This window comes from Carassius gibelio, chromosome A19 (assembly GCF_023724105.1).
Source record: "Carassius gibelio isolate Cgi1373 ecotype wild population from Czech Republic chromosome A19, carGib1.2-hapl.c, whole genome shotgun sequence".
In the NCBI taxonomy this organism is placed as follows: domain Eukaryota; kingdom Metazoa; phylum Chordata; class Actinopteri; order Cypriniformes; family Cyprinidae; genus Carassius; species Carassius gibelio.
The window spans coordinates 21,695,205-21,839,383 of NC_068389.1; the positions used below are offsets into that span (position 1 = coordinate 21,695,205).

Consider the following 144,179-nt stretch of genomic DNA (forward strand, 5'->3'; position numbering starts at 1 on the left):
TGGCAATATATACCTTTATATATCCTGCTTAAACCTTGATTTATTTCTATCTGCAGTGGTGCAGATTTGGGATTACATTTTTCCCTCTGTACTGTACATACAGTGACTTAGTAAAGGGGAAAACTTGTACAGGAAACAGCACTCTCATTCTTTGCTTGTAGTGTAAGACTGCTGATCAAATGGTTCTCCACTGGAAAGTGACAACAGCTGATTTTTTTGTTGACTCGAAGTAATGACTTAAAGTTTTAGAGATGAACAAGGCATAGATACACCTGGATGGACACATTCACTAGCCAATGCCACTGAAAATGAGAAAAGAGCCATTTATTCCACTAATACTTCAGTGAGTATGTATAAAGAATGATTATGACATGAATGAGTCATGATGACAGAGACCTGCTTACTGTACAGCTAAATTTTTCTTTTGCCTTTGGTAGAAGCTAAAATAATATAGCAGGGAAGCTGTTGGAAGCTTCTCTAACTTTAACACTCACTATTCTAATTCTATTCTTTAAAAAATCTAACTACCTTTCTAATCTTTTTGTATTCTATTTTCTTTTCATTTATTATGCAATTGTATATGTATGTGTGTGTGTGTGTATGTGTAAAGACCTCTAACTAGCTTGCTCTATTCTTTTTTTTTTTTATTCTATCCGTTTTCTTTTTATTTATTATATTAGTTAAAATCCCATGCTACGTGTACTGTGTTAACCTAACTGAGACTTGTTATAGCACTTAAATATCATTGCTCTTTTTGTTGTTTTTGATTGCTTCCACTGTCTTCATCTGTAAGTCGCTTTGGATAAAAGCGTCTGCTAAATGAATAAATGTAAATGTAAGGTTCTTATCTAGATTTACGGAAGTAGACTGCAATTTTCATAAAATTCACATTAGTTCTACACAGTTCGTCCTGCATAATTCCCTTAACTGGTGCCACACAAGGGGCTTCATAGGCTCAGAACCGTGTTTGGGCTCAGTCTCCACTGTATAAAAATATCATAATGTTACTGCCAACAGAGGTCACTGCCCTGCCCTCCAATTACTGGCTAGACCATACAAAAATGGGATGCAAGTCCTGTGCTTTTAAATTAATTAGAGCTATTTTTAATATTTGAAGGCAACTGAAGGTTGCTGAGTATTTATGGACAAATACAGACGGGTGGCAATACAATCATATGCAGCTTTTCAGAATGCACACAAACACACCCGTAATCTTCCTCTCAGTCACACTTGTGCACACACACACTCACACTGTCAATCTGTCACACAAATATAACACATAGATACACACCTCTGGGCCCATGTGTCTCTCGCTTGCTCACACACACACACACACACCCACACAGGCACACACAGGCACAGCAGGATTGTGTGCCATTCAGAAGTAAATTAAGCAAGGCTTTTAAATTCAGAAAATCTGAATAGAAACTGAATAGAGAAATGCAATTTGAATTTAAGTAGAATTAAAACGAAAAGAACTGACACAACTGCAGCAATATAATATTCATATAATTTTAAATAGAAAAGAAAAGTTCATCATGACAAACATTTAATTTTGGCTTAACAGGTTTGTTAAGTTTTTTTTTTTAAATAACAGCAGTTTTACAAATAGACCAACAGATATAAATAGACTGAAATATTTCTAGTTAGATAGATAGATGAAATAAAAAAAGCATGAAGTAAAAAAAATATAAATACAATACTTTAGCTATTTAGCACATTTAGCAACAATTTCTCACTTTAAATTATTTAAACACAATGCACCACAATAACTAAAACTGAAATAAAAAATGTATAAAGAATATACAGACTAAAAAAACTACAAAACAACTAAATTACTAAAACTTTAAAATTCAACTGAAAACATAAAATATTCAAATAAAATCTTTTATTCATTCAAAATATGAATACAAGTATAATAGTATCTTAATGATATAATATAGCACTGATATACAGACAGATACACTGTACATTTTTAAAAATATAAATCTGACAGTAAAATTATGTAGAAAAAATGTAATATACATTTAAATATAATGTTTGAAATATACCATTTCTACTTTCTACCATATAAGGCAAGGAAAATTTATAGTAAAATGTTACTGCTTTTTGGGGGTGCAAAATTTTAAAACACTTTTGCAGTGTTAAAAAAGGTTTGAAATGCCAACAAATGGAATTTGCATTTAATAGGCTATATATTTGTATATCAGTGTATTTAATACAATTTTATATAACTTTTCTTTTTGACTTTTTATTCCAATTAAATAAATGTATCTTCCTGTCAATTCAATCCAACGTCCAGCGGGGTGTGGCCAGATGAAATTCAATTGGACAAACTCACACCTTTCTGCTCAATCGCACACCGGATCTCCAGTCACACGAACGCGCTCTGCTGCATCTCCCAGTCTGTCCACATCTACAGCATAAAGTGATTACCTTCAGACAGGACAGCAGAGTGCTGAGCACTCACGTTCTCTGCAGCATTCAACACCCAGATGTCCAGCAGAGGACAACAAAATGACCGGCTCGGTAGGAGGAGTACGATAAAAAAAAAAAAAATCCTCAAGAGTTTGCTACGCTCTCAATATATCTCACATTTTCTGCTTGCGCCAGGCAAACCCCATGAAGGATTGATACAAATTAACGATTTATAAAAATGACTTTGCTAGCGTTCTGTGGAACACAATGACAGCAAGCAACGGATAATCCTAGGTCAGAGAACAGTTTGGTCGTAATGATCAAGCGTTTTATATCTCTGATGCCTCTCCTTTTTGGCGGCTAGACGCTAAGTTGCGTCTCCTGGTCTGTAAGGGGGGAAAAAAGCGGGAACGATCCCGGCTGGATTTAAAGCACGGGAGCAGGCGTGTGGGGAAGCTGGCTATAATAACTATCTTGATTGCATAGTGATAAGCCTGCGGCGCGTGCACAGGCGCTTTTAAAATATTCCTGCAACCGTCCACAACTGCAAGTTTAGCATTCAACACGTGTCGCGCGAGTGGAAGAGAGAGAGAGTGAGAGGTTGCTAGGTGACGGAGCGTATATACTGAATTTAAACAAAATAACTGGAGAGAGAGACTGAGTGAGTGAGAGAGAGAGATTGAGAGAGAGGGGAGGGGGGAGGTAAGGAGGGTGGGAGAGAGCTAGTCAGCAACATGTAGGCAGGCTGAGTAAAGAGAGGTCGAGACTGTGTGTGCGTACAAATTTTTTTGTACGTTTTTTTTTCTTTTTCTTTTTTTTTTTCTTTTTACCTCAGTAACATACTGGGTGGAAACGTCGTGGAAATGGGCAGCAGTGGAATGGATATACAAGTGACGAAGTGCCGCAGGGAGAGCAGAGCGTCTGGATCCTGAAAAACAGTGAGTATGCTGGTTGTTGTTGTTTTTTTTTTGTTTTTTTTGCTTTCTTGTGGGGTGTTTGGTCAAGTCCTCAAAGGATTTGTGCCCTTCAAAACGGCAAAAGGGACAAGCGCGAGACACGCTTTTGCGTCAGCGCCTGATCGCTCCTGTGTCTCGTGCGCATATCCACATTGATGGATAGGAGACAACCGGCCGGTGCGCGAGGGGTTTGACCCCTCTGTCATTGATGCGCGTGCACATAACGAAAGGTCTCTCTCTCTCTCTCTCTCTCTCTCTCTCTCTCTCGCTCTCGCTGTCCAACTAAACCGACTATCACCTAGACATCCGAAGCACATATAGGATAGTGGTGACTCTTACCCTACGGGCTCAAGAATAGCGTCTTAACTTTATCACACAGACATGGGTAAATCCTAGCATGCTTCCTCCCGGAGAGCAGCAGTCCACGGAGGAGAGCACGTATGTACAGCCATTCCGTATTCCAGTGTTTTGTCTGACAAGTGGTCTCGCGAATTTCCTTGACATACTGTTATAAATAGTCTTATATAGGCCTATAACTGTTAACGTTCATGTGAAAACTGCAGTTTTAATGCAGTGATTTGTGCTTTTTGTTTGAGTTGCGATCAAATGATTAATCAGTTTTCGTCATGTTGTGTGTAGCCGCAAATACAAAAATACCGCGACATTTAAAGCTTTATTTTTTTATTTTTTCAAAACGTGTTTTTTCCTCACATAAAACACAGTAATGGTGTCATTGGTGAAACTCACAGGAATATAGTTTGTTTTAGATTTGTAACATATTAAAATAGGTCACACGTCACAGTATAGTGTTTAATGAATGTAATGCTTTTCCAATGCGAGAATCCAATCCAATTCATTTCATTAAGTCTGTAATATCAGAGCCAGCGTGCCAGTTCAGTAGCCTAAATGAAGTGCTTTCTTTCTTGTAGCTCAGATTGCCTCCTTTTTTGTGCCACTTGTTACTGGGCAATCAAGTTCCAAGAAATCTGCATGTGTTAGGAGCAATAAGCTGACTTTTATTGTTCAGCAGGCTTAACATTACAGGCTTAACATTAATATATGCATTGCTATGAATGTCTTATGGGTCCTAGGTTCAATTACTTTTGGTGCGGCTGCTGTTCTACTCGTTTCTCACACCCAGCTCTCAATATCCAGGTTTTATATAGGGTACGCAGTGTATTTGACAGTACTTCACAAAGCCTTCAGCCACCTCCTTCCTAAACGTTGAAGTTGTGCTGGTGACCTGTCTGAGGCATTAGAGTTGGTTTGACAGTCTTAGACGATTCCCCATGGGAAAGCCAGGTTTTTGCAGGAGCCACCTAAAGGGGGCTGACAGGTTTTGAAGATGGCAGGAAGGTGCCGGTGATACTGGAGGAGGGGTTCACCGTTTGGTCTGTCTCAGAGATTGCAGCTTCTTCAAAGTCCTCCCCAGGTTATAGTTGTTGACTCCAAGAACATAACCACCCACCATATAAACACACACACACACAAATAAATAAAAAAACCTTCACATGCTTCAGTTGAAGCAGCGCAGCTTGAGGGCATTTTGGGACGACTGACCAACAGGAAGCTGGCCTAGATGTCTTGAAAAGGCATATCCCAGGGAGAAAGTGAGAGAGAAGCCAAACTGCGTCCTGCTTTCCCCTTGCCTTTTCAAGCCCCATCCCTATGGGATTTGGTGCTTGCCAGACCCCAGCTGTTCTGAGGAGCCACCTCCTACGTCCAGCCCTGTCATGTCTATGCATCAGAGCTGTGTTACATCATCCAGCATACAAGACTGAGACTGACTGATATCTTTTCACAAGACTTCAGAGCAGTTTAAATGTGACTACATTATCATTGATTTTTCATTTTTATTTTTTTTGTGACAGGGCGGTCTCTAGATCTGATCTTAAGACAGAACTGAATTAAAATAACATATTTTGACATATTTGAAAAATAAATCAATTTTTGTTTTTTAACAAATAATTTTAATTAGATTTTCAACCACTTGTGTGACGTGCTTATATTTTGCAGTACATCATTTAATTGTGTGATGAACAGGAGTGTTTTGCCGGATTAGGGTGTGGATACTCTTTTCAAGGCCCCGACAGAATACACCTGTATTTGCCTTGAGTCTGTAGTACGTTAAACAATAGATTTTAATCATACCCGAAACCCCCCCAGAAGGACTTACCTTGACCTTTAAACTTAATTAAATGTCAAAAAAGAGATATAGAAGCTATTAGCCTCTCTATATTCCACGACATGTCTCAACAGGTGTCCAAAAATGGGCTTCTAAAATCCACAAAGATACTGAATATTTATATATCTATTATTTAAATAGTTAGATGAGACAGGTAAATTAATTTTGTAAGCGGATCCATTAAAGGCTCGTCAAACCTTTTTACCGTGGTATGGTGGTATAAAATAACTTCTATATCCTTCAGTTTCTACAGTCTGAAACTCATAGGCATATAACACTGGAATTGAATCTAAATTAAGAGGATGGTAGCAGTCGGCATTACTCGGTACCATAGGATTTGTCAACATCGCTATGCAAAGTGAGACTTGAAATCTTGGCAGTACAGCTTCTCTGAGAACTAGAGTGCTAATGATTTTTAGCAGCTCTGCATCCTGCTTTTCCTGTTCTTCTCCTTGAGAATTCCTGTTTGTTGATGTTGTCTTCACACTGTTCAGCAGTGAGATAACTGGGAGGAACAACTCTGGAAATAGCAGGCATTTTCCTTTTTTAAAAAAACCCTGTGTATGCTACCAGGGAAGACGCTGAAGCTGCAAAACTGCTAGCTTTGAAGCACATAAAGTGCAAGATGTTTATGTCTGTGATATATTTTAACTTACTGATGCCTGGGGCTGGCCCACTGCGAAACTGAGGAGATTTGTCTTTCTTTTCATATTTCAACATTATAGATGTACAAAGGAGAGCAGACATTGTCCATTTGCGGCTAACAAGAATAAATGTAGTTAAGTGAAGTGCTATTATGCTCAGTGTGATGCACCAAACTCTTTGGAAGCCCTCATTGTGCACATGTAGCTTTTAAATAATGGAAGTCACTGTCTCAGTGATGTGGTTTCACCTTATTCTTACCTTTTTTTATAAACTCCGGTCCACAGGCAAATTGTAGTGTCGTTCACACTCCCAGGATACTCTCAGAAAACAATAGATTTGATTTTCGATCCAACTTTATGTCAAGGCAGGGTTTTGGCTCTTCCGCAAGGTCAACCTCAAAGGCATGTGACAGGAAGTCAATGGTGCAACAAAGCCACAATTCCAAATAGCTTAAGCCTTCCATCATTTTATGTTACACTCAGTGACAACCTTGTGACTGCCACAGAAAGTGCAAATATCACCATATTGCATATAGTTTAATCAAACCCTTGATTGTTGAACCCCCCAAAAAATGGAAATTAAACATTTAATGAAGTGAAGTTCAGTGTATCATCTATTTCCGACTTGTATTTCAGCTTTCCTTTTAGCTATTCAATTTCCTGTTTTTGCTTTATTTGGCTGAGAAAAAACACTCAGACCCCCGCTGTACCGTGACAGAGTGACATGATATTTAAACACAGTCTTTTCTAATGCGCAACAGACATTTTCTGTCTAATGGTCCTGCACTAGGTGGCCAGCATTGTTCCACACGCTCTCTCCCACCGGTCTTTTCTCCACCCCCTGAAGTATCTCACCCAGACCCCGATGTGCTCTGATCACTGTGAATGGATAGCTCCACACTTCCTTCTTAATACCAACAGAGTCTCCCCACATGTATTTATTCATCTGATTTTTAATTTGATTCCAGAAAGTGCACTACTCTCATATGTTGCCTTAGTTTGAACTTTATTCCCATTGAGTTTTGTCCCCCCGTCTCAAGTAAGATATGTGGTCGAAAGATGTCTTTGTCTTTTGTCCGCTGGGCTTGATTGCTCATCTAAGTAAGTACATTAGTGAAAAGGGAACGAGGGCGAAGTGCTATTTTGCACTCTGTTAACATCAGGCTTTGAAATCAGCCATAAATTACCCTTGCTTATCGGACAGGCATGAATGTTGTTGTTGTTTTTTCTCAGGCCATTGATTGTAAGTCTCTTTTTGTTCCAATGCAAACCAACATTTTATCTGTGTATTTGTGCTTGATGAAGTCTGAGCTCTGGAGTCCAGAGCCTCTGAAACCAAAGCCAGCCAAGCTCATCCTGGGTTTGAATTAATCTGACATGATATCTTGTGGAGGCGGGAAGGTGGTAGGGTGGGGTTTGCAGGGATTCCCTCCTTCTCTTTCCCCCGAGAGAGAAAGACAGAAACTGGCTCCCCGCAAGCAATTTAAATTACATCTCAGGGGCCTCCACAGATGGGATTTTCAGCGTAGGGCAATATGGCTTGCTGCTGTCACTGTCACATTTACTCTTTGGTGCTCCACTCTCTCCTCCAACCCACTGGGCTTTGGGATCTGATTCAAATTAAGCACCTCACCTTTGCAAGGTTTTTTTTTATTTTGTCTCCTGAGTGGGATACAGCTTTGTGTTTGATGAAATGGATGATTTTTTTTTTTTTTCAGGTCTTTTCATTTTTTAACTCAAGGAGGAAGCATTAATTTATTACATATTCATGACAAGAGGCTGCTTTGTTTTGGACAGGACTGTTTTCTAATGTTTTATCAATTTATGGTAAATGTGTTCTTTGCTGAGGTACAAAAAAAAAAAAAAAATAGACGTCCATAGGACATTTTTATTGTTTGGTCTCAGATTTTTGTAAATTAATATTTTAGGTACACGTTAAGCAAAAGTATTTGTAGTAAATTTGTTTATTACCACAAAATTATTTAAGCCTCAATTTTATTAATTTATTTTTATAAAAAAAAATATATATATATATATATATCAATCAAGGTTGCAGTGAGACGATTACATTGGAAGGGAATGGGACCAATTTTTGGGTTGTAAAGCTGTTTAAATTTATTTTTACAGTAATTTTAGGCTTTATGTTGTCATGGTGGTTGAAGTTGAATATAACTTTACAAAGAAAAGGTTACACACATACGTACATGCATGAATTTGGATGTAGCTCAGATCATTTGGGTTCAGAAGAAATTAATGAAAATTCATATTGAAATCATCACTATTTAAAGGCAGACTTCCTGGGTAAATCTGAGAGCATTTTGTGACATTGTTGAGATCTCTTTGAAATACTAAAGGAGACACTTGAGATTGTTTGTGTTTTTTTTCTTTTAAGGACAAATCCAGAGAAGCAAGACTTTCACAAAAGTCCCTGTTTGCTCTCTCTTTAATCACATTGCTGAGAGAAATAAAGTGCTAAACAATTGGGAATCCTCTTTTTTTGTTTTTCTTTCTTACCAGCTAGTTCCCTAAACCTGTTATAGCTCGGAACATATGTCAGGCTGGCATTCAGAAGCCATACGGTTTGCTTGTCAAAGCCACACTTAAAGTGATTGTACTGAAGATGAAGAAGCCCATTTGACAGATAAATCCAATGACATCAGTATCAAAGGATGAGAAGAGTGACTACGAAGCGTTCAACTGTAACACTTACCCTGGGATTGGTTCTCATTAACTCTAATAAAGTGCAGAGTCCTTGTGTAATGAAATAAGCCTTCAGGTGTGTTGTCAATGCTTTTCTGTTTATTATTTATCATCAGCCATTTTATTACTTTAGTCCTCTTTGCACTAACAATGCCTCTAGCCGTAACAATGCTCTCAGACTAGAGCATCACCAGATGTTTCTGCCCAGACCATTACTCCACCATCTTCATTTAAGTGCATTGGCCAACAGGGTAACTGCGCTGTCATATTCGACATGACCAAGATTTGTCTTTTGTGTACACATTTTTTTTTCAGTTCCTCAATGTTATCTCTGAGCCTGGGAATGCTATCTGGTCAGGGACTAATACGAATACCAAGTGCATGAACTATGTTGTTTTTAGTTGATGCATGTGGACAATATTCTTGGAGATGCTATTTTTTTGGGACCGCATCAAGACAACAAGACTTCAAAAACAAGGATGTGATTGCAGGATGAAAACAGAGATTATGTGAAGGTTGAATTTATGGTTATATGACTTTTATATCAACAGTGAAGTCAAGCTGCAAGAAACTCAGACCAGAGCTGGAATTCTGAGTGACCCACGTTGGCTTTATCTTAACATGCTTTACTCACTCTAATGCCATCAGTCAATCAAGGCTTAAAGTGGAGAGCACATCAATCACTAAAGTCTGAGCTAGATTCATTTTGTTTGAAGACACTGGGGTGCATACTGATTGTGCCAAATCTTGTCTTCTTCATGTATATGTCCATTTAGTGAATGCTTTGTGATTTGGGTTTTTCCAGATCTCAGTTTATGGGAATTCTAGTTGAGCAGCTGCCAGTTTCATATACCAGTGAGCGAGATGAGCCGCTCCACTGATGCCGAGGAAAGTTATCGCTTCAGGTCGTCGAACCGAGATGGTAGGCTTCTGGCAGACCATCAGTAAATTTAATGTTACAGCCAAACATAACAAAGATATAACACTCATTGATGGCACTGTTCCAGGTTCAATGGTATCTCTAATCTAGCTGCAGAATCCATTAATGGGTGCAGCTAATTTATTAAAGATGCAGTCATAGTTAGTTATCTATAAAGCATGCATACATTTTGCATTTGTTAGTGGGTAAAGAAGAGCATGGCGATAAAAGCAACAGTGCAACCGCTGTCTGCGGAGTTAAGAATTACATTAATGTGCAGCATTTTGTTCAAATAGAGACATATCCAAATGTTGTAGTTTGTATTAAATTATCATCATAATTTGTGTATGTAGGAATTAAAATGTGCATTTGTGGATCAGGCGACGCAAAAAGACTGTTCGTGCAGTAGCTAGTGCTAATGTTGTTATTTTAACCAAACAACAGTACTGTCATGATCAAATCCCTTGCTGTTCTTAATTTATTTCCTTCTCCTTGTTTTATTATTATTAATATTTTAATTCAAATTTTTGTTTGTTTGTTTAATTTAACTTTTTTTTAGTGTATAATATTACTAGATTTTGCTGTGGAAATTTGTTACATGCAATCTCAGTGTGGTATGTGTTTACTACTGAACTACTACAATTTGGTTATTTTCAACCCTGTAAGGAGAGTAACATGTGTAGTGTGCGGTTTCACTTGCATCAGGGTAACAAACATAAAGCTACACTACAACCTCAAACCTAACCTTTAAAATACAGCCTTATTGATTAAAAATACATTGATCCTAAGTCATATTTTTTAATCTTTCGGTCTCTAGCGAAGATCTAACTATATGTATGTTCATGTGTGTTTGTGTGTGTTTGTGTGTGTATTTTTTCTCATCAGAAAAATGAATGGCACAGTGTGGCCCACACACACCACAGATAACTAGTAGATGTCATCAGGGACAGTTCTATTATACTCGACATCCCCATGATCGACTGCAGCCTTGGAGATTGCAGTCATGTGGCCTGATGTGGTAAATGTTATCATTTTACAGCTTTCTTTGTTGAATTCTTCATTTATGTAATGAAGCATTTGCCATATGTTGTTATTATACTTGACCAAGTCCGTTGCTTAAAATCTATAGTTTACTACCAGAACTGAGAACTCGCTCATATCAAATTCATCATGTATTAATTTCCGCTGTGTTGGAATTTTTTTCTTTGATTTTGGTTTCTTCACAAATATCATGATTTAAAATAATGCCTTATTCGATTATAATACAAATTTTAATGTGTTATAGGGATTAGGGTGTAACGGTATGCACAAATCACGGTTCTAAAGTCATGGTTCGGTTCATTTTCAGTACAGTAAGCGAAAGAAATGCAAACAATAAACTGCAGGTTGTTTATTACTATAAACTTTTTTTTAAACAATTTGTTTACACTTTTTAAAAAAAATACTTTTAAATAAAATATATATAAAATCAAAAAAGAATAGGAAATAAAATACTGCTGCAAAGTTCTCCACTAAATAAAATACTCTCAGTCTCAAACCAATATCATATAATAAAATATAATGAAAATATAAATAAATAACTACGATTACAGTGCAGCATTACCAATCCCAGCTTGTAAGCCTGCTCATATTTTTAAAATATTTTTAACTTTTCCAAAGTGTGTAGTGCAGCATCAACAGTTTCAGTTTTTAGACCTGCTCAGATTTCGTTATTGCGTTGGACCGATCGGAATTAAGAGCAAAGGTCTGTTCAAATGCCGACGGGAGCTGCGTTTGAATTACAATAGTTTTTTTCCTAGTTGTAGTGATGTTCACACTCGCGTGATACCTTTTGAAAACCTTAGGCCGGTGACACACTGGCATATAGCACCTGTCAAACATAGTCTATTTTGCCTTTATCAGTAGGCTTTATATTTATGCTCAACATGAAGTATAGATATTGTTGTCGAGAAGACAAGATCCTGGTCTGTTGGCGGTTTCCCTCTATGTCACCTACAGTAGCAGCAGCGTGCCAGCACCACGTCAGGCACGATTCTGGTGTGTAAAGAGACAGAAAACGTGAAGCAGCTGTCACGCAACTGACATGCAGCAGAAATGCCACGCTCACACCACGCAGCCAGTGTGTCACCGGCCTTAGAATCAGGCGGCAAGGAAGTCGACCGGAAGTTGAAGTCGGCTGCGTGCTACCATCTTGTAGCAGAACTTCACTTGCGTTAGCATTCCCATTGACTCCCATTCATTTTGGCGTCACTTTGACAGCGAATAACTTTACATCTGAGGCGTTTAAAGACTCCGTTTGTCTATTATTTATTTCTAAAGATACACGACAATGTATAAAGGGCTCCATTACCTTCTATGTTACATTATGGCCCCGTAGAAACAGTTTTTGTAAAAAATAGGCTAACGATTGTGTCATAACCACTCGACTCCCTGTCGCATTAACGTACAGACAAGTGGAGAAGCTCGCAGGCAATTAACTTAATATGGCGTACTGGCGTTACATTTTAAAATACTATACAAAACAATCAGAATACTTACTCCTGCTCACTCACGCCAAAGAACTCCCCGCTCAAGCTCACCGTCTCTGCAAGATTAACGCACACACAGCTACTAGAACATTTACATCTGTCAGACAGGTTGCTGACGTCGTTAAGCTTCGTTTGAGTCTGCACGTCAGAAACGGAAGTGCTAAAAAACGCTAAAAATAGGCTTCAATTGTCTCAGTTGAGTTCCATTGGGGTCGCTGTGTCCATTTCTTTTACTGTCTATGCTTAGAATCAGCTGCAGGGGGAGATTTGCGCTGAACGCGGAGACTTCCGCCACTTAATATGTTCGTTTGGAAACAGGAAAATGTATATGTTCCACACACAAAATGTTGCATTTGGTCATTCAGTACACACGTGCACCGTACCGAAAGCCCTGTACTGAAACGGTCCGGTACGAATACACGTACCGTTACACCCCTAATTGGGATAATTAATATATATTAGGGCTGTATGATTAATCGCATGCGATTGTCATGCTTGTCTTGTCAATAAAGCTGGTTCTGTGATTAGCAGTAAATGTCCATCACCCACTTTCAAATGGAGTGGCATTTACTACATAGAACTGCAATTCGCTGACAAGCTATGCAATATCGCCTTCATAAATAAATGCGATTCATCTGCGATTATGGCACGATATTGCATAGCTTGTCTGCGAATTACGGCTCTGTGTACTAAATTCCGCTCCATTTGAAAGCGGGTTTTATATATATATATATATATATATATATATATATATATATATATATATATATATATATATATATATATATATATATATATATATATATATATATATATATATATATAGTATATTTAAGAACTATATCTCTTTTGTAATTTATTAATAGAAATGCAATATACATTAAATATATAATTTCTGTTGTACTTTTTAAAGAGTTAAATTGATTTATTTATTCATTAGATATAAGCATTAGGGCGTTGCCTTGAATTATTTTATTTTTTTTTATCAATTGATGTATGCAAAATGTTATTCTTTTTCCATTTTGGTTTTGAAATATTAATTAGGCATGTTCTAGATTTTGTGAGATTCACCCAGTTTTAATTAAAGGTTACATATTTAGAAAAAAAACCAAATGTTCATTAAAGCCTGAAGTGAGTTACACTGTTTATGACTATTCCTCAGATATACTGTAATGTCAGCTATGCAAGGAATCTCAACATGCTGAAAGTGGTTGAGTGCATTTTTTGCTAAATATGAAATGATATAGTGTTTGAAAACCAGTGACTGACCCTGTATCAGATCTGTGTGAGAGTTCCATGTGCGTGGTGGAGTGGGCCCTGAGGCCCTTGGCTGGCCTGCAATTCCCAGAAGCTCTCTTTAAGAGCCTGTGTCTGAGCCAGCTAAATATCAGCTCATTAGCTCAGGCAAATGAGACTGCAATATTAAAAAAAAAAAAAAACAGAAGAAGGAATACTGAATCCATTTAAGCCCTGGTGAGAAACACAGGAAACACTTGCAAGACGAAAGGTAGGAAACAGAGTTTTGTTAGCATACTTTTAGCATATTTTTGCTTATTTTTCTTCCCTGTATCAGACCTTTTTCCTACTGTCCTTGGTCTGTCCTCATATTTCTTGTTCTTCCTCTCATGGTTTCTTTCCCCCTTACTCGCTGAATTTTTTTTTTTTTTGGTATGTCTGTTCCTCCCTGTCTGTGGCCTATATATTTTGCTTTCACTCTTTCCTTTAGCTCGCAACCTCTTTCACCTTTTGAAGTCTGTAATTTCCTGTAAAATACAGCCATGCTGAATTTCGCCGTCATTTTCCCTAGCCTCGTCTACATCTAATTAGCCAAATGGTTGTTAAGAACACTGGAAACAGGGTCACAGTGATGCCCGTTGATTATTTTCCCCTTGTTGCAGAATACAGCAGAGCTGGTCGGCATGTGTCGATTCATATGCTTGGATGCTTGGAGCTTCACAGATACTGTAACATCCTTTTTTTCTTTTATTTTTTTGATCACCTCATTTACAACAATACTTTTTTTTCATCACGTCATCCTTTTCTTGATACAAAAGATTGCACCAGTGCATCAACTGAGATGTTCTTTTACCAACAATGTATCATGTTATATTTCGCCTCCTTTAACTTCATTGTGCTTCGGGGCTTGCTGATTCTCAGGTACAATCTGCTGACATGCGCTTGAAGAATATGCTTGAAGTAATGTGTCTGTGGTGCAATAAATTGCAATTCCATACTCCTTGCACTGGTGAACTTGAGCCGAACTGCGTGGAAAACTGAATGAAGATCTCGTTTCATGAAGGTGGGCCTCTGAAAGTGAACTAATGATGGAATTATTGTACGCTAAACAAATGTGCGATTGATGGCATTATCGTATTCAAAACAAATGTGTGATTAAATATTAATTTAACGCTGTAAAGATGGGTTTGTGTGTTTAGACAAACTCTAAAGTAAGTTTCTGTTGCAATGGGGATGGAGGTCCCCTGAAGCGGACTGGCACATCGGCATATGAATTAGTATTTTTTAGGAGAGTGTAGCGCACGGAGTGTCACCCCTGTTGCGAGGGACAAGGCTGGGCATGAGTGAGAGGAAGCCATCTTTAGCTGCATGAAATTCCATCTCTGTCAGAACAGGGGCCCTGCAGTGCCGTGAAAAGCAGTTCGTCTTGACAGAATTTAATTTGTTTTTCTTCACTTTTCTTCTCCTTTCTTTTGGGTCAAGGTTGTGCAATGTGTAGCTAAGAGGATGTTTTTGTTGGGAGGGGATCTTCAGCTTGATTGTGAATCCAAAGATAACACCTCACTATAGAATCTTTTTCCACAGAGAAGGTTATTGCATGGCTTAGAGAGCACTCGTGTGTGCCCTTTTGCACTAGCAAGACCAACGGGATGACAAGTTACGTCAAGGTTCCTCTCTGTAATGTATTCAGTGAATGGGGTCTCTGCTCTGCTAATTATCCAAAGTAATTAACAGCAGGTTTTAAAGATATTGCATATTATTATGTCATTAAAACTTGCGTGCGGGTAACTGTGGTGGACTACACATGAGTGACATTTGTGGGTGGACATTTTCTCATGTATTGCATTGTACTGTACAATAATATCACTCTGAACATAGTCTTATATTCTGTGAACTGTTGGAAAGGGCAGTGGGATCCATCTTTGTTAAAGTCAACATGAAATCAGAATTCACCTTACTTGCTTGATAGACATAAATGCTTACATTTTGCATGATTCATTGATGCATGATATTCAAAAGGGAAAAAAAGTGTTTATTTATTTATTTGTATTATTTCATCAAAATGTAATAAACTGCTCCATCTCTGTAATGACTTCTTTTTATTTGATAATGCCAATTCCTCTTATTTTTCGACGGCTTCCACCTGGCCCCATTCTTATAAGTAACACCCACTTTTCACAAACCAATAAATTCCACTGGATTCAATTAAGTCCTGCCGTTCATTGATAAGAATTAGTTTTCAAATGATTCTTTGTTGGAAAGTATTCTTCCATGAAGAAACTTTAACATTCTGGAAGTGGGAACCTTCCCTTTGCACAAAATCACTTTTAAAAATAAAGGTACCTGGATTAACTAAAGAGGGTTTTTAATATCTGTGTCATAGGAGAACCATTTTTTAATCCCTCACAGTGAAATATTCTTAGAGATTTTGTAATTTTAATAGTCTAAATAACCGTTTTGTAATCCATTTAATATTAAAGATTAAAAAATAAACCAAAAAAATGCCAAGAAGGAGCCTTTTGTTTTTAAGAGTGACAAAGTGGAAAAGATGATTCTTCTTCACTAAAAGTTTCTTTGGGGTACCAAAAATGGTTCTTCTATGGCGTCGCTGTTAAAATTGCTTCTCAGTTCACTCTGGCACCTTTATTTTCAGTGTGTGTGTGTGTGTGTATGTGTGTGTTTGTATGTGTGTGTATATATATATATATATATATATATATATATATGGATTTCACTCTGAATGTTACAGTAAGACATGGGTTTTGAAGAAATTGTTGAATGCATCCAGAGAAGTTTTTAAAAACCTGCGCCATGAGCTGTGAATGATGAAGGGCTCGCGCTGTTAGATGAGACAACATGGACTCCACCATAACTCATCACCATGTCCAAACCACAGACCAGTGCATGTTAGACAGCGCTGCGCCACGCAGACCGTGATCTACCCACATCCCTTGCAGCAACAACAACAACAAAAAAGACCTGCAGGGATGGCGGCTTTCACAACATCCAGGCCTTTCACAAAAAAGAGGCTTTGATTGTGAAGATACTGCATTCAATACTGCCCAGACATTGAAAATCACAAGGAAGAAGTTCATGGTGGGCTTTTTCAGATGCTGATGCATGACATGGGGCTACCTGGATTATCATCTCTTATATATTTATTTATTTTTCCTTTTTTCCCCCAAGAGAGTCATTTCAGATAAGTGCTTTTCTCTGGAAAGCACTGCACTGCAGACCTATGATCTGAACAAGTGACCATCTGTTCAGCCCTCTATTTTTCCCCCAACAAGCAACTTGCACATGTAAGAAGAAATTAGCAAGCTACTCGAACCCCCCCCCCACAGATGCTATAGTGCCATACCGGAATTTTTATAGGGGTTCACTGAAGGAATGAACACTGAACGATTTTTATAGTCATTCAAGACTGATAAAAGTGTGCTGCTGTAAATGTACCTGCAGTTAAATCCTCGTGAGGTGGAGGGATGGGGGCACAGCTGAAGAGTGAATGATCCCAGAGATGTCATTTAGAGACAGAATATTATTTAAAAGTGCATTATTAACATGAAAAAGCCCCGAAGAGGCAGCAATTTCCAAAGCTGTGAGTAAAGCTCTTTTTTTCTTTGACAAAAAGGATGCTCTGCTGCGGTTACCAAAAGCACAACCAGAGCTTGTCAAAGCACTGTACTTAGCTTTAGACATTTGCAGAAGTACAAATTGCTGTTTTGAAAAGAGTGTAATTTCGGAAGTAGAATACCTGTGACTAAAAAAGGCTATAAATCCTTGTTAGCTTTGTGAACAGATCCTGTTTTTCTAGGATATGCCAAGTTATATGCATGCTGGCAAGTGATGAGGAGAACGGATTCCAAGCCAGTCAATTTCTTAGAGTCAGTCAGTCGTATACAGAACTCCAAAAATGTACTGCCACCTATGCTAGTTCCTCAAGCTGAACCACACTGAGAAGAACTTGCTTGTTAAGCGACAAGTTGCTCTTATTTCGCCCTTCAGTTACCTTGACAAGTTCCACGGTTTATCTTGTTTGACGTAGTTCTGAAAGACTCAAAGAACCATACTGCAATTTTGTCATTATTTATGCACCCTCCTGTCATTCCAAATCTGTGTGATTTTTATTTTCTTTAGTAGAACACAAAAGCTGAGTTTTTAAGAATTTCCTGCCTCTCTTTTTTCATATATTGAAGGTGAATTGAAGCTGGGGCTGTCAAGCTCCAAAACAATCCAAAATTTCAATGTAATGATCTTTGAGCCACTTCTTTATCACTCTTGCTTTGTGACATGGTGCTGACTGTCACATGAGTTCAGAGGAATTTTTTACTATAATTATTATTTTTACTTTTTGTCATTTTTAAGACATTTAAAAATATCTAATTTTAGATATCTGTATTATGCAATACGGAAATACTCCAAATAAAGTGTAATTATAACTTAATATCAATCTTAAGTCAATAAATATGTTAATGGATTTTAAGTGTACTTGGTATGAAATAAATATATTGCATAGGATGTTTTACTAGGGTTGTTATATCGTAAATCTTTTTGTAGAAATGATAATTTTACTCATTTTGCTTAAGATTACTTTGCTTGAGATTATTGATTAAGCTTCTTGAGCACTTTACTTTTCTTGAGTCTTTACAGTACATTTGGAGAGCAGTGATGTGCTAAGATGTGGTAACCATGCAGAAAACATATACTGCTTTTATAGTACGCCACAGAAATCTTAAAACATTTTCTCTTTGACCCATTTCATCACACTTTAGAATTTGTCAGTTCTGCTTATCAACCCTGAACGGATTTTTCGAAATATTTATTGGTGTCATACTCTTGGGGAAACAACATTGAACTCACACAACAATACCCCATAGGGGAAGGTATAAATTGCATTACTGTCCCTTTAGAATTGTACATACCATTTACATGTATTTATTTTATAATTTAAATTGTTAGCATAATTTGAATATGTTAGACAATGTTCAATTGTGGGGTGATAGTTTGATTATTTTAGACCTGCGGATTGTTCTGAGACTGGAGTATATCTTGTGTTTAGCAGCATTTAGTTCATTTTTGTCTTTCATCAGCTGCTTTGTCACAACAATAATAATAATTAGAATAATTACTAAATGATTGTGAAGTGCTTGGTCGTGTTTCATTTCAATGTACAAGTTTAGTCGCCAGTGTGCTTTCATTTAGCAAGACAATATACACATATGGCAGGAGCTGTTTCCCTAGAGCAACATGGTATTAAGTGTCTTAATGAAAGGCTTGATTGTGTTAGGCTTCACTTAGAAACTACCCAGTTTATGTGTCAGTCCTGCCCAGAATCACATTTGTGATGTCTGCGTTATCAGCACAGAGTCTTAATCACCAGACAGTCACTGACTTGCCAAATTGTCTGACTTAAAGTGTTTCCACACTTTGAATGATTCCTTCAGTCCTTACCCAATTTCAGTTGTTCCCCCCTGGTCTGCTTTCACACTAATTTCTAATGTGACGAGCTTTAAAATTCTTATAAAAATTGGGAATAATGTTTGCTTTACCTTTTCGATATTGCAAATCTATTTCAAAGGTAGTTCAATCATTCATATTGAATAAAATTACATTGAGGAATTTAGAGCAGTCTTAAAGGAATAGTTCACCCCAAAATTTCTTTCTAATGCTATATATAAAATAATATATTTTGAAGAAACAAACAGTCGTTGGTCCCCATTGACTTCCATAGAAGGGAAAGAAATATTATGGAAGTCAATGGGGACCATCACCTGTTTGATTACCAGCATTCTTCAAAATCCCTTCTTTTATGTTCAACATTCATAGGGGTTTGGTACAACATGATGATGAGTAAATTATGACAAGATTTTTCATTTTTGGGTGAACTATTCCTTTACAGCTTTTCATTGCTTTTAAGAAGCACATGAACAGCTGTCTGGTTTCATTGTCGATATTGTAGCTGAATTCTGTGTTCCAGAGTCAAAAGCAGCCCACTCTTTAAGCTTGTCTTTAGAAAGTCAAGCTCACAGACTTTAAGGGCAAACAGACTATCATCTTGCCATTTTGTCGATCGGCTTGGTTTTTGCCCAGAGTAAAATTGTGTTATACGCATTTGTGGGTATACTGTATCAGCACAAGCGAACATTACTTATTCACATTCTGCACTACTGATGTAACAGTGCTGGCTATGCAGGAGTCTTTTAGATGCATGAATGTATATTTAAAATTAAAAATATAATTTTTATAAATGAGACCTAGAACAATAACTATTTGAATGAAGTAACATCTTGAAGTAAATTTCTTCATTATTTTTGCATATTAAAAATAAAATATATATGTTTTCAAGAGTCGTGCTGCACACCTCCTTAAGGCACAGCCACTGGCCTAGATGACAAGAACCCTCAAACTAATTTTCATGAGAAGTCATGCAGTTCTTTGGTATAAACAAACCAGACTTTTGCATCAAACAAATCGGAATTTTTTTTTTTTACTTTTGTACCTTTGCAGGGTTCATAATTGCCCTTAATTACATTGCCATGTTAGTCTGGGATTGAAAAAAAACACATTTGGAAATATCTATAGTGCCTAGATATTTAACCTGTCAAATATTTAACCTCCTTTTCAATTTACTGCATGTTTAGAAGCAGTGTTGGGGAAATTTACTTTTAAAAGTAATGCATTTCAATATTGCGTTACTTCCTTAAAAAGTAACTAATATTACTTAGTAACTAAAACTACATTACTTAGTTGCTTTTTATGGAACATTATTGAGTCGTGTCCTGAGTTTGCATTTGATTGTTTTTATTAATTTTGAGGAATACTGAATCAGATTTTGTGCGAGTGAGATGAGTAAATACATGTTGACATTTAGTCTAGAACTACAGTAACATCATGTTCACAGTGCACACAACACCTCTGCACTTGCTCCTGATTTCTCTCAACATGAGGACAGGAGAGCTATCAGTCAATACAATACAACTGCTGTTACTTTTTGAAAAAATAGCTTCGATATTAGATTAAAATAATGCATTACTTGACTAGTACTTGACAAATAGTAATCTGATAATGTAACTCTCGTTACATGTAATGCATTACCCCCTGATGATTCTGATGATTTTGCCTGAGGTGTTTGTTGGACTTCCTACTCTTCCTAAGGTTTTTTTTTTTTTTTTTTTTTTTTTGCGCTCTCTTACTAATAACCCATATTAATCAAACATAAGGTGCTTTATACCTCCACAGCTTCATTTATAATCATAGTTAACTATCCAGAACAGATGTTCATATCTAGACTCGGTCTACTGTACGGGTTATTGTTTTCTTATTCCTCCATTACGTATTTCTTTAAAGCGGAGTTCAAATTTTAATGGATTTTTATGCTTGATGTACAAAGAAGTCACCTTCTCTGGTCTACAGTCCCTTTGGTTTTCAACACAATGAATGAGAGCTGAAACATATAGCCCTTTTCAAAAGCCTGACATCCACTTGAAGTAATGTGCACAGGTCATAATAACACAAGACTCAAATAAATTTTGTTTGTGTTCTTCCATTTTGTCCGCAGTGTTTCTCGCTTTCTCGCCACTGCAGTCTTTGCTTGTAGGCCAGTGTGAATGCAGTAATGATGTGCTGAATTATGCAGCAGACCCTCTGATAGGTTCTTTTGCTTTTACTCAAAACTCCCTTCTAGGCATCTGTCCTTTTACGTTTATTGAACTCACTCTTAAATATTTCTCTTTGCTCCCATCATTTCCACCCCTTCTCTTTATTCCCACTTCACACGCCCTGCTTCCATCCAAATGTCCAGATCTCTTTCATTTTTTTCCCCCAATACCCCCCTCCCCCACCATTGGTCTTTCCCAAACGGATCTTGCTTTCCCAAGTCTTAATCCCCCATTCTGTGTGTCTTTTTCCCAGTGTCAAAAAAAAAAAAAAACACAAAGAGAATTAATGGAGGAGAGAGAAGGAGCTAAATGAGAGAAGAAATTATGACGTCAGCATGCCTTCTGGTTCAAAGCTATGACATTAGCAGACTGAAACGTAGCCAGTATGATAGCGAGATAGATGTGCTTTTGCGTTTGTGGGTGTGTGAATATGCTGCCAAGCCCTGAGTCAGTGCATTACTTAATATGCACATTAGAGCTAGTATAGGTATGTTTGTGCTATACATAAAATGGTATATCACACTATTGCCTGTCTGTGCACTCACGTACAGGTAGTTGTGTGTAAATAAGTGTGTTTAGTGGGAGGTTAATTAAAGAGAGATGGGTGGGTAGGTTTTGATGGCTGGTGTACAAAGTGACTAGAAAATGATTCATGGTGTTGCTGGCACTTACAAGGGCCTTCCATTTGTATCAGCACAAGCGTGCCGTCTCTCCCTCCCTCTCTTGTTCTTGTGTGCTCTTGCTTTTTTTTTCTCATTGTGAGGAACACAAACAAAAGGTGCAGAGGGCGACCTCATCCCCTCTCTTCTTCTTTATATCCACTTTTATTTACTCAGTCTGTTCTGGATCTACCCAGGCAGGGATGGACGCTTTACGACCAGGCAGATTTAATGCAGAGAATCGAAACTCTCTCCTGCATTGAAAGATCTAATGCATGAATCAGTGCAAGAGAAGTAATGATTTCCCATATTCCCTGGAGAATGGTGGGGTTCAGGCAGGTGAGACAAGTTAGCTTTCTTCTCTAATCCCTATGCAGACTAAAATACCGCTGCCGGGGTTAATGTATCTTGGTATCTGGTGGTGTCCTAATTGATGCTAATGGACCGTATGGTGATGGCTTGCCTTTCATGTTTTCCCTTTGTTCACTTCAGTTATTTTGTTTCTAACAGTCCTTCTTTCTTTTCTCCCTCAAGGTCTCGTTCCTGCATAAAACGCTACCCACCCAAGTGACTCTTTGGCCGTGTCATGGCGGCAAGGCCTGCCCTTTCGTTCTTATTGGCTGTGCTGGCGTGCACTGGGCCGGCCCAGCCCTCACCCCCACTGCTGCTCCGCCCCCGGGAGAGAGAGAGGGACTCTGGAGGGGCTTCGGGCGGAGTCAACATCGCTGTAGTCCACTCCGGCTCCTCCCACCTCCCGGAAACGAGTGCCGGGGTGGGGGGTGTGGGCGGTGCCTCTTCGACAGGGTCCGGCTCTGGTGCCGGGCCAAGCAGCAGCAACTCGGGGACAGGTTTTCTGAGTCGAGCCTGGTCAGGACAAGTGGGAGAGAGCGTGATGACGCCATGGGGACCCGCGAACGTGATCTGGCTGGCCGTGAACGAGAGCAGTCCTGGGAGCCTCTTGCTACAGTTGTGTGAGTTACTGGCTACCACTCCACTACAAGGCCTTGTGTTTGAGGAAGAGAAGCCGCCACCGCCCAACCGGGCACCATTAGCACCTATGCTGGAATTTGTCTCGGCCCAAACAGGAGTGCCTGTGATTGCCGTTGGTGGAGGGGCTGGCTTGGGGAGGGAGCCACAGGTAAGAGTTAAGATTCATTCATGTTGCGTAAGATTTAATGGTTCTTCATAAATTTGATATATTAGATGTGATTTCCCCAAACAAGATAAATGGTTTCTCTAACCAGAAATAATTATCTTAATTATTTATTCATCCATAAATAATTTTCTTACTTATGTGGAACTCACATGGATATTTTAGGGAATATAATCCATCTTTGTGAGTATATGAGTCCATCTTTTGTTGGTACCTCAAAGTTAACACAGTGGTACTCCATACGACCCCAGTTGGTGAACCAGTCTTCTGAAATGGAACGATAGGTGTGTGTGAGGGAAAAATATTAATATTTTACAACTATGAACCATAGCTTCTAGCCAACTGTCAGCACTCTGTGAGGCGTGATGTAAGTGCTTTGTGAAACTCATGCAACAAGTTTGTAAAACCCTGTGCCTCTGATTCATTTCATGTGTAAGTTTCAAAGCGAAGTTTTGGCTGGAGTATTTTTTAAACCACAGCCGATTTCATTGGTCAATTCAGTCATGCAGTCATGCACGTGTCAAGAAAAGGCTTTATAGACTTGATAGCAAACAAAGGGTAATTCTGTCTATTAGGATATGCTACCAACACTACAGTATATTTAAGGTTAAGGTGTAGGTTAAGGTTAGGGGTTAATATTTTTTCCAGTGTTGTGTAGGCAATCAATGCTGTGATTGACATGACCAGTGAAATCTTTAAAATTGGCTGCAGGACTGGGTTCACACTAGGTTTTTTTCATAGTTGGTGTTGACGGTGTTACCCTTGTTAAGCTGTAAAACCGGTTACGTCACTTGCCCACTGTCATTTTGAATTTTAGAATAGTAAAAATAATTTATTTAGAGAACAAACACTAAAGTTAAAATCTGAACGTGCCAAATGACAGTTGCATCATAGATAAGCTGCTGGAGCCAAATGTTTTATCTCGTGAGGAGAGTGAGTTGAGCTGACTGACAAGAAGAGTGAGGTGAGACGGACAAGTTGATGACGTAAGATTTCGTTTCAAAATGAAATACAAAAGCATTTGACAAAATTTTGGATTTTGAAAAGCCTTTTGATCTTTATCATTTATCTAAGGTGATTTGGGATATTTTTTTTTATATTTGTCTCTTATTTATTTGGTTCCACTGGTTGCTGATTTTTACTTCATTTAAACTTTGTGTTATAATTATTTATTTATTTATTTATTTATTTTATTTTACATCAAGGTGTATGTCATGCCTCCAACTTTATTTGTTTTGCTAAACACTTTTTGACTGCCCCCATCTAGCAGCTGGTGCTAACTTGGCTAGCCAGACAGACCCCTTGGTGCAGTCTAATTGAAAATATACTAAAGCTCATTACCATTTTCTTTAGACCTAATTCTTTTTTTTCTTTTTTCTTTTCTGGAATGCACAAAAACACTTTCCCCCAGAGATAATAAGGTAATAGTAGGCTATTTGGTCATTTTTCAGCCATGAACACAGTTGTTCTCCCGACGTACACCGCTCTCAGCAGCCTGGAAAAGCACTGAGCTGTCCCCAGATAAGCCTCTTCTAATTTTAGTGAAACAGTGGGTAATTATTCAAAGTATTAAGCACTAGTAAACAAAAAAAAAACAAAAAAAAACGGTTGTGTAAGATGCCTGTGTACAACAGTAAAATGTTTTACTAATGTTATGGTAGGTAATTTTTTTAATTACATCATCTATGCATACTGGAATTTATGTAAATTTTGGTTTGCGAAAGTGATGTTCCATCATTCGACCAGGTCTTGAGAAATTTGTACCTTTTGCCCTCCAAAGTTGTATCCACTCTCCAAAAACATTTCAGAATGGCAGATGCAGAGAGGATTTCTGATTGGTTGAAAAGGTGTTGGCCACTCCCAGATTGTTAATAGAGCCTTGGGTTGCAGGTAGGAGATTTCAGGATACATTTTAGTGATTGTCAGGATTTGATTTGATGAATTCCAAAGAAAACAGCTTAAAGCCTAAATGTAAACTAGTATGTACAGTATTAAGTTGACATTGTATTTTTCAAAGTAAGGTGCCATCAGTAACTGAAAATCACGTGAAGATGGTTTTGTACCCACTGTGTTTACAGTGTGGAGGTATTATTCTTACACAAACACATCCAGCACATCTATTATGTGCTGAAATGACTCAGTCAGGTGCCTTTTGAAAGTCTCTTTAGTCACTTAAGCATCATGCTGTCAACACGTGCCCTGGATTTAAAATATTTAAAATCTCTGTCTGTTTTGCACTTTTATTTTTCTTCTCCTTTTGAACAAGGCTTGTTTGGAAAAATCCCTACTTAAACTATTCATTCCGAGCAAACCGGGATCTGCCACTCACGTGTGACGGTGGACAAAAAAATTCAGAGTGTCTTACTACTTAATAAGATTTCCACATAATTAAGATGACCAATTAAACTCGAATAAGTTTCAGGCTACCTATGTTGTTTAATTCACACTCGGGAGACAGCCTCTCCGCCACCGCATTTCTCTCCTGTGGAAAAATATTACATTACATTTTCATTTGCTTTAATTAACTACACTTAGAAAAGCTCATGTGTTGCGAATTGGAGAGAGCGTGGGTTTGGAGCCATGGAGTTAACTCTCTCGCAGGGCATGTCTCCAGAGACTTATTTTACCTCTTCACAAACCACCAACCAGAGCACGGCACAAAGGAGTCTCTTAACTGGTTTAATTAGGCCAGTAATTAATTAGATCATGTGGTTAAATATTTCAATGTGAGAAGAAAGTACATGATTCAGACACTATTTTGGCACTCATCACAGCTGCAAAATGTAATGCTGAAAATCCAGTTTCAAGTGTTAAATGTAGATTGATTTCAGCCGAATCAAAGCTGTGGCATCAGAAAGGGCAGAAGTCTGTTAGTACTGGGATTCTTTTATAAACAAAAATACCTCAGCCACTCGCTCTCCTTCCAAAAAGAATAAAAAATAAATGTAAAATTGCACATTAATTCTGTTTTAAGCAGATTTCCGGTGTAATTTTTAGACCTATAGCCTTCCAGGGTCTTTTATTTTCTAAAAGCTTTTAAATGAAGTAAAATATCTTGGTCCATCTGGACCTCAATATGCCACAGTACAGACAATTACTGCTGTCTCGGGGGCACAAACTAGCACATGAACAACTTCCGGTTCAAGCACAGTGTGCGCATATGAAACCAGCAGGATCCGGATGCTACACAATTGCAATGCAGAGCTATGCAAAGCTATAAAATATGTGACAGTCATGCAACACTGCAGTACATCCTAAAGACTTTCAGATCTCCCTAGCAACAGCATTAAATCTATCATTGTGGAATCCAGTCATTTCGAAGGCTGTGACATCTGATTACAAGTGGGCAAAGCTTTTGAAGTGTTCCTCAAAGAAGTCAACCCATTTAAATTGTTAGACACTTCGGTTATCTATATGTGATATGTGGGATAAATTGACACAAAGGATCTAAATTTCCACTCCTAAAACAATAGTTCATATAAAAGAAATGTTTCCTCTCGCATTTAAATAGGTCATTTTTGAGGGGAAAAGAAGAATTGATTTTATATTCTTACCTGTATAGATTTGATCTATAAGTTTCCAAAAATATGGATACTGAGTGTTTTCAGAGCAGACTGTTCCAATTCTCCAAGTAGACAGAATGTAATTGCTAACAGAAGGTACTTCATCAGCACATAGATTTACATAGATTTATTTAGATTTACATCTTGGGTCATTTAGAGCTGAAATTAATCTAGTAGTGTTTAATATACCGTGTATTGTTTTGCAATTTAATCTAAACCATCCCACCTCCAATGCATTTAATGCAGGCTGCAAATCCAGTTTCAAGTGCTCAATGTAGATTGATCTCAGCCGAATCAAAGCTGCAGCATCAGAAGAGACTGGAGTCTATTAGTACTGGGATTCTTTTGAGAACGCAAAGACCTCAGGCACTCGATCTCCCCCCAAAAAAAGAACCAAAAAAAAAAGAAATAGAGCATTGCATATTGCTTCAGTTTTAAATAAATGCAAACGTTGAAAAATAGGAATTATTATTATTATTAGTAAATTAAAAAAACATCATCACCATCAATTATAAATACCATTAAATTTTTTTCTTTGAATATGTACATCAGAAAGGTCTGAAGTGACCCCCCCCCCACCCCTCTTGCTTTCATTAAAATGTAAGAAAAGACATATACCCACTCCAATTTCGATGTATAAAATTTATTGAAGGCAATGTAGAAGTGTGAAAAATGTAACCTGGCCCATTTAAAGTGCTGCACTGCTGCAAGTTACAGTACTACTGTAAGCTCTTTGAGCTTTTACAAGCTAGTCTTCATTTAAATTTAGAGCGGAGGTGAGCCTTTATGCCTGGTTAATGCTCTGCAGTCGTGACATTTTTCTCCTCACCAGGTTTGCAGCTCCTCTGTCTGGTTATTATTTGAAAGAGTCAATGTAATAGCCTGGCTTTGTCCTTTGCTCACACTGTATGAACACTTGTTTTGCATATTTGAGGTGTGGTGTTGTGATGAATATGTAATATAACGTGTTGAGTGACAAAAATCAAGCCAATTTGAGTAGTTTTTAAACACAATGTTGAGTAAATAATAGACCGAAGACATGCTGTGTTAATTTTATCTGACAAGTTGGGGTGCTTGTTTACCCAGCAGGCTGGGTTACACATTTAACACAGATGATAGCTCATTGATTTGACTTCATAAAATTTGTATTATTTCAATCTTTATATAACTCTAGAAATAAATAGATTAATACTGAACTTGAGTAGGCTGTTTTTGCAGTCACTAAATAATTAAATCATATATAGATGACTCAGAAAATGTAAATTTGTAGTATGGCTCTTGAAAATGAAATGAATTAAAATCCAGAAATAATAATGTCTGTGAAAAGATAACAATGGAGTCAATATGTTATAGTAATAATTTAATACATCTTTTTCTTTAAATCTTTAAATTTCTTTCTTGATGTAATGTTCAATGCACTTCATGTTGTTAATAATAATGAATAAAATGGTTTTCTTTCTCTTTGTATTTTTATATCAATATTGTTCCAGATTATCCTATTAAAATCAGTGAGATTAACGTGTTGGGTCACAAGTAATCTAAAAGTAATCTGATTATATTACCTAAAATGTGTAATGTAATGGATTACGTTACTGACTAAAATTTTTGTCATGCAAAATCTGTTACTGATTCCAAATTGTAAGTCATCTACCCAGAACTGGTTATAGACCAGCAAATAAATGCTTAAGCCAAGTTCAGCATATGAAAATATAAGCTAATATTCACTTTCACAAATAGATGTAACACCGATTTATGTTGTATTATCTCCTGTGTTAGACATAGGAGGTCACCTTCATTATGATCAACAAAGCTGTCAGCAGAATACGCTAACTGTGTGCAGTGGCAGCTGTTTAATAAAACAGAGGCCATCTTCTATGGTCACATCATTTCGCTCGCTCTGACACTGTGAAGGTTTGTGTAAACCCATCAACCCTAGCAAATGAAGCTATACAAAAAAATGATGTATTCTTGTGCAGTTAATCCAGGCATATTTAACCCAGAGGTTTTAAATGCATACAGACACAAGGCCCTCATTCTTGCAGAGCACTTCACACTTCTCTATGTAAACTTATCTAAAGCATAAATACACTTGAAATGTTTTCTATAAGCTAATCTTTTTTTTTTTTTTCAGATAAAGCTGTTAACATGCAGATTTACATAATTTTGTCTGTATGTAATATGCATCACTACAATTACAATAGTTAATCTAATTTGAGGTGTTAGCAGCTGCAGTATACACAAAACATCTGTCCAGAAATGATCCTTCAAAGATCTACAGAGGTCAGACATAGCTCGTCAGAATTTTCAAGAAATATAGTCAATTATAAAGGCAACACACTTCTCCTTTAATGGCCAGTGTCACCAGCAGGCAGAAAACGTGTGTCATGCCACATTCTTGATATATTTGATTATGATTATGATGCATTAGTAAGTGCCAGACTAAGCGTTGCTATTTTTCACTATCAGAAATACGGCTTTATGTCAGAGTAATAAATCTCTTCGATTGTGCAGTGGAATGGTCACCTTCCAGGGTATAGAAAAAAAAGATGCTGAGATGAGCTGAAGCAAAGCCGAGCTGACTGTTTCGAATCCTAAAGCAGCCAAGGACACTAATGTCACCTGAAACACAGGCTTATGAATAGCAATGAATCCTTTACGTCATTTTGTGTGGGTATCAAGAATGACTGTACTGATCTGAATGACTAAGAAGCAGAGGCTAAATTATAGGAAAGAGAAAAAGACCTGATGTTGTAGATTGGGGTTTTAGATGATTGATGTTCATTGAAAATTTAGGCTGGAAAGGGAAGTGAAATCTGTGATGCCTCAGTCCTTTTAGAAGTTTCACTATTTATGCTAAATATAATGTTGGAAAGTTTTACCATATTTACCCATATTTTCTTGTTCTTTCAGGAGAGCGGCTCTGTCTACTTGCAGTTCTTGTGCTCCACTGGCCTGCAGCTGGATGTCATTTTTGAAGTTCTGGAGGAGTTTGATTGGACGGTGTTTTCTGTGGTTACCACACGCCACCACGGCTATGAGGACTTCCTGGCCATGGTAGAAGGCATGATAGATGGCTCCTTCATCGGCTGGGAGAGAAAGAGCGTGGTGATGCTCAACCTGACTGATGACCCGGGTGGGGTTCGTACACGCAGGCTGCTCAAAGAGAATGAAGCACAGGTCAGGAGTGAGAATATGAATTCAACTGATTCCAAAGGTCTGAAACCACTAGAAACAATGCTTTTATCTTGTGTGCTTTTGCAATTTGAAAAATTTCACTGACAAGTTTATTATCAGAACAAATATTTTAATGAACATTTTAGTTTAAAAATAAACATATCAGAATAGATTTGGTTTGTCTCTCTTTTGCTTTAATGACAGCAGCACTCAAGCAGCTGCTTGACCTCAACAAGTTTGTTTGAAACCTGATGATCATGTTCTCCAGCATGATCTGAGAATGATCAAAGAGCATCTTGAGCATCAATAGAAAAAAGAACAAGAGACTGTCTGTACAAAGCAATCACATGACCAGTCTTTCAAATGTACTTACTTTTGATTAATTTGAAATGGTGCCATATTATACATTTTTATTTTATTTTACTTTTTAAATCCTAAAATGGTAAAATTCCAAATTCATTCATTCATACACATATATATTCATTTTAAATCATTAAATGTTTATTTCTAGGGTCAACGCCTAGAAATCTTTATTATGATCTGATTTTTAGATCCCAATTTTTTTTAAAGTCATTTTTAAGTATTTTATTTAAATCACAAAATGTTAATTTCCAGGTTTAAATCCCAGGCTTTTAATGAGATCCTATTCTTATCTTATTGTAATTGTCATAACATTAGTATTATCATATCGTGATCATTTAGAGAGAGAGGCTGTTTTTAATTTATTATTGGGACAGCATACATTTAAAAGCCAAAAACTTGGTCATTCCAAAGTTTTCACAAATTTCATTCTTGTTTAATCTTTTCATTTTTTAAAAATCTCCATATAAATCAGTCCATTTTGTGAACTGCACTGGAAGCTCTTTCTCTCAGTTGCGATTGTCCAGTTCATTCTCTTCAATGGTTTAATTTCCTTTCATTGAATTATCATTCCTACTCCACCAGCTCTTATTTCATTTTTTCCCCCTTTTTAATTCAAAGTGGCTTCTCTGCCAGCACAATTAAACAACTGTACTACCAAATCATTCTTGGTTAATTATAGAAATATGAATATGACAACAAAAAGAAAAAAAAAGACAGCTCTAATGCCCCAGAGCAATTATTCACCAGCACTCCAAAATCAGCAACATAAGGTAAAGCTCCTCATGCGTTCAATAAGTCACTTCCTCCATATTTCCAGCTTAATTTCTCGATTAACCTTCTCCCTCATCACTCAGGTATTGGTTCCACTCTTTCCTTTTCTTCTCTCTCTCTCACTCTCTTGCATTCTTTGGCCTTTACGTGAAGACTCCCAAAGAGAAGGAGGTCGCGTGGCCTACGAAAGGGGGGATGGCATCTGTAATGATACTGAGAAGCATGACATTAAATGACAGTTTCCATCTGAACCAAAGGTGGCCAACTCAATTCCCCACGGAACTGGCTATGCCATTAAACATGCTCGATGTTCAACAACTTGACTGATTAATTCTCCACAGTTTCCAAGCACCCAGACTTTCAAACCCTAATCAGTGAATGATACAGGAGCACATTCAAAGTGCCTGTCACAGTTCCCGCATGGAAAAGAACATGGAAAAAAATTTGGGTCAGCTTGATGCAATGTGAATTCTCACAGTTATTAAATGTCAGTTCGGTTTTTGTAATGGCTAGGGTGGAACATTTCCAGTCAATTTAGGAAACATTCCAGAAATTTTGGAAACTTTACAGGATTTTTTTTTTTTCATATTCCAGGTATTTTTGGAAAGTTTCCCCTACAACCCTAGTAAGGGCCCAACAGACACACTTTAAAGTGAGTGCTGTAAATTTTACAGTAACTTACTGGCAGCTGGATGACAGTAGTATTACTGTATTTTAATTTACAGTACAGTAATGTCTTTACTGTATTTTACTTTACAGTATTATTGCCATATTCTCATTTACAGTATCAGTACTGTAGAGGTTCTTTTGATTAAGTTTAAACATTTTATACCTGTAAAAAACAATCCAATTGCAGGACACTACTGTAATCCATGATTTTTTATTACCCCATCCCCATAAAAATCAATAAAAAATTAGCAGTAGTTCTGATCATACTCTTTTTTTTTATTTATTTGTTTAACATATTCAGTAGTGAACAGTAGTGTTTCTTAACTCAGTTTTCCTCAGTAACATTATTTCATGTTAGCTTGATGTTCTGAATCTGTCACTGAATTTACGGACCATCTCTGAAGTTACATTTATTAAGTTACACAAGTTACACAATTAGAAAATAACAGGTAGTTGGGTTTGATCAGGGTTGGAGCTTCTACTGTCATTGAATAACCCTGGTGTACACGTTTCTAACTTAAATTACATTTGAAAATAATTACCTTACTTGCAACAAAGAGGCAGTGTAGAAAAGGTATTATGCTTCTCTGTGTTCAACTGGTTGACGTCGGGTAACTGACATTAACTTACCAGTAATCATCGAAACTATGGAATTCACAAGAAGAGGCTCCAAAATACTCCTCCAATGTTGCAGACAACATCCAGACTATAAATTTGAAAAAGTACTAGAAAATACTGTTTACAACAGAAACACTAAAACAGTGTTGCCCCTTTACCCCTCAGTATTGCACGTTAGTTCGCAGTAAAGGTTAATTAAACGACTAGCCAGATGAGCTAACTTGCATTAAAGCGCAGCAAAATGTACAAAGTGTTTCTCTGTTTAACTAAAGTTTATTTAGACTAATTTACGTGACATTATTTAACTAACCAGTCGATGTTACCACCATTATGGCGGCATTCCGGTCGACAGTCAGAAAATTCCCGACATGAAAAACGAGATGATAAATAATGTCAGTTTGCTGTAAACAGATGAAAACATCTTAAAATATCTCGGTTTTACATAAAACAGAAATAATATACTAACTTTTTTGTTGAGTTAACGGTATATCATTTCTCCTATGTCCTTTTTTCCTGCTACTTCCACCATCAATAAATAAAAAAGAAAAAAAGAAATTTCCTTTGCTATTGGACAGTTTTTCGTGGTTAAGTTCACTACTGTAAATGTACAGTAGTTTACAGTAAATTGTTTTACAGTACTAAATTTACAGTAAAATACTGTTCAAATTACAAAAATACAGTGTACATGAAAGTGCAGATGTTATCGACAAGCTCCATTATCAAAACAGCTATAATCCATTCCTCCTTCACATGTTTAACCCTCAGAGACCCTGCATGGAAGAAATGCAACAGTTATAAAGCAATGAATTAATAAATACTTTTTGCCAAATGTATGGAAAAACAGAACATAACAGCAGATGATTCTCAAAAAATTTAAAAAAGCATATTAACGCTGAAGTCAAAGTCAGCTGATGCATTTCTTATTGATATTCTAGTGGTGGGAAAATGCTTGCATGCCCTGAAATATTGAACTTACAAAAATTTGACACAATAAATAAAAAAATAAAAAAATGCTATAACCATGAAATTTTATTAATAGGAATTGAAAATAAATACATTATATTTAAAATATGATATTATATGAATAATTATTGCAGTGTTTAAATGATTAAATAATAAAAAATTATTCACTTTTCATCACTTTATTTATTAATTTATTTTTTACAATTCAAAGCTTTCACTTATTGTTTAAAAACAGTGGTAAAATGTTATTTTGCACATCTTTTTAATTTTAAATTATACTTTAAATTATATTATATATATTATCTAAGGGATAATGTACATCCAGCCATTTGTTAACTCAGAATAAACCCAGACAGGGTGATCAGGACCCCATGCTTATTACATGGCTACTTGCCACATAAGTAAATAATTAGACACCAAAATATTGATCTTGAGTTGAAATATTTGAACGGAGAGCTTTCGTGAACACAGCAGTTGCGACCAAGCGGCAAGTTCAAACTAGACGGACATTTATGGAAAACGGTGTTGTCAAACCACTTTTTACACAACATAAATAATAAATGCAATAAAGGATTTAAGACGAAAATGTTTTAAAATCTTACCAGTTTGATAGTTATCTTATAATACATTACAGCGCAAAAAAACAATCGTAGCAAAATAGCAGCAGCTGTGTTTGTATGAAATGAGAAAGTGAGTCCTCAATACCAGGATGACATAATTAAATAATTGTACACCATTTTGAATCATGTTTTAATATTTTATCAGCTAAACAAGCGCAAAGCTTCCACCAAGAAATACTGTTCCTAGAAAAAGTACAGCACGGACTGCTGTAACCCGGATGAGCCTGTTTTATCAGCTTTAACCATTTGTTATTGAGGCATAACATACCTCAGAATGTCGCGACTGACCAATCAGAATCAAGTATTTCACAGAGCCGTGTAATAAAGACATGTTAAAGGGTTAATTATTGCATCATGAATATCAATGATTAGGCCTCTCAGGTTAAAACGTGAATGAGTGGAACCATCTACAGTACCAACAACATGTCAAAGTTTGCATTGTCATCAATTGCAAGTGGCAAAAATATTAAATGTTTAATTTGAAGGATTTTCATTTATTTTTGCTCATTTATTTAGATTTTTTGCACATAAAAATAAATAAATAGGACTCAAGACCACTGAAAAAACATCTGGGGGTGTAGTCCGGTATCCATAGACTAGTCTTGCCCCTGCTGGAAGATCTATTGATTCCACACTTCTACTTTCACTACAGTTGTTAACTGTAGGAAGTTTTGGAGAAGTACAGGTCACCAGTCAACAACCCTCAAGAGTAGTTTTATTTCCCTGTCAGGAGCCTGTGGCTACATGTCGACAAGTGGGATAAGCAACCCATCTCCAGCAAGAAAAACAACACCCCTGCACATCAAAGTAATTTGAAGATGTCTGACTTCTCTGACCTTTTTCTGAAACATGTGAAGAAAAAGCCCTCATACACCACTTCCCTGGTTTGAGGTTTATAATGCTAAGGATATTGAAGAACATGAGTTAGTACATGTACTGTATAACAAGCTGACTGAACCACTCTGTTCCGATAGGAAGATCTCTGAAATCATAGAAGTATGAGGAGCCAGGAAGAGCTTATTGAGCTTGATGCTTTGTAATATGCTTATTTATTACTTATTAATTTTGGTGTCTCTTAAAGTCAGCATATTTATATTTTAGCTTATTTTAATATTCTTTGCATGACTAAATAATTTATTTTTTTTTATATATATTTTGTTCTTATTTTTCTATGCAATAATTTACACCAATGATCATCATGCACAACAAAATCATGAATGAGTAAATGCATTTTAATTTTATGTCGACTTTAAAAAGAAAAAGTGGTTCCTTTGAATACTTAATCCTTTCTTGCTCTGCCACTCTTTACAGGTGCGGCTCCTATATTGCTCACAGGAAGAGGCGGAGCACATTTTTAAAGCTGCATGGGCATCCGGGCAGGCTACTCCTTCACATATGTGGTTTGCGGTGGGCCCGGCTCTGTCTGGACTTGGTCTTGAGGGTCTGCCCAAGGCTGTTTTCACTGTGCGACCCCAGGGATGGAGGGACGAGCCACGACGGCGAATTGCAAAGGGTGTGTCGGTATTGACGCACGGTGCTATGGCTTTACGTAGGGAGTATGGTGGGGCCCGAGGGACGAGCTATGCTGGAAACTGTATGATGGATGGAAATCAAACACAGAGGGTGCCGGATAGGATCAGGTGAGAAAATCTACTTGATAGCTGATAAATTCATGGCTTTGTTTGGTGTACATCCCTGTCTCATCCAAAAACAAACAGAAAGAAGAACAATATACACCACCATTCAAATGTTTTGGGTTGAAAAGTAAAAACTGTAATATTGTGAAATATTGTGAATATCTTGCAATTAAAAATAATAATTTATTATTGTAATATATTTTAAATATACATTTTCAGCATTATTTCAGCATCATTACTCTAGTTTTCCATGGCACATGATATTTTTCTAAAATGCTGATTTGGTGTTAAAGAAACATTTCTTCTTATTATTTGTTGAACAGTTGTGGTACTTAATTTTTTTGTGGAAACATTGATTCTAGCCTTTATTACCCCTTACTGAATTAAAAATTCTGTAATGCCTTTCTGTAATGCATCGATTTTTACAAAGCTCATCGTTCTGAAAAGTGTGCTTTGATTGGCTAACTATTCAGTGCATTGTGATTGGCTGAATTATTCAAGAGTGTGATGGAAATGTTAAGCCCCTTACCATGTTCAGAAAACTTTCCTCCGTAAAATGCGCTGCACACACTCAAATATTTTGGTTGTACTTTTCTCTTTTGGAAGGCTAAAAAAAGTAGTTTGGCTTTCATAACAAAACTCACAGCATCTCCACGTCATGGAGATTCTTTCTTTGCATGAATATTGGGCGGTGTTATGCAGATCTTCCCACAAGGTGATGTAGACATGTGGGGGCGTGTCTGAATGGGGCATTTTAGGAAGGCGTGGCTGAGCGTTCACTATTATAAAGAAGAATGTCTTTGGATTTGTGACTTTCATCTTTGCGACTTTATGGATCTTCTGTATGCACGAACAGCTTTTAACACTCCAAAGACAAAGGAAAACATGAAATCGCATCATTTGACCCATTTAATGTGCTACCTGATATTTCTTTGTAATTATTTGTGAAATTTGCAAGCGGTTTCATTTTCAGTGTAAGCTAAAACTTGAATCCACAAAACACGTATCTTAATTTTATGAGGTCATTAGATAATCATGAACAAGTATTTATTTTAAACCATGATCTGCACATGACTGGGCAGGGAGAAGAATGTCCAGCTGCATTTGAAAGAATAAAAGTACTGAACCAAATCCAGACCAAATTTTTAAATCATTCATTTGATAATAAATATTTATTACATTTTTGTTGTAATATATCTCCCCACAGACTCCTAAAACAAGCTGCAATCTTTTTCAGGCTGTGCGTCACTGCTGTTAATTATATATGAACACTACACTGTTAGAGGAAATGGCCCTAAACCGGGTGCATCATGAACGGCAAAAAATAATAATAATAATCTAGCGAGTTCCTGTTTCATCTTTTGCAGCACAAAAATTCAAAGAGCGGTGCCAAACAGTGCAACTTTGATGAGTGTATCAAAAACCTGTGTTGTGTTTCCTGGGTCTCTTTTCACCCATCACCCCAATGAGGCCACATGTGTGTTCAGTCACACACACACACACACACTAAACATGCGTTTGATTTGTGTTTGATAGCCCATACTGCAGGGGTTTGCTGCCTGTCAGTCATGCTTCTCACAAATCACTCTCCAAAAAACTGTGGCCTCAAACAGCATTGTTGACTGTCTTTTATGGTGGGGGGAGCTCTCTCAGAAGTGTTCATGACATGAATTGAGAGAATCATAAATCTTTTAACCACCTTTGAAAGTCAATCACTTAAACGTGCCATCAGGTTAGGTTAGCTGACCCGGCCAGTTCATTTTCATATTGAGTGTTCTCTCAACCCACTCTACAAACACCATTATCAATCATCAGATTTTGTTTGATGTGACATCTGCATATAGACGGTTTCAACGGCAACAACCTAAATAAATGTTACTGTGCATGCACGCTTTTGTGGCCCTAACTTAACTTCCGGTAGACTTCCAAATAGAATAAAAAAAACAACAGTCAAGTCCCTCTAGCCTAGCGTAGATATTTTTTTGATGATTAACAAAATGTGTTTGCTGCATAAATCAGGCGGACTTAATGAAAATGCAAATTAATTATTTGCCAGCAGGAGATGCTTTAAAGCGCGAGAAATAGAGGTTTCCCCAGTAACGGCTGTAAACAAAGCAGAGCTACGCTCACAAACGCTGATTTATCAGGATATAAGTGATATAAAAACACCCGTGCCACGCTTTGATATTTAAACATATAAATGTAAGGAATTATTATTATTAAACGTGCAGTACGTGCTCATGTTTTTTCAACGAAGCCTTTTGGAAAATCGATCAGTTTTAAAATTGTGGCGAGTCTCCACAAATAAATAAATGACTTCCCACAGCACAACCACGTGGGCCCAACTTCAGTCTACTCACCACCTTAACTTTAACTGCGTTTGTAGATGGCACCGCTAGCCAGACCAATATACACAACACAGACCAGAAGTTAACTTGGGCTTTTTCCACTGCTTTCCTTTTATTTCATTGTTTTCTTGCTAATTTTTAAATCATTGCAAACTGCATTTGAACAAACTCTTATCCAATCTTCATGCTTTTCATATTGGATTTAAAGGGTTAAGGTCATAAGATGCTGCTAAAAAGAACATTATTTTGTTTATTTGGTGTAATACGTTTGAGGTTTAAGGTAAAAAAAAAACAACACACATTATTTTCCATATAATGAACATTATTGTTTCTCCTCTGTGCCCCGCCTTCAGACATGCATACATTTTTACAAGGCTCATCGATCTGAAAAGCAAGGTGTGCTCTGATTGGCCAGCTATCCAGTGCGTTGTGTTTGTCCGAATGACTCAAACGTGTGACAGGAATGTTACGTCCCTTAACATATGCTGTCTCCCAGGCCAGTAGCATGAGACCACTCTGGTCTACTCCACTCTGTTCGCGATTTGGACATCACTTGACGAGACAAAACCAATAAAAACCAATTACAAATGAGGAAATTGTTTCATCTAGTTGGGACATGATTACTGAATATAATGACTTATACTGTCTTTTTACGTGTTGCGATGTGAGTCGCTCTGCATAAACATAAAACCATGTTGTCCCAAACCCTTAAGACCTCCGTTTATCTTTGGAACACAGTTTAAGATATTTTAGATTTAGTCCGATAGCTCTCAGTCCCTCCATTGAAGCTCTCAGTCCCTCCATTGAAGCTGTGTGAATGGTATACTGTCCATTTCCAGAAAATTTTTTTTCTTATCTTTCTGGACATGGACAGTAGACTGTACACTTAATCTAAAATATCTTAAACTGTGTTCTGAAGATGAACGGAGGTCTTACAGGTTTGGAACGACATGAGGGTGAGCCATTAATGACATAATTTTGCTATTTGGGTGTATTAACCCTTTTAAGGAGTAGAGGAATATGACACCATTAGCACATTCTGTGTAGCTTTTTATAGGTTAGTCACAGAGTACATTTTTTGTTCTTTGATTATTATTTTTTTAAACAGATGGGTCTCCAACGTGTCTGGATCATATTATAGTTCCAAAATCCCCCCCCAAAAAATTATTTAGTTTGCATCATGCCTATTCTAGTACTATTAAGATTGTAACACTGTGACATTATTTTTTATGACAATTAAGCATATTTCCATTCCACGTTCTCATTACAGCTATATATCAGGATATTTTACTTTTGAATTTCTTTGGTAATTCTCATTATTTTCAATGGTGATTCTCATTAGGAAATCATTAAATGACCTTACCATTTAAATAATATGTCATTATTTGTTTAACAGTACAGTAATGAGTGTGTGTGTGTGTGTGTGTGTGTGTTTTGTTGTTGCTGTTGTTTCGTTGCCAAGTTGTGATAATGACAATTTGAGGGAAATTGTCATGAAAATAATGTCATGATGCAAAGACAGTGTTCATTTGGACCCCATTAGCTTTCATTTTATGGACAAAAAAAAGAGATTTGAAATGACATGAGGTTGAGTAAATGTTGACAGAACTATCCCCTCAATGGTCCTTCAAACAGGCTACCTTTTCTTTAAGCTAAATATATTTTCTAATTCTTTTATTTTGAGTTTAATTTGAAAGATATGAAAGCCTGTTTCCGCCATGGAATAAAAAATAAAGGTAGTTGTTACTTTTGATCTCACAATAGAGTGGCACAGGTATGATGTCAGAACCCAGAAGTCTAATTTGCCTCTGGTTTCTTCAAGATTTTCCTATGGGATTTAATAATGGAGTTTTTAAATTTATTATTAAAATTAAAGCCTGTGGTCAACATAAATTGATAATACTTTGACATTTTGTTCAACAACTTTTATGCTGCACACAACCATACTGAAATGCAAATTTTGAAGCTGTTATGTTTATTTTTAAAAATGTATGTTTCTTATAGATAACTAGATAAGACAGTTTGGGGTGTGTGTGCAGAGTGTTGCAGAACAAAACATCAAAGTCTCGTCAAGTTATGTTTGCCACAGGCTTTATTCCGTTATAAAACCCCATAGGAAAATCTTAAAGGAAGTAGCGGCAAATTAGTCTTCTGGGTTTTGATGTCATACCTGCACCACTGTATTGTGATATTTTACTTGCGATTCTGAGTATACTGTATACAGTATCTCAAATCTGAGAAAAGAAGACAGAATTCCAAGACATAAACTATAGAATTGTAAGAATTTTTAAAGAACTAAAATAATTGAGATGTGTAAACTTGCAATTGCGAGAAGAAAGTCATAATTGTGTTTATTCTGTGCCAGAAACAGGCTTCCATACAAAAAATAAAAAAGTAAGGATTTGTGAGATGTAAACATAGAATTCTGAGAAATAAATCAGAACTACAAGATTAAAAGTCACAATTACCTTTTTTAGTTTTTATTCTGTGGCAGAAATGGGCTCCCATAGAAATATGACCTGAACATTTTTCACAAGTGTGGTGAGATTCATGCATCATCTTGCCTTATTTTGTTTGATATTGATGAAGCTTTCTGAGTTATGAACCACCCGTGCTTGATATTTGAGCTTGTGGTCATGTATTAAGTTGAATTGATTATTATAATGGTGGTCAGCTTGATAACGGAAAGTTACAACACAGCTTCTAGTATGAACAGGATTTAACCAAAAATCCACTTTTGAGTTGATGAAATAATGGAATATCGATTTGATTTATATTTCTCTGTCCTCATTATATTCCAGTGCTATCAGCAGTCAATCAATGGCACTAGTTCACAGGTTACACATACGGTTACGGTATACTATTCAGATTCGTCTGACCATCTCACCATATGACCGTCTGCTCTGGGAACAGTATAATGCAGTCACTCCAGATTAAATACTGAAGCAGATGAGCTGAGAGCTGTTCCTAAATCAACCATTAGAGGCTGGAGCAGGAGACAAGAGTGCTGGCATTGCTATGAGTAAGCATATCAGAACAGACCTGTTGCCCCCTACTGCTAACTTTTTGTTACTGCTTAAGTTAATGCAGTGTGATGAATGCTCACCTGCACTCCTGCCCACTGTTATTCACCCTTCAATGCCTTTCTCCTTTCAACCTTTTCACCCTCTTTTTGGGCTGTTTTTTCTCGTTTCTCATTGTTGTGATTTCTTTTAGTCTCTCAAGTCCCCCTACTCGTTTTCCTGTCATTCTTTTTGCCTCTTTTTCACGTCCACCCACACTTTCATGCCCTTGCATTTCTCAGTCCTTGCACTCTTCCACAACAGCTCTCCTCTCAGCATTATGTCCCCACTCTAATTCCATTTCTTTATCTCATATTCTTCGTTCACTCTTGCACTCCTGTCCCCCTCCTTTTCATCCCTTAATTTTTCCTCTCCACTGTTGTCTTCCCCTTGTGGGCAGCTCTAAAGAAGCATGCATGCAGTGTCGCTTTGCATGTAAATAGGATAATTGGTTATGGTGCGCCGAATGCAGGGGGACATATCACAGACTGTCACCAGCGGAACTGATCTCGCAGCCACCCAGCTTCACCCACAAACACTCAAACTCAATCTTACTCTCACTTGTTCACTCACTCAAGGTCTGCTCCATCCCTCATTCACTCACTCTTACGCCCACTTCCTCCTATTAACTCATGCTGTCTGTGCAGGATGTCGCAGCAGTATTGATGTCTTCAGCCAACTTCGCCAACTTCCTCTCTCTCTCTCTCTCTCTCTCTCTCTGGTTGCATTTCAAAACCTAGTGAGCTGCTTATCTAGACATTTTTTTGGACGTCACAGGCACATTGCAACTTTCCTGTATGGGTGCTTTCAAATATTCCTTCTTTTCCTGCATATGCTTCGTTTTTGGCCATCATATTGTAGATGCATTCAAATATTATACAATTTTCTGGGATCAAATTACACTAATATCATAGGTATCATTTGGACATAATGCATTCGAAGGATCCTACCTAGACTGTTTCTGCAAAGAATATTTTTGGGCAGCTGCACATCCTTAGACTGCAATTTTGAACATTTCTACCTGGATTTAGTTTTTTTTTTTTTTTTTTTTTGTATTGCAGGTATATTCAAACATTTCTACATTTGGCACTTTACTATAGATGAATTTGAAGGATCCCACAATTTTTGGACATCACAGGCATATTGAAATGTTCCTAAATGCATATTTAGGCATAAGACACATGCAAATGTTCCATCATGTGTGCTTTCAAACACTTCTGAAATGGAATTGTTTTGAGAATTATAGATATATTTGAAGACACTGACCTATTCCATTTAAGCGAGCAGCAGTTTTTGGCAGGATAGGCACAGTATGTCAAATATTCATAGACAGCAGGCATTGGTAGAGTGTTCCTGCCAAGATAGCTTTAGATAACCTTTACAGGCCTTTTTTGGGCATCATGGGAACATTTGACTGCTTTTTTGGACATGATGTTTTTGAAGCCTCCAACCTAGACAGTTACTATGAGCAGCATTTTTGGGCAGCTTGGGCACATTGTTTGTCCTTAGCCAATATTTTGGGGGATTATTTTTAGACACATTATTTTGAGGTATTAAGCACATGAAAATGTTACATTGTGGATGCTTTCAAACATTCCTACATTGACCATTTTTGGGCAAAATGTATGTATTTTAATGCTCCAACCCAGACGTTTTCAACAAGCTGCATTTTTTAAGCAGGATAGGTATGTTGAATGTCCATAGGCATCATTGGGGTCAGTTCAAACAGAACTCCTTTTCCATTCCATTGCACTGATTTTCAACTGTTGGATGTGTTTGGATGTTGCATTTGTGTCTTACATCTTTTGAGGCCCGTTAGAATGTTCTTTTGTCTGGATAACCCTAGAGTCCCTTTTAGTGCATCACAGGCATCTTAATTGTGCCTAGAAAGCGTTTTGGGTATCACAGGTGAGCCTGAACATTCCTTCCGACAGCACTTTTGAATTTTAGTAGGCATATTTGAATGTTCCTCATTACTTATGTTTTTGGGCATCATGGGTGAGCAGGAAACATTCTTACAGAGAAAGCATCTTTAGCCATTTAGATTAACTTTTGAACCTGTCCGTGAACCCCAAAAATGCTGTCTAAATCTCACTAGATTCTGGAATAGCCTCTCTCTCTTTATGACTTTTGATCATAGGGAAACCATCTTGTGAGTGTATACAGCCATATTGCTTTGACACACACACTCACACAAACACACACACACACACACACACACACACAGCTGCAGAGGGCAGTGCCTCTGCTCATCACCATACTAATGCAGCTTTAATGAACACATTAAAACCCCTCAAATGTTTCTGATGTTTAATCACCCCTCTGATGTTTAAACGTTCCGCATCTCTCCTTATCCTGTCCTGGTGTGTGTGCCACACACTTTCCCCCCACTGCTTCCTCTTCCTTGTGTCTCCAGGCTTTTTCATTTCACATTCCATGTGACAGTACATCACTGCTACATTTCCATTTTGTGTCAGGCTCACGCTCCCTTTTTCCTGCCTCTCTCTTTCGCGTCTTCATTGTGCTGACACAAGTGACATCTGTATTCTGCGGTCTAGAGTGAGGGAACGAGGAAAGTGTGAGTGCTGGCATCACCGACTCGAGGTTGTTAAGATAGTCACACTCTCCATTGCACTCTCGAATTAATTATCATATTTTCCAGACTATAAGTCGCAATTTTTTTCATAGTGTGGCTGGTCCTGCGACTTATAGTCAGGTTCGACTTATTTATCAAAATTATTTTGACATGAACCAAGAGTAATGAACTAAGAGAAATTAACCAACATAAAACATTACCGTCTCCAGCCGCGAGAGGGCGCTCTATGTTGCTCAGTGCTGTAGACGGTAATGTTTTCTCTTGGTTCTTGGTTCTAAATAAATGCGACTTATAGTCCAGTGCGACTTATATATGTTTTTTTTCCTCATCATGATGTATTTTTGGACTGATGCGACTTATACTCAGGTGCGACTTATAGTCCAAAAAATACGGTACACAGAATTGTTTTCTTTAATTGCCGAAGTGTGATGGATCAAAGAAACTTGAGAGTGATTTATAAGCTCGAATATGATTCCCTTATGAATAAACTGAATATATAAATTATACAATTTTATAATCATCATTTCTTTTTCGTTTTTCTAAAAGTGTTTAGTGTGCCATTTCAAGATGGAGGAATGAAGTTTGGCTAAGCAATACTCCTCACAATATATTAAACGGGGCATTAAACCAGAAGCCCACTGTAGCTGTCACTGCATCCGTCGCTTTTGAAATGAACATAATCTATTATATAGACCCTGACGTGAATTATGGATCAGATATCAAGAACAATTTCTCCCAAAGATTGAAGTGGGAAGACTCATGAGACGTGTCATAAAAACAAGCAGAGCGTCCCGTGCAATGATGGGCTAAAATAAAAAAATGAAAAACGAGCTAATTGAAAGAGTCTTCTTCTCTGGCCATTACCACATAAGTAATGTAAAGAAAACTGCTGACAAATGCCCAAGCAGAGGAGCAGCTTCCACACGCGCAGCGGAGAAAGATACTCTGTTGTGATGTTCACGTTTCGCGTCTGTTCCAGAGGTTCAGTGCTACTCTCGTGCTCCTAGTTGTCATGGCGACTAACAAGAGCATCTCAGCAGCATCCTAAGAGAGCTCCAAACACTGAATATTGAAAACAAGCCACTGGCGAGATGACTGCCGTGTCCTGCCGCCGATCTGGAAGTGTGATAAAAGTGCAGTCGGAGCCGTGGCAGCAGTGCCTTAGGGCACGTCATTCATCCTCCATCCACCCAGTTCCTCTTTCATAGACTCATTCAGTCATTCCTCTGTGAAGTTTATCCTTTTGTTTACCCTTGCTTTTTTCATGCATCCATCACAATTTTTCTTCAAAATAAGTGAAAACATGAATAAATACAAATTTTATTAGTTTATTCTGAATTCCCCCCATTTATTCCATGAGTGCAGTTTAAACACTTTTTTCTCTATTCATTAATTTTTACCCTTTTGTCAATTCTTCATTTTTATCATTCATTCATCCCATTTGTTTATTTATTGATAGTTGACATTTTTTATTTGACCGGTCCATACATCCATCTTTTTCTGTGTACTTTTTATTATTATTATTATTATTAATTCCCTAATTTACACATTCATGTAATCTTTCAGTAGCTACCCTTAATTTTATATTCATCTATGAATTTACCCTTTCTTCCAAAAGTATCTCTATTTATTTTCTAATTTACAGTATATAAATAAAATCCAAATATTATCAATTCACAAATAAATGCGCCTTTCCTTCATTTATTTGTTGTTTCATTCATCCAATTTTTCATTCAAAATTTTGCTTGTTTGTTACTCATTCATTCAGCCTTTTTTGTCTTTTTCTGTATTAATTAATTGATTAGTTCATTTGGTTAGGCAGATATACATTTATTCAAGAAGTTGATCCTTTTTACTCATTACATATTCATATTGTATCCGACTGTTCATACATCTTTTCTCTCTGCTTATTCACTTCCTAATTTATACATCTGTTAAATTCATCTTTCAGCACCCTTGATTTTGCTAAATTCATCTAAATTCATCCATCTACCCTTTTTCCAATGTCTTTTTTTATCTCCTCACAAATGCAGTATACATTCACCCAAGCTATTCATTCATTCATCACCTATTTTTTTCATTCAAATTTCATTCAAAATTTAGTTTGTTTGTTCGTTCGTTCATTCATTCAGCTTTACTTTCTGCATTTGTTTTTTTTAATCCTTCCATTCAGTCTCTTTTCTTCTGTATTCATTCATTGATTTATTCACTTGGTTAGGCAGTCATATCTTGAGTTTTCGGTCGTTCTGTAAATGAATGTCTTTTTTATGTTCATTGCGATTCAGTGTTGTCATTTCTGTTTAATGTTCAGCAGAGAGGGTTTGCTTAAGAATCCCTTAAGTATTCAGCACAAATCACACACACCACCTCAAGTGGAGAGGTGACTAATGGAACTCCCATCTATCACTCTTTATCTCTTACTGCACTCTCTCCTTCTCTTTATCACTTTCACTCAGACTCCTCCTTTATCACCCCGCTTTTTTCCCCTCTTCTCCTCCTGCAGGTTTTTCAGTAACATAACTCTATCTGGACGGGACTATTCCTTTAATAATGATGGTTATCTGGCAAATCCACTCCTGGATGTTATCTCCTACACTGCAGGAAGAGGCTGGGAGGAGGTAGGGGTGGAGCCATTAGTATGCTTAAAAGTGTTTAGACATTCACGGTTATCACTGAACTGTTTTAAATGCAGCTCCCAAGTGAGATCACATTTTGCCTTGTGACTGGTGTAGAATGCATTCGAAATGAACCGTTGTCACATACAGAAGGGACTGAAGTGCATCAAAGAATAAATATATGCACAATCGCATTACATTACAATGCATTTTGTGCAAAGCCCGAAAGTTGCATTGACACAATTATTTTAATTGTATTATAATGTATAAACTGTGTTATTAACGTAACTAAGCTTGATTTTTGATATTTAGTACATTTAGTACATTTACTTACGATATAATGCAGCAAAATTATTAACCTGCAGTTCACTGTAATCTCTCTCTCCTTCTATTAAAAATGTATGAATTCATGGTAAAAAAAAAAAAGTTATAAAAATAAATAGTCTGCAGGTCATACCTTTTTTTTTTTTTTGTACATGCTTATTTATGTTTTATTGTGTAATTCACAACGTTCCTGTTTTTCCAATAACTTGTCTGTTAGTTTAAATTACTCTCGAAAGGGAAATTGTTTACGGGGCAATGCACTTGAATGCAATTGAGTGGCAATTGCAAATGATTGCACATAAAGTACAGCATTTTCCTGGCAAACGTCAATAAGCCATAAGAAATAATAGATTTTTGCAGGAACGTTTTTGGTATTCATGCACTTTTAGTGGCTGGTTTCAGAACCGTGCCAGTGGAGCTGCAGAAATTGAAATCATTCATTGTCGAGCTAGAACAAAAGTCTGTTTTATTATATTTAATGGTCATGTTTACTGACAGATGGTTAACACTTGGGATTGGGAATCATTGTGAGGTTAAAAAGGTGCCATGCTGCAGTAGTTTTGAAAGATTTGGGTTTACATGACTTGTTGAAAGCTAAAATAGCTGTCATTTGGGAAGACAGACATTTTATATGTGCTTCAGCTTCAGTTTCTTACTTAATAAAATTGGCACTACATTCACAAACTGTGTTGAAAATGTCAGATGCCTACACCAGTCATATTCAACGTGCCAGTTTGTAATATTCTGCATCTGTATGAAGTCTGAAGTCATTTTAATGGTATCATCTTATTGTTGTAGGTAGGTTGGTGGGAAAATGGAGTTCTGCGTCTGCGTTATCCTCCCTGGTCCCGTTACGGCCTGTTCCTCAAACCTCTGGATGACTCCCAGCACCTGCGTGTGGTTACTCTGGAGGAGAGGCCGTTTGTCATTGTAGAGCCTGCTGATCCTGGAACAGGCTCTTGTATCAGAGACTCTGTGCCATGCCGTCTGCCACTCAACAACAGGTCAAGGTTCAGTCTGTGGATTTTTAGACTGGAAATGTTCAACCTTTGGGGTTATCACTTTGGCAAATGTGTCAGTGAATATGCAGATATTGCAAATTACATTCACATTACCCCAGGGGCATTCATTTCCTGTCCTGTCATTGGCACTTACGGAATTTAAATAAATTAGAAATGCACATATAAATGGAAGAGGTTGATCAATGATAGTTCTGTGTTAGAGCACTTTACTTCATTCACTTTATGTAAATGCAGAATTTCTCAAAATCACAAGAAAAAATCTATATTACTTATTTCTACGACGGCGTTTTAGTTCCATGTTATAAAAAAATGTAAATCTAAGATTACGAGATTGAAGTCGAATATTACAAAAATAAAGTCGAAAATTTCGAGAATAAAGTCGTAATACTATGAGAATAAAGTCAAAATATTAGGAGAATAAAGTCGAAATGTTTCGAGAATAAAGTCGTAATACTATGAGAATAAAGTCAAAATATTAGGAGAATAAAGTCGAAATGTTTCGAGAATAAAGTCGTAATACTATGAGAATAAAGTCAAAATATTAGGAGAATAAAGTCGAAATGTTTCGAGAATAAAGTCGTAATACTATGAGAATAAAGTCAAAATATTAGGAGAATAAAGTCGAAATGTTTCGAGAATAAAGTCGTAATACTATGAGAATAAAGTCGAAATATTAGGAGAATAAAGACGAAATGTTTCGAGAATAAAGTCATAATACTATGAGAATAAAGTCGAAATATTACAAGAATAAAGTCGAAATATTACGAGATTAAAGTCGAAATATTATGAGAATAATTTTTCACATATTTCAAATTTTCACAAAGAAAACAGTTTAATTAAATGAATTGTTACACATAAATACAGCGATCTGATCATTAAAGAGCTTGAAAAACATTATTGTAAGACACAATTTGTGTTTCGCTATAAAACTGATTTTGAAAGCTGAGAAATTAAAAGTAGGTCTATCAAAAGCACAAATCTTATTGCTATTGGGTGGCTGGCACTCTACAAATAACGAATGCAATGGAAAATATGAAATATTATTTCCAAGCATAGTGTCCCTGCAAATATGACACAGTATGATTTCTGCTAATAATGCCACATATATTTGTATTGTATTAAAAAAGTGTTAAATAATAGAGCTACAGCAGCCCCCAAAGGAATGTCGATTGGGTGTGTGAGCTCATGTTAAGATAAAAAGTTGTACCTGCTCAGTCTGTTAATAAATATCATATTCTTGACAATAAGCTGTTTCCGTGTGTCCTTAAAACTGACTCTTCCTCATCCTAGTAAGGTGATACAGCCATTCGAATGCAACAATATTCAAATCAATTCCGGTGGCCTGCAACTTCTCCCATGCTCTCAGTCCAGGACATTTACATGCCACATAAAAGCCTACTCTCAAAATAATATAACTTTAATTTCTACGATTTAAATTCTTAAAATATTTTGACTTTATTCTCGTAGTATTACGACTTTATTCTCAAAGTATTTCGACATTATTCTTGTAATTTCGACTTTATTCTCATAATTTCGACTTTATTCTTGAAACATTTCGACTTTATTCTCGAAGTATTTTGACTTTATTCTTGTAATATTTCGACTTTTTACTCAGGTGCACTCAGGGCGTGTCCAAATCCACTTTTGCTATTTTAACGACGGAAAAACGACGTTAAAATCTAAACGGTCTAAACGGGTTTGTAACTTTTCTCTTAATGAGTAATGGGTGTTCTTGGGGTGTAACGTGCAATAAACCAATCAGACTCTCATCTTCCATTCCCTTTAAGAGCCAGTTGCACTCGTGCCATGACGGATTTGCTATTTACACGGCGGAATTTGGCAAGTGCAAAGACAGAACGCGTCTCCGAGATGAAACGGAGCTGCTCGTGTGCGAGCAAACAGATAGCCTAATTCTGATACATGCGATGACTATCCATTATGACATGTAGGCATATATATATATATATATATATATATATATATATATATATATATATATATATATATATATTTATTTAATTAGCCTACACATTTTTTTTACTTTTTAATATTTGGCATGTTTGTGTGCTGCTGTGCATCCCTGTGTTTAATAAGTAGCGTGTAAGCACTTTGTGGACCTGCCTATGCTAACATGCTCTTTAAATAACAAAGAAAAAACATTGCGCCACACTTTAGACCAGATTTGAGTTGGTCTATGTCGCAGTCTATTTTCAGCTCCTTAAAATAGCAATGTGCCAGTAATGCGCCTGAACACACCTCTTTTTTAAACCAGCATGCCCATGGGCACACAAATGGGTGCAGATGCATTTGCTAATTAAACGACGTGGTGCTGGACGGGAAAATGCAAACGGCGCCGGACTGAAACTAGCAAACAGTCTTACGCCTTGCGTCGCATTGCACCGGGTGTATGATAGGGCCCTTAGATTTTATTTTTTTTACGTGGCACTAAAATGCTGTGGTATATTTCAAATTGTGGAACTTTTTTTTATTTTTATGAATAGACACTTTACTATATATAGTAATGACTGCTTTTTGGCCACCAGTGTATATTTTACAGTAATTATTACTAGTGATCGACCGATATTGGTTTTTTATAACCGATACCGATACCGATTATTTGTATGTTTATGTACCCGATAACCGATATGCAGAACCGATATTTATTTACTGTTATACTTCTGTTTCTGACAATTATTACAACACAAATGAGCTGAAAAAAACATTTTATTTATAAAAATCACTCCCCCCTTGCATACAAAAAAAAAAAAAAAACATTCTATAATACACAAATAAATAGAGAGGTCTGAGTCCAAAAAATTTAAGCGCACTGTTACTAAGTGTCTTTGTTTTAAAATAAAAGCTTTGATGAGGTAAAAAAATAAAAACAGGTAAAAAAATAAAACACAAAAATGATTCTAACATATTGGTGGGGGCGGGAGGGCTATATAGGAGTCCCAGTTAAGCAGAACTAGGTTTTAGTGTAGAAAACAGAGTCTTTCAGCATTCTGCCCTGTAAGCCTGCTTCCTTCAAAAATGTCATGCAGTGGCCGTGCTTGAGGCTTCCTGATCATCAACCCAGTCAGGTGCTGAGCAATATGAACGAACTTTTTTTCCCGAGACTATATAAAGTTAAACAGCACTTGTCAGTTGGCATTTTATGATCTAAATTTAATCTAACGTTAAATCATGAAATGCCAACTGACAAAGTGCTGTTTGACTAGGCCTATAACTTAATCAACCGCGATCGCGCATGGGGATAATAAATAATTAATTTCCACAAAGCGGTAGGCTATATTTATATGTGTATTAGCGAAATAATTGTTATGTAGTAAATGATAATATAATCTAGGGTGTTTAAACAAGATAATCTTGTCAAAAGTTTCATTCAGTCGCCGTGCTTAGATCATCCGTCAGTTGCTAAGCAATATGAACAAACTTTCTCTTCTAGACTAATGGTGAGCAAATACAACAGATAGAGAATTAAATTCAACGCTTTTATTTTCAACATGCACTCATTCATGTCTGTTTTATTTAATTCATGTAAAGATACGTCTTTATTGGGGCAGGACATGATGAATTACACTACGTGACTCAATGAGTTCGTCTCAATTGTTTAGAAACAAGCTGCATAAATTAACTATATCAGGAATTTATGTCTCAGATCTCATTTGTGCATGTCTGTTATGTTAAATAAAGTTGATTAATTAAAGCAAACCAAGTAGAACATATATTTACCTGTGCACTGAGTTGTTGTTGACTGATCTCCTCAGACGCCCGGGCTGCAATGGCGGAAATCTCAAAACGGCCACAAGATGGCGCCGTAAATCGGCGAATCCGATATTACAAAACCGATACCCGATTATGGAAAAATGCTTAAATATCGGGAAAAATATCGGTAAACAGATACATCGGTCGATCACTAATTATTACTGTGGTGCAGTCATTTTAATTAGGCAAAATAAATACAAACATATAAATAATTCAATCTTTAGATAATGACATTTTCCTGTTTGATCACTGCTCCAGTTTCTATTAAATAGTGCTTGTTTTTAAAACAGTAGAAGATTTACTTTAAAGAACCTTATACTTTATGCTGATAGACCTCAGATTATGTGTTAGCCCTAGGTGACAAATCACAGAATTCTAAGCAGGGATGTTCATTTAGTTTCTTTTACTTGGTTTCTCTAGATTATTTCTTTCTTTTGTGTCACTGTCCCCTTTCTGTTTTTTTCCCCTTTTCTATGTCTTTCTCTTCTTCTTTTCAATTACAGCATGGTTGTTGAGGTCATTCACTCCACGAAGCACTGCTGCAAAGGCTTCTGTATTGATGTTCTCAAGCGCCTGGCTAAAATAGTAGGCTTCACCTATGACCTCTATCTGGTGACCAATGGCAGGCATGGAAAGAACATAGATGGAGAGTGGAATGGAATGGTCGGGGAGGTCAGGCCCTCATTTTATCTCTCAACTATCTGTTCACCTTGATTTTATTATCACAAAGTTGACTGAATTCAGGTGCAGCAGGTTTTTTTTTTTTTTTTGTATTGAATTGTAACAACGATAAGGCACCAGGCCATAATATGGAGGCAAATGTTTTTGAATTTTTTTTTTTTTTTTTACGTTTAAACTAAGCTACATTCTGATTAAACTGAATTTAACATTCAGATTTAATATTCAGAATAAGTAGTCCATAAAGGTTAGTTACTACTTTGACAAACTTTTTAAAATCCACTTTCTCTGTTCGTAAAGAGATTAACCTCTTTCCCCACCAGGTGGTGTCCAAGCGGGCTGACATGGCAATCGGCTCCTTGACTATTAATGAAGAGAGGTCAGAGGTTGTGGAGTTCTCTGTTCCGTTTGTGGAGACTGGCATCAGTGTCATGGTCTCTCGCAGCAATGGCACAGTGTCACCATCTGCTTTCCTAGGTAAGGGAATAGGAGGGAGCACCAGACTTCATTTTTACTTTTAGGCATTTGGCAGACACTTATCCAAAGTAAAACAATGTATTTGTATGCACCTTTCCTTCGGAATCAAGCCCTTGACCTTGATTTTGCCAGCACTATGCTGTCCCAGTTGAGCTACAGGTTTAAAATTTATTTAGATTTAGTGTTATATATCATGTTTACTGTAAAATTTTGTATTTCCAAAATTTTTTGCTGATTATCTTTTGACTCTTTAGGCACACTGCCAAATGGTAATATTTAATAAGGATCTTTATATAATCTTGTACTTCGCAATCCAACTTGGCCTCTCCCTAACAATTAACTTTTTTATTAATAGTTAAGATGGTCTTGTCATCGTCCAATTTTCCTTGATATACATATACAGTACAGACCAACAGTTTGGACACACCTTCTCATTCAAAGAGTTTTCTTTATTTTCATGACTATGAAAATTGTAGATTCACACTGAAGGGATCAAAACCATGAATTAACACATGTGGAATAATATATGGAATTATATACATAACAAAAAAGTGTGAAACAACTGAAAATATGTCATATTCTAGGTTCTTCAAAGTAGCCACATTTTGCTTTGATTACTGCTTTGCACACTCTTGGCATTCTCTTGATGAGCTTCAAGAGGTAGTCCCCTGAAATGGTCTTCCAACAGTCTTGAAGGAGTTCCCTGAGAGATGCTTAGCACTTGTTGGCCCTTTTGTCTTCTGTCTGTGGTCCAGCTCACCCCTAAACCATCTCGACTGGGTTCAGGTCCGGTGACTGTGGAGGCCAGGTCATCTGGCGCAGCACCCCATCACTCTCCTTCTTGGTCAAATAGCCCTTGATGCCTTCAGTGTGACTCTACAATTTTCATAGTCATGAAAATAAAAAGAATGAAAAAATGTGAGAAAGTTTGTTAAACATTGTGATGTTCCTGTAGCACCTACTGCTATGTAAATGCCATGGATCCCAACATTAAAAAAAAATACTGAAAAGTATTTTAATAAGGTCCCTTATCATTTCAAATCTGATTTAAAAAGTTTGTATAGCACCTTTTTTTCCATAGATTAGCTGTTTAAGTCAGGCTTTGCAAAGAGGCAGATCAATTGGCTGTTTAATTCTAAGGGTTTTAGATAGTGTGGGCAATACTCAGTAAAATCTAAACTATAGACATATTGACACACATATATACATATACATATATATATATATATATATATATATATATATATATATATATATATATATATATAAATGTCATGATCCCTTTAAATAGTTTGGATTGTCATCCATTCATTTGTATATTTTTTCCACCATTATAGAGCCGTACAGCCCAGCTGTGTGGGTGATGATGTTCGTCATGTGCCTGTCTGTGGTAGCAGTGACCGTCTTCATATTCGAATTCTTCAGCCCTGTTGGATATAACCGAAGCTTACAGAGTGGAAAGAGTATGTTGTTTATAAATTTAAAGGTTTTGCTCGTGGTAGATTCATAACTGCAATCAGAAATGAAGGATTTGTTTACAGATTGTTATTATCATTGTAAGCACGTTCCAGAGTTTACCTCGAGCTGTGTTCCTCCTTTTCTCATGTGTCTTTTTGTTGTCTACCTTTATACTTGCTGTTATCACTGTCTATGTCATAATTAAACATGTCTCACTTGGCCTTCATGTGTTATTCTTCCCTCAGAGGCAGGAGGTTCAAAGTTCACCATAGGGAAGTCTATTTGGCTGCTGTGGGCTCTGGTGTTTAATAACTCTGTTCCGGTGGAAAACCCAAGAGGCACCACCAGTAAGATAATGGTGCTGGTCTGGGCTTTCTTTGCTGTCATCTTCCTAGCCAGCTACACTGCTAACCTGGCTGCCTTCATGATCCAAGAAGAGTACATCGACACTGTGTCTGGCCTCAGTGATAAGAAGGTAGACAATGATACAAGTGATTTTATTTTGTAACAAATTTCCAGTTTTTTTTGTTACCACGTTGAGCTGGTTGAGTTTATGCAGGTCATACTTGTGTGGAAACATCATGTAATGAATATGATTGTTTTATATTTGCATGATAATACATTTTTATTTGCAAATAAAATAATTGTTATATTAAGGATTTTTTGTTGCAGTTTATAAATGTATAATTATTTATTATTTATAATTATTGGATATAGAATTGTTTCTGCCTATTTTATGGCTTGGGTGACCATTTATCACTAACTTAAAGGGATATTCATAGATTATAGTAAAACAGGACCCTTTCAGAGCTAGCAAGTATTAAATATATTTTTGTATTAATTGATTCATTATTCATTCCACACATTAAGTACAGATTTTTACTAGTTACTATTTACTTTATACTATTAGTTTAGTTTAGCTAAAGCAACATTCCGTGATTTTGTTTGTCATCTTTTTTTAAATTAAAATGTATTTTAATTTAAATTTATCTTGCTTTTTATTTCAACTTTATATCAATTACTGAAGACATTTTTAGTAGTTTTAGTTAACAGTAACAACATGGTTATCAGTCGTAAAATGAAAATAAATATTGGCTTATTGGTATCGGTCAAAATCAGTGGATTTTAAAACACATCATGTCCCATTCACTGGACATGATGTGAACTAAGCTGAGCTGTGAGCAAAATTTAGTATAAGCTTAATTAATGGTTGTGCAGCAATAAATTACATTGCAGTGATATGGATACACACTATAAATATTTTTTTTTAATGGGTCTCATTTGCATTTGAACCAGACATTTGTTTTTGTGGAGCAGTTGGGGCCAAATTATGCAAATAAATATTCTGCCTATAATCATATGAAACAATGACTTGATTTTCATTCTTTTTACTCCCACCACAGACTTTTCCATTCAAAGTTAGCCAAATTACTAATTGTGTGAATTTCAGTAGCCTTAAATGTAATCTTTTAGTTCAGAAACCTAATTTCCTAATGTTGTTTTCAGTTTCAGCAGCCCACAGAGCAGTATCCTCCCTTACGCTTTGGCACTGTCCCAAATGGGAGTACGGAGGAGAATATACGGAGCAATTACCCCAACATGCATCAGTACATGGTGCGTAACAATCAGAGAGGTGTGGAAGAGGCCATCGACAACCTTAAAACTGGGTGAGTGAATGACGACCATCGTGAAAGACAACACTAATTCATAGGCATAACCTGTATAATGAAGTGTTTTAGTAGTAGCCAACGCGGCAAATGAAAAATCGGCCAAACTTGAGCTTTAATCCTGATCCTAAATCAGACCACAAAAGTGCTTTGTCCCAATGAATCACGATGTTCTTTTAAGCAGAGGGGGAAAACAGATGTGCTTACAAGTAATTGACTGATATGGGTGACATGATGGATCACAACAGAGGAGTTAATTAATTTGGTGACTGTCACTTTTCACCGCTATTTTGAAGGAGGGTGTAAAGATTGTCTTTCCTCCTTAGTGCTATGTCACTGAAAGGACAAAACATTCAGCGGGCATTGCTACTTCCACAGGATGCTATGTCTTCAACTGGATTTGTGCTTGCAGGGCAAGTGTGGTATTGATATTATCTCTTTAATGTACTGCAGTCAAACTTAGATTTGACATTTATTCATCTAGCTCTCGCTTTTAGGCAAGGCAAGGTAAGTTTATTTATAAAGCACAATATTAATTCAAAGTGCTTTACATAAAATAATGTTTTGTTACAAGATCCAAGATAGCGACACGGTTGGACGCAGCGGCTACTCCGGGTCCCGAAAACTGTGTTTTTATCTGTTAGTCTTGTTTCCTCATCTTCGAACAGTCTCATCTTATCGCAAAATCATCGGATAAACATTCTGAAACACATCTATGATTGACAGAGACTTCTGGAAATTGGCAGTGTGTACAAACATAAGCTTTCGCCGGTGACTACTGAGAAGCTACGAGGCCTCTGTCTGCTGCTGAAGTCGAAACCCTGAGACCGCGGCCTGGCCTACTGACGCTACCCGCACAAAACGTTGATGGTGTGAGAGGGTACAGAAGCATGGCAAGCATGGAGACACACGAGCTAGGCTATAGGCTAACTCCATTAGACCAGCAATTCCATCACTCATGCTCACAAACACTCCCTCTCTGGAAAATAAACTGGACTTAGTCGGCCTACACAACATGAGACAAGGGTATGTTGTGTGTTTGTTTTCACTGAAACATGGCTAAATGACACCATCTCAGACTCCGCTATTCAGCTGCACGGACTTGCCTGCTACCGAACGGACAGAGACACAGCACTGTCTGTTTTGGCCAGCACTTGACCAACTAATACTAGCACTTTTTTTTTCTTGTTTATCCTATTCTAGGGGGGGGGGGGTGGATCGTAGCTACGGGTTCTGTGTTAGACTAACTGAGACTTGACATGGCACTTATATACTGTTGTCATTCTCTCATTGGTCTGATTGGTTCTATTGTTCTCATTTGTAAGTCGCTTTGGATTAAAGCGTCTGCTAGATGATTAAATGTAAATGTAAAACACGCGGGGGTGGCTTGTGTGTGTACGTCCGTTCTATCTGCCATGGCAGTTCACGGCCATTTTTATTGTCACAGCCTACATTTCCCCATGTGCAAACGCCAAGGACGTGCTTTGTGAGCTGTACAGCACCATCAGCAATCAAAAAATAAATAACCCAGACGGATTTTCGTTATAGCTGGTGACTTCAACCACGCAAACTTAAAGACAGTTTCGCCAAAGTTCTACCAACATGTGAACTTTGCAACAAGGGAAAAAAAAAAAACACACTGGACTTTGTCCACAAGGCTGTACCCTGCCACTATTTAGGGTACTGGGATCACATATCTGTTATGCTAATTCCAGTTCAAAGACTCATCTCAATTTGGCCAGATGAATGGCATCCACCTACAATAATGACACAGACCGGAAGGAATACACTGAAACAGTGAAGCCGTGGATGACAGCAGAGGTTCGTGGACTCCTAAAGACCAGAGATGAAGCATTCAGATCAGGAGATAAAGCAGACCTCAAAACAGCAAAAGCCAATCTGTCCTGTGGCAACAAAAATGCAAAACAGTCATATGCTAAAAAAAAAATAAAAAAAAATCAACAATCACTTCACAGATAGCAGAGACACATAGAGCCTATTGCAAGCCATTCAGACCATCACAGACTACAAGCCCCTGACACAGGCCTGTGACAGTGACACATCCCTCCTGGATGCACTCAACCACTTTTATTCATGGTTTGAACTGCAGAATGAAACACCTGCACAAAAACTGCCCATACCTCCCAACGACCAGGCGCTCTGTCTGTCTCCAGTTGACGTTAGGAAGACCCTATCTAGGATTAACCCGGACAAGGCTGCAGGTCCCGACAACTTACCTGGCCGTGTACAGAAAGACTGTGCTGCACAGCTAAAAGATGTCCTAACAGATATCTTCAACACCTCGCTGAGCCAGACAGTCATCCGCCATCCATAGCAATCATACCGCTACCAAAGAAATCACTTGTGTCATGTCTAAACAACTACCATGCCATAGCACTGACTCCAATTATGATGAAGTGCAAAAATCCCACAACAGCTCATTAATAAACTAAACTTGTTGGCCTAAATACTTCCTCTGTAATTGGATCCTGGACTTTCTAACTGGAAGTCATCAGTCAGCTACGACACCTCTAGCACAACCACACTGAGCACAGGTGCTCCACAAGGCTGTGTGCTTAGCCCGCTGCTCTTCACGCTGCTGACCCATGACTGCACTGCCAAGTTCAGCTCCAACCACATCATTAAGTTCGCGGATGACACAATTGTGGTAGGTTAAACATAAATTGTAAGGCCAAACAAAGGTGATTGAACTCCAAGATGAAAATAACAGCATTTCAACGACACGGCGACAAATACACTCTACAAACACAACTCTTTCTCTTCTCCGTTGGAGCGCAACAACACCACGCCCCCTACACTGCCACTCTGAGAGGCTCTTTTTATACCCAATCATGTTGCCAATTGACCTAATAAGTTGCAAATTCGTCCTCCAGCTGTTCCTTATATGTACATTTAACTTTTCTGGCCTCTTATTACTACCTGTCCCAACTTTTTTGGAATGTGAAGCTCTCATGAAATCCAAAATTAGCCAATATTTGGCATGACATTTCAAAATGCCTCACTTTCAACATATATGTTGAATATGTTATCTATATTCTATTGTGAATAAAATATAAGTTTAAGATTTGTAAATTATTCCATTCCTTTTTTGCTCACAATTTGTATAGTGTCCCAACTTTTTTGGAATCTGTTTTTTATTAAAATACTGCTATTCAGGTCTATAACTCCTCCCCGAACTTCCCTCTGCCCTGTATCTTAGTCTCTCATTGGCTGTAGGTCATCACTCTGATAATTTGCCAGAATCAGAATTTAAGCAAATATCATTTATCATCTTAATGAGTGCTGTCTCTGTGCTGTGATGCAGTCGGAAACCAGATTTGAAAATTGTCCAGGTATCCATTTGAGTTTAAGTATTTGTTCAGCTGATTAAAGACTACCTTTTCAATTATCTTGCCTATAAAAGGAAGATTTGATATTGGTCTATAGTTTCTCAATATGGTGTTATCAAGATTGCTCTTTTTCAGAAGGGAGTTAACTGCAGTTTTACAGTTAACAGTTAAGCACCCTTTTGAAAAAAATATGTGTGAAGTGTCAAGATAGCAGGTTGACAATTTGAGGTGCTGTACTATTTCTTCCAAAATTTTGCTACCAGTTTCTTCGAAGGCAGACATAGTATCTTATTTTTGATATTGCAATCAAATGTGTCTGACCTCTGCATAACTTGGGGATGTGCTAATCACCTTCCTGAAATCATCGATCTTCTCAGAAAAGAAGGAATCAAACTCCTCACACTTTCTGATGGAGAGCATTTCACTGGCAATCTGACTTTGGTTTTTGGGGTTTGTCAGTGTCTCAACAGTAGCAAAAAGAGTGTGAGTGTTGTTTAAATTACTTAAAAGTTAAGTTACATTTGCTCAGCTTTTCTGCATTGCCTTTTCATACTCTGTACTGCGGTTGATTTTCTTCAAGCTGATTACTGTCTGCTTGTCTTCTTGCTTACTTTCACAGGAGCTATGTCATCAATAACATTGTTAACTTTTGAGTTAAAGGAATCAAGGAGAAAATCAACAGAGTCTGCAGAAATGCTTGGTTTTAGAGATATAGCCTCCATAAATAGCACAGTGTTTTCATTAATGCATCTCTTTCTGACAGAGACAGATTTAGATTCAGTGGTAGCAGAGATCAATATATATATAAAAAAATATAGAAGGGATCAAAAGTGATTTTATCCAAAGTGACTTATAAATCACAAGCAATTTGCCATAACAGGGCAGTCTTTTTAAATGTTCAGGGGAACTTATACTACCGTTCAGTACTTTTTATTCAACAAGGATGCATCAAATCTTTCCAAATTTAAGACCTTTACATTATTTCAAATGAATGCTGTTTTTAAATATATGCTTTTAAATATTCTATTTGTCAAAAAATGTAGCATGGTTTCCGCAAAAATATTAACATCTGTTTTTAGCATTGATGTCAGTAAGAGATGTTTCTTGAGCAACAAATCAGCATATTAGAATGATTTCTGTGGGATCATGTGTCAGTCAGTGATGACTGGAGTAATGATGCTGAAAATTCAGCTTTGGAATAAAAACTCATCAAATGATTAAATTACATTTTTAAATATCTAAAATTATAAATCAGTTACTTAATTGATAACTTAATTGTGATAATATTTCACAATATTTGTGTTTTTATTGTAATATACTGTTGTTGTTTTCTTTATAAGACTAATGCAGCCTTATTGAGCATAAGATACTAATGAAAAAAACTATGTGTACTAAAAAAATAAATGTATTTTTGGCTGTTCTAATTATTATTATAATTTTTTTAATGTTTTTCTTTCTTTTCTTTTTTTTACACAATATATTTAAAATCTCCAAATGACTTGCTCTGACTTGTTTTTAGTGTAAATATATCTGTTCAAGTTTAATGCTGTCACACTAAATATGATCTTTGTTGTTTTTATGCCATAAAAATGCTGCTCTAAATACAAAAACAAATCATATAGTTGGATGGTTGGGTGTATAATTCAAATCTAGACACTAGTGTCATTACCTTTAATACATTAATATGAAAGGCTAATAATCACACCTGCTTTTATACTTGTCATGATACACTGTTGAGGGAACACGCTGGATTCAGGAGTAAACATTTAACAGCTTTTTAATCAAGGAAACACTGGGAATAATTCATAACAGGAGCTTGATCAGCACACATAGACAACAAGTAGACCCAACAGAGACTGACTGCACAGACTGGGACTTAAGGATGATTGGGGAAACACAGGAGCATGGGATGCCCAATCAAACTAAAAAGACAGAACGCAGACAGGAACAAGACCAAATAATAATAATAGGATATACATATGAAAGATGTTGCATTATTTGTCTACCAGATAATCAAAATGAACGCAGTGTCTAAAAATCCTGTAAAAGTTAAGGATATTCAGTGAAAATTGTTCGCAGTGTTTTACAAATAACTGATACATATGCATAAAACACAAATTTCTTTCTTGGCAAGTCGCGATAGCTGGTGTTGTTCATTGCTTAGGCATCGACCAATAAAATGTCTTCATTCGCACCAAAGCCTCGCCCCTGGCTCTGCTCTCTCACACCTGCATACAAGTGCACAAGTGAGTTTTGCAACTGGAATAGTGCAAAAGGGGTAGCAAAAGTCAGAGCGCTAGGATTTGAAGTTGTATTGCCAGATCTGAGAGGTTTTAAGTGCCGACTTGACGTTGTGCAGCGAAACTGAAGTAAAGCGCAAAAGTAAATATGTCTTAAACATTTGTGTATGTAATTTTCTTCATGTGAATGTCATTCTACACATTTGCAACTATTAATCTACAACTTCCAATTCAAAAACACTGGTGTTTTGATCACTGTCTGTGAGTGCAAATTGAAAGATTCAGCTTTTCACATCAGAGCTGTGAGTGTAAATTTCAACTTACAAATTCTAATGTTAATATGAAGTTCTCACATTCAGATCAATAAGCTCTCGACTTTTGCTACTGTAATATCTTCATACCATGATTGTTCGAGAATTAATAAACAGTAGTGTGGTGTCACTTATACTGCCTCACTGCCAAAGGATCTGTGTGCACAGATGTGTGTGTTTACGGCTGTCCTATCTAAAGCTCAAGTCACTGCATTATGCATACAAAGGGCATGAATAAGCATCCCATTGCAAAAAAGGTTATGTTTGGGGGCTAGAATGTCCAATGGCAGTGTTTAGGCTTTACATTTGCACGTCATCCATAAGCACTTGGTTTGTGTAATAGTTGTAGCCTGCAGAGTGAGACTTTAAATTTCAAGCTGTGCAATGCAAGGCAGGCCTGCCAGCCCATAAGTCAACAAGTCAGGTCTCCAGCTAGGTGATATCTGATTCTCAGAGGCACTTGTTTACCTCAACAGCCTGCCTACTGCTTTTACTGCCTTCCTATTTTACTTGGGTTGCACTGTGGGCCAGTGTGCTGTCATACACCTGTCTGTGTATGTTCTGTTCATTTGGTTTCACCCTTACTGAAATGTGTGACTCATTTGCCCCCCAAGGGCTCTGTTTTGTTGGATACAATGCTTCTGACAAAAGCTGCCACCTTGAATGCTAATGTGGTGCTTTCTGGTCTTGGAGGGCCAAGTTGAGCTTGTTAATAACCTCAAGGTGTGCTAAGCAGGAGGGTTGAAGAGTAGCCAGTAATAAGCTGTCAATTTAATTTTTTGCTGCAAAGGTTGACATGTTACAAGGAGGGAAAAATATGATCAAAGAAAAGAGACATACCAGTTCACCTGACTCAGATAAGGCAGAAAGCTTTCTTGAATTCTGAAAAGCAACTTACTTTTATGTCTTTACTGTAAGTAATTCACCTGCTGAATTATTTAGCAGTGTGAATATGGAGTTATAAGATTAAAGTGAAAAGTGTTAAAGAAAAAATCGCATTATTTGAAAAAGAGAATGGCACCTTTTTATAATGCAGCAATTTCAGTCTGATTGCTTAGAAAAGTAATTGCTCAAAATGCTGTATTCTAAGCATCACATTTCAAGCTGTTACTCAACTGTCTCCACCATGGAAGAAATGTGTATTTGTGACTGCACAGACAAAACTTGGAATTATTATTATTATTTTTTTTTACATCAGGTTTATTTGAAGACCAGTGTATGCACAAATTAGCTCTCCTAGTATGTGCTTCTCATTTCAGCAAAGCAAGCAGCCAGACAATATCAACACTCTTTGGAGATATTCTGCAAAGTGCTTGTGCGCATATATTATCACATTTATGGCAAAGAAACTACATGATGAGGTATTTGATTATCCACCTGCATATAAAAACAGAGTATGTATGCATGTAGTAACTGTTTCTTTGATGCTTATTAATGCATACCTAGTACCTTATAATTGACATTCCTTCACACTTTCTATAGATTTATCTCTGTATTTTTATGAAGTGAAAACACATAAATGCAGTTATTTATTGAAATGCATTTTCAGTGCACCTGACGTATCTGTTTTAAATGTCCTCGAGAAACTAGATTTTTAATGCAAATAATAGATAAAAGTAACCTTTAAGTAGTAATTTAAAAACTGTGATTTTATTTTATTTTCTAAATGGTGCTGCACATGGCTGCCTCGGTTTGTAAGTCCTTGGTACTGTTACTATTTTTCTTTGTTTGTCCTGTTTTAAGTAATTTTTTTTTCCAATCAGCTTTACTAAAGATGAGCTCTTAGACATCAGTAATGGCATGCCAAATAATTTTTTGCCAACTTTTGATCATTAAGACATTTTACTGGATATTTCAGTTAGAGGAGCTGTGATCCTATAGAAGTGCTCCAAGTGAAACAAATGAGAGAAGTGGTATGCTCATAAAATTCCGATTTGAGCAGCTTGCTGTCTGGAGCAGTCACAACAACCTGGAACTGAACATGCTTAAAACTGTGAAGATGACTATGGACTTTAAGAGTAACCCCCTGCACTCCCCCCTTCCACCATCATGAATAGCATTGTGGCAGTTGTGGAGTCATTCAGATTCCTGGGCACCACCATCTCACAGGACCTGAAGTGGGACAATCACATTGATTCCATTGTAAAAAAGGCCCAGTAGAGGATGTACTTCCTTCGTCAGCTGAAAAAGTTCAACCTTCCATAGGCGCAGATGACAGTTTTACTCAGCTGTTATTGAGTCGGTTCTGTGCACTTCACTAACTGTCTGGCAGACAGTTACAGATCTCTGTGCACTAGAACATCTAGGCCTAAGAAGTTTATTTTTATGTTTTTACAGCTTAAGCCTAGTACATGGCTACTATATGGCTTAAAACATCGGCAGATCGCTGTGCTATTTACATTTATAGTGATATCGTTGACTTGATTGCAAATGATTGCACAGATGCTATTTAAACTGAACTGAGATGATGACATCACTGAATTCAATGATGAACTGCCTTAACTGTCATTTTGCATTTTTGACACACTGTTTTTGGTATTCCATATTGGTACTTTTAGGTACCAATATGCTTTGACGCAATCTTTTTTGTTTAAAGCGGTATATAAATAAAAGTGTCTTGCCTTGGAAGTTGTCGTGGTGTTCACATTACGCGACACTACATAAATGATCCGCAACAGGGGGCCACACAATACAGCAGCTGACAACAACCCTGTCACCCAGTGACTCTACACGGACCCTAAACCACATTTTGTTACAAAAATACACATGAGAAGTGGAATGGGAATGACACAAGTGAAACAGGAGTTGTTCCTTTGGAAAATGGACGTTGAGAAGAAATCAGTGCTGCAAACTGTTTGCGTAATGATCTGTTCTGAAAAATGTTGCTCCATTTCTTGTGTCCAAACGTTTTTTAAAGCCATGTTGCTGCTTCTGTTTTGTTTCTGCTGATAGTTGCTCTCTCATTGGCTGTAGCTCGTCGGGACACCTGACACAACGTTATGTCGAGTCGGCCGACCATTCCAGATATTTAGCTTGCTAGATATTTGTTTGCCGTCTGAGAGGGGTCGGCAATGCATCAGTGAGACTCTTTTAAGTGTCGTTGAGGATTTCACACATAAAGATTGTAGAGTGCTGATAACCCGCTGATACTGTACTAAAAATTCCAGATGTATACACATTATTGTTTTTTATTTTTATTTTTTTCCTTAGTCTTATTTAAATGTTATTTCTGATCTCAATGTCATATATTTATGTATGTATGTATGTACCAAGAACTCCTAAAAACACAACAAATTCCATGTGTGTTTGCACACCCTTGGCGAATAAAGCTAATTCTGATTGTTATATTTGCAAAATCCAAACAAAGTCATACAAATTCCTTAGCTGAGGAATAGCCTAGCGAAATGACTGGCCATTTTGTGAAAAAAATAATGATAAATAAAGAAATATATATATATATATATTAGGGGTGTAACGGTTCACAAAATTCACGGTTCGGTTCGATACGATACACTGATGTCACGGTTCGGTTCGGTTCGATACGTTTTAGATACAGCAAAATAGTGATGTGTCGTTCGTGAACGAATCGTTCTTTTTGAACGAATCTTTTGGGTGAACGAATCGTTCTCGTTCACTTAATCCACTGACTCATATTTCTCGTTCAGTGAAGTTCCTCCCTCCACAGCAGCGCGGCGCTATAAGCAGCGCATGCGCAGCTCAGTGAACCGGGTAACAACCATTTCATCCTGTCAAAGAATTACTCAACCTCGAGCCAATAGCCTTCGAGTATGAGATGTGACAGAGTATGTGATTTGTTGAATGTAGTGAACGAATACGCCCTTCAATGAACGAGTTTCATATGAGTCTGAACTAGATCTTGAGATCTTATCGTTCGTGAACGAAATGACTGAACTGGTACCCATGTCGTTCGTGAATGAGTTAAATGAGCTGATACATCTCGTTCGTGAATGAATTGACTGAACTGGCACACGTTGTTCATGCACGAATTGAATGATACATCTCGTTCGTGAATGAAATAACTGACCTGATGGTCAGGGTATATTCTGGCAAACCGTTTACCAATCACGTTTCTCAATCGGCAAAGCACATGTCGTTCGTGCACGAGTTGAATGATTTAGTAAATCTCGTTCGTGAATGAAATGACTGAACTGGCACACATGTCATTCGTGAACGAGCTGAATGAACGGATACATGTCGTTCGTGAATGAAATGAACTGTTACATAGCTTATCTCGTTCGTGAACGAAATGAATGAGAGTAAACCGGGTCAGTCTGCCATTTAGCATGTCAATCTCGCAAAAATGCAAAGCGCAGTTATAGGTACTGTACTGTGCACATACGCTCGTTTTGATATTTAGCAACTCCACGTTTAATCCTCGATTTATGAGTGTGAATATATAATATACAAACTGTCTGACCAAAGAATTAAAATGCTGATTAGGCAAGAACACCTTGTGCTTTGTTCATCTGAACAACTTAATTAGACTTTATATATTGAATGTGATTATAAACAAATTTTAATAAAGCCAGATCAGTTTTTGTAACAAGTGAATATGTTCGTTGACTTAAGACATAACACATAATACACTTTTTTTTTTGCCATCTGCTGGCTTATTTTGTGTAATACGAAGAAATGGTCACTGAACGAATCAGTGAACGATTCTGAACGAATCATTTTGGTGAACGAACTGAAAATGAACGAATCTCTAGAAAGAATCATAATTTCCACCACTACAGCAAAATGTAAAAACATCTCAACTTTTCAGAATGCCGCAAGCGCACCGCGGGTCATGTGACAAGAACCAACCAATCAGCTTCATCCTTTCCCGTAACAAGGTTGAGAGCTCAGCCAAGATGAAGGATCAGCTGATCATAGTTGTATATGGATTGCAATTTTGAAATAAATTTAGTAGCAGAGCTACTGCAAGCGATTTTTAGAGCTGCAAATCCATTTATCCTTCGCTGAAATATCCGCGTCTCATGGAGAGAGCACGTCATTGTTGCTTAGCAAAGACAGACGCCTCATGAGCGCTTCTGCCCGAGCGCTTTGGAAAGGAGGAGAAAGACGCGCTTAGCGTTTTCCACGCGTTTTTAGGCACGATATGTGAACGGCCCCTAAGGCGCTCGCTCACTCAGCACGCGCTGAAGGCTCGTTGCAAATTGTCGAATGCATTTAACAGACCAGAAATATAAGATCCTAAAATAACCAACAGGTCTGGTGTTTGGGTTGGATTGCCTGTAAGCTATAGTGTCTAAATGCTGCAGGGATAGTTTGCTGCGTGCATGTTTCTCCTTTTTTTTCGTCTTTTCCCAGATAGTACTGACGCATATATCCCAGATATTCCCGCTGGTGTTTTTTTTTTTTTTTTGTATTCCCGCTGGTGTACCCTGTCATGTTGCAGATGCGACATACCGTTGTTTTTTTATCCACCACTCTCTTGCCATCACCATTATAGCTTAAAGGGAATCCAAAGTGCACCCAAACACCAGACCTGTTGGTTATTGGAGGATCTTCTCATTTCTAGTCTGTTAAACGCATTGGCTATTTTGCAACGAGCCTTCAGCGCGTACTGAGTGAGCGAGCGCCTGCTGAGTAGCCTAACATAAACATATAAGATGGTGTTTTTTTCTTCTTCGGGAGTGTCAGGGGCGTTGCCTGTTACGTTGTTTGGGTTATTGGGCTACCTTGTTGAACGCATATCATTATATTTCTCTCTCTCTTTTTTTGTTTTTTTTTTCAAATATAATTAAATACTCCAACGAACCGTTCGGTATACATAATGCGTACCGCGTACCGAACCGAAAGCGTCGTACCGAACGGTTCAATACGAATACGCGTATCGTTACACCCCTAATATATATATATATATATATATATATATATATATATATATATATATATATATATATATATATATAATATTTCTTTATTAACCACAAATGCTTGTCTTGCATTAGCGCGACCCCATGCATTATATAGTCACGTTGAAAAGGTTGATGTAGGAGGAAGTACCAACCCAGTGTTTGCAAAGTGAACATGCAAAGAAAGTCAAAAACCCTTTACAAAAAAGGTAAAACAATGATTTGTCACATGTTTGTTTCCATTTAGGTCATTTGTGATTAAAAAGAATATACTTTTTTTTTTTTTTAAAGAAAATGACTGATCATTTCGCTAGATAAGACCAGCAGGGATCGTGTAGAGCCCTTTGAAGCTCCATTGAAACTGCAGTTTGTAAGTTCAAACTGTTGAGCACCACCATAGAAGTCCATTATATAGAGTAAACTCTTGGAATATTTTGCTAAAAATACTTAATTAATAAATATTACACTGGCTCTTTGTGAGTGAAACTCAAAACAAACTTGAAACTTGAAAACAAGTTGATAAAAAAGTTTCTGAAATTCATTGGTCTTTTAAGGCAATTGCCAGCAGCAATAAAGAACTTTTTGAGAGAGATTAAAAAAATAAATAAATCCCAAGTCCTAAAAAGTATTTTCAGTGCTGTTAAACCAACAAAAGCATGGTGCAGAACTAAGGTGGGTGCTTGATTGGCTTCACTAATTACAGATTACATGCTATTTAGTTAAGAAATAGGATTTCCCTGAAGATCATCCGTGTTTTTGTCTTTACATGTTACAATCAATAAAGTGATAAATAGTCTTGTGAAGTAATTTACCTATGCCTTGTTGTTGTTGTTTTTTTCCATTTCCTCTTTCTCTCTGAAGAAAACTGGATGCATTCATATATGATGCAGCTGTCCTGAATTACATGGCTCGTAAGGACGAGGGCTGCAAAGTAATGACCATTGGCTCTGGCAAAGTGTTCGCTACAACAGGATATGGCATTGCCTTACACAAAAACTCCCAATGGAAGCGGCCACTAGACCTTGCCCTCCTGCAGCTAGTAGGAGATGGTAAGAGAATTTCTACATAAAATGAATACCTAGATATACCCCAGGTGTATCTAATGGTGGATTGTTTGTGGAGTTGTAATCTCCTATACTCAGTCTCAAACCCCCAATTTTCAATATCACAAACAAACATTCCTATTGTTTGGTTTTCATAGTGAGTGAGCAGAATTTTTTGGTAAATGAAACCTTTATCAGTGGTTTTACACTTGTTATTCTGATTCTCTCAGGTACCTCCACATTTCTCTGTTTCAAATATGCACATATTCACATGCTTTTATCCTGCAATGCTTGTTTTCTTTAATGAGACTTGATGAGGAACCTAGTGAGTTGCGCCATAATGATCAAAGAATAAATGTGAAAGGGAGCTGGAAGAGTCTCAATGAAATATGATACATTATATTAGAAAAATTGTCACAGCAAATGAATATAATTATGAATATACAAAGCGTCACTTCATTAAATAGTGCAGTAGTCGAACACCTTGATTTTTCATTTTGACACATTCCCATTTGGATTTAAATACTAAGGGCTGATTTTGCTTGTTTGAATTAATTAATCAAATTAAAATTAGTAGGACTTCAGTTCCTATGATTAAATTTTACCTAAGCCATATATTTCAAGGCCATATTGTCATAAATTGAAACATGCAATTAACCTGCGGATCAGCACGGTTTTGTTTTTATGCTTTGTTTCATATGAAATGAGGATTTAGTGAAGGAATAATCCTCAATTTAAAGCCATCATCTAAATTTTTCATTTATCATTTATCATTTTTCTGCCAGAAACATACCCTTGTTGTGCGTTTATTTTTTCCAGTGACATTTTCACTCTAATAAATGTACTAATGGCTATTGTTGGGAGGTAGGTCCATTAGTCTAGAGCTTTCATCTCCAAACTTCTACAGGTCTGTCTTACCACAAGAGCCTCGAAACCAGGCTGTTTCAGACCTCCATTAAGCTGATATTATCCTCCATTCTCACTTACTCTGCTTCTCACTTTCCACCTCCTTGCCTTTCATGATTCTTTTCCGCAGTGTTTCATTTCCATTTTCAACTTTTTGGTAACACAGTGTAATAATAACTGAAGCTAAAGCAAGATCTTCCCTGTCTGTAGTACTGCCCGCCTGATATATCATTTAGCCGATATTATCGGCCGATATGAGCCTGCCGCCGATATATCGGTATCAGCGAATATGCAACCGATATGCTGCCAATATGAATTATTATATTTTTTTTACAGAACATATAACAGATTAAATGCTTCGGAATTGTGTAATTACTTAGTTTGTCCAGCAGAGTGTGCTCCATTGTTTGCTACTGGCGACCCAGATCGGTGAATTTGTAGAGATTTCACCCGATTCTGCTGCTTCAAATTATCCACCGGCCTCCCACAACCCAGAATTCATGCTCATGAAAGAATTTAATTGAAAAGAATACTGTACTATAATATAGCCTACACATAAAGAATATCAGCCAATATATTGGTATCCATCTTTTTTAACCCCTAATATCGATATCACCCCCCCCCCCCCCCCCCCATAGCCTTTCTTTTTAATTTTTTTCCTTCTGTCCATCTGTCTTTTCCCCTGTTTGTAGGCCTATTTATCTTTCATGCTTCTTATCTCCTGTCATTGTGCACATATTTTCCTTTTTTTTCAGATGAAATTGACATGCTTGAACGACTCTGGCTGTCTGGGATCTGCCATAATGATAAGATTGAGGTGATGAGTTCCAAGCTGGACATAGACAACATGGCGGGAGTGTTCTATATGCTTCTGGTTGCCATGGGCCTAAGTCTGCTGGTGTTTGCATGGGAGCATCTTGTCTATTGGAAGCTACGCCACTGTTTGGGCCGCTCTGGAGGAATGGATTTCCTACTGGCTTTTAGTCGGGTGAGTGACCCAAATATAAGGCAAGATGATATAAATAGTAGGGCTGTCATTTGTTTTTTGATTAAAATGTTAATGCATTCAGTTCATTTTTAAGAACAGAAAGTCAAATAATATGTGTAATTATTGTTCATCAATTTGTTCTAATGGCACTCAAAATATATGTGCATGCTACCCCCACCAATGACCCACATTCCTCTGCCGATGATTACATTAACATTTTTATGAATGATGGCATTCCATTTGTGGATGATGTTTCACTTTTTGAGCTTCGGTGATAATTAAATTTCATCATATAAAGGCTGCAAATGACTTTACAATTGTTAAACGTCCCATCTGGGTTTAATTTATAAATAAATAATCTGTAGAATAATGATTTTCTCAGTCATTTAGGCCGCTGATAAATGGGAGCTCCCATAGGGAATTTTGTGCATTGTGTGTGAGAAACTTTCAAAGTGGCTCCAAATTGTTTGTCAGTTCAGAAAGAACAAATGTGTTATTTCATAAATAATATTTTAAAATGTATTTAAATGTATTTGCAAGTAAAAGGAAAGATTACTCTTTTTGCAATTCTTGTTGAGGACAAAGACTGACACACAATAATTTCTTGTAATCAGGCATTAAATCCTTAGAAGGGGACTTTGCAGCACACCCCATTATTTCCTGTCATTTGTAAAATGTGATGGCACATCCAGCATTACTATTGCGCACACAGAGGGATTTTATGAAAGCCCATAACTTCTCTCATAGTAATGAATAGGGGTGGAAAAGGATGATAGAAGATGGATCATTTATTCATTCTGTATTATCAATATCTTTGTGTACATTGTGGAAAGAATGAGAAGCACCTTAAAGCCCCTTGCAAACAACCAGACATTTTCTAAATGTCTAAATCGGGTTGTATGTCACCAAGGGGAATAGTATGATATCCTGAACTGTTTGCTAAGTAAATCTTTTGCTTGTTATCTCTTACAGGGCATGTACAGCTGCTGCAATTTTGAGGATGAAACAGCTCCTGGAGGTTCCCAAAGCACACTTACTCAATATCATCATGTCTCCATGGTTCCTCCTCCTCCACCGCCTCATGTGATCTCTACAGCTGTTGCCAATCCCCCAATCGCTATGGCACAACAACAACATCAACAGCAGCAGCAGCAACAAAAGCAACACCACCAGCAGCCACCGGTATACAATGCTCTTCTTCCTGGCAACCCTCCTTCAGGTGGACATTCTGGGATGGCATTAGGGCCATTGAACAGTCCCATTCTTGGAGCACCCATGCCTTGTTCTACATTCCTACCAAGGCATGATCGTCGATTAGCTGTTGTGAATCGGTGGACACATCCAAATGTGGGCCCTGAGAAGCCTGGTGGTGTGAACAGTGGGAAAACAGACTTAACACAATTCCAAGGCATGCCCCCTTACTGGGGTGCAGGAATAAGAGGAGGAGAGGGGGGTCTGAATGAGTACAAGAGATACTATGGGCCAATTGATCCAGAAGGCTTAGGGGTCTCTGCTGAACCTCAAAACATAGGCACCCAAACTCCAAAAACTAAGCACCGGGGGACAAAATCCTCTGGAAACCCACGGTTACCTACTAAAGGTCAAGCCTCTGGACACTTACCAATTAACCCTGCTTTGCCACATCCCTCTCCACCTCTGCAATCTATCTGGAGGAGAAGCAGCTTCTCAAAAAGGAAGGGTTCAGGGGGGCCACTCTATGAAAACATCCTTCCATTTGGTAGGAGAGGTGGTGGCAGATATGGAATGAGGGATGGTGGTGGGAGAAGAGGACGTCGTCCTCCTCCTCTTCCTCTGCCTATACCTATGCCCCTCTCTTCTCCAACACAGACTCCACCCTCACCTTCTCCATATTTATGCTACACATCCACTTCCTCCAGCACCTCCAGCACTTCCAGTTCATCCTCTTCTTCAGAGTCAGTCTCCCGATCCAATTCTCCCTCTTCTTCATCATCATACACATCATCACAGAGCTTCAGATATCGGGCAGATGCACGAGATGCGTATGAGGACTATGACACAGATGAGCTAACGGAGGAGTCAAGCTTGCTTTTGGGGAGGAGAAAAAGTCATTCCCAGATATCTTTTCGATCCTTGCCTAGCAGTCCTCCAGCACCACCTATACCACCCCGTAAACCTTGCGGACAGAGGCCGCAGATTAGAGACAGAGCAGGCAGCCAGATTGCACAGCTTCAAGAGTGGTGGGCCTCTTGGGGAGAGAAAGAAAAGTGTAGAAGAGCAACTGGAGATAGAGATGTTAAGCAGGAGAAACGACATCATAAAGAAATTGAAAGAGAGAGAAAGAGGAGGAAGAAGGGTAGAAAGAAAAAGAAGAGAGAAGAGCATGAAAAAGAAAGGGAGCGTAAAAGGCGTAAGGTGAAAAAGAAAAAGAAAAAAGATGAAAAATCAAGAAGAAGGGAGAGGGAAAAACGATCTGAACAAGAGGAAGTAGATATGGACAGGAAAAATGTCTTTGAAAAAGGAATAGCACAGGAATACTCTTCTTATCCTGCACTGAGGCGAAGCTCTTTCCGAAAAAAGAGTGAAAGCTCTACAAGGAGTTATGAGAGGGATATTATCAGAGATGGAGTAAAGAGAGATAGGGATGATCAAGGTGGAGAAGATGAAGAAGGCAGTAGAGGAATGGAAAGGATTCAGAGAAGCCCAAAATCACAACGCCACTCCAGGCCAAGGTCCAACAACAAGAATTTTTCTTGCTCAAACAAAACTTCTTCAACCGTTAAATTTTGGAGTAGCAGAAACCCAACTTCCGATTCACCATCATCATTTGTACCCTTGCTTCCCATATATAAAAGACGAAAGTCTGTAGGAGCTGAGAGAAATGAGCAAGAAAGAGGTGGAGAAAATCACCCACTTTTGGGAAAAAACAAGAGAGTTAAGCCTTGCTCGAGAGAAGGCCTGTCATTTCATGAATGGGATTCCAAGGAAGAAGAAGAAAATGAGGAGTCTGAAGTGGAAAGACATAGGCCAGAAGAACAGGGGCGACAACGAGAAAGCAGAGGAATGGACTCTGAATCCGAAAGGGATAGAGAAAAAACTGTTGAGATATACACAGATGATGAAGGTTCCTCAGGAGAGTTTGGTAAGTTTGAGAGATATTGGGAAGGTCATGAAGGAAGGGCAGTTGGAGGAATTGGAGGAGGGGGATGGTTCTTTGGCACCTACCCTGCCAGAGAAAGAGGAGGCAGCATAAACAGTAGAGATGATTCATTTTTGGGGTGGGGTGGTGGAGAAAGTAGCTTGGGTTTCAGAGCAGGAACAGGGTGGGGATCAGAAGGATTAGGATCAAATCAGTTGCCTCCAACTCCATTGACTCCCCCACCTCCTCGAAGATACTGGTCTGTTGATAAATTACCAGTGAAGACCGAAAAGAAATCTAAAAGCAGGTCTCAAGAGAAGAGTCGACTTCACACATCCTGTTCCTGCCAGTCACCCAATCACTTTGCCAGCACTCACTCTAAATGGAATCGGGTGACTTCTAGGAGTCAGGAGGAGCTACTCCCTCACTGCCATAGTTTCAGCAGCAGTGTAAGACCCAAACGGCAATCATCCAAACCGGAACGGGCTCAGAGCCAGGCAAAATCTGGAAGCCAAACCAACCTCAGTGCACAAAGACCACAACGCTCAGACTGGTCCCGACAACAGCAGTCCCCTCCTCAGAGTCTACCGCCATCTTTACCCTCTCCAGTGGTCCCTGCACTCCCAGCCCCACCCTCTTCCTCTCACCATATACATGTACCTCCACCTACCTCCTCTTCATCAGTGTCCTCCCCTTCGGTTGTCTCATCTACGCCTGGTGCCCCACAGCCCTCCTCTTTGTCCTCCTCTAGTGCTAAGCTCCAGTACCAGAAACTGCGATCGGTTCCCCAACCTCAAAGGTATCAATCCCCACATCTTCCCCTTAAAACCAAGAGCCTGTGCTCTCGTCGAGGCTCTGCCCACTTCTCCAGTGTGGAGAGTGAGGTCTGAGGAACATAATTAAATTAGGAACATCAGCAAGTAGCCCCTAGGGGCTATCAAATTACCTGCTCATGCCACAAACTGTAAACTGTTTATAGCAGTCGAGTTGGGTTGTTTCGCTGGCACCCATCTCTTGCACAAAGCTCTAATGCTCAGAGACAAACCTGGATTGGGATGTCACATAAATTGTAGCCCTTCCTCTTTACTTGTGTAAGAATGGAATACTGCCATGCTGACAAATCTTGTTGATGTTAGCGATGCTGTTTGTATGGGATTGGCTTTGCTTTTCTTACTTCTGGCGGGCTTTAAGGTGGAGTATCAATAATGTGGGTAAATGTTATTTTTCTTGGAGTGTTTTGCTGTTCGATGGCTCTGGAATGATTTTTCAAAGGGAGATTCTGAAGTCAAAATACAAAGCCTGAACATCCCACACCCATCTTTTTTCTCTCTTGCTCTTAAAAATCTGAATCATGATGTAATAGTTGTGTATATTCGTTCAAAATATCTCAAGGGAAGCTCTCACAATGGAAAGTAGCAAACCGTTTTTCTGTTCTCAGAGAATTTTTCTTGACCTCCACCTTCCGCAAACTGACATTTAGCATTCTGTGTGTTGTTGTCAGTGTTTGTATTCCTAGCAACAGGGTAAGTTAGCCATGACTGATCACATATTGGCTTACTGAAGCTGAATGCCAAACTAAAGTCGAGCTGATGTACAGTCCTATTCTGTTGAAACCATTTCACAGGTCCTCATGTGTTTATTCTCGTCCCTTGAGCAATACATAATTAACTACAAACAACATACAATACATCTATTTTATATTTAAAAGTTATTTTATTATATGTAATATATGTTTTGTGATCTGGTTCAAAACAGTTGTGTTGAGTTATTAAAAGAATATAAGGACTTTGCTGTAGGGCACATGCAATGTTTCAACTACCTATAATCGGTGGCAGCCCGTCCCCTCTCGACTGAATGTACATGTTGCCATGACAACACAGTGTGTTGCAACCAATACACTTTTAAGAGCGTAGCTTTCTCGAGGGTGACCTTCTCGTCAGAGTCATTTAGGGTAGCTTAGAATGCTGATGTTGAGAGTGCCAGGATGACAGGTCTAGCCATACTGCAGCACTGTACTCACTAACAGAGATGTCAGTGAGTGATGAAAAACGTGTCAACATTCAGAGAGCGATACACAAAGGAGAGCACTGTTTACAGTTTAACACTGTGTTTTTACACCTTTTTTTACAAGCTGCTCCGCCATTTATTAGTTTTGGACATGATATCCATACTTGCTTAGCAAGTTTGCTTAAGCTGTACAAGCAGCAGCAAGAATAAACTGCTCAAATGAGAGCAAAATAGAGTTGCGGTTTTATGTATGTCTGTTAAGTTAAAAAAATAAAATAAAAAAAGTCAGATCAGGTTTAAGTTACATGTGAGGAAAAGACTGATTAGCAAACCAGTCAGGTAGATCTTTGTTTAATTTAGCTTTTACCATTAGCCAAAAGCTAGCATCTTTAAAGTGATCGCTATAATTGACTGAATATTGCTAAGGGCAATGCGTGTTGGCAGCTGGTCTGAGTCAACTATGTTTAATTTTATTTATTTTGTTTATACACTATTTAAAAGGTTGCTAGCAAAGTATGACAAACTGAGTTTCTTTTGTTTCAGATTAATGAATTTTGTAATGATGTTGCCTTGACAAAGCCAGCATACTCTAATTGGAAGAAAAAAAAATATTTTGGCCTTTTTAAAATTCCAACACCTTTGTGTTCAATCAGAGGATGTTGAAGCTATATCCACCAGACTCAATATAATCTTTCATGCTGTTCTGACTTGTTTTATATTTTTCTAATTAATCAGGCTTGTGTTTTTCACACAGAATATTATATAAGAAATAAAAAAACAAAGACTAAATTGAAATAAATCCTGAATATGTTTATACAGTATATATATATAATATTAAATCTCAAGGCTTTTAAAACTTTCACGCAGGATCTTGTCAAGCCAGCGGCAAAGTTTGACAACTTTCAATTTGGTTTGAAACATTGTATGCTGTTATTTATGTATTAATTTATTTAAGTGCATATTTGACACAGAACCATGCACAGTCCAACAGGCTAATTGTGTTTTGTGTGTGTGCTTGTAACTGCATCTGAGCCATGTGAAGCTTATTTGTTGTATGCTGAGCTTTTTACAAATAGTACTAATTAATTGGGGTATGGTCTGTTGTCAGTGGGCTAAACAGTAATGTCAAGAGACTTTGGAGTAGTAGAAACCTAAGGGGTAATGAAGAATCTTTTTTTTTTTTTTTTAAACACTGATGACTCCTGTATGGTGAAATTGGGAGGGCAGTAACACAAGTCTTGTCACTTCTGACCAGGATCATAACACTTTGCCTCACTGTCAAAGATTTTGGAGTAATTCTGAGTAGTATTGACATTAACATTTAGAATATTTGGCAGCTTATGTATGTATATCCTTTGAATCCAACTTTGTTGTGTATTATGTGTCTGGATTACTTTATATATATATATAGATGTACCTCATATATGTGTTTGTGACGTTTAGATAGCAATAGAGAAATAGCTGTTCAGCAAAGCAGTATAGCTGAAGAAAAGAGTATTGTTTTCAAACATTTCTGTCTGCAGACTTGATAATTAAGATGTTTCATGTATTCGCTGCGCAAAATTATTTTGATTTCTCTTTCCATTCCATTGTGCACAACTGCACATTAAAGTCAGCAGACATCTTTGATAAAACGTTTGGGCTAAAACAGTGAGGACCTTAAGATAATGTTTTTTCTTTTCATTTTCAAATGACAAAATATTGCACAAGTTTTATTAGGAACTGCCTCCACCACGAATCTTAAAACGGCCTTTCTCTAAACTTGTCTTCTTGTGTTGATAGTGTCTTTGACAGTAAATGTTTTGTTTGTTTGTTTATTACTCTAAGAATAAGTCTCTTATCAAAGCAGCAGCATATAAATATATACTGTACATACAGATATAAATTATATATTTAAACAAATAACTTGCACATTATATATATATATATATATATATATATATATATATATACACACATACAGTATATAATGTTCATCTACTTAATTTATTATCTTTGAATTTGTCTTCTTTTGTCTCTTTGTCCTCTCTCGTCTCATTGCAGCTGACATCAGAGACCAGTTTTCAACTGTGTTTTTATGAATAACATGGCCGACCATCGACCACAATGAATTTATGTTTCAAATAACCAACGTTGTGATTGAGGTTTGTATGTGTCACTGTGGTGAAAGTTTTGGGACGTGGTGATGGACAGCTGTAGGCTCCACAGTAGGATCACCTATGAGTATAGCAGGTCTTTAGCAAATGGATTTGACCTCGCTATGTCAAAATCTTTGCAGTCTTGACATGTGTCTCACCGATCTGGCTTTTTTGAAAACTTTATGTGTGTGTGTGCTCTGTCTGTGCCGAGCTGCAGTGTGTTATACTGAAAACACATTTGAACACATGCGATGCTGCTCTGTAATACTTTATGATAATGTAGCTGAGCAGAGCCAGTTATGTTTTATGCCACTCTGTGCCAGGACAGTAGTGCCCCCCCGGTACCACTGTGTTAGGTTCTTGTGCCATACTCCTCTCAGTAGGGGAGCCTCACAGGGGGGCCACTCGGTGAGCCGTTCGACCATGGGAGACTATACTATGCTGTGCTGCGAGCAGAACAGAATAAAAGATTTTTAATACAACTCCGTTTGGTCTGTTTTGTTGTTTTCAGCATGTGTTCAACAGAGAATGTTTGTGATTGACAGCAGACGCGGTGAATAATTGTGTACGTTTTTGTTTTCTCGGTTTCTGGGGAGAGAGAGGGCTTGAAAAGAAAGCGTGAAAAGCCTTTTGAAACCACTGTTGATTTGAAACCACTGTTGAGGACACCTACGTTTTACCTTGATTTATGCAGAGAATTTTAAAGAAGCTTTAATAGAGTTGGGAGAGCCCTTTTATACTGCTGTAAATCACAAATGAGAGCTCATTAATATATCAGATGTTTCTTCTAGACAGGGCCTACACTTCTCAACAAATTCTTAGAAAAAAAATGTCTGAGAGCTTAACTATAGTGCAATTTTAATATTTGTATTTTATAATATTTATTGTTTTTTTTATTCTTTATATATATATAATGTTTATGCAGTATAGGACTTAATATATGTGTGTTGTGTGTGTGTGTGTCTATATATATATATATATATATATATATACCCGTATTTTGCGGACTATAAGTCACATTTTTTTTCATAGTTTGACTTATAGTCAGGTGCGACTTATTTATCAAAATTAATTTGACATGAACCAAGAGAAAACATTACCTTCTCCAGCCACGAGAGGGTGCTCTATGCTGCTCAGTGCTCCTGTAGTCTACACTGAAGACATAGAGCGCCCTCTCCCGGCTGTAGACGGTAATGTTTTCTCTTCGTTCTAAATAAATGCGACTTATAGTCCAGTGCGACTTATGTTTTTTCCCTTATCATGACATATTTTTGGACTGATGCGACTTATACTCAGGTGCGACTTTTACTGCGAAAAATATTGTACAAATGCAAAGTTTCAAATTATGGGTTTTTCTAAGTTGAATTATAACTTCATTTTCTTCAAACTTTGTAATAGTTAACAAATAACAACACTGTGGTATATATATGTGCACACATTTATATATATATATATATATATATATATATATATATATATATATAAATGTGTGCACATATATATACCACAGTATATATATGTATATATATTAATTATAGTTTCAGATGTTTTCCCTAGAATTTAAGGTATTTTTCTTTGGCCTGCCATTTATCTTTTAAGAAATGTAATGAGAATCATTTGAAACAACACTCTTAACTCCATTAAGTCTCCTGTATTATGAAAGGTTCCCCCGGATAAATTCAATTCTGCGTCACAATAGCCTTCTTTTACAGAACTTTGAGGTCTGTAAATACTACAAAATTGTGACTCGTATCTTGCAAGGAAAACAGAATACCACCTTGGCCATATTGAATTGCATGATGTTCACAGGTGTTGGCTGTCCAGTAGCATTTCTATCAATTCACTATCGTCAGCAAAGGACTTCAGATAAATCTAACATTTATTATTCAATTCCAATTTGCCAGGATCTGCAGTGAATTCAGCATGTGTGCTCTGTGTGAGTTTTTTGTTTGGTTATCATAAGTCTGTGAACTCTCACACATTTTTGAGTTAGTAACAAATGCAAGATTTATGTAACCACACTGTTTCCATGCCACCACAGAGGGAATATAATTAACCGATGGGGGCCATTTACTGGAGATTAATGGAGGAAATAAGAGGCGAGCTGTAAGAAAATCTTTACCTTTCAGGGCTTTAGTTGGAGAGTGTGAAGGGGAAGGAGAAACTGAGAATGTTGTTGAGAAAGGCTTGTTGGATATATGCTTACTTTGTAGGATTATATGTAACCGCATGTATGAGTATTGATTAGTATGCGTAAGGATTTTACATCAAATTTTCTTTTCATCTGCTGTTACTCTGAACTGCAATGTTGGATCAGAAGGTTATTCAAACAAACACTGACTCTGAGTGACATTTGACTCTTTCAATTATGTCTCATCACTAAACCAATTCTAATTGATGTTGTGCCAGTGCAGGGGTGAGTACTATACCTCTCTAAACTTCGAAAGATTTTTCTCTCTCCTTTACTGTAGTTGAATGTAGAGCAGAAATCATGCCAAGGAGAAAGAAGATAAGAGATGGAAAAATCGTACAGGAAGGCTTGAGGAAGAATGGGGAAGGGACAGACGGATAGACAAAAGAGGGAAATCTGGGATTAGGTGGGGACAGGGAGAGCCAGATAAAATGATCAACATTAATTAGAAATTAATTTAACGGTGTTATTTGCCGAAATGCGCTGATAAACTGCCGCCTCTGGTGAAATGCGCTCAGGAACAGTTCTATCTTGATAGAGCTCCTGTTATTGTGTGGAAGCTGGATTTCAGCATCACAGGAGATGGATGCCGGGAGTGAGATTATCCAACTCCAATCCTGAGAGGTGGAGGGCAGGAGCTTGCTAATCACTGAGAAAAGGAAAAGCTTCATCCCACTGTCAGAAGCCTCTGGAGAACATCTAGACATCCTTTTGAAGGTACCTCTAATACCCATTCCTTACTGACAAAACTTCAAATATGTAACCTATTTCAAGTGTCTTTTAGAACTCTTGCAGGGACTTCCATTTTAGAGGTTCTCCAGAGGTAATCCGAAAGAACCCTATATGAGGTGTCAAGGAACTTTTTGTAGCAATGTTTCATTTTTCTTCAAAGGGCATCTTTAAAACTTTCATAAGAAATTAGCTTCCTTTATCATCTGATATAATTAATGTTTTGCCTATAAGCAAAATGATAATTAATGCTGGTATACAGTGAGATCTCTAAAGAAACTGCTCAGAATTTTTGAGATCAATAGTGAAAAGGCTTCGGTTTTTTAAAAAGAATTTTTGCAATATGATTATTTAAATAGTTTTAATAAGATAACAATCTGAGTAAAAAAAAAACATAATTTGATAATGATTCATACATACATCTTAAACTAGATCGATATCACAAACGTACTAATTTAGAAATGATTTTCAAATGTGGTCTCAGACACAATGGATTTCACTGTACTGTATGTTCAGTGTTATGTTATTGGGCCTAATATAAAATAATAATTACGAATATAGAAAAACCATATCATTCTCATACCATGCCACAAGAGGACAGCATTTCCATACTTCCTTACAGGAAATTCCCAAACCGATACGTCCAACAACATAGCAGCTAGCTCATAAATTGGAATGACAACCAATTACACAGCCTTCTGCCTATTAAATCCACTGCAGCCATATCTAGGACAAGAACCTCAGTGGCAGACAACATACAAAGAAAATATGCCCCGCCTGTCTTGACGCAATAAATATACCAATGAACTCCGGAGTGGTGGAGACATTTATCCCGCGCATGTGCCACAGATGACAGCAGGGGGGCGCTCTCAGGCTGAACTGGGGCAGCTTGACGTGGGAATCTCTTTCATATGTGCGTGGACTGAAGGATATTTTGGAGACGTAAAAATGACGCGATGGAACTTAATTTGCATCCCAAAAATAAATAAATAAACTCTTAAAATGTCACCGTAAATTAAATATCTCAACGGAGAGATATAATTAGGAATGAGAAAACTCCAAGTGCATGGGAGCTGATAGAGAAGTACAGAAATGCCATATATTCTCTCATTGAATATAGGCTATAAGTAATATATAGCCTATATTTTATTACATTTTATAAAAGCAAAATGAAATGAAAGTAGTCTATGTAATAGAAATGTATATAAAATTGATTCTATTTGAACACTAATTTACACAGTAGCCTATAGTGGTAAGTGATTTACTCAAGCTTCAGTCTGAATCCAGAACACCTGAGAAGAGACGATGCCAACCCATCAGAAGTCCTCAGATGATGCCAACCCTGAAACAACATACAGAACTATCAAATTATGTCTTTAATTGATTTTTTTTCCATACATTTCTGCCATATGTACATTAACTGACACTCACCACTGATAAGCTACTACTAAACATTGCAGTAACTTAATTTTCTGTAAAGCTGCTTTGCAATGATTTGTATCGTGAAAAGCACTGTACAAATAAACTTGAATTGAACTTTCAAATTCAAAATGAAAATAGAAATTATTTGGTATCTATAAATAGCTGTCAGTAGATTATAGGTTTAGTCCTTTCCGGTCTATTATTATTATTATTAATTTGTTTCAGACTAGTTAATCAGTGTGGGAGTGGTTTGACTGAATGGTTGAAAAGAACTGACTCAAATGAATAATTCACTCACAAAAATCATTGACTGTGGTTTGGAAAGAATCTATTACTTCAATTACCAGTTTAAAATATCTCAATATTAACACTTATTGCATTAAATATTTTCTATAAAAATATACATTTTTAAATTTAAAACATTTCCTGATAACAAGAAACTGTGATCTGACATCATAAGCGGCTGCAGTCTCAATTCTTTCTGTTAGATAATCGCGGGGAGCAGGAGTGAATGCCAAGAGTGGGTGTATGGTCATTTTAAATGTCCCTTTAGTTATGACATATTCTAGGTAATAATATTCTCTGAACTATAACTAATGGTGAAGTCAAGGTGATAATTAAAGAGGCTTGTTTTAACTGTCGACCACTGAAGCATTTCCTGGTTCATTCCCGGCTCACCTCTGTATCCTATTTAGTCAAATTAATTAATAAATTGGCCTGTTTCTCCTAACAAGACTATTAGCAGTATCAATGTAGCTAATAAGAACAGGTTTGCGCCTGTATTTAGACCTAAAGGGGCTTGTGAGTTTCTGAGTTCGTGAATGTGTCTTTTTGCTCTCAGTGATCTTCTGACAGTCATGAGCAACGAAGTTATGGAAAAGTTATTAAAACAAAAAGATTTATTTCACCTAATGGGTTTCTGTATAATCCTTGACTGAATTAGTCAAAATGTTTTATTATATTCTTTTTATTTACAGTAGTGCTGCCAGGATACAGTTATTTGATAAAAGATATTATATATTTTAGTAATTATACTTTTCATATCCTGCTTATTCATTTCTATCTATCACTCTATCTATCTATATGTCTGTCTGTCTATTTCTGTCTGATTTTTGGAAAATGTGTTAGATTAAAAGTGATCGGTTATAAGTAAGAACTGAAAACAACTCATGATATCATGCAATACATCAGAGGTCCTCAAAAAGTTCCAATGATGTTTGTCACAGATGTGGCAGAGCTGGACAGCTCGAAGGCACACACACACACACACACACACACACACACACTAAACATCGAGGCAAAGCACAGCACTGCCCTGAACTGGGTCACAGCCACAAAACATAACAGTCCTAAAAACATCCAGTGCATCACACAAAAACTTTAATAAATCCCATGCACTATATTTACATGCACATACAGTAAACTAATTAAAAAAAATGTAATAAGTAAACATATTAACAGCTACCCAGACTGCAAGCAGTTTCGGCCCAGAACCGGCCCACATCTGGCCCGCGTGAAATCCATGTGAGCCAAATGTGGGCCAGATCTGGGCCGAAACTGCTTGCTGTCTGAGTATAGACTGGCTTGCTGTCTGTCGGTTTAATTTGACTATAAACCATTTGACAAATATGGATAGGTGTGAATGGATAATGTTTGTCTTTCAGTGCAAGTGTTTAACCCAGCTTAGCTTCTATGTATCATAAGAGCTCATTAATGCTCATAATTAACTTCCTTCAGGATTTCAGGACTGCCTTTGCACTGAGTGACCAAAGAAAAGGGAGATGTGTTTTTTTTGTTTTTGTTTTTTTAAGAAATAACTAGGCACTATGTTGTGTTAAGGAAAACAGGCAATAATTGTAACTGGTATAAAATTATATTCATATTCAGTTGGTTTCAATTTCTGTGTGTAACTGAAGGAGTACTGCCGAAGAATATAAGATTTTATTTTATGAGGCCAAAAATTACACACTTCACTAATGTTTGAAAATTCTCTTTCATCCATAAAAATGTTTTCTCCCCGTTGCTCTTGTTCTGTCTTGTTCTCACCTCTCTCTGTACAATCTGCCTTTAACCCTACAGGTTATCCATATAAATTATCTATATATCTGTGTGTGTGTGTGTGTGTGTGCATAATTGTGTTCAAAACATCGGTGCATGTCCCTATAATCTGTCCTCATTTGTATAAACTTACACGGTACTTATGCATTTCCCGCTCTCCATTCACACTGACTGGACTGTGAGCTTCTCCTTCTTGCATTCTTGCCTCCCCCTGTCCTCTTCCATCAAACTCTGGCTCTCTCTCTTTCTGTTGATTTCATGTTTTAACTCACCCTTACTTCCTGCCTCTCTCTTATGAGACCTCTTTGAAGTCACGGTTGTCACAGCAACGAAATGATAGTGAGGGGATGTTTGCGAGCCATTTCTCTTTGGAACGCTGGGGATTCTCTGATGGGCCCAATTCTATAAATCAAACTCAAAATAAGACTTTTTTTCTTGACAAGTGAATAATCATTCAAGCACAATGGTAAATGTTCACCCAGATTTGTGCTAGTTCCCCCACTAATACCTTTAAGGACATGTCTGTAATCAATGCGTGCTGTGAAAACCGTTTCAAATGTCACTACATCTGTGATATTTGAGAGTGCAATAATTCATAAGAAAGAGGTTTGAATGCAGATTTTAGGCTGTCCTTGAATTGCGATATCAGGTCAGTCAACAGCACTGTGTGTTATTTTTATGACACATGTATTGGGTTTCCCCACCAGGGGTATAAAAATAGACAAAAAAAAAAAAAGTAGGAAGGGAGAGGCAGTTTAGAGAGGAATGGGAGGGATGAAGCGGACAGAAAAGAAGAATGAGTGAGTGAAAGACTAGCCTGTTCCTCCTCCTCCTGTGATCTCTCTACTGGAGTGGATCGATCATGAAGACCCTCGGAGGGTCTCAATCATGAGACCACCATAAAGTGAATTTTTTATTACATACTGCCAGTGGCGAAGCCTTTTATTGATTGATTGGCCATACAATGAACGTCTAATTTTGTTAACATACATTTTTCAATATACTTTTGGTTTTGCTGAAAAAATAAATAAATAAAATCATACAGGTTTATGAGAGTAAATAAATAATGACAGTGACGAAATAAATTTTTTGGGTAAAATTTCCTCTAAGTTAAAACTATTTTTAACATTGCTAAATGAACCTTACTCCATTAGATCACAACAACATTTTATGATTACTATTATTCTCTGCTGTTTGGCACATTTCTTATCCATACCTTCTTTTTCTTTTAATCTTCATCTTTGTTTTTTGCTTTTTAACACTTTCAGACAGTCAGAATGATTAACAAAGCATAAAAATGAGAATGCCTCAGATTATCCACTGAATTATTAACTCTAAATCTATTTTTCATCTCTGTTATTGATCCTGGCAGAACTGACTGAATGTTAAATGTCTTGAACTCAGACACAAGACGTACCCAAGGAAAAAAAAGTGGGTGGGTGATTGTGTTTGTACAGTACCCTGTCAGAAGAAAAGAAAAAGAAAAAAGTACCTTTGCTGTACCCCAAAGGTAACATTTTTGCTTGTTTTTTTTTTCTGAATGTGTATGTTGCATATGCATTATGTTTTGTTGTAATATAAATATTTCCCCCTGACCAGATTTTATTCAACTCATCCCAATGCACAAATTCACCACAAACATCAGCTTCTCTGCTGCATGGACAGGCTGGGAGTAAAAAAGCCCAAGGCTGTGTAGTGCAACACCTTAAAACACACACACACACACACACACTTTTTCTTTAGCACATATTGGTTTGTCACATACAGACACACAGAGGCTGCATACAACACACATGCAGTGTTGTAAACATCTGCTTATGGGCTGCAATCTAAAACTCTACGTTTCCCACAGCAGAATTATCTTTCTTTTACTGCAGTACAGTGGGCATCTGACAGTGCATTGTGAAACTAAACATCTGTTATTCACCATACTTTCACATTAGTTTCACACAGGAGTTTGCAGTTGATCTCTCTGAGAGAAAATAGTTTAATTTAAGACATTGTACCTGTACATTTTGGGCAATTTTGATATTGTTCCTCATTTTTATCACAACATAGATTTTTATATTTCATATCACTTAAAAAAGAAAAGCAGAATATTAATGTTAATATGCACTGTTAATAATGCTTTGTTTTTTTGTTTTTTTAACAAAGGTGCATTCTTTTCAAATATATTTTATATTAAATATAAAACACAAACTTGTACAGTAAAATAATGTTTCTTATTACTTTTTATATCAGTTATTGAATTTGGGTTTGTGTATTTTTATTATTTTGTACATTATTTGAGTGTCTTTTGTACATAAAATATATTTTACAACAGTCAATTTATGTAATCGTATGAAATCTATATGTTTTCTATTATATGTTTTTATGACGGACATATAAAAACAGTAAAGTATATTGTTAGAATTAAGTTTTTGTACGTAAATACACACACACACACACACACACACACACACACTTAGTAATTCCAGTAATCCTTTCAATTTGTGTACACACGCCTAAATACGTATAAGCACGTTCGCATGTTAGTTTTGGACACAATTTTTGTTGTTTCGGGAACAATCCGCATATTACATGTCCTCCGTATTTGACTCGCATGCCTTCACCGATACACACAGACCATAAACTAACCATGACCTTTTTGAGCCTCATCAGCGCCAAACTACCTGAAACTACACGAGTGAAACTCTCTCTTCTGTCATCCCATCCTCACACCGTTCAGCCAAATCACCGCAGTGCTGAAAGAGTGATAGAGCGAGAGAGAGAGAGCGAGAAAGAGAGGGAGAGAACACGCGTGTGGGGTGTGTGTTCGTGTGTGAAAGAGCGAGTGAGATAGAGAGAGAAGAAAACTGCTAAATCTGTCAAGGTTTCCCAGGCGATCGGTTATTCCTCTCGACGCCTGTGCAACGCTGACTCGGGTCGGGTCGCGTGCTGGAGGGTGAGTGCTCGCGCTCTTCGTTCTTCATGCACGTTACCATCGCAGTGTGAGCGGCGCGTGATTAGACAGCATAGTTTGAAGTCGAGAGATCGATTTTTTTCCGGTGCTTTCGAGCCAAGTATGAAAGATTCAGTCAGTTCATATTCTATATTCCTTAATTTTGAGTATTTCGATTTATTTAATTTTTGAAACCATGACGGAATTTTCTCAGTTGTTAAATGTGAGTGTTGCATCCTTTATTGATGTATTTATTTATTTGTCATACGTAGCGCGAGGCTCCTAGTTACGCTCATATTTTAGACTCGTGTCGTGGTGGGACTGGGTCTGTGTGTGTCATGGGTGTTGTACAGTTCTCTAGTGCTGACTTTGGTAACGCCACGAGGAAAGAGTGTACTGCGGTTGTGAGCATTTAAGAAGGTGTAGTCACGCTGTTTGTGTGTGTGTGTGTGTGTGTGTGTGTGTGTGTCCCATTGCTACATAGTGGTGACCAGTTTACATGCTGTAGACTAGACATATGATAAATAATGTCCTAACGAAATGTAATTATGCAGAAATGTTTTAAGGGCAAGGGATAGAAAATAGTATTAGCTGAGTATTTAAACAAATAAGAAAGTCCTCATTATAATATACATTATTTATAAAAGTTGTGTTTTCGAGGGTCACATTTACCTATGTTGTAGGTACCAAATGGATGCAAGGATAGTACAGTCTGAAATCACATGCTTTGTTGTCCATCGAGCTGTTCTTATGAAGAAAATGGCCTAATAAGTGTTTTTTGTTTTTAAGTAAAACTGCAGAAATGTCACTGTAAGGTTTGAGGTAGAGGACAGAAAATATCATTGCAATACATAAACAATAGAACTCCACACTCTTAAAAATAAAGGCTCTTTTTTTGGAATCAGTGGTACAATGAAGAACCTTTAACATTCATGAAAACTTTACATTCCACAAGAGGTTCTTGGAAGTGGAAAAGGGTGATTTAGATTTTTTTAAATGTTCTTCATACTATGACAAATTGGTTGTTTTGAGAACTGATTACTCAAAGGTTCATTGGGGAACTAAACTGGTTCTTCTATGAAATTGCTCTAAAAAAAACTTTTGGATCCTTTATTTTTAAGAGTGTAGGGAAAACACTCTTATACTCTTCTTTATAATAGTGTTTGTGTGTGTGTGTGTGTGTGTGTGTGTGTGTGTGTGTGTGTGTGTGTGTGTGTGTGTGTGTGTGTGTGTGTGTGTGTGTGTGTGTGTGTGTGTGTGTGAAAGATAGAGAGAGTGGATGAGGTCAAAGTGGCATTCTGCCTTGAGTCACCTATGATTTTTTTCTGTCTTCTTGTGGCTTTGCTGAAATATATAACGGTTTTGAGCTTTATGAATGGTGCTCTACATCGGTGTGAAGTGAGCTGTCATGAATGTGCACGTGTGTGTGTGTGTCATTGGGAGCTCTCACATGCATGCAGGCCTGCGCGCATGTCTGTCCTCTGAGATATTTTAGGCCAAGGTCTTCCCCAGATCCTGTCCTTTTTTTCCCTCTCATTCCTTTTGCTCTACTTGAATTCCATCCTTTCATAAAGCATGCATTTCTCTACTAATTTTCCTCCTACACTCTTCCCACATGCCAGTTGGCCTAACCTACTGACAGGGGAACGTATTGCCATCTCAACAGAAAACTACACTCCCCCTGGGCTCTTGCTCCCCAGTCGAGTGGACACACCATCTGTGGAACCCATCCCGTACATCATGAGGGCTGTCTTACAAAATGTGGTCATGTCTGGCATATGTTGAACAACCTCTGATATAAGACCTGTATTGCCCAAAATCTCTGGAAAATATAAAGGATGACTGGATATTGTTCTGCTGTGCTGTATGTCTATTAGTGGCCAATGTTATGTTATAGTGTTGTTAATGGTCACAGCAGTCAGGGTTTTATTATGTTCTTAAAGTCTTTAATGGACTGCCAGATTTTCCACCCAGTGTAGATTACAACACTATACAGTTACTTTATATACCTTTAGGATGAAATACTTTTAGGGTGAGCATAAACGTTTTGAGGTTTTTAAACTGTAGTTGTCATATTTGAATACTTTTTCTAGATTGTATTTTTGTTATACACAAATCTGTTATGTTCAAAAATAAAATAGTACATACTTTGTATTTTCGCAAATCTCTAAACCTCCAGAAACCCTTCTTAATCAACATTACAGAGCATTCTGTGAGAGAACACAGGTTTGTGTGTCGCCTGATTTCAGCACCACGGTGACGGACAGCTCCCAATTCCCTCACTGTTTTCTCTTCCACCCTGTAGCCTTGATTCACTCTCCTTTTTTCTTTCATTGAGTGTCTTTCTACTCACTTCTCCCCTCATGGCTTTTAAAAAGGTTAATATTTGGTACCTGGACATTTACATTTCAATAGCTGTATCACATGACCAGTGGATTCTGCAGTATGCACATACTGACCTCTATGATTTACCATAGTGCAAATGTTAGCATTTTGATCATACTTGGCATTAGGAATTTGAGCAATAATGTATTATTATATATATAATAATAATAGTAATAGTAATTGTAAATATAATAGTAAATAATAATAATAGTAATAATATATATATTTAAATTATTAAACAGTTTATGTTAAATTATTTAAATATTTAAATAAAGTCTAATCTGATTTTACATTCTTTTTATTTTAAATTTTCTAAATTTTTAATCCATTTTGAACAATATAAAATAATTTGTATTTAAATTGACTAAAATGATTTAAATTACTAATTATTTTAACTCATTGACTTTATTTTAAATATTCTTAATATTGTTTAAATATGAAATACACATTTCCCTAGTTTTTCTATGGGCACTGAATAATACCTTAGTTTGAGCAACTAATTTATTTCAAGCAGTGAAGTAATTTTATATATATATATATATATATATATATATATAAAATAAAATAATTTTTGTATTATTATTTTTTTTATTTGCTGACTGGATGATTTTTATTATTATTATTAATATTTTGTTTTTATTGATTTATTATTATTATTTTGTGCATGGCTGACATTTTATTTGTTAAATGTACTACTGTTACAATCCTGATACCCCAAGTGCTAATTCTTTCTTCAGAGTAGCTTCATTATTTACCATATTATCTTTCCCGAAGCCATTTTTCTTCACCTTTAACTTCTTCAAAAGACCCCTTTTCTCCTCAGCTCTGCTCTGTCAATGCTCTATGGTTATCTTAACCCTCACACATTACCATTCAGTATGAATCCTTCATTCATATCAAGCAGGCTCTCAACAATAACCAGAGATTTCACCAACAATAATTATTGTGTTCTTCTCTCCCTGCCAAAAAACAACTGTTTTTTTAATTTCCAGGCCTCTAGTCCACCAGCTATATGGTGCCAATCAGTGAATTAAGGGAATTGTGGGTTATGTGGAGGCATGCCAGACAAGTCCTTACTCGTGTTTCAGAGCATGAGAGCAAAATGAGTAACAATCCAGGAGGTATTACACTGCAAAAGCTTTCTGATACAGTTCACGTTCTCTACATTTCTCGATTTGTCTTTCAGTGTTAACCTCCAAGCTTTGGTGTGTAGATCTATTCAACAGATATACATAAGTTGAGTAGCTGTGGTAGCTGTAGCTGAGGTTGATGTGATGTGTTTTTTTACCACAACTCTGGGTTCACCCTTGCCCTTTAACCTTAAAGGATGAATTCAGCTAGTGATCTACACCTATTTGTCAGAATGCAGTCCTTGTAGGGCAGGGATATGCAACTCCGGTCCTGGAGGGCCACTATCCTGCAGAGTTTAGCTTCAGCCCACATAAAAACTCAACTGCCTGTATCTATCTAGTAATCCTGAAAACACTGGTTGCCTTGTTCAGGTGTGTTTAATTAGGGTTGGAGCTGAACTCTGCAGGATAGTGGCCCTCCAGGACCGGAGTTGTCTATCCCTGATGTATGGGACTAGTTGATTAATAGTCAACACTGGCACAGTGGGTAGTGCTCATGCCCACATGTGATGCAGAATACAGTTTGTATCCCAATCCCATTCTTACTCTCTTCCTGTACTTTCCTGTCTATTCCATGCTATTTTTTATGGCAAAGCCATAAAAATAAAATGACTAATGATACATAGTGTCTTTAAGCCCTTGTTTTATTCTGAAGATGTGTCTCACTGCACATTTGCCCCTAATCATTTTAGTCATACACTGATTAAAGGACACTGTTTGTCCTTCATCTGTTTCTGTTGATGAGTCACACACTAGTTCAGTAGTCGATGGAGAGGAGTTTTTCATCAAGCCCTTCAGGCAAAGCTAATATAATCATTCTTAAACGGCAAATGGTTGATACTGAAACAAAACCCAGTGTTTTTTTTTGTTTTGTTTTTTGCTCAAATGAAGTGCTGTAAGAATGTTGTACAGTATCATCAACACTTTAAAATAATTTTAATTAGTTAATATGAGTTAACATGAACAATACTTCTACAAAATGTATTAATCAATTAGTTAATTCAACACAGTTAATTTCAACATTTACTATTGCATTATTAAAATATAAAATTTTGCTTGTTAACATTAATGCACTGTGAATTAACCTGAACTAACAATGAACAACTGTATTTTCATGATCTAATATTAACAAAGATTAATAAATGCTGTAATGAACGCATTGTTCATTTTAATACATTAACTAACATTAACTAATGAAACCTTATTGTAAAGTGTTACCCATTTTATTTTTTTATTTTTTTGACTATTTGACACTACAAATGCAAGCAGCAATATTATTAGATAAAATGTATCTGCTCAATTCTCAGTTGCAACACCAAGCATTGGTTTGATTCTTTGGGAACACACATATTAAAGGATGTGACTGTCAATATATGTCATGTCTATTTTAACATTCATTTTAGGTGTAAAATTTATTTATTTGTTTCTTTATCTAATAAGTCCTATATGTTTTTCACCCAGGACATACACTATAATTCAAACATTTGTGATTAGAAAGTATGTATTAGAAATCTCTTGTAACATTTTAAATGTTCTTACTGTCACTTTTGATCGAATTAATGCCTCCATACTGATTTTTTTTTTCAAAATAAACAAATAAACAAACTTACTGAACCCATTATCAACACTGAATGTGGTAACATTTGACTAGTGCCAGTTACCAGGAACCCAGAGCACCCAATTAGTGCCCTCTCAATGCAACCATCCACTATATATTAAACATGATGTTATATTTTAAAATATTTATTTACGTATGTTCTTCTCTCCCATCTTTCTAGATGAGTTCATTTAGCACAAGGGCACTGACGCTCCTGTCGTCTGTGTTTGGGGCTTGTGGGTTACTCCTGGTGGGTGTGGCTGTGTCGACGGACTACTGGCTGCTAATGGAAGAAGGCATTGTTCTGCAGCAGAACCAGACCACAGAGGTGAAGATGGCTCTGCATTCCGGACTCTGGAGGGTCTGTTTTGTAGCTGGTAGGTGCCATTACAGCTGCATCATCTTCTTGTCATCACCTGACAAGTGTGTTGCTGAGACAGATGACTGATTACAAATCAAATGGCAATTGATTGTGGTATCACGCTGTTATGCATTACTCGGTCTCGACTTCAACTCCTGCTTCAGGTGTTGCACGCAAATCCAAAGTTGAATCCCTGTGCATCGGTGTATCATCAAATGACAGTGTTTTGGTTAAGTCACGGTTTATTTGCGGGGTGTCCTGCAGCTGGTCTTCAGTGTCCCTGCACAGCACTGGTGTGGCATCCTATTGCATCATCCTCCCAAATCGTGCCAGACATTGAAACAGGAACTAGTGATGCTGTGTGGGCAAACCACTGTGAGATGCCAAATCAGTAACCACATCAAATTCCTAGGCTAATAAAAGATGCATTGAAACATGCATTTTCGACTTGCTTATGGAAATTGCATTTTTATGTTGCTTTGCATTGCATGCTGGTTTGTTTTCATGACACTGACAGGAAGTGCTGAGGTGGACTGAAACGATGCCACACCAGTTGGCTGCGAATGGCTGACTAAGAGAAGTGTGAAGATGATGTCACCGTGTTTCTAGCTTAACCAGTCCTGGTGTTTAGATTGTCTGTATGTAGGAGTTTGACAAATCACTACAGGAAAACTCTTCGCCCATTAGATGATTTATGTTTGCTGAAACAGGATCTATTTTTTTTTATATGTGTGTGCCGAGAGGGAGGTCTAGCGTGCCCTGCTTTCATGTTTGTTATGCAGAAGTGTCATGCTCATTTAGTGGCCATTCATTTTTGATCTTAAAAGTATCTTTGAAAATTAAATTTAGTAAAGTTAAAATAATTAAAATGATAAAATATTTTGTCTAAAATAAGGGTTTTTGAAATGAGAGGAAGGGAAAGGAAGGGGGTGCTAGGATAGAGAAAAAAAAAACTTCTGAGAAAAAAAGTAGACAAAAAATTATTTTAGACGTTTAATCTTCAGTGTCAAAGTTTAAGATTTTAAATATGTTTTAAATATTACGAATGATATGTGTAACATAATTATGAATATTTTCCCTACTAAAGATGGTTTAGAAGTCTGAATAGTGCTTATTTTAAACTTTTGACCAGTTTTAGGAACAAGAAGAAACTTCCCCCAAGATACTTTGCATTCACTTACAAAAGTACTGGCAAAATCTTTGCGTTTTCCTACAAAACCTTTGCATTCTCTCAGAAAACTTTTACGTTCCCCCAAGAAACTTTGCGTTCACTCTTAAAACATGCAAAAATATCATTCCCCTGAGAAATTTTGCATTCACTTGCAAACCATTAGCAGTCTCTCGCAAAACGTTTGCATTCCACCAAGAAACTTGGAAATGTACTGAAATACTGTATTTTATATTATTTCCATCACAAAAGTTTTGCGAGCTATTGCAAAGTTTCTTGGAGTAATGCAAAAGTTTTGTAAATCTTTTATGCTGTAAAAAAAAATGTGTGAGTACCAATGTTAAATACAAAATTTTGTAAAGTATTAGAAATGAGAATATTCAGTCATTGAATTATATTCTGTATTTGCAAATATACAAAACATGCAATTTTTGCGAGCAAATGCAGAAGCATTGAAATATATTTTCCCCTCCCCCATTTTATTTCATTTACTTTCTTTCTTTCTTTCTTTTGTTTTTACCATCACCATGTTCCTTTAGAGGCTCTGTACAGATATACTGTTTACTTAATTAAAATAAATATTTTCCAGATAATATTTTAACAGATATTTCTTATAATTTGTCAATTATTTAATTAAATTGTCTTGATATCAACATTTTCCACACAAAATATATACATAAAAATTATTATATTTTAGGAAGGGGGTCTTATATTTGGGTTGTCCTTAGCATCAGCAAGGGGGGGAAACTTAAATGCATATTAAAAAAATGCATGATGCTTCTGTGGTGCAGTGTATATGTTTAATGCATGTGAGTTTTCTCACCTCTCTTCTCAGTGTTTAAACCAAAATCATTGCTGTGTTTCTCTCTGTTTGTCCCTGTCTCCCCTACTGTCACTGTCAATCTCTGTCCTGCTCTGCCTCTACACTCTTTGTGTCCCTGTCTCTCTCTTTCTCTGTCTCTCTTTGTTCCCCTGTATGTCTTTCTCTTTTGCTGTCTCTCTTTCTATCTCAGGGCCGGAGAAGGGGAGATGTGTGGCATCTGAATACTTCACCGAGCCAGAAATAGAGATCACTACTGAGAACACAGCCAATATACTTAGTAAGAAAAATGAATGAATATTATTGTGTATGAATACAGATGGTCAAACGATGGTGTCAGTATAAGATATTAAATACAATATAGTTTATGTCAAGTGCTGTAGAGGAGAATATTCATTCTGATAAACCAAAAAAAAATGTGCATGGACAATGGCATTTATATTATTATTTACATTTATAAATCTATTATTTTTTTCCATCCACTCCATGCATATTTTAGGTGCTCTAACTGGTGATGTGCCTTAATATTTAAGCATTTGTAATCACATTTTAGTTTTTTTAAATAGTCAATTTTTATATGTAGAATTTAAAGTTTTTCAATATAATATATATAAAAAATTATTTTAAATAATTAAAAATTATTATATTATATTACTGTGGCGAGTGGGGCGGGGCCGAGAGGCGTGGGAACGAGGAGTGAGGCCAGGTGTAGTGATTGGAGATGAGCTACACCTGAGCCCCACCGCTAGTATCGAGTCCCACGTAGGAGATGGAAGGATATAAAACTGGAGTGACGACCGTGAAGGACGAGAGAGGACCAGGCCTGGGATATTATTTTATGTGTTTGGCTGACGGGCTGACGCGCTGTTTTGTTTATTTTGAATATTAAAGTGTTTTGATTGTCCGCCGGTTCCCGCCTCCTTCTTCCCGATGTATATGGAGTGAATATTATTACAGTGGTGCCGAAGCCCGGGAGAAGGAGGGACGCGCTGCTGAAGATCCCTCGCCGCTGTGGTGAATCCGCGGTGCCCTCGAGCTGGCGAGGTACGTGCCGCCATTGACGCTCGAGGCGGTGGGCTGGAGCGAGTTGCCGGGGACGGGCGAGCTCGCTGCCGACCGCCCACGACAAGGAGGGGCGGCTGCCGTCCGTGAGGGAGCGGAGGAGTCGGCGCCGTTCGCCAGGGGGCCGGAGCCTGCCGCCTCCGTGACGGAATCCGGAGGGGCAGGGAACGGGGGACTCCTGCCGCTGCCCAAAATCGGAGGAGCCGTCGCCGTCCACCGGGCGGCGGAGGAGTGTCGCGCCGTCCGCCGAGGGCCGTCCAGTGCCACCGCCGGGCACCGCGGAGGAGATCACCCAGCCGGTGGAGGGCCGAGCAGCAGTGCGTCTGGGAACCGGATTTTTTTTTTTTTTTCCTCTCTCCCCTCTCTCGTCCCTGTCGCTCCTCCTTCCATCTCCTTTTCTCTCGCCTCGTCTGTCCTACCCCCAGGTTCCCGCAGGTCCCCGTGAGCGGTCTCCCCCGGAAGGAGGGGGGGGGGGGGGGGGGGGGGAGTAGAGCGCAGTCTCGGGAGTACCCCCCGGCCTGCGAGGGGCGATGGGGGTATGTGGCGAGTGGGGCGGGGCCGAGAGGCGTGGGAACGAGGAGTGAGGCCAGGTGTAGTGATTGGAGATGAGCTACACCTGAGCCCCACCGCTAGTATCGAGTCCCACGCCTCTCGGCCCCGCCCCACTCGCCACAATTACATTATATTATATAATATTTAAATGTATAAATATATAACATAATGCTATATTTTATGTTGTGTAGCTTGTAATTGGCTGTTTTTTAAGAGTTTTAAATAATCTTTTAGTTTGACAGTTATTTTGACTACAATTATTATTGTACAATTATTTATCAATACAAAAAATTTATAATTTTTTTTATAAATAGTTTCAGATGAAGCATGTCACACTTGATTCAATGACTTTGAGTGACTAATTCTTTTTCAAATATTTTTTCCTGTCTCTGTTAGAAATGGTCAGGACGGCCACCCCCTTCCCTATGGTCTCACTCCTCTTTGTCTTCACGGCCTTTGTCATAAGCAGCATCGGCCACATCCGTCCCCAGCGCACCATCCTGGCCTTCATCTCTGGAATCTTCTTCATCTTATCAGGTAAGTTGTATGTACTTATATTATATGTAAATGTAATGTATAAAAATCTGCTAATCAGTTCTTGTTTCCCATGATGTTCCTACTTCTGTAGCCCATAGTTGTGTATCTGTTTACATACTCTAGATTAGAGACTGTTTGTTGATATCCAGTTTCAGTGGTGATCCAGGTAATTCTCCACAACTCGCTCATTCAAAATCAGGCTGAGAATCCCATTGAGAGGTTTGCATATTTAATGAATGGTGTTCCCGATATCCAACTATGGTAATGTGTGGTACACAACATCAATAAAATACTCCTTTTTTATCACAAACGGTAATTAATAAGAGCGCTCTCTCTGATCCAGTCGACAGAGCTCTGCCTAACATCTGTCATTTTCATTCGGCTAATAGAAACAGATCGTCAAGAATGTCAAAGTGTGTTAAGATCTGACTAATTTACATCCCAAATATGTCTTAAAACAGATCTGGTATGCAGTAATGTTTTGAAAAAAATCTTTAAGCATTAGACTAAATACATAACAGATATATGTAGGTCTGGATTGATACCAAAATAATAATTTAATTTTCTCAAGTTCATTCAGACTGTGTTGGAGAGCTGTGAATTTCAGAATATTTCAGGTGGCTTGAAGACAGCTATGTGGCAGAACTATATCAGTTGATTGTATCAGTTTCCTGCTGACACCTGTACAAATCAGCCTCAGGAACAGATTTCCCATGAAGGCTCAAGAAAGCCTGTGTTAGATCAGTTCTACAGTAGATAGCTGGAACGGGACATGTTTTTAAACAGCACTCTGGAATATTTCATTTTGATTGCGGAATGCTATTTTTGTATGACTTTTACTCATCTGTGTAACTGATTGTTGTCCCAGGCTCTCTGTTTCCTACATAACTGTCCTTTTTACATGTCTTTCATTTTACTCCATGGTCTCTTCTCAAATAATAAAAAGTTTAAACTCAGATCAGCTCCGTACAGGATGCAGCAGTGGTTCTCAACCATTTTCACTCCCTAGATAGGCTGAGATAATTCCTCTGGTGTGTCTGCCATTGAACTTTAAATAAAGTCAATCAATCAATCAATCAATCATAAAGAAGGTTTTTTCTTATTTTTAAGAAATCATATCTTTTTTTACAGAGTGTCAGTAATGAACAGTAATGAAATGTAATTAATTTTGATTACAGATGTTCTATGAATTATCTTATTAATTAATAACTTAATTGGAAAAAGAAATATGATGTCAGTTTTTGGCAGTTTCTAGCATTTTTTTCTTTTTTTTTTTTATAATTGTAAGAAATCAAGCTGAGGACCCCTGGTGGCCCAACGCCCTAGTTGAGAACCACTTGGACAGAATTATTCTATTTATTCAGCAAGGATATATTAGATTGTATTGGTCTAAAGTGACAGTAAAGGCATTAATAATGTTAAAAAAGAATTATATTTCCAATAAATGCTCAACTTTGTTCATCTAAAAATCCTGGAAAAAATTACAGTTTACACAAAAATAGTAGGCATAAACTGTTTTTAACTTTCATAATAATAAAAATATTTGTTTCTGAAGTATCATGTGACACTGAAGACTGGATTAATGGTTGCTTATAATTCAGCTTTGCCATCACAGTAATAAATTACGTTTAGAAATATATTACATTTCCATTAAGTCATTTTGCAGATGCTTTTATCCAAAGCGGATGGGATACATAAAGCAATTGTTTTTAAAGAGGCAAACAGACCAAGGACGTGCTTGTAATACCAAGTTTTAGACATTGTTCAAATAAGTAGAAGCTTGAAAGAGAAGGAATAAATATAGAGAAATAACTTTTCTTATTTTATGATGACGTCAAGTACTGTAGCTTCGAAAGCGCTTGAAAATTGTGGGAAGATCATTCCACCAGCCAGGAATGGTGAACGAGAATGTTCTGGAAAGTGATTTCGAGCTTCTCTGTGATGGTACCATGATGCGTAATTCATTAGTGGATCTCAAACTTCTGGGGGGGTGTAGATTCGTAATAGTGAGCGGAAGTACTGCATTTGTGATCAAACTATATAATTGATCATTGTCCCAGGCAACTTATTTGCCACATGTCTTTGCTAACTTAATTTATCTCATATAACTCATTGCTTCTTTATTCTCAAATGATATGAGAATTTTTCAACTCAGCAACTTTATAATATTCACAGTACAGCATAGTCTCGCATAACTTATTGATTAATTGCAGCACTTTATTTGCACTTCGTGACACCATTTACACTCCAATCAAAACAATCAACATTTGCTAATTAGAATACAATAAATTGTTGAGTGGCTGTTAAAATCTAATTTGCTTCAATTTCTTCATTAGATGTCAGGAAATTAACAAAGAGGCAAAATCAAGGAGTCAGCAGCAGTGAGAGAGTCGAGAATCGGCAAAGCCTCTCAAGCATTTGCACAGAGCCGGTTCAACATGTCTCGATGTGGCTTTAATGTACGCACCACTGCAGCTTAATAATAATGGATTCAGTAGTATGACTGCAGATTCCTGTGGCAGCACCGCCAGCCGTCCAGCGCTGTTCCGTGTAATGGTGCATCAGGTGCTAATGTTACATTTAGCTCAGCATTTTGTACTAGAGAATTATTAATAAAGCACAAGACACCACAACAGCGCTGTTGCAAAGTGCTGAACACAGAGATGCACAACACTGCAAAAAACTAAAAATGCAGAGTCTGTGATGTTCTAAACTATAGTATACAGTAGTGGTATAGAAGCAGGTCCAGTCTTTTTGTATTCTATTTGTGCTTGGTTGTTTCAGAATATATACCCTAATGTGACGCAGCAGTTTAATATCCAGTGTCTTGCATTTCTAATGCAAAAAGGAAATATTTAAGCACATTCCTTGTTTGTATTCGGCAGCATAGACAGCTGGCAGTGACAGACTGCAATAATGTGTTTGATTACGCTAGAGGCTTTTCCTTACCGCTGTCGCCCTCTCTGTTTTTTCCCCCTCATGCACTCCATAATTACCGCAGCAGAGCTTTCTTCATCATAACACAGCAGCATTTGAGCACGCTATAAATGTTAATGCCTCCTGGTATGTGACAGGTTTCGTGTTGGTGTGCTGCTTTATCATTCCCTCTCCACACAGAGCTTTCATAAGAAATAACTGTTGCCTTTTCGGTGGTGTGATAGGAAAACACATCAAGTGCGGTTTTATCTAAATATATACAAGGTATATTTGTTGCTTTTATTTGTCATTTTCATTAAAGGTTTTTAGTGAGTATATATTGTAATAGTTTTTTTCCCTTTACTAATGTGAAGGTGATATCTCAAATTATGCCGCTTGTTGACGAAAAGTGGAAACACATTAAGAAACCACAAGACAATCCCTTGGCAACCATACACAACTGCATGGCACGGCAACTTCTATTCAAGCACTATCACGTTTGCTGAGTAAAAATTGTAATCTTGTCAGGATTATGTCACAGTAACAGAAGCTGGGTTCTATCTTGTTTTGCCCTAGTTAGTCTCCTTAGTTTTTAATTAGTCCCACACCTGTTTCAGTTCTCTTTGATTACATACCTTGTGTATTTAAGTCCTGAGTTTCCCTTGTTGCTTGTCCGATCTTGTTTATGATAGTGAGGTTGTTTGTTCCTAGTGATCTCCTACATGCTACCTGTGTGGATTTATCATTATAGACTATTTATTTGTATCTTTGTCATTGTGTGCTCTTTAATACAACCACCTAGCTGTGACACATTGCTGGTACCAAAGTTATTTTCAAAAGACTTTTCTCTGAGTAAACCTGTAACCAGCAACACAGAATGCTGTAGCAACAACACAGTTATTACCCATAACACCCTGGAATCCACAAAATAATGCACCAACAGCACCTTTATAATGCCTTATGTTGGTACACCTTTATAATGCCTTATAACACCTTTATAACACCTTATACATAAATAAATAAAAACAACTCCCCAAACCAGCATAAACCTGGCTTTACAGGGGATTATGGCAATGTTCAGCTGATCAGGCTACAAGTCCAGCTAAGCACAACAAAAAAGAAGAAGCAAACCATCATAAACAAGCTTAAAGACATTACATCAGGCTGGTCTTCTGGCTGGTTTTAAATGGTTTTAGAGGACTTTTCAGTTGGCCAGGCTAGGAGTCCAGCTTAAACAGAAGCTTGGTCAGGCTGGGAGACCATATTGAGCTAAGACCAGTTAAAAATCCTTTATCTAATTTGGTGTTCCCAGTAAAAAATGGCTGGCCTTTTTAAAATGTATTGTATATTATTCTAGATTATTGCTAAATATCGGATTCAGTTTTTTGTCAAATTATTTCAATTAGCACAGGTTTTGTATTTCTTTTCAGCATTATTTATCTGAGCTTATGCACCTCAGTTTTTAATGTAAAAAAAATAAATGAATCAATTGTGGATAATTTTTGTAATATTCACTCATAAACTGAGGTGCATAAACTCAGATCAGCATGGTCTATGATCAGCCAGTTTTAAAAAGAAATACAAAACCTGTGCTAATTTACATAAAACAAGTGTACAAAAATAACAATATAGAATAACAAGAAATTTACAAGCATTTTGAAAACCGACGGTTTTACAGGTTGTTTCCAATGAACTCTTTTTATTATTTTTATTCTTTTCTGCTGTGATTGACTGTCCTTTCCTCTTTTCATTCTCTCTCAGGATTGAGTTTAGTGGTCGGTCTGGTGCTGTATATCTCCAGTATAAATGATGAAGTGATGAACAGGCCTCGGGAGCCGGAGCAGTTCTTTCACTACCATTACGGCTGGTCGTTTGCCTTTGCTGCCAGCTCCTTCCTGCTCAAAGAGGTCAGTCACAGAGACAACTGACTGTTAACACTTAAGCTGACTGCATGTGTACTCTTAACACAGAGCTCAGTTCATTAATATGCAGCTGTGCTTCACTGCTGTTAGCTGCTACACCAATAGGTCTGCCCTCATCAGTATGCATTCATTTTAGCCTAGCTTTTGCTGGGGTGAAGGCAACACATTTCCATTATGCTGCATATATGCTAATTCACTAAGTTCAGTGCAGCAATTTATAAATGCCAGCATCTTATGTCTGCAGCAACCTCAACTTAGATTCTTATTATTAGACAGAAATCGTTTGTAGCATTGTAATAGTGTTTAGTGTCATGTTTGATTAATTGAATGCATCCTTTCTGAATTAAAGTATTAACACCTAAATTAAATGTACTGATCCTAAATCTATGATTTTACCATTATTTATTGTTCAGTCCTTTTATGACATTTAAATTGCACTTGAAAGAACTCTGAATCAAATCATTACAGAATTAAGCAGTAAGTTGATTATATTCACAAGAAAGCTTGGCCTTAAATGCCTTGTTGTTTTTACAAAATGACTACAACATAATAAAAGGACAGAAATTCTCTTTGAAATTGTATCACATGTTCACAATCTGCTTCAACTCTTGTTAAGAGTGCAGTCTGCAAATGTTTGGCTTGATACTGTACATTGTGATACATTTTTTAAGGATTCTTTGATTAACAGAAAGTCCAAAAGAACTGCATCTATTTTAAATTTAGGTCTTTCATAACATTATAATATGTCAGTTTATTCACACAAACTACATGAATACATTACTTTTGAATGTCTCTCAATGTATGCTTTTTGCCCCCAGATGGTTTAGTTACAGCTAACTGGGTCATGCTAACCAGCCTAACTTTACCCCTTGGGCAAAGAGTATTTCTAATTGGCTGGTTTTCGAGATCAACCCCTCACACTTTTTGGATTTTAAAATTATTTATTATTATTTTATTGTTTTTGCATAGGACTGTCACAGAGAAAGGTGCGATTTCCCTGGAAATGTCTATTTGCAGTGATACCTGTTGGGTTGTAGGAACATTAGGGTTCCTGTTTGGTATTGTTAGATTTGTAGGAACATTTTATCTGTGCTATTCCACTAAAAAAATTTTTTTAATGACTGTTGGTGATTGACTTGTTTTGTTTTACCAGGGTGCTGGGGTCATGTCTGTCTATCTTTTCATGAAACGTTATGCCGAGGAAGAGATGTATCGGCCCCACCCTGCGCTGTATCGCCCTCGCCTGTCTGAATGCAGTGACTACAGCGGCCAGTACCTGCACCCTGATTCGTGGCCTCCTCCTCAGCGTGGACGCAGCGGCTCCGAGGTGTCCAGTGACATCTCCATTCAGCTTAACCAGACCGCGCTGCCTCCTCCACCCAAAAGCAGCGGGCCCTCCAATCCACCCTCTTCCTCGGGCCCCTCCTCCAGGGCCAGCTACCACCTCCCACCTGCTTCCTCCTCCTCATCCACTTCCTATCCTCACACCGTCCACTCATCCCATTCCGGTGGCCGCGCCCCTCAGTCCCTCCCAATGGCCACGCCCCCATCTGCTGTCCCGCCCCCTCGCTACCAAACGCATATGCGTATGAGTGCCTCCCCGTGTTAGAGTTCCTTAGTTAAGATACTTAAATATCAGAAATATAGGGATATAACATGAGATAAGAGGATCAAACTCCAGAGACTATGGGATCAAAAGGGTGCTAAGTTGAAAAGAAGTAGACAAGGAAGCACTTCACTTAAAATTCTGTGCCTGAATGAAGTTTAACAGATTCTCAGAGCAAGATTAATAAGTGAGGGAATAGCATTTATACATATAGACAGAATGTACGGTGGAGAAAGAAAAGAGGAAAAGGTACAAAATACTGACTTTCTGAAAATAGTTGTACACATTTAAATTTGTATGTAAAATGTTTAAAATCTTGTTGCACACCCTAACAGGTTTCATCCCTTCATACCTCATATATCATGAGCTCCATGAGGTTATTTATCCCACTTTTTGTTTAGACTAAAGCAAAAAGACACGAATTTGCCCCGAAGGTGGCAGATTTCTTTAAACAATTTCTGTATATAATGTATCAAGAGCAGTAGTCATCTAGCGTAGTGCAACATATTTACTTGTTTTATCATTTGGGCAAAGAAAAGATTGGTCCTTTGCTATCAATTTGTAATGTTTTTAGAGCGGTACATCAGGGAAGATGTGCTACAAAGCTGGCTGATGTTTCTTTACTGGGATGTTGAGGGCTTGGCCCCATGGCCCTCGATATGCCTTGTGTTCTCATTTAAAAACAAAAACAAAAAAGTATTAAAAACATTTAGCGGTGGTATAGCACGTTTGGAAAATGTTTAACCTATTTACCTTGACCAGGAATGAAGGCTGACTATATGAATTCACTGTTCAATCATCATCTTAAAAATCCAGTCGTTACTTCTCGTTTATTATTGCTATTATTACTACAATGATTCATTAATTTTTTTATTATACAAAATTAACAGTTAACATAAATATATGTATTTTAAAAAATCAGAAAAAAAAACAGATTCAAAAGCACAAAACAATGTGGTGTGGGTGTTTCCCACCTTGAGAGATCCTGTGATATTTCGCCATCTACTGGTCAACAGTATAAGTGCATCAAATAAGCATTGATGTACCTTGTATGGTACCAAGATATATGAATCTGTATTCGATTTATTGACTCAAATGAGGCAGATGAGTCAGCACTTCCATACCTTGTGCCTGCGGATGCTGAATCGATTGAGCAATGCAGTAAAGACAGTTTAGACCAATAAATCAGTCCCTTTTCCCAATGCATAAATGTTGACCTTTGTCAAAAAATATCCTTTAATAAATATTAGCTCATAGATATTATAGTGACCTGTTATGCCCTTAAAACTGATGTTTTAATGCACAAAATCTTGAGATATTTTCCAGCGTGTTATAACTGATAGAGTTCATTATTAAGTGTAAATAAATACAGTATTATAATCATAAATAGTTATGAAATATGAATAGTTATGAAGAACAGGACTGGATCCTGCTGGATAGTAAAGAAATATATAGCATAACAATTTATATTATAGCCATATTACAAGTGAAATTTGTATTTTTAGAATTGAAGGTATGATTTATGGAAAATGATTTTTGAATCCCAGTATTTATTCAAGCATTGCTTGAACAAATTTGGTTTGCTTTTAAGTCTAAAATGTGAATAACTGTTTGTTTCGTGTCTTTTACTAATAATTGCATTATAATGAGCTTTCTGCTATTACAGTTCCAAGTGACATTTGTTGTTGTTGCGGTCTGCGCTGAGGGTCTGGCTTATAAATATGTATGTACCATTTTGCATGACAATTTTTCATCTTCATACTTCTTTCCTCTCAAGCATTTTTATTTTTATTTATTTTTTTTTTTTTTGCTTTTTCCCGGTTGGCCGTCCTTTGTCTTGATTTGTCTCTCTCAATGTCCCATTAAGCTAAAGCTGCTTCACTCATTTGACTTGTCTTTTCCTCTTTTACCCTTCATTTCTCTCTCTTCTCTCTCTCATCCTTCCTGTCTTTAGTTTTCAGTTATCAGTATTGCATGCCTTTCATTCCATAGTGCCAAAGCAATTGTGCCTGACTTAAGATGATGATGATGATGACAGTTATTATTATTATTATTATTATTATTATTATTAAAACTGTGGCATTTCTTCTTTGTAATCTGGAATTTGCTTAATAAAAAAATAAAAAACAAAAAAATGCACATTAAATTATTTTTTTATGTCGAGTGCATTTCTAATACATTTACTGTATGCTTGTTCATTAATTTGATATAAGCAAAAGAAAAATACAGAAATAATTTTTATATGATAAAAAATTAGAATTAGAATGTTATTATTGATGAGAAGAAAGTGTTTTGTGTGTTTTTTTATTTTAATTTTTTTTTTTTTTTTTTTTTTTTTTAAGGAGTACGTATAAAAACAAGTATAGGTCACATTTTACCCCAAAACATAAATAAAGATGAAAAAAAAAAAGTTGTTTAAGACTATTTTAAGATCATTAAGATTATTTTGATAGTGACAGTTTCAAATTATTTGTCAATTTACAAAAAGACAATGTGACAGTAATAAGAATGAAGAATGTCATTTGGCATAAAACCCTTAAAAATTTGCTTAATTTATTTATTGATCACATGGTAAATTTCAACATTGTTTTCATAATGTGGTTCACATTCAAATCATTCTCATCTTACTATATATTCCTTATGCCGTCCAGTACAGTTTTGCTGTATACATCAGAGAGACGTTTCTTAATATTCTCAATGGTTTAAAAACACCCCAGAAAGAGAGCAATGCCAGCTGGTTTTATTAATGAAATTTTGCCTGTGGGTGATGAAAGTATCTCTTTTAAGCTTTGGGATGAAACCACAGTTAATATATGCATATAATCAGATGACAATATAAGCATGTCTTTGGGGCAGGAATTGCGGGGCAAATGAGTGACTGGGTGACTCAGTGGAGGAGTGTGAGTTCACTCAAGTGCTTTAGATCCAGTATTGAATTCATGCATGAAACTCCATTGATTCCTTTGTTCTCATCTAACTTTGATATAATGGCCTTGAAAGAACTTGGTAAATAATCTTGAGACATAATTTACACCGAGTGCTCAATGCACCATGTTTGTGAAACTATGACTGTATTATTGCTGCACCAGCATCAGCTGAATCTGCGGAATTACTTTAACGGCAAAAATACACTAGTGATCCACGGTCTCTAATACATGCATCTCTCAGTGAGGGATGTTTGAAGCACTACACAACTGAGTGCCGACAATCAGCATTTCTTCTCTACCTGAAGATGTGTGGGCGAACAGTGGCTGAAGTCTCTCTCTCCCTTTTTCTCTCTCAGCAGAAAAACATGGAAGAACATGAGCGAATGAATACACGAAGCATATCTTCAGCATTTGCCAAGACATAAAAATAATTACATCCCACGGCGTACTAGATTAAATAGTCACATCAACCTGCTGGTGTCCTTACAATTTTAGAGTGGTTTAAAATGCCACTAATCGAAATATATACTGTATATTAACCCAGCTTATTTCCACCTTGATCCATTAACAATCTTGCGAGTTTGGTTGGTCAAGTCTGATTAATTGGCCAATATTTGACTATTTGGAATCATAAATTGTTGCCATTATTAATCTCCTGTAAAAAAAAAAAAAATGGGGGTGGGGGGTTCATATGACCTTTTTTAGGGATCCAAAGCTCACCACCCACCTGCCTTATTGATATCAGATGGTGTTATTTCCTCTTTATGTGTGTAAATTGATATTGTGAATGCTTTTCTTTACAAATATTTTAAGTAGGCTAACTTCAAATGTTGCTCTAATTGCTCTGGTATCAGTTGAATTTCTCTACATATAGGCTTTGTGTGTGTGTGTGTGTGTGTGTGAGAGAGAGAGAGAGGGAAAACGTAAATAAATATGACTTGGGCCACCATAAATAAGGTACATTTTGACCAAAGCATGTCATATAGACAGTCAAATAGTCATTGCCCTCATTAGTCATATTAAACTCCCTTTCCCTTTCAGGTTTTAAATGGCTTAAAATGTGTGTCAGTAAATGAAAGAATTTAAAAAAAAAACAATTATAAAGAAAATGTTATGTGCCATTTTAAAACTAATTCTGAGATGGTCAGTCTGCCTACAGTCAGTCCATTCTTCACATCCTTTGTTCGATTAGTTCGGGTCTTGTCATCCTGCAGAACTATTCCTAGAGATCTGGGATTTGTCTCTTGAGTAATAGTAAGCAAGTCCTGCTAACTCCTGCTTCACCGTCGTTTATTCAAATGAACACAACCGTCTCTTAACGCCCCCTCACTCACTCACCGCCTCTCCAGAGCCGCCTCAAGAATTACTACCAACAAGCAACAGGAATACGTGTCTAAACTGCAAAGGTAAGGCGAAAAGACATCAAGCGGTAACATTTTTATAAAATTTGGCAGATTTAAAACAGATTGCTTTAGATGTGAAATTTAACTGCAGCTCTGTGGTCGCTTTACTTGACTCGTGAAAGCTTCGGTCGATTTTAAGCGGTTCATTCGACTCCGTCTTTGTGCTTTTTATGTTTAAAGAGCGTGTTTTATGCTGTTTCAGTAGACAGTTGTTAGTGAATATTGTGAAATCGCTCAATCGTTTCACTCGCGTCTCGATGGCAGATGATGCGCGAGCTCAATGGAGACGCGCGCGGACTGAACGCTCTCAGGAGAAACATCTACCAGTCATTTTGAAGGCTGTGCTGAATCAGTCATTTGCTTATGTTGTATCATATCCCTTTAAGGCCAAAACAACAAATCATTGATCGATTGAGTGTCCGTTGACTCTGCAATATCGCTACGTGTTGCACTAGTCAGGTGGCACTGACTTATACAACCAAGTATATTATATCATAATAAATGAAAGTTCACTTCAAAATGATTGGATGCTTTTCCATTCATTCATTCATTCATTCATTCATTCATTTACACCAAAGATGCAAATGTCTCCTGGTGCTTAACCTAATGCCAATGTGTTGTATTAAAAATGCGGTTACGTTTAATGGCTCTAAATATTTTTATATGTGACAACAGCAATAATGGAAGCAAGGGGAACTGGCTGCATGTGCAGTTTAAATAACTGGTTTAAAGAGGTTTATTTCTCTTGTTGTATGAGATAGGCAAGGTTGAACCATTCCTGCAATGCGCTTGAATCCTCTGTTGTTTGATGTTTCCATGCTGGGAGGCCATTAGTGCCCTACAGAAGTTCATGCTTATGTGTACTAGCTAGCCTTTTCTCCACAAACTTGGCTAAAATGTGGACAGAGGATGGCCTGCTGTATAGCCTAATATATATATATATATATATATATATATATATATATATATATATATATATATATATATATATAATATTTTTTATAGGATCTTTGCAGGGTCCAAAAGTCTTGTGAGCAAAAACTGGATGAACTATAATGAGATTATAGTATAAATAAATTTAAAAAAAGTAATTATATTGTATTTTTCTTAGTTAGAATTATATATTAAATCTTATTATTTAATATAAAATCTTTAATATTAAATAATAATAAAAATCTCATTTTTATATATAAATTTTATTAAATCTTCCTGTCACCAAGGTATATTAAATGGTAATTAATATTAAATGTATGAGAAATTTCATTAGGATCTTTGCAGAGCTCAGATTTTTGTGTGCCAAAATTATTTATATTATATTACTTTAATTATAGTATAAATTAAAATATTATTTACATTTACATTACATTTAGTCATTTAGCAGACGCTTTTATCCAAAGCGACTTACAAGTTATTTAAAAATATTATGTTAATATACATAGTTACAGATATAATCTTCTTTTTTAAATTCAGTACATGCATAATAAACAGAAATTTTCAATAAAGAGACTGAAAGTTGCATTCATTTATTATATGTTATTAATTATTAATAAAAGTATGTGTGAGGACATTTGTATAGAACTATATTGTGTAAGGATGTTTTTTTATCTTATTTCATTAATCTTCCCTTGTGTGTGTTTGTTAACTCTTTGGTTTCCTGTTTCTGAGAATGATCATGAGTGACAAGACTCTGAACAGACAGAATAAAACTCTAAGTAACCACCTATTAGAGTCTGAGCTTGTCATGGGGGACAGATCTGCTGTCCTCACTGTGCATGTTATTACCGCATCACCACACGGTCAGAAAAGTCGCCGGTGAACTCAGAACATCCATGACAATCAAGAGTTTGCCAAATCATGTTATGATGAATACAGCCCCGCCACACACACACTAGCATCGCCTCAGTCACCAACATCACACACACCATCCTGTTCTGTTCTCGACTTTAGAATGCGCTGTTGCCATGGTGATGGAATGGCGCACGCTCTGCCTTGCTTTCTCTCTATTCTCTTTTTCTTTATATATCCCTTGCTCTTCCCGCGGATGTATGGGCGACAGAACTATCTAGATTAACCGCTCGCCTGGATGAAATGCATGTACTGCTGTCCTGATAATGATCTTTTAATGGCTAGAATGCAATCACAAGCTGTTTTTTTTTTTCCCACAGCTTGCACCTTAAACATGTTGTGTCTCTTTGAGCTCTGTTCTCATTGTTTGTTTCTCCTCAGGAGGAGCAGCAGTAGGATTCCTGCCATGAAATCTCTCTAAGAGGAGAAAAGCAGCGAAACCTAGAAAATCTACACCCACCCACCGGCAGGAGACAGGGGGAGAGAAAAAGAAAGAAAGAAAGAGAGAGAGAGTGGAGGGGAACGTGAAAGAGGAGAGAAAGAAAGAGCGAAGGATAACATTTGATGGATGCTGCTTGGACACTTTGGTCGGTACAATCTTCAGTGACAAGGACCGGAGAGCTCCAGGGATGGATGGGAAGGGAAGACACATTCCTCCAGGTAATGGGATCTCATTAATGGCTGCCGGTTATGTTCAGAGACCACTGTGTCTTATGCTTGTTGTCATGTTTAGTGAAATGCTCTTGAGCGAGAGTCTGAACGTGTTCTGCTGGGTGACGGCATCATTTTCAGCTTACTGTTGTCTCATCAGGGAACTTTCTTGCAGACATCTTCACATGTTCCAAAAGTGTTCATTGCCAGTCTTAGTTTATGCGTTCTGCTTAGTTTCCCATGAGTTCATTGTGTTCTTTATTTCTCCGATCTCTGTTTGGAATACTTGATTGTGGAACTGAGCTGTAAAATGTTCTTTGGCCGCTAAACCATGTATTTGACTGTTGTCCATGGAAACATGCCGGTGCTATTTTCATGTCCCTCAGATCATAAAGACATTTGAGCTAACTAGTCCATAGAAAAAATACCTTGAATTGCAGAATAATTATAATATAGAAATTCATATTATAAATAAATAATTCTAATAAAACTAACACATTTTAATATTTTTTAATATGTGTAATATTATATGAATATGTATCATTACATCCAGAATAATTAAAATTATATTTCCCTGTTATAAAGCTAATCTATTATTCTTTTTTATAATCTCTCAAATCATTATTTCATATCTAAATATATTTTTATTGAATAATATACTATTTATTTTATAATATTTATAAAATAATATATTTCATAATTAATGTACACTCAGCTGGACATTATTGCAAAAAGTTGGGGTTTATTTTGTGAATATGACTGGCTGGCTGTATATATGGTGAACATGATTACACCAAGTACAATATGTTCCTGGATCTACATCCATATCAACCAATCAGAATTGAGCTATAACTTTTCAGGAAATGTCAGGTTTAGGTTTACAGTCAGGGTTAGGTGCTTCTACACTCTTGTTCATCAGCTATCATTTCACACTGATTTAAGGAATAAATTATGGGTATTGTGAGGTTTAGGGGTGGGAATTGGGTTAAGTCTGTATTTTGGACAATAATGTTGATCCAGGATCAACAAAAGATAATACATATACACACACATACACACAGATTTTGTTCTTTTTGAATTTGCTCACAAAAAAAAAAAGAAGAATCAGAATATGGTAGAATTTAATTTGTATCACCAAAATAATTGTTTTATAGTTGTATTAAACATGTCTCATGATTGTCACGTGTTCTTGTAGCACTATTTGAGATTCACTGAACAGAGATTTTGAAAGAAGAAAGCACTGGACCATAGCCCTAAATATCTTTCGTCAACATGCTTGAATTACTTCTTATAAAAGTAATCTATCCATGCAGATAAATGCTCAGTTTCAACATGACTGTTCACAATAAGTGTCTGGCAACTACCTGCCCAATGGGACTTTAAGCCGTTTGGTTATGATCTAAAAGCCGTAAACCCTTTTGACCTCTGCGCTTTATTCCAGTATTTTTTTATGCAGTTTTCACCAATGTTGCATTGGCATTTGCTCACCATCACAGTAACCTATATCTGGACACACTGATGTCATTTGTGCATCTTGGTTCAAAATGCAACGTGAACTGATCTCCCAACACTTGATGATATGTTCTGCAGGATCACACATTCATCTCATCTACTTCTTCCTGTAACCTTGGACTCCGATTACAATCCTTCATCATGTTTTTTTTTTATTTACACCCATCTTTTCAGCACTGTCCACTTCACTCAGCTTTCTGTTCACACTCGTTTAGCTCCTCGTTTAACCAGAGCCGTGCTTCTGTTCATGACTTCAGCCATGGTGTGGTGCGAGCGGGGAATTCAGGTGCTACTCACCACTGTGGGAGCATTCGCAGCCTTCGCCTTGATGACCGTGGCCATTGGCACGGACTACTGGCTGTACGCTCGGGCCTTCATCTGCAACAGCACTGCCAACTCCTCTCAGGATGACCCCCACAACAAGGACAAGAAGGATCCTGGAGCACTCACTCACTCCGGCCTCTGGAGGATCTGCTGCCTGGAAGGTAAGTGAATGGCTGTGTTTGTGTGTGGGGGGCGAAGGAATGGGACGTGTATGGAAGGGGAAATGGTTCATAAAGAAGGTCCGCACCTGAGCAAGTTGTGCAAGTGATTCATGGAAGTTATATTGCAGAGGGGAAAATAGCTGGATTTGAGATTGTGTTATGTGTTATACAGTCACACGATTCTTCAGAAATCATTATACTATGCTGATATGATGCTTAAGAAACATTTATTATTGTTATTATTGATGTTGAAAACAGTTGTGCTGCTTGATATTTTCTCCAGGGTTCTTTAATGAATAGAAAGAACAGGATTTATTTGAAATAGACATCTTTTGTAACATTGTAAATGTCTCTTTTCATCAATTTATTGGATCCTTGCTGAATAAAAGTATTAATTTCAGTCCTTTTTGACATTTCAATTTAAATTGTCCTTTTCTGAACATTTAAATTGCAAAGAAATCAGAATCGAAGCATTTTAGGATTAAGCAGTAAGGTGACTATATTCACAAAACAACATGGCCTCAAATGCCTTATTGCTTTTACGAAATGAGTACAACATTATGTCAACATATTTTTTTTGGGTTTAGGAAGATTGTTGTTACAGAGAAAAACAAAACCAGGCCAGTGAGTCAGAACTCTGACACAAACTGATTTCACTGTCTAGCTTTAGGGTTACTTTAAAGCTATCAAAAGCATTGTGGGAAGTGCTGCCTCCAGATCCTTTTAACCATTTTAACCACTGGGCTCTGCAATGCGGGGTGTCCATGTTAAGCTAGTTGTTTTAACAGTATAGTACCTCCTTTGCTCTAGCCATGTCTCAAGAGACAGGTTTGAAACAGAAATGGGCTGTATTGTTTCCATTTGCATTATAAAACCTAGAAGAGTGCATGTCAATGGCTATGATTATGTGGTGAGTCATTGCAGGTCAAAGGTGCCATGCTGCTTTTGTTGCAGCATAATCAAACCAGACAAAAACAAAGTCATTTTGACTTATTATATTGCTCACTTTGGTTCTCTGCTTTATATAGCGCAAACTGATCTGTTTTCTTAAGGGAAATGTTCTTTATAAAATTTATCTGTCCTCTATATAATAAATTTAAAATATTCATAAGTTTTGCAAAAAATAACTCTGTTGCAAAACTCTCTACACATTGTCATATAACAGGTAATATATATTATAAATAAGTGAGATACATTGATTCAGTACCAGAACCAGTTATGCATGAGTTTGTGATTCTTTTTGAACAATTGATTAAAAGAACTGGTTCAAAAGAGTCATTTGTTCACGAATCAAACTACATTGGTCGCACTATTCACATGCATACATTTTTTTTTTCTGTAATAATTTTTTTTTATTATTATTTCACTTCTCTGGCTGTTTATTATTATTTATTTTTTTACACTAATTGATGATCATGGCAGTGCGGATTTTGTGTTCAAAGTGAAAACAGATTCATATTAATGTTAATGCCTTCTTAATCATCCTTAGATAATAGAACATTTCTACAAAAAATGGTTTCATACAGAATTCCTCAAGATTCTTGGCACACAAAAAATAAAAGGCTTATTTGCAATCCTGTGGTATGAAATCAAAATAGCAAGCACTGGGAGACTCTGGGCATATGCAGTGAACCAACATGTTGTATAAAGTGAATGGTTTATATCACACGGGAGAGCACTGCATGACGAACTTTGACCTGGGGTGACTCACAGCCATTGACATCTACTCTGAATCCATTTCCAACAAAACACCTCAGCGACTGTTTGACTGAACTCCATTCAAACCTTTTTTTTTTTTTCTTTTCTTTTAGCCTTTTGTCAGTTTTATTTACAGGGACATTGCAAAATAAGGTAGGAAATGATTAAGTGAGAGAGGATTGGGAAATTTCAAACAACAAGTGTTACATCACCGATGCCAAGTTTATTTTTTCAGAAACCAGAAAATATGGTGACACTTTTGAATGATTCTCTCTATGATTCTCTTTAGGATTAAAGAGAGGAGTGTGTTCCCAGATTAATCATTTCCCAGATGAGGCTGATTATGACCAGGATGCTGCAGAGTACCTTTTACGTGAGTCAGGAGTGTTGATTTGTGCATGTTTTATAATTAAAACTTATTTTTGCATTATAAATATTGAGGTACAAGAAAACCAATGCATTTGAACATACTTGTTTGTTTTTTTTACATTTTCGTCTCTTTATTTTTTCTTCTCAGGTGTAGTCAGGGCCTCCAGTATATTTCCTATCCTCAGTGCGATATTATTGCTGCTAGGTGGAGTGTGTGTGGCTTCTAGTCGGTTCTACAAAACCAAAAGACACATTATTTTGGGAGCAGGCATTTTGTTTGTAGTGGCAGGTAACATTTCTCATTATGACACATGTTGGATCCTAATTTACAGTCGTTTGTATTGGGGTGAATTCACTAAACCTTTTTTTTTTTTTTTTCGCTTTTGTGTTCCTTTATTTCAGTACCTATCTAAAATCCAACATATTAGTACTGTTAGTGTTAACAAAAACTAAAGCTTTAATTTATTTTTATTTTTCATTCATGAAGATGAAATAAAAAAAAGAATAAAATGACAGATGAAAAACATTGATGATGAAAATGTTGCCATGGATGAAATAAAAAAGTGCTAAAACTACTAAAACTAAATGAAATAAAAATAAATTAAAGTTAAATAAATCTAAATCCCCCCAAAAAAATACAAATGACAAAAGCATTACAAAATTACAACATTTTAATATAAAATTAAAATTAATCTTTTTGAAAAAATCATACATAATTTCTAAGCAAACTAGGTTTATTATAGCGCATTATTCAGTCAGTGCTGTTAGTCTGGTGTAATTAATATTTGGCTGGTATGGTTAGAGGTAGATTTATTAAACAGAATTTAGAACTATGGCATCAGAGGGTGCGATTCATTCTTAGTGAATTCACCCCAGAGCGTTTGCATCCTTGCTTTTTTATTAAAAACAAAACTATTGATCTGAACAAACAAACAAACATTTTGTTTTGAATTAATCCAGGCCTGAGCAACATCATAGGTGTCATCGTATACATCTCAGCGGCGCTCAGTGACATCTCTCCCAAAAAGGATGAGGACAAGAAGTGGCACTACTCCTACGGGTGGTCCTTCTACTTTGGCGGCCTGTCGTTCATCCTGGCAGAAGTGGTAGGTGTGCTGGCCGTCAACATTTACATCGAGCGCAACAAAGAACTGCGCTGCCGTTCGCGTACTGACCTCTTCCGCAGCACAACCTCGGCTGTGTTACGCCTGCCGGGATATCGCTTCCGCCGGCGCTCCTCCCGCTCCAGCTCACACTCCACAGCGGAGCCGACCCGCTCCCGCGAGCAGTCCCCCACCTCCACCATTGCTCCCAAGAACTTCGGCCCGCCCCTGGCTGCCGGCCCGCCACCCTTTTCAGTAGCAACACTACCCAATCCGCATACGCACTCCGGAGGAGGGATGGGGGATATATCCATGTACACGCTAGGCAGGGAAGGTAAGCCGCCCATGTACGGTACAGTCGACCGTGCAACGCTCTACCAGCTGCACAATTACTTTACCACAAAGGAGGGCGGAGGAGGAGCGCACATGACAGGAACTCTGCCTTCTCAGTCCAAGTCCAACCTGGCTGCATCGACCAATGCCACCCTCAGTACCTCGTCTTCCTCCGGCCCCCAGCAGCAGCCACTGTCTACCGGCTCCTCCGCCACCATGGAGCGGGATCGAGGACTGGGTACCTTGGATCGACTTGGTAAAGGAGACAGTTCAAACACTAACACTCTCAACAGGAGAACAACACCTGTGTAACGAAAGGCTGGAGGGGGACAGAAGAGAGTGATGGGGAAAACAAGCGATTACATGAATTGAAAGTAAACCGGGAAGGGGGGAGGGACCGGAGATTGGAAAAAAAGCAAGAAAGGGCTGAGATACAAAACAAGGTCCACTTGCAAGACAACAAAGAAGTGGATAAGAAGGCAATACATCCTTTTTTTTTCTCATTTTTGAACATGGTGACTTGAGTAACAGAATTCCATCCGCACTTCTTATTGATTCATGTTGAAATACTCGATGTGTGTGATGGTGATCTTTCGGTTCTTCAAGCTCTTTCAATTCCAGTGCTTTATCATCGGGTTATGCCTGTAACTTATTTAGCATTCAAATAGAGTTGTTGTTTGTTTATTTTTTTATTATGCTAACTGCCATCGCTGGATTAACTTATACATTATACATTTTTATCAAGGTATTTTGTTTTTGCACAATTAGTCATCTTCGTTTTAATTTATTTCCTTTCGATTGATGAACTCAAACTGTGATTTTTTTCTTGCACATGTTGACACTTTATTTCACGTCATTCAGTGTCAAGCATGTGTTAATTTTGCAGGAGAGTAACGACTATTACTATTATTATTATTATGACTTTTTTTAGTTTTTACAAAGATTGTTAATATCTAGAGCTGTGGAATTTTTCATTGTAACCGTAAGTGTACAAGTAGTTAAGTCTTCATATAAATATATTTGATTTATTTATCATATTAACAGTCTTAATATTGTTATGATGGGATAATAATTGTAAAGAAACTGCTTTTGAGACTGGAAGTCAAAAAAAAGAGAAAAAGAAAGAGAATACAGAAGTGGAAGACATTTATTCCAGGGGAGCAATACATATACCTAAAAAACCTCACCAGAAAATACAAAAAAATCTATTAAATATATAGTATATTATGAATATAAATATATATATATAATTTGGTGTGCGTGTGTGTGGGAAAAATACTTTTTTGGTAAAATAAAATATGATATATTCTATGAATGTGTAAAACAGATCTATGTGCATACTGTTAGCAGTTTTGACTGCAGCATATTATTTTCATGTTTATTTGTAACTTTGTATGCATGATTCATATCTAATATATGATATATTCATAATGCTCTGACTTTTGCATCACATTTATGTGCTTATGTGGATGGATTTGGGAAGACAGATGATGGTCAAAGTTAGGGTCTTCATCAAGACCCATAAGACAAGGGAAAGATTTGATACACCACACTTTATACACGCATATTATTACACGAAAAACAGTCATTTTCCCGTCAACAACTATGGTAAGTGCATAATGTGTATCCAAGCATAACACATACAGAAATACATAAAATAGATTAATTTATTTTTACTTTATTTAAAGAAATATATTTGCATATATTTGTATTAAAAACACTCTCTAGGTAGACAGCCAAACACACAAGTTTTCTGGAGAGGCACACACACGAATAAAGTAACTAGAAACGTTATATATATATATGAATCAGTACCAACAGCACTTAAAGGGGTCATATGAGGCTATTTCAATTATTTTTACTTTCTCTTTGGAGTGTTACAAGCTCTTGGTGCATAAAGAAGATCTGTATAGTTGGAAAGTCTAAAGTCTCAAATCCAAAGACATATTCTTTATAAAACATAAGAGTCAACCACTACTACCTAAAAGGGCTCATTATAACACGCCCCCACGTGTCTATGTCATGATGTGGGAAGATTTGCATAAATCCACCCAAACATTCATGCAAAGAAAGAAAGTTATCAGTAGAACACTGTTATATTACTCTGAATAAATATAGGAAATTTTGGGCCAAATGATATGAAGCAGCTAACAGCCAGTACGTTTATTGCACAAATAACAAAATAAAACAAAAAAAAGTGACAAGAAGTTCAGGATCAAGCTTTAATGCCATATCACACTAACAAGCTAATAATACATATAAAAATAACAGCACAACAAAATTTCATGCATCCACACCAGTAGGTGTCAGTATAAAGATCCACCAAAGGGATGAAGAAGAGCCGGTAAAATTTGAGTTTTGTTTGCAAGTTACTGGCTTAACTGATCTGAAATTGCTGTGAAAAACAGTATGTGAACAGACTAGCACGTTGTATGAATTTTCAGTATTCATAAAATAGTAATATCAAATGGACCCCCACATGGCCATAGGATTTATGAATGGCGGCGAAGTGATGCAATTACTCTTGTAGGTTACATGACTGTAACAGGAAGCAATTGTAAAACACTCAATTCATCCAGTCAGAAACAAGATGACATTTGTGATGACACTTACTGTATCTGTAAATGCTCAGTATGATCATCTCTCTGCCTGTGAAAAAGGCACACAATCATTTCACCTCAGCAGACATTTTTAACAAGAGGTATCACTTTTGAATGTACACTATTTTTATTCTGCTGTCTAAAGTTTAGATGGAAGAAGCAAAAAAAAAGAAAGAAAGAAAGAAACGCAAATACCCACAAAATCATTAGCCTACTGATATTCAAGTGTGCAAAAAAAGTGAATCTCATATAGTAAATATAAATGTGGAAAAACTAAATATTTGTTGCCAAATATAAATTGCATTGGGCAAAATGTGTTAGCATTTTAAGAAATACTTTATGCAAGCATACTTATTTTACATCATTTGAAAGTGCTACAGGGAGATGCATGGGTATCCATTTGTGTTACTTTAACCTTATATTTAGTTTTTAAATAAAACCTACAGCGTTCAGATGGTAATATACAAATATGGACACATTCAAGCATTTCATATTGTGGGCTTAAACAGCCCTTTTACAGCAGCTTTAGTTCACAAAGAATGGACATTCATGACCTAAATATGATTTTAATTAACTATAATAAATGCTAAAATTCAGCATTAGTAACTTTCTTTTAATTCCATCAGTTGCGCCTACACTCAAGCTTTGAGGACCACCAGTTCTTGCCTCATTTTGAGTCAGACTTGTGAATTCACTGAATTGTTTAACTGGATAATCTAACAAGATCATCGGAATCAGTGTGTTGTGGATTCAAGAAATGCTGCAATCTGCTCGATTTGTGAGCCAATTTATCAGGCTCATTTTTCGATTTCTCTAGTTCAGAATAACAAGGAGCAACATGTTTTGATGAAATGTAGAAGAGTAAAAAACATTGTGATTTGGAATGTAGTGAAGTAAAAGTAAAAGTTTCCAAAAACAAAAATACTCCAGTCAGGGCCATCCTAAGCTAACATGGGGCCTGGTGTGAGGTTGGAAGAGAGGCCCCTCAGTCCGTTCACTTTCCGGGGGAGGACGGCTGTTTACACCTCTGGCTACCACTAGAATAGTTGCCTAGTATTCTGCAAAAATAGAAACAGACTTTTGGTTTTTGAATGCATATGATGCCTGACATCTAAAAAAAAAATAATAATAATAATAAATAAATAAATCGTAAGTAACATAATTATATACTACAGCATTTTACTTTGAGATAGGCTTTCATTTGAGATACAGTGGATTAATATGAATAATTTTTCAGTGTTACAATTTCCCCCAAACCGTGTTACAATCACCCTCACCAAGGAGGCAACTGTAACACTCTGGCTTCATGCATTTAATTTAATATTATAGTCTTGTCCTTATTAGTGAAAATATATCAATTGTACACCGATATTTGTTTCTTCTCTATTTGTTTCTTGACTAGTGTATTTCAAGCCGTCTGTGAGTTATTAAGGAAAATTTTAAAAAATGTTACAATTGCCCCTGGTCTCATGTAGTTTGCAAGAGCCAATTATACAACACACTGATGCTATAAAAGTGGACTAGTGAAAAGATTTGTTTACCTGTTCAGGATGACGTTTAATGTCCCTGATAACCTCTGTAGTCCCATTTAGCCACTTGCAAGCAATCTCCTTTTTTAAGACACATAAAAGCTTTAAAAAAAATCACTGATGTTATTATTGACGTATTTCATTCCATAGATTAAGCACGAAAATATCTTAAGGATGTGGAACCAGAAGTGCTAAAATGTAAGCCATGTTTAGCGCAGAGTTTCAAAGGTCAAACCAACAAGGGCAGAGTTTAAAGATAGGCCAGAGATAAACAAGCTGTAGCTCATCAGAATATTCAGTTGCTATGTGGCCTGCAGATTTATCTAGGTCACACTGAAGGTAAAGACACCTGATATGTAACCAAAGCTGAACTCAAGTATAACATCCACGCCATACTAGGGTCAGTCAGTGTATAAGTGTGAATAAAATTAGTTTACACTGATGGTCACTATTTAACGAGAGGTTTGGGTGGCTTTGTTAAAGAGGGAAACCACACTTCTAATCCATGTTTGTGTTGTTTACGTCCTCTGGAGCATGATTGGCCATGCTCTAAATTTAGAGGAAACAGAAAGGAGGAAATGAGATGAGTGGGATGAACAGGGAGATGGAAATCTGAAAGGATTTGACATATGTTTCTGTGTGACAGTGACAGAAAGAAACAAAGTATGAAGCAAGGTGATTGAAGTTTTATTCTTGATAGAATATCACTCGATGATTGGCACACACAGTAACGTATATCAAAAGAGCATGTCAAACATCCGAAATGGGTGGACGGAAATAGGCAATAGAATCTTGGCTTCGGCTGGGATGTCATTTCACATATCTGATGCAGGAGAGATCAACAGCGGACAAAAAAAATGGTTTAGGATAAGAATCTATGCATACTCATATTTTCACAACTCTTTTTTTTAATATATATATATATATATAAAACATTCATGTAAAACTTTGTTTTTAGTACATTTATTAAAATGCATGTGTACGATAAGACCTCTGAAGTAAAAAATTATACAACTAAAAGTGGTGGAGAAAGTATTTGAAAGTATAGATATCTTACCAGAAAATGACCAAAATAGAAATAGAAACAGAGTAAATATAAACATATAAAAATATTTAAAATATGAAAATATACTTGAAATGTGAAATTAAAGTCACCTGTGGCAGCAAGTCACTGTTAATGAGCGAGTTATTGGGCCCTATCATATACCTGGCTAGTTTCAGCCCTACGCATTTTCCCATCCTGCAACGTGTTGTTTAAATAGCAAATGCATTTGCACCCATTTGTGCACCCATGGGAGTCCTGGTCTTAAAAACAGCTGTGTTCAGGCGCATTGTAGACACGCTATTTTGAGGAACTGATATTAGCAATAGACCAACTCAAACTTGGTCTAAAGTCTAAAGTCAATGGCACAATATTTATATATATGTACCCCTGGGCATGTCCACAGTGCACGTTCACTTTGCTTATTACACACAGGGACGCGCAGCAGCACACAAACATTTTCAAATATGAAACAATAAAAGATTAAAATGTAAAAGATTATTATTGTGCAGGCAACATGAATATAAAAATGCCTGCATGTTATAAAGGATAGCCATTGCATGTATCAGAATTAGGCTTCCTATTTGTTCGCGCACAAGCAACTCTGTTTCATCTCTGGAGATGAGTTCGATCTTTGCTCTTGCTAATTTTTCTGTGTAAATAGAAAATCCACCATGGGATGAGCACAACTTCCTCTTAAAGGGAATTGAAGATGGTACTGAAAATTTTAAACAGTAATGACATAACGAAGCCTCATTTAGTGAAATCACGTGACTTTGGCAGTTTGATACACCTACCCATGCTATTTACCTGCTACGAATCTCTATCTCAGTAATCATCTGCTTCCATCTTCTGTGATCTGGCAATGATTCCATTTACATTGCATTTAATCATTTAGCAGACGCTTTTATACAAAGCAACTTACAAATGAGGAGAACTATAGAAGCAATCAGACCAACAAGAGAGCAACAGTATACAACTGCTTTGACAAGTCTCGTTTGGTCTAGCACAGTACACATAACAAGGTGTTTTGTTGTTGTTGTTGTTGTTGTTGTTGTTGTTGTTTATTTTAAATAAATTAGAGCAAACAGAATAGGTAAGTGCTAGTATTAATTGGTCAGGTGCTGGCGAAAAAAGATGTCTTTAGATGTTTTTTGAAAATGGCTAAAGACTGCTCAAATGGCTGCTCAAATTGAGGCAGGTCGTTCCACCAGCTGGGAACAGTACAGGTAAATGTCTGTGAGAGTGATTTTGTGTCTCTGTGGGATGGCACCACGAGGAATCGTTCACTTGCAGAACGCAAGCTTTTGGAGGGTGCATAAGTCTGAACTAGCGTGTGTAAGTATATTGGTGAAGTGCAAGTGGTTGTCTTGAAGGGAAGAATCAGTACCTTGAATTTGATACGAGTGGCTATTAGCAGCCAGTGCAAACTGATGAAGAGAGGTGTGACATGGGCTTTCTTCGGCTTGTTAAAGATCACTCTTGCTGCTGCATTCTGGATCAGTTGCAGAGGCTTACTAATGCATGCCAGAAGGCCCACCAAGAGAGCATTACAATAGTTGAGTCTGGAGAAAACAAGATCTTGGACAAGCAATTGTGTGATCTTCTCTGATAGGAAAGGTCCAATCTTCCTAAATTTAAAGGCGATTTTCTCAAAATGTAGATTTTTTGCACCCTCAGATTCCAGATATTCAAGTACTGTAGTTGAATCTCAACCAAATATTGTCTTCACAAAGGGACGCAGCAGGAGCAGCAGCAGCAGACATTGGGGCTTTTAATTAATGCTTTTGATTTCGGTTCGTCTCTTGCTGTCATCAAGCGACCACCTCCAGATGAAGAGGGCTGGTCAGAACCGGAGATGAATCAACTGGGCTTTTCATTGGCACTGTCAGCTGCCAGACTCAAACCACAGCTAAAACCAAAAACTAGCTTTTCATTATAACTGGAAACACCATGACGTACCTGAAGTTCCATTTCAAAGACTAAATTGCCCTCTGTCTATGAATTTGATGACATGTTTCACAGGTTAAAACAGAGCATATCTTTTTCCAAAATATCAGTGTACTCTTGCAAATCAGCCAAAACATATACATTTATATTCCTGTTAATAATCATCGCTTTATTTGTTATTTATTTACAGTGCTACAGTTTTTTCCACTACTCTATATTTTAAAAATAAATAAATAAAGAAAGAAAATAAATTGAGTGGTTGTTTTTCAAATATGCAATATCAGATTCCATTTGGTTGTGTCTGAATACCCAATCATGTCAATAATTACATTTATACCACAATGATATTTTAGCATAACTACAGTATTGCTTCAGTAGTAGTTAGACTTCCATTTCCAATTATAGTCTTAGACATTATAATTTTAATCTTCATAAAAGGTTAAATGTACTAGTTCCCAGAACCTTTTTGTACTGTATATAATAATATATAATTTATATATAAAAGTCCACCAACATATACAAGTTTAATGATGTAAGATTTATTTAACTACATATAAATATTAGATTATATTTGTCATAGAGTACATATGTCTTATATAATGTAAAAACATTAACAAAAGGGATAGTTCAAACAAAAAATGAAATATTGCACATGAATTGAGTTTTACACAAAAAAAGCAATTAAGCTATTATGTTAAAATTATGAGCTTATATGTATTATAATTTAGGCTTGCTGATCACACCACTGAACAGTTCCATTCTAATGGTACATAAACACTGCCAAAATGTCTGGCCCACTTCCTGTTACATTTCCAACAGCATCCTCTCTGGTGCCAATTTATGCACAGTGTCATGTTGCCTTGGTTTCTGCACTTCAGCCCCCACACCACTAGATGTCACTCTTCTTCTTAGGCAAGCACTTTTCCCAAGGACTGTATGGAAGAACAAGGATCAAAAACAAGGCCCCGGCAACAATCACCAGAGCCCCGGCACAGCCTACACATGTCACTGACCATGACAATTCATGGTGTAGAGGTATGGATTGGTCACTTGTTAAGAATGAAAGCACTGATTGGTGGAAAACTATGAGGCAGAGGAATATTAAGACACCTGTTGAGAGATAGAGATGAAGAAAACATATTATCAGATGTATACACACAATACAGATAATACAAACAGCAATATGGATAATAAGTGCATTGTCTTTTCCAAATTTCTTGCGCTTAATGTTATTACTCCAAAGTGCCATACTGCACTTTTGCGTGTTGATTCTTTTCAATTTTATGAAATTTCCTTGTGGGTTCTGAATAAAAGCAGTCTTTACATCATTTGTTAGGTGTGTATTTGTGCAGTAAATGTCATTTAGAAGAGAGGTCTGATTTAAAGTGATAGTAGGAAAACAACTCTGAAATATGTATTGTAAAGAAACAAACAAACAAACAAAAAAATCAGTGTATACTCTACTGTTCAAACGTTTGTGGTCAGTATGATTTTTATATATATATATATATATATATATATATATATATATATTTTACAAATTAATCTTTGTTCAGCATTAATCCATTAAATAGAGCAAAAGTGCAGTAAATATATATATATATAGTATAGTGTATATATATATATATATATATATATATATATATATATATATATCAGTTTTAAATAAATGCAGTTATTTTGAACTGTCTATTAATCAACAAATCCTGCATGCACTGCATCATGGCGTCAACAAAAATATTAAGCAGCACAACTGTTTTTAACATTGATTATAAGAAATGTTTCTTGAGCTGTAAATCAACATTAGAATAATTTCTAAAGGGTGGTGTGACACTGAAAACTGGAGTAATGATGCTGCAAATTCAGCTTTACCATCACAGTCATAAATTAAATTTTAAAATATACAAAAATATAACATGGTTATTTTTAATTTAATAATGTTACAATATTGCCGTTTTACTGTATTTCTGATCAGTTTAACCCTCAATTGCCCCGCGGGTACCACAGCAAAAATGGCTGCCCACTGCTCTGGGTTTGTGTTCACTAACTAAAGCAGAGCACAGATTCCGAGAATGGGTTACCATACGTGGCGCCTGTCACGGTTTACGCTGCCGGAAGGAACACGGAGCCGAGGATAAACGAAATAAGGTTTTATTTTCCAACATAGGAGTTATCCAAACATGGATCACAGAGGAAGGCACACATAAGTAGCATGTGAGTTAGTAAGTAGCAAGTAGTCAGTGAGTTGCAAGTAGTCAGTGAGTTGCAAGTAGACCCGACCCAACTGAACTGAAAGGAAAAGGTTTAAGTACAAAGGATAATAGGGAAACACAGGTGGATGGAATCACTAAATTAACAGGGACATTAACACACATGAGGAAGAGAATAGACACACCTGGGAACTAATCAAACCAAACATGGAAGACAGAAACTGGGTCACAGGGGCAAGAACACTAAATGAGTCCAGGTGTGTGACAGTACTCCCCCCTCCCTGTAGGTGCGTCCTCGCACCGTAGAAACAACCAAGGGAGGCGTGTGTGGGAACTTGGGAGGAGGTTCCGGTGGAGGACGGACTCCCAGGAGGGGGCCAGCAGACAGGGACCACGGAGGAAGGAGCAGGAGGAGCCAGATGGTCCACCAGAGACCAGCCAGGACGGAGATCCAAGGTGGAGTCGACGGTGGGAGGAGCCATGGTGAAGGAGGGGTCGACGACACTGGGGGGCCGACAGGCGGAGACTGCACCGGTGGGTGAGGAGCCCAAGATGGAGCAGCACAGCCGCAGAGCCAGGGTGACGTCGAGGTTCCGGAGGGCCTAGGTGGAGCAGAAGGCTCAGGTGACCAAGGCGGAGGCAGGGTCCTGGCAGACCGCTGTGGAGCCGGAGTGACCAAGGATGGAGGTGGAACCGGAGGGAAGGAGGAGCCTGACAGAGCCGGAGGGATGGAATGACGAGGTGGAACCAGAGGAGTGGAGTACCGAGGCGGCGGATGGTCGACGACTGACCAAGGTGGAGCCGGAGGGACGAGGGAGCCCGGTGGAGCAGGTGGGATGACAGGCCACGGTGGAGACGAGGGAGCTAAGAGCCAAGGCGGAGCCGCTGGGTCGAAGGACCGAAGAGGAGTCCAGGGCTCGGAGGCTGGAGGCGGAGACAGGGCCTTAACGCGCCAAGGTGGAGCTGGAGACTGGCAGTCCAGCGGCGAACCATCGCGCCCCGATGGCGCGGACTGAGGGTGAGCTGCGGGACTGACTGGCACCAGCAGGGATGACGAGGAACTGGCTGGTCTAGGAGGAGGAGAGAGGAGAAGGATGGGAGGAAGGACAGGAGGATCAGGGCCGGACGGAACCAGCGAAAGTGGAGCAGAGGGACCAGCAGGTCCTGGAGGAGGTGGGAGAGGGAGGCCGGGAGGGAACACAGGAGATACAGAAGATTCAGAGCTGGGCGGAACCAGAGGAGACACAGAAGATTCAGGGCTGGGCGGAACCAGCGGAGAGACAGAAGATTCAGGGCTGGGTGGAACCAGCGGAGAGACAGTAGATTCAGGGCTGGGCAGAACCAGCGGAGACACAGAAGATTCAGAGCTGGGCGGAACCAGCGGAGATACAGAAGATTCAAGGCTGGGCGGAACCAGTGGAGAAACAGAAAACCCAGGGCTGGGCGGAACCAGCGGAGAAACAGAAAACTCAGGGCTGGGCGGAACCAGCGGAGAAACAGAAAACTCAGGGCTGGGCGGAACCAGCGGAGAAACAGAAAATTCATGGCTGGATGGAACCAGCGGAAATGGAGCAGAGGAAATGACTGGAGGAGGTAGGAGTGGGAGACTGAGAGGGTATACAGGGGAGTCAGGGCTGGACGGAACCAGCGGAGAAACAGGAATATTAGGGATTACCTCCATAGACCAGTCCATCAGATCCAGAACTTGCTCCATATGACCTTCAGAGACTGTATACAGCTCACCCTCAGTCGCAGGAGTGTGGGCAGGGCTTTCCTCCACGCCCTCGATCTCCACGAGGACTCCCACGATGCACGGTGTTGCCGGCTCACACACCTGGTCAGTCGCGCTCTCGAGATCCGGCTCCCTGTCGGTGAATGGCTCGGGCTCTGCGGCTGCGGTGGGCTCTGGCTCCGTGTAGCGAGATGGTGGCTGGCTGGTCTCTGGGTCGGGAGTGGGACTGGCGAGATCCTCTATGGGGCAGACGGTGAAAGGTGAGCCATTTCTCGCCAGAGTCCACTCCACGAATGCGGCGAAATCCTCCCGAGGACCATCTTCGGGCGACAACGCTCTGCACTTGGAGTTCAGGCTGGTGTTGTAGAAGATGCAGAGCGCGTCGTCCGGGTAGCTGGTGGCATTAGCTAATAGAAGAAACTGTCTGGTATGGTCCTCGAGAGAACATCCTTCCTGCTTCAGCAGGAGGATGAGGAATTCGGGGCGATAGAGGGGATCCATAGAGACTACAAAAAGACTGTGAAAAAACGAAAGCAAAACGGAAGAAAAAACACACGGTTTTATACTTTCTTCTTTAGGTCGGGTCTTCTGTCACGGTTTACACTGCCGGAAGGAACACAGAGCCGAGGATAAACGAAATAAGGTTTTATTTTCCAACATAGGAGTTATCCAAACATGGATCACAGAGGAAGGCACACATAAGTAGCATGTGAGTTAGTAAGTAGCATGTGAGTTAGTAAGTAGCAAGTAGTCAGTGAGTAGCAAGTAGTCAGTGAGTAGCAAGTAGTCAGTGAGTAGCAAGTAGTCAGTGAGTAGCAAGTAGTCAGTGAGTAGCAAGTAGTCAGTGAGTAGCAAGTAGTCAGTGAGTAGCAAGTAGTCAGTGAGTAGCAAGTAGTCAGTGAGTAGCAAGTAGTCAGTGAGTTGCAAGTAGTCAGTGAGTTGCAAGTAGACCCGACCCAACTGAACTGAAAGGAAAAGGTTTAAGTACAAAGGATAATAGGGAAACACAGGTGGATGGAATCACAAAATTAACAGGGACATTAACACACATGAGGAAGAGAATAGACACACCTGGGAACTAATCAAACCAAACATGGAAGACAGAAACTGGGTCACAGGGGCAAGAACACTAAATGAGTCCAGGTGTGTGACAGTGCCATGTCACTCACCTTTTCTTCTTTTTTTTTTACACATCAAATAAATGTAGCTCTGGTGAGCATTAGAGATTTCTTTCATTAATATTCTAAACTCTTACCGACCCCAGACCTTTGAACAGAGGTGTATGAGGATTCCAAAGAATGATCATGTGAAATGCATTTGTATTATTTAGATTAGAGGTGCTGACTATAAGAGCATAATGATGTTACCTGACAGTATGAAGCAAACTGCGGCTGGCTTCAGGAAGAATTGAACACCTTTGCTTATTGCCATGATAATGCAAATAGATCCCATCAACATCAGGAAAAGACTAATGATAGCAAACATGGCCGACACTACTGTCAGATCTGATGGGAGAAGAGGAGTTTTAACAGATACATACTGAGCTGTATACCATTTAGAACATGTTTTACTTTAAAGGTGCACTCTGTAAGGTTTGGTTTACATTTACTTCTTTGTTCAAGTGTTTTTAGACTTTACATTTACACAGATGCATAAATGTGTATTGATTGCTGTGCCTTCATACTTTTTCTTTGTCTATATACTGTTTATAGCAACTTTTTTCCAGCTTTTTTTTGTTTTGCTGTCAGTTTAAAGACACTTGTGTGCAGTAAGAGTACATCATCTTATTGACATTTCTTAAAAGTAACTTCATTAGCCTTTTAATTAGCACATTATTAATGAGTGCACCTTTAAATGATTATACAGGTAATGTTCTTAGAAAATTGGTAATAATGTATTAACTAATGTATTAACTAACATTAAAAACAATGAACAATAAATGTATTACAGTATTTATTAACCTTTGTTAATGTTCATACAGTTTTTCATTGTTAGTTCATTGTTAATTCACAGTGCATTAACTAATGTTAACAAGCACAATTTTTTGTAAATGTAGAAATTAATATTAACCTAGATTAATAAATGCTGTAGAAGTATTGTTCATGCTTAGTTCATGTAAAATAAAGAAGTAAAGTGTTACCAAATTATTGTAAAATACAACTGTTCATTGTTACTTAATTTTAGCACAGGTCCATTAAATGATATTAATAGACATAACTTTTTATTTGATCAATGTTCAGTATTAGCAAATGTTGAAATTAAAAAGCTAAGATAAATAAATCCTTTATAAGTATTTTTCATTGTTAGTTCATCTTAACAAATGGAATCATACTGTAAAATGTTACTGAAAATTGCGTGATGTTTCAGTCCTTAATTTATTGTAAAATGTTGCATACCACCCTCATATCTTAAAACCACCATAGTGTCTTATTTTATCAACAAATAAAAAATGAATTGGTTGGGGTATGAACGACCTCAAATATTTTTCAATAATTTATTTTCAGTAATTGCTGGGATCAGATAATATATAATGGCAATATCTCTTTAACATATTTTATTAAATTGTGCTGGGTTAAGTTCTCATAGGAAATTATATCGCTCTGCAAACACTTGAAAATAGCCAAGGAAGCAGGCCAGGCATGGCACTAACACACCTACCATCCAATCATTACTTTACTTTATTTCCTTTATATTATCATCCGTTCTAATTGGAGCTGCTCAAACAACATATACGTTTCATGTTTAGGTGAAAAATGTGTATATGGCATCAACATTCAGTGATGACGCAAAGAAACTCTCATAAGTGCAATGGGATCTAAAGATAGAGAGAGGGGTGTGGGATGACTCACCCTTTTCTGGCGTTTTCTGAAATAGGACAATGTTCTCTCCAGTGGTGTAGAACTTAAAGAAGGTGCAATTGGATTCTATAATGGGATCCAAAAAGGTGATGTTAATCTGAGGGATTATTCCGAATTCATCTACTCCAGTTGAGACATTTATTTTTAAAAAAGTTCTTACCTCCCTGTAAGTGCAAAGGCCCACAGATCTCCTGCTTTGGGTCCATATCTGACACCCAGATCATCTTGGTACAGCATTTCCATAAGCCATAATGTGCTACTAGACACGTCTGATTGTTGTAGAAGCTCTTGGATGGTTTAAGCTCCACCCAGAACTCTGTTCCCATCCCGAGCACAGTAAGCATGATGCCGATTACAGCCATGAACAACGTCAGCTTGATTTTGCCCTCTTGGCTTTCGCTAATGCCATCTCCAGAACTGGAGTGTGTTCTGTGTCTGCGTTTGTGTCCGCTCCGTGATCCCAAAAAACCTTCCAGCCCACCAGAAGGTTGGTGCACTCCAGGAGATGCATTCACCGTCCTTACCTCTTCATCCTGAACGATGAATGTGGACCACATGGTTGACTTGTAAGCTCAAAGATCCAGAAAATGAATGAGAGACAGTGGCTTTTTTTGAAAGGACATTTAAGTCTTAGATGTTTGAGATCAAAATAATCAGATGAGAGGACAAACAAAGATTGTTAGTGCTGGAGCAAGATCAATCTAGGCCAGTCAAATGTGTTTCTAATATAGGACTTGTCAGAAGAAGATACAGCAGAGGATGTTAATAATGGAGGCGTTAAGGCCAGATAGACAGCTGGAGGATGCTGGGAGCTGCAGGACAGGGGAAGGCATTGCCTATTCACACAAAGAGTGCTGACATGAGGGCTAATACAGCTTGGAGATGTGAATGATGAAATGAAGAAGTCAGCAATTGGGGTGGTTACTCTAAAAAAAAAAAAAAAAAAATGAAGAACATGATGAAACAGTAGATCAAACTTTGATGGCAAAGTTTGATCACGGTTTTATGAAATGGAGGAAAATGTTGACCAACTACCCCATGATTTGCTACAGTATATGTCACAAAACAAATGTCATGATTCAGTTTATTGCAGAATCATTACTGGATCAATATTTTGAACATATTATTTTTTTTATTATTTTTTTTTAACACTTAAGAGTGTTGAAAATATAATTTACCCCAAAAATTGTATATTTTGAGATTTATTCCCCATACAATGGAAGTCAGTGGCCACCAAAACTTTCTGGTTGCCAACATTCTTCAAAATATCATCTTTTGTGTTTCATGAATACATAACTACTTGCTGAACTACAGAATTATATTTACAATTATAGTCTTAATTTAATTGATTAAATGTGTCAGTCAGGACTTTTACATTGTTTCAAATTATTTCTATATATATATTATATATATATGTAAATATAATCTATATTTGTTATATTTGCATTATCTACTATAGTCTCTATTATTTATATCAATCCTGAAAGAAGTATCATGGTTTACACAAAAATATTAAAGGGATAGTTCACCCAAAAATGCTGCTTACCCCCAGAGCATCCAAGATGTAGGTGACACAAACAGTGATTTTTAAAACAAACCATTGCAGTCTGTTAGTCATATAATGCAAGTTGATGGGAACCATGGCTAAAACAAACAATTAAAAGATAAAAAAAATAAAATAAATAAACATACACAAACAAAACCAAATGACTATACAGGTGGCTCCTTCTTCTAGCTTTACGGCGGATTGCAGACTCATTAGTGCATTACCGCCACCTATCTCCCAAATTGACAATCTACAATCTCCATTAGGAGTGTCAGTAGTCCACTTGAGAGATAGGTGGCGGTAATGCACTTATAAGTCTGCGATTTGCCGTAAAGCAAGAAGAAGAAGACTCCTCACACTGTGTTTTTAAGAGGCGCTCATGCGGTTCAGACAGTACAGGCATTGCAGTGCATCAGAGGTAAAAAACAATATAAATACTGTTCAGTTCGTTTTGTGTCTTTACACGTCAGTGCATCGACATGAGCCGCAGGGTTTAATTAGGGTTTGTCTGTGTGTTTTTGTTGTTTTTTTAATGTTTTTTTCTGTGATTCCCATTCACATCCATTATAAGACTGACAGACAAACGGTTTGTTTTAAAAATCTCTGTTTGTGTGCCCAGGGGGTAAGCAGATAAACATCACATTTTCATTTTTGGGTGAATGATCCCCTTAAGCATCACACCTCTTTTCAACATTAATATTAAAAATAAAAAAATGTTTCATGAGCAGCAAATCAGCATATTAGATTATTTCTGAAGGATGTGAAACTGAAGACTGGAGTAAATTCAACTTTGCCATCACAGGAATAAATTGCATTTCACAATGCATTTTTTTTTTTTTTTTTTGGCAAATAAGTGCAGCTTAGTGGGATTAAGAGACTTCTTTCAAAAGAATTTTCTATGCTAAGCATAATCATGTCACAGCAAACCCCCATGATTTTGATTTCAAAATAACAGTCTTACCGTAGCACCACCCACAAAAATAAATAAAAACAATTAATTGTTTGAATTTTAATAGTAACAGTGTATCAATGTAAAACTGTAAATGTATTTTGTAAATGTATGCCTTTTTATACCATTTTATGCTGCAAAAGCTAATTTGCTGTTGTGGCAGAAGCATAGACTCTGTATAAAACATGCAGCGTACATCTAAAAATGTTTCATGCAGCTCTTGATTAACTCATTAGCTTTATTAATTTACAGAAAGTAATAGCCAAAATTGTTCAGATGTGAACTACAGCACAATTGAGGAATAACAGGACGTGCTAAAACTGCCAAACAGCAAAAGTATATAGAGAAAAAAACATGAAACATGACTTGCTGTTCAAGCATACCATATTGTACCTAGTATGTTAATAATAAAGAAAGCACATACTGTAAGCTCCAGATTGACACACATTAAAGTTTTCTGCAACAAAAACAAATATTATGACTTTTAATTGTACTTTAACAGTGCTTTAACTTTTACAGTGAATCACAAGAGCACAAACAAGCAGCTGACCTGTCGACTGTTGAATACGTGTAGGCTGGTTTGCAGAGGGGTTTTCTCTAAGACCGACAGAAAGTACATAAGAGGGGTTTAAAGAGGGAGGATGTTGATATAGAACACCGCTAGTATTTGGGGGTGGGGGGTTGTATGCATCTGAAAAAGATCACGCCCATGTCCTGGCAAAATGATATCAATGATTTTGTTTAGGGACGTTGGCACTGGGTCGGTTTCTGTCAATTGTTACTTCATGGCTGCCCTGCTGTGTCTGAGAGATTTCAGTGTGCGTCTCTATGCCAGCGTGATGTTTGTATCTTCTTGCGTCGCTATGTGTGTGAATACACGCGTGAGCCTTTTTTTGATTCTATTTTAGAAAGCCACCTGTTAATGACATTAAAAAGCATGGCACCAAGCCCACTCGAAGGCTGAGGTTACAGCATGTATGTGTATAAGTGTTTGTGAGGGTAATTCTGGGAAAATGAGGCCTGGAATTCTGAAGCAGTGTCAATGTCAGTATTTCAAGCATAGCAATTTACTTTAAATATTGAATTAGACTGCCTGCACAGCACAATGGTGCAAAATTAAACGGACCAGCTAAAACAATTCAGGTCAAACAAAGTATTTACTTAATCTGTCGAAGAATTGTCAAAATTTTATTTTAGAAAACTTAATCTGAGGATTTTGTGCAGATTAAACTAATAATTTGTTATTTATGTATATATGTAGCCTATGTATTTTTCTAATTTCACTAAAGCATCTCCAGATGGAAGGTTGTGTTCATTTATTTATTTAAATTATATATACTTTATTTTATTTGTTAGTGAATTAATTATATTGTTAAAACTGCATTACTAAATTGATAGTCAGACCTGCAAGTTTGCTAAATTAGTGTCAATTTTGATGCCTTAAAAATTAGTTGAAAAGGGGAACAGGGAAACCGATCTGGTTACTAAGAACACAAACAGAAACGTCCTTGATGCCACAATACAAACTTTCTTGACAACTATAATAGTTAAGTAGGGTGGTTAAGGCTATTCACAGATGTTATGTAAATGTGAGTTATGTGGATTAGCCAAATGTAAAGCCCCCTTTTGATGTCACAGTGGCATGTCAAGTGAAATATGACCATGGAGGTGCGCGAGGGGTGCCTACTGGACAGTGTCCCACTGGGTTAAATACACTTATATTTATTCCTTTTAGAGCATTATACATATTCAGTCAGTCAAGATTTGGCTTAGGGAGAATGAACCCCTCAGTCACCAGTCTTTTTTTTTTTCAACACAGTAACTTGGCAAATTCTTTTTATTAACAAAGAATATCAAGAGGCTTTGTAACAATGTCAGGATGAGCAAATGATGAGCTAGTGAACTAGAACAGGTGAACTATTGTGCATGTAACATTTTGTTGCTTTGCAGCCTGAAATGAAGACAGAGACACCATTTTTGTTTTATCCAGAGCTGTAATCCAAGTGAAAGATATGACAATATGACAGATAAATGACAGATAAAGCTAAATTTATACTTCTGCATCATAGCTACGCTGTAGGCTATGTGTAGTACGGCGTAGCCTGATGTGCACCTCTCAAAAAATCTAACAGCGCGTCGATTCTACGCAGACAGCAAGCGCTGTGACTGGTCTGCTAGAACCCCTCCCTCTGTATGTGCTTGAGTTTTGGGTGTGTTTATGTGCACTTTAATATATTTTAATGTTACACCTTCTTGTATAAAATAAAACAAAGCAAAGAACAAGTGTCTTATCATTTATTATACTACATAGCATTATACATTACTAGTTGTCTGTGACCAACAATGTTGATCTGCCGTGGTACAAGTCCTTGTGGAGACTGTAGGAATGTAAACTTCTCCTGTTACGTTGTCTCCCTTTTGTAGTTTTAAATAATGATTTAATTATATTGATATTTAAATTGTATAAAAAATAACTCCATTCCTACAGTTAAGTATGGGGGTGGTAATGTCCTGTTATGCGGTGTTTCTCTGCAGCAGGGACTGGAGCACTTGTCAAGACAGAAGGAAAAATGGATGGGGCAAATCTGCTCTCTGCCAGAAAGTTGTCAATGGGAAGAAGTTTTACCTTCCAACATGATGAAGACCCAAAGCACACAGCAGAACTGACCACACAGTGGCTGAAGGAGAAAGTCAAGTCACCTTTATTTAAACAGCGCTTTATAACAATACACATTGTGTCAAAGTAACTGAACAGCATTACATAGGAAAATAGTGTGTCTATAATGCAAAAAGTTCATCATTTAATTCAGTGATGTCATCATCCAGCTCAGTTCAGTTTAAATAGTATATATCCAGTAAAGTCAAAGATATGGCTGGAAATTAAGTGTCCCCAACTAAGCAAGCCAGAGGCAACAGCGACAGTGACAGAATGGAGAAAAAACCTTGGGAGAAACCAGCAGTTCAATTCCAGGCTGCAGCAAAGTCAGATTGTGAAGAAGAATCCTCTGTTTCCTGTGGTCTTGTCCCATGGGTGCAGTGTCTGTCTAGGAGATATGGTCTTGACTGTGGATCTGTCTCTGGGGCTCATCTAGTTGTCCTGGTCTACACTGACATTCAGGGCTGTAGAGGTCCTCTCTAGGTGCTGATCCAACATCTGGGCTGGATACGTACGGGAACCAGGTGACTGCAGTGACCATGTGACCTGGATACAGACTGGATCTGGTGGCTAATAAGAGAGAAATGCTAATATTAGCGTAGATGGAACTCTTCTAAAGATGCAACAAGGACATTTTTAGTGTCAGTGTGTTATGTGTAAGCCAGGTTAAAAAGATGGGTCTTTAATCTACATTTAAAGGGAACAGATACAGTCTCTATAATGTTATATTTAGGTGAAAGTCTCTATGTGTTTAGAATTACTTAATTTCTGTGGCGTGAGGAGGCGAGCAGATGGTTGGTTTAACTAGTCCATCTGCGACCAGTTGTTTGATGAACTTGTGAAAAACGGATTGAGAGAGAAAAGTGATGATGCAAAAGAAAAAAAAAGAAAACGGTGATAGATGCAAATAGTAACAAGAATGGAAATGTGAATGTCAAGCTAACCGGCTGTAGGCACAGTGCGCTCGCCGTTTAAAATTTAAATCAAGCGCTCAGATCAAATCAAATTAGTCAAATTAGTTTGATAGATAATATCGGATATATGATGTGAATTAAGTTTATTTTTATCACTCTAAACAACAGAGAGTTATAGAAAGCTAGAGATTCAACAGAAAAGCAGAGCTACAATCACAAACAATTCTGTAGCACGCAGACAAGAACCGGGAGTATACTGCATGCTGAAAGGGGGAATGTCTTTGTATGGCACAGTCAGAACCCAGACTTAAACCTCATTCAAAATCTGGGGAATGACTTGATGACTGCAGTCCAAACAGTCACCACCCTATTGAAATTAACTTGAGCCATTTTGCAAATATTGCAAAGTCTTGATGTGCAAAAATATTAGAGATGTATCCCAATAAACTAGAAGGCTTTAAAAAAAAAAGAAAAAATTGGTTCAACAAAATACTGACATAAGCGGGTGAGCCTTTTTCCTTCCACCAACCCTGTTGATGTTATGTCTTCTACTTGAATGTTATAAGTAATTAGCACTGATACAGCTGGATAAAACAAAAACTGTCTGTCTTCATTTGAGGCTGCAACGGAACAAAATATGAAGGGGGGTTATTCTTTCCTATACCCACTGTATGTGCTGTTGAGATGATTGCAGCTTCAACATGCTTGCAATCCAATCTATATTCAATTCATTCAGTGAATCTATGATGTTCTGACATGGTTAGTGCTCATTTGTATTATGTAGCCCTATCAGACAGAAGGAAGGAGAGCCATTGAGAAAGAGACAGACACTGTGCTGCAGTCTTATGTGCTCAGCATGGCGATGGCTCTGATTTGTGTTCTCACTAACCTTCATAGATCCCGCTGCTTTACCAACACTGTCCAGTAAGTGGCGCCACCAGGCAGCGGTGCCCCAACAGAAATCCAATCAGCCTATTAAACAGGGTATAATATAACATCTGCCTATTTTTATATTGGCTGTCAGTGTTAGGGAATTATTCCCCTATAACAAGGGTCACAAACTCAGATTACTTATGTGCCACAAGCCAGATGGCTTCAGTTGGGGGCAACAAACATGAATTTTAACTGCAGCATGTTTTTAATGTAGCTGTTTATTTATTTTTGAGAAATAAATCAATGCACTTTTTCAGCAAGTAGCAATACATAGATGAAGAAATACAGTAAAAACATTTATAATGTTACAAAAGATTTCTATTTCAAATTCGAGAAAATCAGCAAATAAGAATGAATTCTGTATGATCTCTGTCACAGTGTCTGGTTTGTGTTCCCTGGGTAACCACTAGATGTCCTCTTTCCCCACAATCTCTGTCTATTATTGCACTCAGCTGTCACTGGTCATTAATCATTGCACTCAGCCAATTCCCCATTAGCATTGTCATTTCCCTGTGTATTTATACCCTGTCTGTTTTAGTATGTGTCACGGAGTCCTTGTAAATTATCATGCCACTTCTAGTCTTGTTCTTGCCCGTGTGTTTAGTGTCTGTTTATTTTGCTTGGCTACTTTGGTTTTGACCCCAGCCTGGACTGGATAACGATTTGGATTACCCCAATAAAAGATATACCTGCACTTGGATCTCTCTCTGTGTTTTCCTGTGTCCCGATCGTGACAGAAGGACTCTATCACACACAGATCCAGCGGTATGTCTTTTGATGTTTCTTCCCCAGCCACCGAGTGGGAGAGAGAGAGTCAGTTTGAGGGAACCCGCCTGGTCGTGTTTCGTGGGACCAGGGGAGGTCGTAGAGGAGGTTCAGTATCGCTCTCCACCATGGCCCCCCTTCAACCCGGGGCTTGTGTGGAACGGATCGGAGCCGCCGTCTCACCATGGCGGACAGAGAAGGGAGAGGAAGCGCACGTCTGCTGAGCCAGCACCACTGCCCATGATGGCCGCCAGCCCAGCGCCACGAGGCAACAGAACACAATGAAGATGGCCAAATTTGTCTTATTTTGTTGAAATATATATATTTTTTTTCATTTATTTCTGCCCTTCGAAAGCAACAGAAGACTTGTATGTTTCCCGGTACACAAATTAAGTACAATTTACCTTGATCTTCAAATTCCAAAAGTTTTCCCAACTCCCCCAACTCTTAATGCATCTTGATTCCTTCTGGAGCAACAGTGAATGTTTGAATCTTTTTCAATAGTTGTGTTTGAGTCCCTCAAATGTCCTCAGTGTGATAAGATGTATCTCAAAATCATAAAGTCACTGCTGGAAAGGGTTCAAATATGCAAAGATACTGGAAAACTGAAGAATCTGCAGGAGCTTAAAGATTTTTCTGAAGAACGCTGCTCAGTTTAACTGTTCAGAACAAACAAGGGACTCATGCACAACCATCACAAAACAGAAAGACAGTCAAGGATCATCAGGTAAGAGCACACAGTACTAAGAACCAAGGGTTCCCAAATTTTTCAGGGGGTTATTTTAATAATTTCAGCAATTTTTTTGTCTTGTGGACTAAATGTTAATATCTTTTATGTACAATATCTTACTCCGGACAGTACTAAATAAAAAATAACATGCATTTAGTATGATCTCTCTTATTTTTTTGAAAATTACTCCTGTTTTCACCGATTCTGCAAGGGGTGCCCAAACTTGCGAGCCCCACTGTATGTATGTATGTGTATATATATATATATATATATATATATATATATATATATATATATATATATATATATATATATATAAATATAAAACTTGAACTTAAAAACTAGAAATATTACCTAGGCAGCTAACTGAAATAAAATGAGTTTTGAATAATTGACGTATGGAGTTACTAAAACTAACATGGAAACAAAGGTACAAGGGTACATTAGGTAACACATACATTAGGTAAATATGGCAAAAATAAAATGAATGAAACTTAGACTATAATTAAAACTGAAAATTAAACAAAAGATTATATAAACTAAGAATAAATATTAATTGTCAGGATCACTGGTAACTTTCTGATGGAGCTGATTCAAATTTACTTCAAAAGCTATGGTACAGATTGATTGTGATTATAATTGTGGCATTTTATTGTATAATTAATCTTCATTTTGATATTTTACTTATCAAATATAATGAGCATTACTTTTGTTGAGAATGAATAGCCATGTTGTTTTAGGAAAACTGAAGTTGTAAGATAATCAGTTTTTGCCCTTGCAAACCTAATTCTTCCTTTTTGGAGAAATTTGAGCTGCTAAAATATTGATATAGGTTATTAATATTAAATTAGGTTTTAGATTGAGTATTTAGATATTGATTATATTGCTGATTTATATTGCATGGTTACAGACTGAGTAAATATAGTTGGGAAATGTCTTTTAGAAGAGGAATGCATGAATATTGTGGATACTTCAATGGACAATAACTATGCCCTTCCTACAGATCATATACACAGTGTTTTTACAGTTGTGTTTTTGTTAAATTAAAATAGAAATCTTTTAATTGACGGTCTAGCGATTGATTGTTTTATTTTTTAATAATAGTAGAAAGATGTCTTTCTGACTTTACTTTTTACTGTTGTTTACAGTGATAAACAATACTTTTCTTAAAGCTTATTAGTGGTTCAGTTTAAAGCTTGCAGGAGCTTTAGGGTTAGCAGTCACTGTTTTCAGTCCCCTTATGCAAATATATACGGTTTTTGTATATATAAAACCATTGCGCAAATGGAAATTTTAATAGTTTTAATATGTGGTCAACAAAGGACACAGTACCTCGTGAGGTACTTTGACCTGATTCATTAGGTGAACTAATCTCAATATGTCTATTATAAGGACACCTGTCCATGCTAATATTGGTACAAACATTATGCCCTACTTGGACAATTATTATAGTCAAATTTTACAGGAAGTTTTGTAGGATATTATGGATGCTTTGAATTGACAAGTGCCTGATTGCTTCCTCTAAATGCAAACAAGAATGGCATCTATTTGGTCATTTTGACTTACATTTAGTTTTTGCTTCATGATATTTTTTATGTATTTGGTCCATAGTAACTTCAAGTAAATTGCAGAAACAGTTTCCAAAGTAAAATTGTTTCTTTTCTTGGTTCATGTGACAATTTGTGTAATAGAGAGACACAGGAGAGTAGATCCAATCGCAAGTATGTTTAATGGGATAATCCAATTCGTTGTCAAACACAAGCCAGGGTCAAAACCAAACAAGCAGTCCAAGAAAACAAACAAAACAAAAAGAGGAAACAGGAAAGGGAACCGGAACTTGGAGGACGAGAATGCTGAAACACGAAGGGTAAGAACAGGGAAAGACTGGTATTTATAAGGAGGCTAATGACAATCAAGTTCCTGCACCTGGTGCAATTAACAGGAGTGCAATTACTGTGAAGACAGACCTTAGAGGGAAACAGAATGAAAGACACAGAAAAGAAACCCAGGAGGGAGGTTGACCGGCGGAGGATCAGGGGGAGGGACGGAGGGCCAGGTCCATAGGAGGAAACAGAAAGAAAGACACAGGCAGAAGAATGACCACACACAAGTCCAAGAAGGACATCACATGACACCCACCAGGGCGGAGCAGAAGACCATCATAACCGTGTGGTCGGGACGGACGCCCCACAGAGCGGAGCAGAAGACCACAACAACTGTGCGGCCGAACCAAACGCCCCCCTGGGCAGAGCAGAAGACCACCACAACCGTGTGGTCAGGGCGGAACAGAAGACCACCACGTCTGTGTGGTCGAACCAGACACCCCCCAGGGTGGAGCAGAAGACGACCACATCCGTGCGGCCGGACCAACAGGAGGACAAGTCTGGTTGAGTAAGTCTGAAACATAGAACATGAACATGTTAGGGGTAGCCTCCGTGGCCACAACAGGAACAGTCGGGTGCTCAGGGAGTTCGACTGAGACATGGTGAGTCTCTGGAAGTTCCGCAGAGGCGAGGAGAGACTCTGGTAGTTCATCAGAGCCATGGAGAAGCTCGAGTAGTTCCACAGAGAAGTGACGAAACTCTGGTAATTCCATGGTGTTTATACTGGATTCCAGAAGATCGGTGCTGACTTGACTCTGCTCATGAAGATCATTGGTGACTTGTATTTGTTCATGGAGATCAATGGTGACTTGCCTTTGTTCATGAAGATCACCAGTGACTTGACTCTGTCCTTGAAGATCACCAGTGACTTGACTTGACTCTGGAGGGTCATCCAGAACCTGACTCAACTCTGGAAGGTCAACAGGAATCTGACTTGATTCTGGAGAATCAACTGGAACGTGACTCGACTATGGATGGTAAACAGGAACTAGCCCTGACTCTGGAAGGTCAACGGTGACTAACCTTGACTCTGGAAAGTCGAAAGTGACTAACCCTGACTCTGGAAGGTCGACGGTGACTAAACCAGACTCTGGAGGGTCCACGAGCACCTGACTCGACTCTGGAGGGTCAACCGGAACCTGACTCAACTCTGGAGGGTCCACGAGCACCTGACTCGACTCTGGAGGGTCAACTGGAACCTGACTCAACTCTGGAGGGTCAACGGGAACCTGACTCGACTCTGGAAGGTCAACCGGAACCTGACTCGACTCTGGAAGGTCAACCGGAACCTGACTCAACTGAGAAAAAACCCCTGTAGCTGCCATCCTCTGCAGTGGCTCCGGGCTGGCGGCCACCTTGTGCAGTGGCGCTGGGTTGGTGGCCGTCTTGTACTGTGGTGCTGGTGCAGCAGACTTGACGTGAACACTCCTGGGAATCTCTAGGATCTTTGCAGCATGGAGAAATAATCCAAAAACGTCTCAGCGGCCATCTTGGGTGTTGTCGCTGAGCTGGCGGCCATCTTGCACCGTGGCGCTGGGCTGGTGACCACTTTGTGCTCTGGTGCTGTGCTGGCGTCAATCTTGCCTTGTGGTGCTGGGTTGAAGGCTATCTTGTGCAGTTGTACTGGGCCGGCGGCCATCTTGTGCTGTGGCGCTGGGCTGGCGGCCATCTTGCCTCGAGGTGCTGGGTTGGTGGCCATGCTGCGCAGCAGCAAAAAAGGAGAATCTCGGAAAACGAAGGGTAAGGACTTCATACAAACAACAGGGAAAGACTGGTATTTATAAGGAGGCTAATGACAATCAAGTGCCTGCAACTGGTGCAATTAACAGGAGTGCAATTACCAGAGATGTATAGTAACGAAGTAGAACTACTTCGCTACTGTACTTAAGTACTAAAAGGCGGTATCTGTACTTTTCTAGAGTATTATTTTTTTCTCCTACTTCCACTTTTACTTCGGTACATATTTTCGCTGAGTTTAATACTTTTACTCCGATATTTTTTTTATGTGCGGCATCGTTACTCGTTACAATTATAATAATGTTACGAATCATTCCATTACAAACCACTGCCAGAACTGTAGATGGCAGGTTTGATGAAGCTGGCACTGAGCGAATCAAGCGAGACTGCGCGTGCTGACTGAACTGCTGTGAAGAGAGAGATGAACACCGAGCCGAGCCAGATAATGACTCGTTCACGAGTCAAGAACCGGTTGCATCGGTTTTCGGATGACCAGTAACGTTAGTTCTTTCTGACAGTTCGATTCAATAAACCAGTTGAAGAAAACAGTTCACCGATTCTTTGCGCTCGATGCAATGGCGTCATTGGCGTTGACTGCACATGGGCTCATAACATTAACACAGAATCAGTTCAGAATCAATCACCAAAAGAAAACAGTTCGGTTCCAGACGCTCTGTGTGTCGGTTTGCTTCACGCTAAATCACACATGCGCAGTATCATCAGCTCCTCGGTTCACGAATCGGACGCGTCTGACACAAACGGTTCTTGACTCGTGAACGAGTCATTATCTGGCTCGGCTCGGTGTTCATCTTCAGTTCTCTCTTCACATCAGTTCAGTCAGTTTATTGTTTGAGTCAATGAATTACTCCGGGATATTGGTTTGTTTTAACTCAGAGGGAGTGTCAGACACATTAAACAAGTTAACGTCTTAATTCATCTGTGGATTAATGCGTATTGGAGACGCAAACTGTTTAAAACGATTCAGTTCGATTTGGTGGACTGTTTCAAAAAGATCCGGTTACATCGAATGATTCGTTCGCGAACCAGATATCACAAACTGCTTTGTTTTTAACTGTCTTAAAACAGACACGGAAGAGAAGACAATGCTGAATAAAGTCATAGTTTTTGCTATTTTTGGACCAAAATGTATTTTCGATGCTTCAAAAAATTCTAAATGACCCTCTGAGGTCTTATGGGTTTGAAACAACATGAGGGTAAGTTATTAATGACATCATTTTGCAAATTGGGCTAACTAACCCTACTAACCGTTTTTTATTTACAAGAAGTTACAGTCAAAGGAATTGTGATTGTCCTTTAGGTTAATCATTTGAAATAGTAAAAACAATATGTTCAAACTTTTGACTACTTTCTTTAATAGCTACATAACACAATACTTCTACTTTTACTTTCAGTACTTGAGTAGTAAATTTTAAAATAGACTACTTGCAATACTTAAGTACAAAAAATGTTGAATACTTTAGTACTTCTACTTAAGTGTGGTGCTTAAAGAGCACTTCAACTTCTACTCAAGTCACTTTTTTGATAGAGCACTTGTACTTTTACTCAAGTATGGTTCTCTAGTACTTTATACATCTCTGGCAATTACTGTGAAGACAGGACCAGACTAGAGGAATTCTAGTGCATACGGTGAAGTGCCTAAGGGGAAGTGAGCCCACTAGTGGACACCCAGGGAAACAGAGGCTAGACAGCGTGACAGTTCACCATTCTTTGGGATTGAAATGTTGTTGCCTTTTTAACCACGAGTCTACCGTTAGTCCAGACCTTTTATTCCCTATTCTACCACCAACCATTCATTGTATCTCTGAATGATTGCATGCACTCAACCCATGTCCTTTTCTTTGAAGATGAAAAAAAAAACATTGTAAATTAATTTAAAAAAAAAAAAGTTAAAATCATATAGGCCATATAAATATATGACCCATTTAAAAATATATCCATGATTTTAGAGCTAATCATGTGTAAATGTAAATCCATGACATCTGTTTGTGACATGATACAGACAGATTTAAGGAGCTAAACACCAGTCTACTTCCCTTTATCTAGTTAGCCAACAGACTGTGAATGATTCAACAGATTCATTTAAGTATCACTACAATTAGGCTGAGATCAGGGCCTATAGCAGGACAGGTGTTACGGTTAGTGATTCCTGAGACAAAGTTCATGTTTCTCGAATGTAATAATTCTGATTTGTGTGTAAGAGTACCAGACAATTCACAAATGCATTCATGCACTGCTAGTTGTGGACTGTTCTTTAATAAGCAAAAAGAACTGGTTAAAAAAAGTTGATGTCTTGCAAAACAGAGATGGAAAAAATGGTCATCAACCGATGATTATGAATATTTTTGAAAGAAGTCTCTTTTCGCTCACTAAGGATATTTTGAAGAATATTGGTAACCGAACAGTTGATGATAGCCATTGATTTTAATAGTATTGTTTTCATACTATGGAAGCCAATGGCCACCGTCGACTGTTTGGTTACTAACATTCTTCTAATGAACAATAAAAAAGTTCATTTAAATAAAGAAACTTATCCAGGTTTGAAACAAATAAAGGGTGAGTAAATTATGACAAAATTTTCATTTTTAGGTAAACTATCCCTTGAAGTGAGTGAAATTACACTGTCAAAAATGTATATCACTGTCATAATTATAGTTGATCACTTTACACATGCATTTGTTGATGCCGTTTGTTGAACGCAAGAATACATTGTGTGAAAAGCACCCCAAGGAACATGTCTGGTGGACTCTAATTATACAGCTGAATAGTCTCTCTTCATGTTTGCTGTAAGTCTAACTAAGCTGAAAGCCAAAGTGTCATTGGCAATCATCTTGATCTTTCACATTCTCACTCATTCTGTCTCAGTCACACGAGGATGCCATGAGATCTGTCTAGTGATATGTCAAGGGTGGCGTGCTGTACAGCGTGAAAATGTGGAATGGGCAAGCCTTTTAGGAGACTGCTGGCTACAT

General features: G+C 37.5%; 4 protein-coding genes across 6 annotated transcripts; 3 read left to right on the top strand and 1 right to left on the bottom strand.

Moving 5' to 3' along the window:
* Positions 1-2,761: 2,761 nt before the first annotated feature.
* LOC127934915 (glutamate receptor ionotropic, NMDA 2D-like) lies at positions 2,762-77,198 on the top strand. Of its 2 annotated transcripts, XM_052532464.1 has the most exons (15): positions 2,762-3,356; positions 10,708-10,840; positions 22,438-23,041; positions 29,530-29,796; positions 35,109-35,437; positions 45,944-46,058; positions 47,178-47,383; positions 51,673-51,841; positions 52,171-52,324; positions 53,662-53,787; positions 54,028-54,257; positions 55,289-55,449; positions 68,094-68,281; positions 69,937-70,169; positions 71,142-77,198. In XM_052532464.1, the coding sequence occupies exons 3-15, from the start codon at positions 22,490-22,492 to the stop codon at positions 74,175-74,177; spliced, it is 5,766 nt and encodes a 1,921-aa protein (XP_052388424.1). In that variant the 5' UTR covers positions 2,762-3,356; positions 10,708-10,840; positions 22,438-22,489; the 3' UTR covers positions 74,178-77,198. The 2 variants fall into 2 exon arrangements, with proteins under 2 accessions (XP_052388424.1, XP_052388425.1); XM_052532465.1 differs by lacking the exon at positions 10,708-10,840.
* Positions 77,199-86,534: 9,336 nt separating this feature from the next.
* Positions 86,535-104,947, top strand: LOC127935046 (voltage-dependent calcium channel gamma-7 subunit-like). The gene is made up of 6 exons (XM_052532630.1): positions 86,535-86,776; positions 92,067-92,262; positions 94,428-94,514; positions 96,245-96,385; positions 101,063-101,208; positions 102,377-104,947. Exons 2-6 carry the CDS (start codon positions 92,067-92,069, stop codon positions 102,830-102,832), a joined length of 1,026 nt encoding a protein of 341 aa, XP_052388590.1. The 5' UTR covers positions 86,535-86,776; the 3' UTR covers positions 102,833-104,947.
* Positions 104,948-106,947: 2,000 nt separating this feature from the next.
* Positions 106,948-116,587, top strand: LOC127935042 (voltage-dependent calcium channel gamma-4 subunit-like). Of its 2 annotated transcripts, none has more exons than XM_052532626.1 (6): positions 106,948-107,162; positions 109,386-109,664; positions 111,425-111,652; positions 113,640-113,723; positions 113,868-114,008; positions 114,680-116,587. In XM_052532626.1, the coding sequence occupies exons 2-6, from the start codon at positions 109,634-109,636 to the stop codon at positions 115,465-115,467; spliced, it is 1,272 nt and encodes a 423-aa protein (XP_052388586.1). In that variant the 5' UTR covers positions 106,948-107,162; positions 109,386-109,633; the 3' UTR covers positions 115,468-116,587. The 2 variants fall into 2 exon arrangements, with proteins under 2 accessions (XP_052388586.1, XP_052388587.1); XM_052532627.1 differs by lacking the exon at positions 106,948-107,162 and adding an exon at positions 109,134-109,253.
* A 12,304-nt stretch (positions 116,588-128,891) lies between these two features.
* On the bottom strand, positions 128,892-132,178 carry cacng6a (calcium channel, voltage-dependent, gamma subunit 6a). Its single transcript, XM_052532568.1, has 5 exons — positions 132,122-132,178; positions 131,996-132,028; positions 129,237-129,609; positions 129,068-129,142; positions 128,892-128,932 (listed from the first exon to the last, which is right to left on the bottom strand). The coding sequence occupies exons 2-5, from the start codon at positions 132,017-132,019 to the stop codon at positions 128,892-128,894; spliced, it is 513 nt and encodes a 170-aa protein (XP_052388528.1). The 5' UTR covers positions 132,020-132,028; positions 132,122-132,178.
* Between the last annotated feature and the right edge of the window lie 12,001 nt (positions 132,179-144,179).

Bases quoted from the DNA above. Each gene is read 5' to 3' on its own strand.
- LOC127935042 (XM_052532626.1), top strand. From the start codon at position 109,634: ATGGATGGGAAGGGAAGACACATTCCTCCAG. The intron at 113,724-113,867 runs GTGAGTCAGGAG...TTTTCTTCTCAG, and splicing joins TGCTGCAGAGTACCTTTTAC to GTGTAGTCAGGGCCTCCAGT. The intron at 114,009-114,679 runs GTAACATTTCTC...GAATTAATCCAG, and splicing joins CATTTTGTTTGTAGTGGCAG to GCCTGAGCAACATCATAGGT.
- LOC127934915 (XM_052532464.1), top strand. From the start codon at position 22,490: ATGGCGGCAAGGCCTGCCCTTTCGTTCTTATTGGCTGTGCTGGCGTGC. The intron at 35,438-45,943 runs GTGAGAAAATCT...CTCCTCCTGCAG, and splicing joins AGGGTGCCGGATAGGATCAG to GTTTTTCAGTAACATAACTC. The intron at 68,282-69,936 runs GTAAGAGAATTT...CTTTTTTTTCAG, and splicing joins CCTGCAGCTAGTAGGAGATG to ATGAAATTGACATGCTTGAA.
- LOC127935046 (XM_052532630.1), top strand. From the start codon at position 92,067: ATGAGTTCATTTAGCACAAGGGCACTGACGCTCCTGTCGTCTGTGTTT. The intron at 92,263-94,427 runs GTAGGTGCCATT...TTTCTATCTCAG, and splicing joins GAGGGTCTGTTTTGTAGCTG to GGCCGGAGAAGGGGAGATGT. The intron at 96,386-101,062 runs GTAAGTTGTATG...ATTCTCTCTCAG, and splicing joins AATCTTCTTCATCTTATCAG to GATTGAGTTTAGTGGTCGGT.
- cacng6a (XM_052532568.1), bottom strand. From the start codon at position 132,019: ATGTGTGTCAATCTGGAGCTTACA. The intron at 129,143-129,236 runs GTAAGAACTTTT...ATCCCATTATAG, and splicing joins GCCTTTGCACTTACAGGGAG to AATCCAATTGCACCTTCTTT. The intron at 128,933-129,067 runs GTGAGTCATCCC...TTGTTTGAGCAG, and splicing joins TCAGAAAACGCCAGAAAAGG to CTCCAATTAGAACGGATGAT.